Genomic DNA, 132,378 nt, shown 5'->3' with positions numbered 1-132,378 from the left:
AGTCCCAAAAACCCAATATATGAAGAGGTGGCTCAGTGGTTGAGTGTATATTGCTTTTGTAGAATTTGTCCCCCACACCCAGTCTGGTAGCTCACAACCACCTTTAACTCCAGCTGCAGGGGACCCAAGGGCACCTGTACCCAAGTGCACATATCCCAACCCAGACAGAGATACATATAGACAGAAATGAAAAAGTGGATGTGGCGACTAAGAACTCAAACTGCCTGTACTTTCAGAATTTGGCACCTATACCCCTACTGTTGCTTACAAGTGTCTAAAACCCCAGTTCTAGATTTTTTTTCGAGACAGGGTTTCTCTGTGTAGTCCTGGCTGTCCTGGAACTCACTCTGTAGACTAGGCTGGTCATGAACTCAGAGGTCTACCTGTCTCTGCCTCTCAAGTGCATCAACACCACCCAGCTTGAAATAAATAATTTTTAAAAAACCCAATAGAGAAAAGAAGTCAAAGACACCTCTAAACTCACACGAGAAATGTGGGAGCACCTCTCTCAACATAGTGGGATAGTCCTAGGGTCAGAGGAGGAACTTGGGGGTTCCTGACATTTGCTAACGTAGTGAAGGCATATTTGCAAGGACTATAGGTGTAGCTTAACAGCAAAAGACTTGCCAAGCATTTGTAAAGCCCTAGACAACATCCCTAGCATCAACAGGGATCCTTAATACAGTTTCATCAACTAAAACCCCAGTGACACCCACCCATTTGTACATTAATATATGGAGGCAGGCATGGTGGCATATGCCCATAATTCAAGCATTTGGGAGGCTATGTATGCAAGGACATCCTAAGCTACATAGTTAGGTCCTGTCTAAAATTTAAACAGAGACATTTTCTCAGTGCTTTCTCTGTTATGTACTGTTACATTCTGTGTGCAGAAACACCCAGACATATACTTAGGTCTCATACTCAACAATGCCCTGAACACACCACCAGGGACACAAATCCTTGTCCCTACATTTGGCACTGATTTGAGGTAGACGTTTTCTCTTCAGAGACACACCAACAGGAGGGCCACTCATAGCCTGGCCAAGAGCACTCCCACTGCCACCTCCAACTTCAAGGATGTCTACAGATACACAGGTATGAGAGGGGCAGAGGCTTAGAGAGTAGATCTGGTATCGATACTCTAGAGTCCCCATGCATTTCTTGCTATCTACCTGCTGAGCAACAGACGTGGGAATGGCCCAGTGCAGCACCACCCCCGGAGGCCCATCTGGCCAGGACTTAGTGTTCCCAGACTGGCAGATGTCTGCCCCACCCGGGTAAATTAGGAACCAGCTTGGGCTGGCCACTCTTGGACCCATATCTCCGCTGTCCAGCTGCCCAGAAGCCTATAAACTTCAGCAACACAGGTTGCTGGCTGGGGTGACACTGCCAGCTGTAGGACCTGGGCACTGGACAGGCTGTTCTTAACTATCCTGACTCCTTAGTATGTGTCCTTGAGCTCCCCGCAGCTCATCCCTTCTCCCCCAGCACAAACACACACACACACACACACACACACACACACACACACACACAGTTCTTGATGCCCAGCTGGGCTGGAGGGCAGGTTGCCTGGTTCACATGCCTTCAGTACAATAAGCACATGACTCTTCTTGAGGTCTGAGCTGGGTGCTGGAGGAAAAAAAAGTGTTTCATCAGCAAGGGAGATGGCTCCTGTATTTCTACTAGCCGAAAGGTGACATACAATCGAAAAGCTAGGATCTAAACCTGGGCAATACGGGCTTGTAGTCTGTAGTCCTCCCTATAGCTGCCCTGTGTGTTTACATTTGCCACCTTAACGTGCCCATACCAGCTTGCACACACCCCGAGTCTGGCGGGAGGACAAGTCTAAGCTCGTGAATGGGTTCCCCTTCCATGCGCTCGCTCCCTGGCACGCCTAGACCCTGAGTGTACCAGGAACACTTCCTGAGTCATGTATGTCTTCAAGCACCCCTTTTTGTCCCCTTGCACCAAGCAGCTGTGGCTTGGAACTTGAAAACATTCCAAAGTCATGCTTTAGTTCCAGTCTCCAGGTGCAGAGGAGGGCTGGAGACGCCGATCTGCTAAGTGCTTTCCCCAAGGGTTCTAAGCTCAGCTCAGGCCCCCAATGTAAGGGCTGCAGGAATAAAGTTAAACAGTGGAGGTTTGTGCCAAGGAATGGTAGGAAGCCTTCTCTGGAGGCAGGTTCAGCCTTAAGTGGACCCCAGCATCTTCTGCCTTCCTGTCAGACCTCATCAGTCTCACCCCAGGAGTGGCTGAAAGCATCCCACCAAGGCAGGAACTAGGAGTGTGTGTGTACAGATCCTTAATCCCCAGTCTGGCAGGCCCAGCCTCTGCCCAGGGCGCCCACTAATTCCCAAACTAAATAGCAGGTGGTGTTGGGCCCACTGCCTGCTTAATCCGTTCCCAACTAGCCTGGGGCTGGCCATGGGGCCTAAAGAGTCCCACATTTGAGTTTTTAAGGAAGAGAGCAAACACTTCCATGATAGGCATTATGGCCCTGGCCCTAGGAATATCTTTTTGTTGCTTGTTTTTTTTTTTTTTTTTTTTTTTTGAGACAGGGTTCTTCTGTGTAGCCCTGGCTGTCCTAGAACTCACTCTGTAGACCAGGGGGCCTTGAACTCAGAAATCTGCCTGCCTCTGCCTTCCAAGTGCTGGGATTAAAGGGGTGCGCCACCACGCCCAGCTAGGAAGAATATCTTTAAGAGCAGGCTTCTTACTGAACACAGCTTCTTTCCACAACTGCCACCAAAACCATGCATGTTTGCTATGAATGGATCTGTGTGAGAGGGGGAGACAAATATGTGTGCAGTCTCTGCAGCTGTCCACAAGTGCTCACCTACCTACCCATCCACTGACAAACACAGCTGTGTAAGATTATTTTATTGAGGAGTGTGAGGCAGGAAGAGGTGGGGGGCATTGCAGCCTCCCCAGGCCCCACCAGGGGGAACAGACCCCCTCCCACCTCCTAAGTGGCCCCCTGCATTATGGGGGACTTTGTGCAAACTCTGCCCCATGGGGAAAGAGGAGGGTATGAAGGCAGCAGCAGGGATGGGGGTGGCTACTGGGTGCTAGGGGGCTTGTAGGGCTCCAGGAGGAGGGCAGAGAAGGTGTTGACTTTGTCGGCTCCCCGAACCTCGTGAGGTAACAGTGGCAGCTTTACAATGTGAAAGTCTTCATATAGGTCTTCCATCTGTAATCAGGTTAGAGAGCAGAAAGCAGAGACTGAGGGTTGGGAGGTTAGGGCAGAAGCTAAGGGTAAGGTAAGTGGGGTCAGTAAATCCAGGGATGGCCTGGGTGTCAGGCTTCCCAGTTGAGCCTCAGTCCTCTGAATACAGAAGGCTCAGGACGCGCGTGCATCATGCCATTAGGCAAGCATCCTCTACTGAGCTGCAGCCCCAGCCCTCAGAGAACATAGTAAAAGACAGGGGACTCTTGGCTGGGCAGGTGGGCATACCTGGTCCAGATACTTGGCCTGGATCTTGTGTCGGGCCTCACACATCTTGCAGGGTTTCTCAGGGTCAGGGAATACAAGCTGGTTGACGATGATGTTGTGGGTGTCGATCTTGCACTTAGCCAGCTCCTGGATCAGCCGCTCCGTCTCGTACAAGGACAAGAATTCGGCGATGCACACACAGATGAACGTTGTCTGTTCCTGCAGGGCACAAGACAGGAGCGAGGAAGGGATCTGGCTGATCCCATCCTCAGGAGCCTCTCACCACCTGCTGAACTGGATCGTAACTCACAGGGTCCTTGAACTGTTCGCTAACGGATCGGATGACAGGCAACGTCTCTTCTAGCTTGGAGGCCAGTTGGTCAGCATTCATGTCCCCCAGGCCCAGCATGTTGCACATCTGTGGAGATGAGGGAATAGGTTTGCCACGTTGCTGGGCCTATCAGAGCCTCGGGGTCAGGAGCTTACTGAATACTGCAGCATCTCCACTAAAGGTGTGGGCCCTGGGGCCAACTCATGGGGTAGGTCTGTGTAATGTAGCTCTTCCATTTTGTGGGCAAACATGGACACACTATCTGACCTCCTGACCTCTCAGGTCTCCCATCTTCACTCCTTCCCTTCAAGAGCTGTTGTGCTTTGTGAACAGTCATGTGTTTTATTACAAATTGGTGTGAGGCACTCAGTAGATGCTCAGCAGACATTATTATCTGAGGGTGGAGGAAGGCACATGTATCACACGCATGCTCTAGAGGTGGACATGGGAATGGGGCAAGTGTCACTCACTGTATTGATGGCTCATAGAACCATTGCTGTGTTCTTTTTTTTTTTTTTTTTTGAAGTGAGCACAACAGTTGGCAGAGAAGGAAAGGAAGACCCAGAGAGGTGAAAAGATTTACTTGAGGGCACACAGCAGGTGAGATGTGGAGGGAGGGAGACCATGCCTCTTACTCTGCCCCAGAGAACAAGGTTTGGGTTGAGACACTGAGAGCAAGAGGGGCGTGAGAGAGGGCGGAGGGGCGTGGCACCTGCCTGTGAGATGAAGGGGCTGATCTGGTTCTTGATCTGCATCAGGCGGCCCAGGCCCCGTTCCACGATGGTCGGGAAGTTCAGGAGCCTGAGTGTGTGGCCGGTGGGTGCTGTGTCGAACACTACCACTGAGAAGTTCATGCCTTTCACCAGCCTGGGGGGGAGATGAGGGTCAGGCTCACACCAGAGGTCAGAAGCCCTCCCCGGGCAGGCAGGCACCCCCAATCCCTGGCAGGCTGACCTCATGACCTCAGCATAACTCATGGCTTCATCGATGCCAGGGAAGGCGCTCATGGCCTCCTGCATCATCTTCTTGCCCATGCTCAGCATGTTGTCTTCCTCGAAGAACTCGTCGGGGAGCTCTGCAACGCCCAGGCTGGGGTCTATCTCCTGGGGGCCGAGGGGACCAGACTCAGGCTGCTGCGATGACGGACTCCCAGAGGGGGCCTCAACTCCTAGGTGCAGGCCAGAGGAAGCCCATGTAGGGCTCCAACCACATAGGATCCCGGGTCTGTCCCATCAATGGTTTAACCTTCACAATCAAGTAAGAAATTGCAAACTTGGACTAGGGGAGGCCCCAAAGACAAGTTGAAACCCAAACCCACTGCAGGAGTTTGCAAAGGCAACCCAAAACTTGCTTTCCCAATAAACAACCACGGCTGGCTCCATCCACTTTCAGATTATGCCTCTAATGTGGGTCACCTCTGAATGAGATTCTTTAATTTTTAAAACAAAACCATTATGTAGCTGAGCCTAGCTGTCCTCACCCTCCTAAGTGTTGTGATTACAAGTAAGTGTTCCATTAGGCTCACTGGCCAGTTATTCTGTAGGTTACCTTGACCCTTGTTTTCTCTCCCTGCCCAATTGCTCTCCCTCTTGAGTAGTATTCTCTATTTTGAGGGGTGGGAAGCAGGGGTTGCAGGTGGAACCAAGGGCTTTAAACAGGTCAGGCTAATGCTCCTTCACATTATACTCCTAACCACTCACTGGGAGATTATAAGCAGGTGCTCTACCACTGAGCAATTCCCAAGCCCCTTAATGGTAACTACCTTCTAGCCGGGCATTAGACCCTGTGACCCCAGTCTCTGATTAGATTTTAATAAGAGCTCTACTACTGAGCTCCAGCCTCAGGCTGCTCAGAGCTCTAGTTCTTCTCCTTCACGACTGTAGGCAGTCTCCTCCATTCTGCTTATCCACAGCTGTTTGGTATTGCTGTTTTGGGGACAGACTCCAACAGTCATACCTGCCACCAACTCCTAATGACAGGTTATCAATGGATGCTTGAAAGACACACTAGGGCTGGAGAGATTAAGAGCACCGACTGCTTTTCCAAAGGTCCTGAGTTCAAATCCCAGCAACCACATGGTGGCTCACAACCATCTGTAATGGGATCTGATGTCCTCTTCTGGTGCATCTGAAGACAGCTACAGTGTACTTAATATAATAATAATAAATAAATCTTTAAAAAAAAAAAGACACACTATCCCTACTCTGACAAGTGTCTGTATCTCATTCCTCCTCAAATATCTCCTGTCTCATTCACTGTGGAAGTCCCAGCCTTTGCATGAAGGTGAAGCCCCTGGCTGGGCCTGGCGGCAGGCTTCTAACTCCAGCAATTAAGCAGAAGGGCAGGAAGGTTGCAAAGTGAGTTCAAAGCGGGCTGTAAACTTAAGTGAGACTAAAACCAACAAACCAAATCCACAGATTAAAAATGCAATGAGCCAGGCCGGACGGCAGCGGCACCTTTAGTCCCAGGGCTTGGGAGGCAAAGACAGGCAAATCTCTATGAATTCGAGGCCAGCTTGGTTTTCAAGAGAGAGTTCCAGGACAGCCAGGGCTAAACAGAGAGACACTGTCTTGAAAAACCAAAACCAAACCAAAACACTGTACCAGGTCAGTAAGAGGGTTCAGCAAGTAAAGAAACTCAATCCATGACGGAGCTGAGTTCCATTCTGGAGCCCAGGGAAGAAGAGAGGAAGCAGGCGGCCACACACACACACACACACACACAGAGGAATAACAGGGTATAAAGGGCTGAGAGCCCATCTCATAGGATGCCCCAGGCCCTGCCTTCAATCCCTACTCCTGGAAAACAGGTTGAGGAAAAAATGGGGGTGTAACATCTCATCTGCCTCAGGAAACACCCCGAGTTCTACATACTTCCTTCTGATTTCCAGGTTCTGTGTGCTTGGCAGGGCTCAGCCTTCAAGAACTATCCCCTACCACCTCTCCCCATTGCAATCAAATATGCCTTACCACCATCTTTTTCTTTCTTTCTTTCTTTCTTTCTTTCTTTCTTTCTTTCTTTTTTTTTTTTTTTTTTTTTTGGTTTTTCGAGACAGGGTTTCTCTGTGTAACTCTGGCTGTCCTGGAACTCACTCTGTAGACCAGGCTGGCCTCGAACTCAGAAATCCACCTGCCTCTGCCTCCAGAGTGCTGGGATTAAAGGCGTGCGCCACCATGCCCGGCACCACCATCTTTTTCAAACAAGCCCCTCTAAAGGCAGGCGTGGAGCTGTGCTCCTGCAGACTGGCTGCTCTAGAGGCTGAGGCAGGAGAGGCGTCTGTATGTACCCAGGGGATGAGGCCAGCATCTGTACCCAGGGGATGAGGCTAGCCTGGGCAGCACAGTGAAACTCTGTTCCAGCAACTCCACTTCCCTGCTGCGGGGTTCCCATTCTCAGCTCCCATCACCACAGTTACCATTTCCCTCATTAAAACCAAGCTGTCATAGGCACTGGAGGGATGGCTCAGTGGTTAAGAGTGTGGGCTGCTGTTCCAGAGGACCCAGGTTCAATTCTCAGCACCCACATGGAGGCTCACTACTATCTATAACTCTAGTCCCAGGGGATTCAACACCCTCTTCTGGCTTCTGAGGGCACTGCATGCACACAGCACACAAACATACATGTAGGCATAACTACTACGAGCATAAAATTATTAATCAAAACGATGCGATTTTTGTCAGGCACCAGGACACAGACCTGTCATACCAGCACTTTAGAGGAGGATCAGACATTCACGGTCATCCTTGACAACATATCAAGGTTTAGTCCATGCTAAACCGCATGAGAGTCTGTCTCAAAAACCAGTCTGCTAGCCAGCTAGCCAACCAACCAAAAACCAAACCAAACCAACAAAAAAACCCAGAATAGTGTGACCTGGAGAGAAGCCTCAGAAGCTCAGCAGTCAGGGACATTTGCTGCACTGCAGGGAACCGAGGTTTGATTTCTAGCACCCACATCAGGCACATCACACTGAGTTCCAGGGCACACATCAGACCTTCGTTCTAGAGCACCCGAAGTCAAGAACCCGTGTAAAGGTGTAGGTAGTAACAGGATTCTGTGATCCCTGTGCCGCTAGGGTAAGGTAGGTGGGGAAGCCCTGGTAGCTCTCAGGCCACCTAGCCTAGTGTACACAGCAGCAAACAACAGACTGTCTCAAACGAGGAGGAAGAGCCAGTACCAACATCTGAGGATGTCTTGACTTTCACAGTGGCACATTGGTATGAGCGTGTGTGTACACTAGGAGTACACACACACGCACGCGCACACACTCCCAGAGAGACAGAGAAAACCTGGTGATTTCACTGCTTTCCTTCCAAAATATACTCTAAATCTAACTACTCTCCCACCCCCAATTCTTTCCTTTTATGAGACTACCATATCATGATCTGGGAACAGCCACACATCCACAGCCTTCTCGTTACTCTTCCCAACTTCATCCTTGAAGGGCGTGCGCCACCACTGCCTGGCGCGGCTTAAAAAAAAAAAATCTTTAGAAACAGAATTTCTCTGTGTACCCTTGGTGGTGCTGGAACTCGGCCTTAAACGCAAGAGATCGTCCTGCCTCTGTCTCCCTAGTGCTAGGATTAAAGGTGTGTGCCGCTATTCCCGGCTGATTTACTGTTATTGTTTTTAAAGACAGGGTCTTACTTTGTAGCCCTGATAGCCTCAAATTTACAGTAACCGGCCTGCCTCTGCCTCTCTAGTGCAGGGATTAAAGGTGTGTGCCACCCTGCCCAGCCCTTTTCAAACTCGAGAGCTGGGAATGCAGGTTGGCACCGTGTAACATGCGGGATGCCCTGGCCTTCACCTCAAGCAGTAGCAGTAGCAGCAGCAGCAGCATCAGCAGCAACAGCAGCAGCACCACCACTACTAACAACACAATAACAGCAACCAAAACATGAACATGGAGCTAGAGAGATGGCTCGGCAGTTAAGAGTGTGTGCTGATCTTCCAGAGGATCCTCATTCATTCCCAGTACCCACCTAGGGGTGGGAGTTCAGAAGTGTCTTCAAACTTAAAGCTCAGGGGGGCCCTGGTATCGCTGGTCCCTGCACACGTAACTAAAAATAAAGCAAATCTTTAAAAGAATAACTGTGTATATTAAAAATCTTCTATCACACGTAGACACCAAGCCAAACTGCTTGCCCAGCCAGCAGAGCCCCAGAGTGTGCATCTCTGGTTGGGCCTCCTTCTTGTTTGCTCTGTTCCAGTTTATCGCCTTTCTCCCTGCTCCTCAAAGGTTTCCTTCCCACAAGCCCCTCTGGGTGGTGTAAGTTGGGGAAGGTGTGACACCTAGAGATGAGTATGTAGACTATGATTGGCCTGGTGGCTGCTGGTAGGTACGTCCTCAAAAGGCCTTATGGTTGGGGCTGGAGAGATGGCTCGGTGTTCAGAGTACTGGCTGCTCTTGTAGTGGATCTGGGCTGGATTCCCAGCACCCAGATGGTGGCTCACAGCCATCTGTAAGTCCAGTCCCAGGGGATCTGATGCCCTCATCTGACCTCCATGGGTACCAAGAATGTACTCTGGGTAAAACACCTGTCACTAAAACAAGATCTGCCTTATGGGGACCTCAGGCAGAGCTGAGGCCAGCTTTACTTACCATAGCAAAGAGGTTGTCATAGCCTTTGACCTTGGTAGGCACCTTGGAGAACTTCTGATCAAAAGCATCTGAGATGTTGTGAGCTGGGTCTGTGGAAATGATCAGAACACTCTCACGTCCCTTCGACAGCTGGACTGCCAGGCTGCAGCTGCGCAAAAGAAACATGGGAAGAGGAGGAATGAGGAGCCAGTTTTGGTAGTGGTGTTTGTAGCAGGATCTGCAAGGTCAGGCCACAGAAACCTGGATCTGCAAGGACCTTATGACCAATGTATGGGTCCCAGTGAGATCAAGCCTTACTTAATCCTTGAAGAAATCACCACTTCACTTCGATTCAGATAGGACTGGTGTACAATACTCAGCTGACTGATTGGATCTTTTTCAATGCCTGTTTCTGCTTTTTTTTTTTTTTTTCTTTTTTGGCACTCAGTGGCACAATCCAGCTGTCCAGCATGCAGACTGCTTTCCCTCCCTCCCTCCCTCTACTTGTTCAGGACAATGTACTTCACCTCTCAACGAACCGAGGCACCATAATCACGTGCCCTTTCCACTCCCTTTTACTTCTTCCCTCTCTGGCATCAAATAGAAGTCTGTTATACTAAGACAGCTTGCCTTAGTGTCATTCCCTCTACTCTGAACTCCCAGGGGGGTGGGGTACTGTCCGGCGGGCTGCGGAATTTACTTGTTCCTCTGCACATCCCACACGCTGAATTCACAAGACCCAAAGAGAGATGATCCAACCTAGGATGCTAGGCTCCTGCATTCAGGAGGTATCTTCAGCAGGCTGCAGTAATTTCCGGAGAGAAACAACCCCGTAGAGGCATGCTCAGCTCGCTTTGCCCCGCTCGGGAAGAGAAAGCCGGTCCCTGTCCTCCCTTTGGTCCAGTGGTACATCCCACCCGTCCTCTGGGCCCCGCTAGAGTCTCCTTACCTGCAGGTGGTCTTACCAACGCCACCCTTGCCCCCGACGAAGATCCACTTAAGGCTACGCTGCTCGATGATATTGCTAAGCGTGGGTTCCAGCGGCTCCACATCAGGTGCATCCTCGAACTCTTCTGCTTCAACCCCCCACCCGGCCACCCCCGCCGCCATCTTGGACCCGGCTCACGTGACTAATTGGGGCGCACCACGTGCTAAATACGTACAGGGGAAATGAGTCTGCCACAGCTCTGTGCAGGCTGGAAGTCTGACTTATTTTACTCCTGCATTGACATTTAGAGATAATGAGCGCTATATTTTCACCGTTTTATGAGTCAAGGGCTCACCTTTTTGAACTTTCGTTTGTAGTTTTCTAAGGATTCCCCTATCTCGCGGACATATTGGTATGACCCAGACTACTGCTCTTCACTGATTGGGCCCTAAGTCTTGCGGCACTCTTTTCATTGGCTGAATCTTGTCTTACTTCCACTAGTCACGCTCAAGTCCCTGCAGACGTCAACCTCTCCTTAGCAACCAGGCAAACATCCTGGCCAAGCTTTTTGCGTGAAGTTAGAGCAGAGGTACCTCTTGATTCCATAGGCTCGGTTTCCTGATTATCATTTCCCTCTTACTTTCTGTGTTGGACCTCAACATCTCTTCCGGTCCTCCAGTTACCCAGTTGGTTGTGAGCCACATGGTTTCTGTCGCAAACCAATCACGAACGAACTGGTTATTTGGCTAAGGGTCGATTAAAAGACTCCATTTGCTGCAGAGTATGCAGACTTTCCCCCTGTGTTCCCGGAACCCCCATGTTGGGCAGGAATGATTTCTGCAACAAGTCGTCCTTGTAGAAAGAACTTTAATTTCCGAAACTCTTATTGTGCTTGGCACTCTGCTTTCTCTCTGGGTGTGCTCCAAGTTCAGCAAATGCAATTTTAATCGAGTCCCTGTCCTTGGGAAAGAATACGAGGGTCCTTAGTCCCTTCATGCAGTACGCAGCTCAAAATATTAAGTCTTAGGGACTCAGCTTGGAAATACGTTCCGCTTCATTTTAGTGCTCCAGCCTCTTTAAATACTAATCTCAGGCAGTGTCTAGCTGCACGCAGCCAGCAGTATTTTTATTTCAAGCTAAGAGATTAAATTCAGAGACAGATGCCAAACCTGGAGATGCTTCCATTTCTAATAGGAGGTATCAAGTTAGATATGCTTTGTAGACCTAGTTAGGGGGCCACACAATTTCCCAAGGGACAATTGAAAACACAGGCTCCAAATAAGATCCGTTCAGTTACAGAGTTCTGGTGGCCCCCTGAGATTGTTCTCTTAGCCCTTACAGGGGGCCCTGGTCCCAGACGATGGTCCCATTCTCGGGGAGCTTCTGGCTGCTTAGCTAACTCGTGTCTAGCAGGATTAGGGATCGGAGGACCAGAAGGAAAGGGACCTGCTTCTGGGCTCCAACGCCTGGAGGCCAGGTCAGAACCCTTTGCCCCCACCTAAGCCCCGCCCACTCTGCGTTGTCTTCTGGGTTCCGACCTCTCTTCCCAGCATGCATTGCTCCAGACGAAGCCAGTCCCGCGCCAAGCGCGCGGTCTGAGAGCCTTTCCCGACGTCCTTTGCACGGCATCTGGCCACAAAATGGCTGCCCGAGGGAGACGGGCGGAGCCTCCGGGTCGGGAGGCGCCCGGCCCGGCGGGCAGCGGCAGGAGCCGATGGGCTGAGTCGGGGCCGGGAACGTCACCCGAGAGTGGGGACGACGAGGTGTCGGGCTCGAGTCCGGTGTCCAGCGGTGTGAACTTGTTTGCCAACGATGGCAGCTTCCTGGAGCTGTTCAAGCGGAAGATGGAGGAGGAGCAGCGGCAGCGGCAGGAGGAGCCACCCCCGGGCCCGCAGCGACCCGATCCACCGGCCTCCGCCGCGGCGGGCCCAGGGAATCCGAAGAGGAAGGGCGGCCCAGGCCCCACGCTCAGCTTCGTAAGGAGCCGCGGGGGTGGGGGCGGGCGCCGGGGCCCGCGTTGGCTGGGGGAGTCGGGCCCGGGAAGGGGCGTCATGGTCCAAGGCAGTCCTCCGCCCGGCTGCCTGGACGGTCCCGGTCGCTTGCTGAGAATCTTGAGCCTGGATTCCCGACCAGAGGTGTTTCTGGGCGGGAATGGGAATCCTTAGATCTCACTCGTGGGATCTGAGAACCGGGAAATTGCATTGGAAGCAGCGCTCTGGGGTTAGGGGACCCTAGATGCTAGGATTCCTGTTTAATTTGTACCCAGACTTTGAATAGTGAGGCCCACATATAATGTGGGGGAAAAAGAGGAGACACATTCAAATCCCGAGTCTGCTGTAATCGTTAGACTCGACTCGGACCACGGACCGTAGCCGGGCGTGGTGGTACACGCCTTGTATTACCAGCACTCCGGATGCAAGAAGAGGAGGATTCGAAAAAGTGAGACCTTGTCCCAACTAAACAAAACCAACCAACCAATAACAAAAAGCAAATCACCGACTTTGTGGCCTTAGCAAGATCAATCGATTCCTTTCTGTATTATTTAACTAATGTCCGTTTATTGAGCACCTTACCTTGTGCTGAGTTGTTGGTGGTGTCTTTGACAGAAAAGAACGTTATTTGTTTGGAGTGTGGGTGGCCTATCCTGATTTTCTGTAGTTCTAATAATTGAGATTTTGATGTATTTCATGAAGTGGTCCTAGGAAAGTCAGAACAGACTCTTAAAGAACAAGACCAGTGGTTCTCTACTGGGAGCAAGTCTCTTCACCCTCATGTATTTGATAAAGTCTGTAGACATTTTGGTTGTCAAACTCTTAAGAGGAGATGCTAGTGACATCTATAGGTAGATAGCAGGGATGCTCTTCTGTATCCTATAACGCAAGGGATAACAAAGAATGATCTAGCCGAAAATGTCAAGTGTCATGTTGAGGAGCCTCGGGTTAAATAAGTTGGACATGTACTCTGTTAGTTTTGAGCTTGCTTTATCTCTGATGTTGAGGCCTTGTAGTGGGGAGGAAGAAATGTTGGTTTGAGAATAATAGACTGTGGGTCAAATCTTGGATCCAGTTCTGTGGTTTGGGGTAAGGCTTAAGCTTGTTTAGGTCTTAAAAGGTGTGTGTGTGAACCTCCAAAGTGGCACATACATGGAATCCTAGCATTGTGGTGCTTGAGGCAGGAGGATTGCAGAGTCTGAACAAAGGTTACATTGTTTCTAAAAACAACACAGTGTGTGTGTGTGTGTGTGTGTGTGTGTGTCTGTCCAGTAGTGTATGCCTGTAATATCAGCTACTCAGGAGCTGAGAAAGGATCTGAAGTCCAGAATGAGTTCAGAGCCAGCCTGAGCAACTTAGTGAGACCCCATCTCAGAAACGAGATCTGGGGATTTAACTCAGCAGAAGATCGCTTTGAATGCATGGGATCCTAGATTCCATCTGCAGTATTGCACAAAAGCGATTGGGGGAATAGTCCAGCAGTCAATGCCTAGTTGAAGGGTAAGAACAGGATAATGTCTTGAAAAGGCCCCCAGTTAAGGGGGGAACATGGGGCCAGGGTGAAAACCCAGAGCCGGACTGTTCTTAGAGGAAGTGGAAAGTAACAGGGCCTGGGTTGATGTGACAGTACAGGAATAGGAGCAACAGTGGTGTCACTGCCTCTTGGACTTATTCCTGAGTAGCCATTGTCATTATATTCCTAAAAAACGCCAGGCCAGCTCAGGGTAGGAGAATGAGGGATGCTTTGTGGTTCAGGGTGCTCCCGCTGGCCTTGCACATCTGATCTTGAGTCTGTTGTTGGCAGCCTGTCCTATTTCTCCCAGAAACTTGTCTTTATTTCTAAAAGGAGATAGTTATTACCTTCAAATAGCATAACTGTGAATATGAGAGGAGATACCATGGTCACAGCGCTCTGTGTGGTCTGTAGGGCTCAATAGATAGTGAAGCTCAGTAAAGGAAGCTGTGTGGTCCCTGACAGGACAGTGTGAGGCCTGGCAGAAAGAGTGAGGGCAGAGCCAGGTCCCAGCAAGGTCAGCACTCCTCTGGCCCCCCTGGGAGGGTAGCCTGGGGCCCAGGACTGCCTGGGCATGGCAGCCCAGGGCAGGTGCTGAGTCGAGTGTGCTCCTCTCTGATTGCTGCGCAGGTCGGCCGGCTGGAGGAGCTGGGCGAGGCGTCGATAGGAAGGTGTAGTGGGCCTCAGCACCGCCAGGGGCGGGCCCGGCTCCTGTAACCCTTGCAGTCTTCTGTCCCTTCACCCAGGTGGGCAAGCGCAGAGGCGGGAACAAACTAGCCCTCAAGACGGGAATAGTAGCCAAGAAGCAGAAGACGGAGGATGAGGTGAGTGGGCTGCCTAGGGGTGCCACCCTAACTGCCTTTTCCTTCCAGACCCAGTGCCCAGTGGTCAGGCTTTGGATGGGTGGGCCTTGTAGGGTGGGAGGTTCCCCAGATAACCTGCTTCTGCTTATTCTTTCCTCAAATCCAGGGCCTTTAAGTGACACTGGGGATGGGTCAGCTGTCTCATGGTGTTCCTGACTTTTGTCCCGAGCTTGTTGGGCATTTGTCTTCCAACCATTCCTTCCCTCCTCCGACCCCACAGGTATTAACAAGTAAAGGTGACGCATGGGCCAAGTACATGGCAGAAGTGAAAAAGTACAAAGCCCACCAGTGCGGGGATGATGATAAAACTCGGCCCCTGGTGAAATGACTCCCTCCCGGGTGCTCTCTACCTGGGACTCTCTGCGATGTACATAATATTTAATGCGGTTCCGGCAGCAGCCTTCTCTGGAGGACTGATACACAGAAGGAAACGAAGGCGCTTGCTGTGGCCGCAGACCGTTCTCCAGGACTCTTTTTTACCTTGAGCACTTGCCTCCTCAGACTTTTAGACCAGTGGTTTACTGTGCCCTTTCTTCCCATCACCTTGCTCTCTCTGGCTCTGTCTCTTCTTGCTGTCTCTCTCCTTTTAGCAGTCACTTCTGAGAAGTAAAGAACCTGACTTAGTGCTGGAGTTTGTGCTTGGTTTATCTTCTTTGCGATCTCCAAGCTAAGCCTTTCCCCACTAGTGCATACCACATCTGCCCGAGCTGGGGTGGACCCATTGTAGAAAGGGAAGGGGAAGGTTCTGTAGGCAGGGGCACATGCTGCCTGTCTAGGACTCTCAAGACATCCTTAGTAACTGTGACTATTGAAGTCTGGTCTTGTTTGTAGTTTTGTTTTGAGACAGGGACTTACATACAGAGTTCTCTCCTGCCTCAGCAGCATGCCTTCCAAGTCTCACAGCATCAGTTTAGCTGTGACTCAGGTTAGTCTGGGTTGAGTGTGCTTGCCTAGAGCATGTGGCGCTCGCTGGTCAAGCTGGTCTAGCCCTTCACCTTTTTTGCAGTACACTAATCTTAGCTTTTGGCCATTACGGAGCTGTTATTTATTCCCCAGATTCTGACCAACTACTTAATATATAGTGTCAAAGATGTCCTGGTTTCTAGGGACCGGAGGACTGAACAGCCTACATTCTCCCTGTCCTCATAGGAGATAAGTGGGAAATCAGAGGGGATGGGTAACCTTTTCAGTGGTGACTACTAACAAGGATAAGATAGAGGCATTTGTTGGGGGAGGGGATGTCTGTTTTTAGGCCATATTTTATATTTTTGGCTTTGAGCCTAACCCTTAATGGCTGAGCTATCCTTCCAGCTTGTAATGTCACTTTTTCTTTTCTTTTCTTTTTCTTTTTGGTTTTTTGAGACAGGGTTTCTCTGTGTAGCCCTGGCTGTCTTGGAACTCACTTTGTAGACCAGGCTGGCCTTGAACTCAGAAATCCGCCTGCCTCTGCCTCCCGAGTGCTGGGATTAAAGGTGTGCACCACCACGCCCGGCGTAATGTCACTTCAAAAAATTTATTTATATATATTGTTTCTCTCCTGCATGTATGTCTGTATCACATGCGTGCCTGTTACCTGTGGAGGAGAGAACAGATCCCTTGAATCTAGAGTTAGAACTGGTTTTGAGCTGCTGTGTAGGTTCTAGGGACTTAAGGGGGGTCCTCTGGAAGACTGCAAATGCTTTTAACTGCTGAGCTATCTTTCTAGCCTCCTTAGGTGACATTTAATGCAAGTCTGGAGGGAGGTGAGTAGTGAGCTCGGATGGGACTGAGGAAGGACAGATGGCTATGGTCCTGGAGTGTTGAAGTGGTGCCCCTGGCCTTTTTTGTCAAAGCAGGCTGGAGGTGAGGCGTTGAGTTAACCCATGCTGTGGAGGCATTGAGCATGTTGACTGGTGCCTGTGATCTCAGCTATGAGGTGGAGGCAGGTGGATCAAGATTTGGGATAACTTGTTTGATGTAGATTCTTTCTCCAAAACCACATGTAAAAATTAAGTTGGTCAATGTTGATCGCTTGAGAAAATAACATTTGCTTCAGATCTCAAAGATAGTAGGGCAGTGAGTGACATTTTTCAAGTGCTCCAGGCAGAGGGAATGGCAGGGAGATAGAAAGATCCTTAGCATTTCCTAATGCAGGATGCTTGTAATGGTTAGAGATCCTCAAAGGAAGGGCTGATGGGTAGAGGATAGGGAAGGAAACACAAGCTAATAGAGTCAACTGTTGCTGCCTTGGAAGCCAGTTACAGTTGGATCTTAAGCACACATAGACACACAAGTAGGTCACAACTAGAGCAGCTTGGCCTCTATTTTAGAGTGTGTCAGTAAGCAGGGCAAGCTGAAGTCCAGGCCCCTACCTTCACAGAGACTAAGCAGGTATAACCCAGGAATAGTGAAAGGAACTTAAAAGTACACGGTAGGGTGAGTCAGCGATGGCTTCTGCCTCCTGTGCCTGTTAGTTGAACAGTCCCCTTAACTCACTTCTCCTTCTTAAAAAGTAAAGGTTTTTCATTTATCTCTATCTGCTATATGTTTGCAGGTGCTGTGTGTGTGTGTGTGTGTGTGTGTGTGTGTGTGTTGATTCCCTGGAGCTAGTTGTCAAGCCACTGGACGAGAGCTGGGAACTGAACTCTGGTCTTATGGAAGAACATTAAGTACTCTTAACCACTGAGCCATCTCTCTGATCCATTTCTCAGCTGTTTTTTATGGTTCAGGTCTTTTGTCTACTTATTTTTGGGCTTTGAGATGGATTTTGTCTGTGTAGCCCTGGCTGTTCTAGAACTTACTATGTAGATCAGGTTGGTCTTCAATTTATAGAGATCATCAGCCTCTGCTTCTCAAAAGCTGAGATTAATGGTGTGTGCCAGCACACTGGGATTGCTTTTAGCCATTTTTAATGCTAGGGAAGCATCGTCTAAATTCAAGGTGAGCCAGGGCTTACACTGTAGCTCAGTGATGCAGGGCCTTTGCCTGGCATTGGAGATGTACCCCATATGATCTTCAGCACTGCAAAGAACAAGACGTTTGACTGTAACCCTGTGAGTAAAACTGCTCTCATTGGTTTCCTGGGAGTAGTTAGTGTATGTTTATAGGCTATGTTCTACAGTTCTGGAGATGGAGCCTTTTTTCTAGTGCATGCTGGCAAGTACACTAACCTTGACCTACATTTTGGAGGCCTTGTTTAAAAATTAGACTGGAGCTGAAGAGGCGGCTCACTGGTTTTCGAGCACTTGCTGTTCTTGTAGAGGACCTGGGTTTGGTTCCCCTGGAGCTGTTGTTAATAGGTAGGTTTCTCGTTGCCTGATCCAGAAGTCTGATAGATTAGGTCTTTTGCAAGAGCAGTACATGAGATGTCTTTCCAGCCCTTGTATCGTGTTTTTTAAGTTATGTATTTGTGTGTGTGTGCATGTTGCACACATATCTGCTGTGGCATGTGGAGGTCACAGGACTTGCCTCAAGTCAGTTCTCCTCCACCTTATTGGATGGGACTCAGGTTGTCTGGCTTGGTGCCTGCTGCCTTGATCTGTTGAGCCATCTTTCCAACCTTCCCTGGATACTCCCTCTGGATAGCTGAGATGGGATGCAAGTCCTCATGCACAATGGGTGGCTACTAGACACCATGAGCTACACATTTTAAACCAAAAGTGTTTGTGATAGATACTCAGGCAGAGAGACTATTGTAAGTTAAGCGTTTATGTTCTCCCGTCAGATTTGAAGATGGGCATGAGCTGAATGCTTTTAGTTGACATTGAGTAAATGTATAGGGTCACTGAGAATTGCATAGGAAAAAACTGTTAGGAAACTTCATGGCAGGGAATACACAAGGAGGGAAGGGAGAACCCAGCATAGTGGTGCTCAACTGTGGTTATTCAGTGGTCGGAGGTGGGTGGATGGTTTTAAGAACCAAGGAGTGTACCTGGAGGGATCCATGGCCCCAGATACAAATGTAGCGGAGGATAGATGGCCTTGCTGAACAGCAACAGGAGGGAGGCCCTTGGTCAGGGGAGGTTTGATGCCCCAGTGAGTGAGTGGGTGGGTGGGTGGGGGGACCACTCATACAGGCACATGGGAGGGTGGATGTGGGGTGGGGTGGGGGGTTAGTGGCAGGGTAACCAGGAAGTGGGATAACATTTGAGATTTAAGTGAGTGGAATGATTAATTTAAAAAAAAAAAAAGACTGGGCTGGTGAGATGGCTCAGTGGGTAAGAGCACCCGACTGCTCTTCTGAAGGTCCGGAGTTCGAATCCCAGCAACCACATAGTGGTTCACAACCATCTGTAATGAGATCTGACTCCCTCTTCTGGAGTGTCTGAAGACAGCTACAGTGTACTTATATATAATAAATAAATAAATCTTAAAAAAAAAAGACTAACATGGGCAGTACAGGAAGACACTTCATCAAAACAATCAAAAACAAGCAGGGAGGGCTGGTGAGATGGCTCAGTGGGTAAGAGCACCCGACTGCTCTTCCGAAGGTCCAGAGTTCAAATCCCAGCAACCACATGGTGGCTCACAACCATCCGTAACGAGATCTGGCACCCTCTTCTGGAGTGTCTGAAGACAGCTACAGTGTACTTACATATAATAAATAAATCTTAAAAAAAAAAAAAAACAAGCAGGGAAACTTCTGATTGAAAGTTTCCTACAGAGAAAGGAAAGACAACTAAACTCTGTAGCAGTCACACCTAGTATGTATGCCCTTGGGGGGGGGGGCGGGCTAATGAAGGCAGGAAGACTACAAGGTGGAGGAGGCCAGCCTGGGTTATGGAGGTGGCCTCAGAAAAATCAATCCCTGTCTTAGTATGCTGTCTAAGCTCCACCCCACAGTTACCTGGCAATAGCCAGGTAGGCTGACCCACTTTAAAAGGAGCTGCTCGTCCCCTCCTCCCTCTCTTGCTCTTCCTTTCTAGAGCCTGCTCTGTCCCCTCTTCTCCCTCCTTCCCCTCCTCTCTCCACATGCTCATGGCTGGCCTCTCTTCCCTGCCTTTACTACTATCTTGACTCCCCCTCCCCATGCCCCGAATAAAAACTATTCTATACTATACCCTCATGTGGCTGTTCCCTCAGGGGGAAGGGATGCCTCAGCATGGGCCCACTGAGACATCCCCTTCTTCCATACCTCACTACCCCTCCATAGAACATATCTCCTTTCTCTATCTTTTTACAAACACATCACCTAGGGCCCACATAGTGAGAATCAGCTCTGCAAGTTGCCACTCAAAGCATTTGAATACAAACACCTTTTTAAAAAATCATTGTCTGCATTTTATAACTTACATAGCCTCTACCTGGAGTCAAAGCCCTCCCTTGATTAAAAAACAACAAACCACGCCCCCCCCCCGAAAAAAAGCCAAACAGAAACTACTGTGAACCTTCCGACTCTCCAATCTCCAGTTTAATAGCCAACTTGCAAGAACCCGGACCAGCCCATCTTCACGAATAAAAATTTGAGTTTTGGATACAGGGCATCTTGGGATTTGTAGTTTCAAGCCTCACCGGTGCGTGAGTAGTGGTGTAAGAAAGCTCTGCGCATGCGTAGGGTGGCTATCCACACGTGTCGTTAAAGGGTTTCTGTTTATATTGAGCCGCTAGTCTGTTGCGGAGGTTTTCCTTGATTTTCTCAACAGAGCCTTGCAATAGGGGTCTCAATTCTTGCTTTTTCATGACTGAAGGTTGCAGGGACTGATCGTGGCAATGGGGAGTGGGCTAAGTTGTTTTCAAGTTGAGGCATTCCCATAGACCTGTCCCTCACCTGAAGGTCAAAGAAACCACAGCAAAACCTATCAAAGGCCTCGGTTGTACTTTGGGATTCCAATCATGGTTACTTTAGTAAATATTGTTTTAAGCAGGGCAAGAAGACAACGAACCTGCAGTCAACTGAGGAGCTGTGCTTAGGACTACATTTTCAAATAATTTATGATTTGAATCATTACTCAATAAGCTTATGGTCAGGTAAGCATAATTTGGATGGGTCATCTCTAACGGAGCAAATTATGCTATATCCACTGAGATGGAGGTGCGGCTGAAGAGTGAATCCGTTATCAGCGGTAGGACTAGGAGGGGATGGAGACGGGAAGGGAGTAGAGGAAAGCACCAGGTCTCCAATTCTATAATGGTTTACGGCTGAAAAGGAAAAACTACTGAATTCAAACGGCAGAAGCATTCATGACCTGGCTCTTGCCTAAATGCTCTGGGCAAGGACTCTCATCTCACTTTTAAGGTAGGTTAAGGGATTAGGTCTTCTGATCGAATTTAGCTGCCTTGTTTTATTTTAGAAGTTATTGCCAGGGGCTGAATAAGTTGACTCAGCGATTAAGAGCACTTGTTGCTTTGCGACAGGACCCTGGTTTTGAGTGCCAGCAATTGTATATGGCAGCTCACAACTGTCTTGTAGCTCTAGTTCCAGGAGATTCAACACCTGACTGACTCTGCCACTCGACAGAAACGTGATGCAGACATAAATGCAGGCAAAACAAACATAAATTAAAAAAAAAAAAAAAAAAAAGCCGGGCAGTGGTGGCGCATGCCTTGAATCCCAGCACTTGGGAGGCAGAGGCTGGCGGATTTCTGAGTTCGAGGCCAGCCTGGACTACAGAGTGAGTTCCAGGACAGCCAGAGCTACACAGAGAAACCCTGTCACAAAAAACAAAAAAACAAAAAATAGCCACGTGTTATTTTTCAGTCCCATGTAAAAGTGTTTAAACAGCATTGAACAATAACAGGACAGTTGCTCTAGTAAAATCCTGCCCTGCTCTTTACGTTGGTGTCGTGCTGTTTAGAGGAGCGAAAGAGAAAGTTACATTTTAACCCCTCCCCCAGTTTCTCTGTGTAGCCTTGGCTGTCCTGGAACTAGTTCCGTAGACCAGGGAGTGCTGGGGTTAAAGGGGTGCGCCACCACTGCCCGGCTTCATTTTAACTTATTTTTGATCAAAGGGTTTTGTGATGTAGCCTAGGCTTTCCTGGTAACAGAGGGGTCTACTGTTGCCTTATTCCCTATCCCTGCCCTCCCTCCCTCCCAATCCAGTTCTGAGGCACGCCGGACTGCGAACAGTTTAAATTTTAGGGAGTTGTAGTAAGGACACGGTTAGCTGTAGTTGAAGGATTCCCAGGTCCATTACACACCGAAAGCACCCATGCACTACTAAATTTCTAGCTCCAGCAAAATCTGCAACTCAGTGGGGCTGGGGCCAGTTAAGAGTATTGTGGGCTCTCGTAGAGGACCCAGGTTTGATTTCAGCATCCACATGGCTCACCACCACCAGCTTCACAGGCATCCAATGCAATCTTCTGATCCCCACGGCACTGCGCGCACATGGTTCAGGCAAAAATACCAATATACATTAAAGAAGAAAGAAGAAAGCTGCAAAAAAAAAAAGAAAAAGGAAACGAGACGCTGGGAGGACCTAATGGCAAGAGAGGCCTAGAGGCGGTTCTTATTCTCTCACGTGACTCAACTTGGCCAGGGCCGTTCTGTGCCAGATCACGTGTGAGTGCTTCGCTCTCCGATTGGCTTTGGTAGGCCAGTTTGAACGGCGTACGGAAGCCGAAACTGTTCATTTCGGCCGCGTTTAATTTTTTTTTTTTTTTTTTTTTTAATTCCCTGCCTCTGGCTCCCTCCTTCCGCGCGAGCCTCTGGAGAAGCTGCAGCACTTAGGCGCCGCCGCTGCCTCCCGGGGCCTGGTAGGTGGGCCTCGCTCGGCCGGGGCCCCTTGGCTTCAGCTCGCCTCGAACCTCCCTGGGTTCTGGGCCTGCGCCGCGCGCCGCCCAGGCGTCGGGGTCGCGCCCGGCTGAGAGGCGGGGTACCGGGTTGGGCCAGCTCTCGAGGCCGGCAGAACGGGCCGGGCGGGGGAGGGGGAGCTGATCTGATCTCAAGGGGTGGGGCCTCGGCGCCCGGGCAGGTTCGGGTGCCACGAGATGCGGGCCAGTGGGGCGGCTGGGGTCGGGCTGGAGGGGCGCTGATTGGGGGAATCGTCGGGGGACGTCGCGTGGATCGGGTGTGTGTGGGGATCTGTTTCGGCGGGGCTTGGTTGGGTCTGATTCGGGGGAGACAGCCTTGAAAGTTGAGAGGGGAAGGTTGTTTTATCCTAATAGGGAGGGGCGTCAGACTTAAGACCAGAGGGCTTTGCTGAGTCTGGCTGCGAGGCGGTGGTGGGATCCGTTGAGGGTAGCTCACCCGGCGGGTGTTTGTGCGGGACTCTGTAAGGGAAGCTGCAGGGATTGGACGGATGGGGTCTCCGACGTGAAGTGATGGGGGTAGGGTGGGGGTGGGAGGGGGCTTAGGGGAATTTGATTGGGGGAGCTGCCAGAGGTCCGTCAGCATTAATTCCTGCTGACTGGGGCGGAGGGTAAGAGCTAGAGAAGCTTGGCCAGATCTGATTGGGGGCAGGCAGCGGGCATTGGGGGCTTTGATCGTGGGTTGGGTGATTCTGACTGGCTCTCATTCAAAGAGACATTGGAAACCTATCGGGTATTGCTTGTATTCTGGTTAAGGAGGGTCACAGGGCCGCGTCTAGGTCAGAAAGGGGGCCATGTGGCGTCTACTGAGCTTGTAGAGCCGGTTTAGAAGAGGGAGCAGGGATGAGCAAGATCTGGGCGCTTAGGGACCTAGAGGAGCTCAGGAATCTAGGAGGCGGCTGGCATCTAGTGGAGCTGGAAGGCTGGATTTTGGGGAAGGGAATCCTCGTGGACTGAGCCTTCACCTGAAAGACCGCTGGGGCGGGGCCCCTCGCCCTCGAGGGAGGCGGAAGCCGTGAGGCCCGTAACCGGGGGCGGCGGTGGCGTGAATCGCTTTGGAAAGAGGGTTCCTCGTTAGGCTCGATGTGGATCCGTCGCGCCCCCGCCGCTGGTCCTGATGGCCCGCTTTTATATTCCCCCCACTCGCACTCCCGAGCCCGCGACTGCGTGGCCGAGGATGGCTTAGCTGGCGGGGACCCCGCACTTGGACAGGCGCGGATTGGAGGCCTCCGCTTCTCGGCGGAGAGCGCTTGCGTCTGCATGTAGCCGCCTCTGCCTCGGGGACTCAACTTGGGTCTCACACAGAACTCCAGCGACCCAGCGCTGATCCAGGCTCCTACCCCTGCAGTTCGCCTTGCGCCATGGACTGGCAGCCAGACGAGCAGGGCCTGCAGCAGGTCTTGCAGCTTCTCAAAGACTCGCAGTCGCCCAACACAGCTACTCAGCGCATTGTGCAGGATGTATCCTTCTTTCCTTCCGGGGCTCACGGAACAGGGCCGATGTCTGCACCTCGTGAAGGCCAGAGAGGGAGGGACTACTTCTTGATTCCCAGACTCTTTCTGCTGCGAGAGAACATGAATTAAAGGTTTAGGTCTTTGGTTCCATTTCTGGAGTGGAGAAAATGATGGGCATGTCTGATGTTCACTGAGTACTTAATCCTATAACTGTTAAGCTGAGTGTTGGTAACTTTCCTTTAACAGATGGGAACCTGGAGGCTTAAACAGGGAAAATGCCTCAGCTAGGAACCAGGGTAAGAAGTCCAGCCATCGCAGACTTTAGTGGTATGCCTTGTCAGAATGAGGGTAGATGGGTAGGGACGCTGGAGTTGCAATATGAGTGTTTTTGTAGTTGAAAACTTTTTTCCTAAGAGCTCTCTCTCTCTCTCTCTCTCTCTCTCTCTCTCTCTATATATATATATATATATATATATATATATATACACATACATACACAAATACATATATATATATATGTAGATAGATATAGATTAGTTTTGTTATTAATTTGATACACCTATGAAGAGGGGCTTTCAATTGAAGAATTATCTCAATCAGACTGGCCTGTGGGCATGGCTGTGGGAAATTTTCTTGATAATAATTGATGCTGGTCTGTATAAGAAAGGTTGGTGGATGTGAGTTGGGGAAGGAACCAGTAAGCAGCTTTGTGCAGAGGTTTCTTCTTCAGTTATATTCCTGGAGTTCTTCCTACCTTGGGACTTCCCAATGATGAACTAAAACAAACCCTTAGTGTTTTATCACAGCAACAGAGAAGCAAATTAGAGTAAGATCAGAATTTTAAATGATATATGGTCATGATACCATCCACCTTTAATCACAGTGTTAAGGAGGCAGAAGCTAGTGAATCTCGGAGTTTAGGAGTAACCTGGTCTTATGAAAACTATCTCAAATAAAAAAATTGAGTGCTCGAAGCAGTATCAAATTTCACTTGAAAATAGGACTAGTCCATCACCTTTTCCTGCAGGGCTGAGACTGGAACATAGGAGCCTAGAGCATGCTAGCCACTTGAGCTGCATCCCTAAGTCCTGCTCCTGAAACTCAGCCATTTACTTTAGTTCTCTCTCTCTCTCTCTCTCTCTCTCTCTCTCTCTCTCTCTCTTTCTCTCTCTCTCTCTCTCTCTTTCTCTTTCTCTTTCTCTTTTTGAGACAGGGTTTCTGTCCTGTCCTGGAACTCACTTTGTAGACCAGGCTGGCCTCAAACTCAGAAATCCTCCTGCCTCTGCCTCCTAAGTGCTGGGATTAAAGGCATGCGCCACCACGCCAGCTTTAGTTTTCTCTTAATGGTGCTGGAGACTCAGTGGTCTGGCCTCACACATGCTAGATGCATATTTTACCACTGAGACCCCTGGGCTGGTTTTTCTTGTTCTTTTCTTTTTCGTTCTTTTTTTTTTTTTTTTTTAGTCATGGTCTTTTAATATAACAGATTAGTTTAGAACTAAATATGTAGCCAGGTTCTCCCTAAACTAAGAGTGATCTTCCTGCCTCAGCTTCCCTGGGGCTAGGGTTTTAGGCCTGCGCCACACTCAAGTAGCCTTCCATTCTGCTTGAGAAAAGCAGGCGTCACTGGAGGGCCAAGATCAGAAGTGAGTAGCAGCTGCCAGTTTAAGAGAAGCCTAGCCCTCTCCTGTTCTGGTAAGGATATAAGGGTCATGTAGGAGTTCAGACATGTGCCCTAGTCCCTGTGTGGACTTGATCCTCCTGAGAAGGCCCTATGGCGCTGTGAGGTTAGGAATTGAATTGATCAGTATTATCCAAGGAGTTGGCTGCCTAATTGATTTTATCACTAGCATTTTGAGCAGTGTGACACTGGGAGAGTATTGCCTAAGAAAGGCTCTTGGCTCTCAAGTACTTTGGTTTGTTTGTTTGTTTGTTTTGTTTTGAGAGAAGGTCTTGGGTTAATGCTGGCCTGGAGTTCTAAGATCTTGCCTCAGCCTACCTAGTGTTGGGATCACTAGCATGCCCCAATATACCTGGCTTTCCAAGTTCCTTAACAGCCTGGCAGAAACTTAAACAACTCAACCAGTTTCCTGACTTTAACAACTACCTGATCTTCGTCCTGACCAGACTCAAATCAGAAGGTATGTTCTCTGTCCCTCCAGGCCACACAGATCTTGCTTCTCTCTTAGTCCTCTGACCTTAGCACTTTTCCTACAGATGAGCCAACCCGCTCTCTGAGTGGCCTCATCCTCAAGAACAATGTGAAGGCGCATTACCAGAGCTTCCCGCCTCCTGTGGCTGACTTCATCAAACAGGAGTGTCTCAACAACATTGGCGATGCCTCCTCTCTCATCAGAGCCACCATCGGTGAGGGGGCTGTGGGGGTCATCATCAAGGACACACTAAGGGCTTGCATTGGGCCAAGAAGCTATTCAACGTGTTCAGGGTGTTGCTTACTGAATGCTCCAGCACCCTCTGATAGCACTCTTACTACTGCCATCTGACTGGAGAGGAAACTGAGGCACAGAGATGATAAAGGGACTTGCCTGGCAAGTAACAGCTTGGAAACAAGCCAGGCAGTGCAGGTCAGTCTTTTTTTTTTTCCCTCCCCTTTTTTTCTTTTTGAGAAAAGGTAGCCCAGACTGGCCTCAAACTTTGCACTCTTCTGCCTCAGCCTCCTGAGTGCAGTGTCCATAGTCTCAAAAGACGGGCCTGATGCTCAGCAGTTAGAGTACCTGTTTCTACCGTCCAGACAGGAGTCATTAGTGATGCCCCTCAAACTATTCATACAAAGTGGGAATTAGTTAATGGAGGCAGGCGCCTTGCTGAAGAGATACCCAAGGACATTGCAGCAGTGCTGCTAAGGTTTACTTAAGGACATTCTCCTTGAAGACTTTACACTAAAAGTATTAATAGGTGATTTCTTAGCAACATTTGAGTCTGGAGATTAGAGGACAACATTGGAGAGTCAGTTCTTACCTCCCACCTTGTCAAGATGGTTTCAGGTTTTTGCTGTACAATGTGTTATTCCAGGCTCATTGGCACAGTAGCTTCCTGTCCTTTCTTCTCCGAGTGGACGTGATAGATTATAGATGCACAGCACTGCATCCAGCCCATGTGGGTTCTGGGGAGCAAGTCTGGGCCAGCAGGCTTGGTGGTGGCTGGTTTTACCTGCTGAGTCATCTTCCCAGCTCCAGAGTTTTTAAGCCATTGTTTTTCTTGAAATCTGTCAACTAAAAAAGTGGTTTTGTTTTTTTACTTATTTGTTTGTGCTATGTGTGTGGAGATTAGAGGACAACTTAGTTGTTGTTTTTCTCCTTTTATGTGGGGTATAGTGTTGGAACTCAGGCCATGGTGGGTGGGAGCAAGTGCCTTTAACCACTAAGCCATCTTGCTGGCCTTTCTGTCGACTGTTTAAAGGAAGAGACAGGAAAGAAAGCCTTAAAACTAAATACAAGGCTAGGTGTGGTAGCACACGCTTGTGATTTCAGCACTTAAGAGTTTGAGGCCAGCCTGGTCTAAATAGTTCCAGGCTAGCCCTCGGTGAGATCCTATCTCAATCAATCAATCAATCAATAAGCCTAGGCATGGTGGGCCATGCCTTTAATTTCAGTATTTGGGAGGTGGTAGCAGGTGAATCTCTTGAGTTCAAGCAACACTGAGGTGCATAGTGAATTCCAGCCCTGTCAAGATTACAAAGTGAGCCTCCCTGTATGACCTAACAAACAATGTAATGAAGACAGAAAAATAGTCCTGAATTAGAGCTGGATGTTTGGGCCTGTTGGGTTAAACCAAATATTCAGGGGGGGAAATTGAGTCTATATATATTTAGATTTTTTTCCTTAGCAATATAGTGTTTTGTTTTAAACTTACTTGTGTGGAGGGTAGAGTGGCGTGTATAGTGTGTGTGTGTGTGTGTGTGTGTGTGTGTGTGGTGTGTGTGTGTGTGGTGTGTATAGTGTGTGTGTGTGTGTGGTGTGTGTGGTGTGTGTGTGTGTGTGTGTGGTGTGTGTGTGGTGTGTGTGTGGTGTGTGTGTGTGTGTGTGTGTGGTGTGTGTGTGTGGTGTGTGTGTGTGGTGTGTGTGTGTGGTGTGTGTGTGTGGTGTGTGTGTGTGTGTGTGTGTGTGTGTGGTGTGTGTGTGGTGTGTGTGTGGTGTGTGTGTGTGTGTGGTGTGTGTGTGGTGTGTGTGTGTGTGTGGTGTGTGTGTGGTGTGTGTGTGTGTGGTGTGTGTGTGTGTGTGGTGTGTGTGTGTGTGTGGTGTGTGTGTGTGTGGTGTGTGTGTGTGTGTGGTGTGTGTGTGTGGTGTGTGTGTGTGGTGTGTGTGTGTGTGTGGTGTGTGTGTGTGGTGTGTGTGTGTGTGTGGTGTGTGTGTGTGTGTGGTGTGTGTGTGTGTGTGTGTGTGTGGTGTGTGTGTGTGTGGTGTGTGTGTGTGGTGTGTGTGTGTGTGTGTGGTGTGTGTGTGTGTGTGGTGTGTGTGTGTGTGTGGTGTGTGTGGTGTGTGTGTGGTGTGTGTGTGTGTAGTGTGTGTGTGTGTGTGGTGTGTGTGTGGTGTGTGTGTGTGTGTGTGGTGTGTGTGTGGTGTGTGTGTGTGTAGGTGTGTGTGTGTGTGTGGTGTGTGTGTGTGTGTGTGTGTAGGTGTGTGTGTGTGTGTGTGTAGGGGTGTGTGTAGGTGTGTGTGTGTGTGTGTGGTGTGTGTGTGTGTGTGTGTGGTGTGTGTGTGTGTGTGTGTGGTGTGTGTGTGTGTAGGTGTGTGTGTGTGTGTGTGTGGTGTGTATGTGTGGTGTGTGTGTGTGTGTGGTGTGTGTGTGTGTATGTGTGTGGTGTGTGTGTGTGTAGGTTAGAGGACAACTATGAAAGATTGTTCTCTCCTCCCACATGGGTCCCAAGGATCCAAGTCAGGTTGGTAGGGTTGGTGGCAGTGACCTTTATATGCTCAGCTATCTTGCTGGCCCCACACTATACTTTATAACTATGTATTATTGACATTATTGCAGGAATTGTAAGTCATCTCGAGGTGATTTAAAGTCTGTGGGAGGTTGGGGACATTGATACGTTGTGCCTGTTATCTACAGGAGGGTGTATATAGGTTCTGTGTAAACACTGTGCCCGTTCCTGTAATGTGCTTGGTTTTGGCCCTTCTGATGACCTGGAACTAATACCCCATAAAATATCTGTACTTGAAGAAGCCTTGGGTGAGCTTTAGGGTGCTGGTATTGTTTTTGAAACAGGGTTTACTACTCAGCCTGGGGTTTCAGACTTGGAATCTTCCTGCCTCAGCCCTCCAAGCAAGGACTAGCTTACAGATCTCTACTGCAGCGCCTGGTCACAGCTGATGCTCTTTGTTTCTGTGGAAAGCTGAGCCATGTGGTAGAAGAGGTTTTGTGAGATGGCCAGCCCAGAGCATGGGGCTTGTCTCAGAATGGGATGGCATCATCCTATAGTCTCACCAGTCATTTCAGAGAGGCTTCACTTTCAGGGGTTGGCATCACCTGAGAGTTGGCAGTGGCAGCTTCTGCCCTCCCTGCCATCCTTTATTAATGAGTGGTGTATGCATTGGACACAATATCCAGTTCTGCCGGGTGGCTCCATTGCCTTCAGGCCTCAGATAAAGCCTTCTACTGTGGATTTCATTATTCCAAACCAATTTATTGTAATGTGAGCATTAGTTCCAATGTCCATATACTTGTTTACTCAAGCAAACATTCCCTGATGTTCTGCATATGAGTGTGCACATACTCACATGCATGTAGTAGACAGGTGTGCACACCCATGCACATAGACGTGGGCCAACAGAGGATATCAGATACTCTGTTCTTTTACTCAAAGGATCTGGAGCAGCCGGGCGTGGTGGCACACGCCTTTAATCCCAGCACTTGGGAGGCAGAGGCAGGCGGATTTCTCAGTTCGAGGCCAGCCTGGTCTACAGAGTGAGTTCCAGGATAGCCAGGGCTATACAGAGAAACCCTGTCTCGAAAAACCAAAAAAAAAAAAAAAAAAAAAAAAGGATCTGGAGCTAGGCTGGTAGCCAGCAAGTCCTGAGATCTCAACTGTCATTACAGGTGTACCACTACACCTGTCTTTTTATGTATGTACTGGGAACTGAACTCAGGTCTTCATACTGGTCTAGAAAAGCACTCTTACCAACTGAGCCATCTCCCTAGCCCCCACCCTTATATCTCTAATTGTCAGTAGCATCCCCTCTCCCGATACAGAGGCTTTCACGACTTGGTTATTTGATTCCCATCACTGCCTGCTTCCCTGCTCTGGCCTTTCTTCTGTTACTACACCAGGACTGCAATACCTCTAGCCAAGAATCTTTGCTCCAGGTAACTGGAGGCCATACCCTCTTTAGCTGGTCCTAGTGGCACAGGCCTGTGATCCCAGCTACTTAGGAACCTGAGACAAGATCTGCATGTTCAGGTCTTGCCTTGGGACCTTAACTCAAAAGGTTAGAAAAGCAACAATAACAACAACAAAATAGGGCCGGGAATTTAGTTCAACAGGAGAATGCTTGCCCACCGTGCATAGGGCCCTGAGTTCAGTCTTTTGTACTATGAAATAAAAGTACTTGAAAGACAATTTACTCTCCTGAGGGCTTGCCTTGTGGCCACCCACATCTTGGGCTCATGCATCTTCACTTCATACCCCTCTCCACTTGTAAAAGCAGTGATTTGGGGCGGATTCCTATAACCTGGAACAGTTGTCTCATAGTGAGGCTATGTGCAGAGTTGGCAAGGACGACTTGAAGAGGGCCTGTCACTCTACAATGGAGTGTGTACTTGGCATTCATGAGGCCTGGGTTTTGTCCCCAGCACCCCAAAGAGAGGCTCAGGGTGCCATGTAGAACTTGCATGGGAGAGGAAAGAAAGCTGGTGAGCCAGTCCCTTGGTGGGGAGGGTTGAGGGACCAGTAGGCCCTTGCTCAGCCTGACCGGCCTCCTCTCCCTGGCTGCCCCAGGCATTCTCATCACCACCATCGCTTCCAAGGGTGAGCTGCAGATGTGGCCAGAGCTGCTGCCTCAGCTGTGCAACCTGCTCAACTCAGAGGATTATAATACCTGCGAGGTAGGTGGTGGGCAGTACCTGGCCTGACCCAAGCAGGGACTAGAGCTTAGAGTCGGCTCACAGCCATCCATCTCTCTGCTTAGGGAGCCTTTGGAGCCCTACAGAAGATCTGTGAAGACTCCTCGGAGCTTTTGGATAGTGATGCTCTCAACAGGCCCCTCAACATCATGATCCCTAAATTCCTGCAGTTTTTCAAGCACTGCAGCCCTAAGATCCGGTATGTGATGTTCCTCAGAGCAGAATGGTCTTAGAGTTGGTAGGCAGACGCAGGAGTTCATATGTGATCCATGCCTTCACTGACTACTAGGTCCCATGCCATCGCCTGTGTGAACCAGTTCATCATGGACCGGGCCCAAGCGCTGATGGACAACATTGACACTTTCATTGAGGTGGGTCACCAGGCTCCAGGTGGATAGGAAGAGGCTAAGGGGTCCTCAGGCAGCTGACCTTTCCCTTTTACACAGCACCTGTTTGCCTTGGCTGTGGATGATGACCCTGAGGTGAGAAAGAACGTGTGCCGGGCCCTTGTGATGCTTTTGGAAGTGCGAATTGACAGGCTCATCCCTCACATGCACAGCATCATCCAGGTGCGAATGCTCAATACCAAGGGCCAGTGGGTGGCTTGGGATGGGGAATCCCTCTCAGTTGAGCTAGGTCTCAGCCTCTCTCTGTTGCCCCAGTACATGCTACAGAGGACCCAGGACCATGATGAGAACGTGGCCCTGGAGGCCTGTGAGTTCTGGCTGACGCTAGCCGAGCAGCCCATCTGCAAGGAAGTCCTGGCCTCTCACCTGGTCCAGTGAGTACTCATACCCCATGCCCTCAGCCTCTAGTCCTCCCTGGACCTGTGCCTTCTCCTGGATGCTTTGCTTACTGTATCTTATGTGGTTTAAGTCAGTTTTCTTTGACTCCTGTGTACACTGATTTTTATGGGGTGTAACCTTAATGACTTTAAAAATTAGGTGACAGAAACCAAGTGTGGTGGCTCACGCATGTCACTTAGGAGGCTAAGCTTGGAATGATTGCCACAAATGCTGTGTAATGAGTTCCAGGCCAGCCTGGGTTACATGAGACCCTGTCTCAAAGAACAGCTAGAAGACAAAAAGAAGAAACAACCCATAAGCAGATGAAGGCTTCATCATGGCTGCTCAAGATGCTTAGAGAACGGCACCTACGTTAATTCCAGGCACGGCCCTCCTGGATAAGCGATGCTGTAGCTCTGACTTGCTTTTTTCTTTCTGATTTTTGAGTCAGGGTTTCTCCATGTAGTATAGCCATGGCTGTCCTGGCACTCGCTCGGTAGACTAGGCTGGCTTAGGATTTAAAGGGACCCTGCCTCGGCCTCCGGAGTACTGGGGTTAAAGGCTGTGCCTACGACTGCAGGCTCCGGTGTTCTTCAGTTTAGGAGTTCAGAGTCTCTTGAGTGGTACTTTAACAAGAGCTTACTTTTTGGGTTTTTGAGACAAGTGGGCCTAGAACTTAAGTGCTAGGGTTAGAGGCATGTGGCACCATGACTGGTTTGAGCCCCCTTGTGTTGACCATTTTGGATCACTTGGCTATCTCAGATTATTGATAGCAAGGAGAAGTTGTGGCTAGAGGGACATAGGACTTTGAGGAGGATTGAGACTCTTGCAGAGGGGGACAGGAAGGTTATATCAGTTAGATTTATCTATTATTCATTAGTACACTGTAGCTGTCTTCAGATGCACCAGAAGAGGGCACCAGATCTCATTATGGGTGGTTGTGAGCCACCATGTGGTTGCTGGGATTTGAACTCAGCACCTTCGGAAGAGTAGTCAGTGCTATTAAACGCTGAGCCATCTCGCCAGCTGTATCAGTTTTCGTGTTTAAAGCTGTGTGCGACCACGCTCTCTGCTGTTTCCACCAGCAGCCTGCCCGGCAGCTTTGTTTGCAGGGTCTGAACAATGGGTCAGATGTTTGTGCTTTGTGTAGTGCTAGGGAGCAGCATTGCTGAAGGTGTTCAGGGTTCTGGCATTCATGTGTGCATTCATGTTTGGGTCAAGAGGCTGTGTGGTGCTACTTGTCACTGAGTGATAGATGGGACAACTGGATGTGGCAGTAAACACTTGTAATCACAGTATTGGAGGTTGAGGCAAAAAGATGTTCTTTTTTTTTAAAAAAACATTTTTATTATTATTTACTATTACTTTTAAATCAGTGTTTTGCTTGCATGTATGTATTCCTGTACCACATGTGTGCAATGTCCACAGAGGCCAAAGGAAGGTATTGTGTTCCTTGGGGCTGGAGTTAGAGCAAGTCATGATTGTGACTGCTGAGCTATCTCTCCAGCCTCAAGAAGGTGTATGATTTCTAGGCCAGCCATGGCTACACAGACCGTTTCAAAAGAGGGAGAAAACTGTGTCTCCTAATCATGGTGGCTGAAAATATGTTGCTAATTCCCTGAAGGGAAGTGAACAGAAACAGGACAGAGGAATATGGGTGTGTTGAGCATAGTCTGCCCCTTGCTCCGTACTCTTATTCACACCTCTGCTTCCTTTTCAAGCCAGAGTCCCTGCATCCTACAACCAGTCTCTTTCCCAATAGGTTGATCCCTATCCTCGTGAATGGGATGAAGTACTCTGAAATTGACATCATCCTTCTTAAGGTCAGCCAAGGGGCATCCACAGCTGACTGTGGGTGGCTAAGACCATTGGGTATTGGGTTGGAGGTCTCCAGCCAGTGCTGAGAGAAATATGCCTGGGCTGGTCCCTAGGGGGATGTGGAGGAGGACGAGGCGGTACCTGACAGTGAGCAGGACATCAAGCCCCGGTTCCACAAGTCACGCACAGTGACATTGACTCACGAGGCTGAGCGGCCTGATAGCTCTGAGGATGCTGAGGACGACGATGATGATGATGCTTTGTCGGACTGGAATCTGAGTAGGTAGTAGGCTGGCTCCTGGGGGAGGGGGCGAGGCTGGTGGGGAGCACTTTATGAAGAACTGGTCTCAGGGCTGAAACCTGCCCCACAGTCCTCCCTGAGCTTAGCCTCCTTGTCCCCTCAGGGAAGTGCTCTGCAGCTGCGCTGGATGTCCTTGCCAATGTCTTCCGGGAGGAACTGTTGCCCCACCTACTTCCCCTGCTCAAGGGCCTCCTATTCCACCCTGAGTGGGTGGTCAAAGAGTCAGGGATCCTGGTGCTGGGCGCCATCGCTGAGGGTGAGTCTCTCCATTTCGTTGGCACTGGCCTGACCTGAGCAATGCAGATGGAGGCAGCCCCATAGCACAGGCCATTAAATCTTACTTACTTACTTATTCTTTTTTTGAGACAAGGTTTCTCTGTCCAGCTTTGGCTGTCCTGGAACTTGCTCTGTAGATTAAGCTGGCCTTGAACTCACAGAGATTCTGTGTGTTGGGATTCAAGGTTTGCATTACCACCATTTGGCTTCCTTATCTTTTTCAAATAGCTCTGTGATCTTTTTCTTCTCCTGGCTTGGCCTGAAAGGTGTCCCCCTCCCCCTAACAGGTTCTCAACATGCCAGCCCTCCCCCATTCTCATAAGCAGATGACTCTGTAATGGTTCAAGCATATGGATAGTAGCTCTTGCCCACTGTAGCTGTCCCACTAGGATACTTCTTGCATGAGAATCCATTCATGGGAACTCTGTCCATATATCCAGTACCAGTCCCAGGCTTCATACATGGCCAAACAGCTACACAGGCTGGTACCACTTCCCTTATTTCCCAGTGTACAACTGGCCTGAAACCTGATTCTCTGTTAGGCTGCCCACCAGAATTAGAAGTGCCTAGCTATGAAGTTTTCTTAAATTTAACGTAGTGTTAAGCTGAGCACAGTGTGTCCATGCCTGTAGTTACAGAACTGTAGGAGGACTGCTGCCAGCGTAGTCTACACAACAGGAGGTCAGGGACACTAGGGAGATACCAAAACCAGAACCCACGGGGCGTCCTGTAGTTGGCATGGCATTTCAGCTTTTTTCCCCCACAAGACATAGGATATGGACTGTGGCCAGTTTTGGTATGTGTGACTATCTCAACACCTAGAATTGTCACCTAAACTACAGGCATTGGGCAGCAAGAGCTTTTAGTCTGGAGAGCTTTTATTACCTGTGAGTGAGTGAGGCCTAGGGTTTGGACTGGGACACAATTTATCAGTACAACATTTGCCTGGATATTAAAAGGCTCTGGGTTCCACATCAAGAAATGGTTTCATGATTACTTTCTTGGTAATGATTCTATCTCAGATATCATGCAACAATGTGTACATGGTAGTTTTTATTTTATGAGATAAACTTGCTATGCTGTGATGTCTCTTGACTCAGACTCCCTAGAGTCTGATATTAATAAAGAGATGTGTTCATAGTTGGGCATATGCTTTTAATCCCAGTACTCAGAGACAGAGGCAGGCAGACCTCTTTGAGTTCAAGGCCAGCCTGGTCTCGAAAGACAGGGCGAAGCAGGTGTAGGGTGGGGGTAGGGGTTGGCGGGGTGCTAGGATGCATAAAGTCTTTTATTCCTATTACTGAGAAAACAAAACAAAACCCCACCAAACAAATTAAAATAAACAATTATAAAGTTAAAAAAATAAGGCCTGGAGATGGCTCAGTGGTTATGAGTGTTTGCTCTTTCAGAGAACAAGTTTCATTCCTAGCATCCATGTAGCTCTTTATGATTTCCTGTAACTTCAGCTCCTGGGTAGTTGAATCCTCTACTGACCTGTGGGCACTTGCACACACCATGCACATACCTGTGCCCACTCAACAATACCCCTCATACACTAAAATAAAATAAATCAAGCGAGGGAGTAGGAGGAAGAGAGAACCAGGGAGGGGATAAGAGAAAAGTACAAGTAAAGTATAGACGTTTCAGGTTGAGAGTCACTTCCTGTCCAGGCTTGCCTGCTTCTTTAATCCTGCAGCTTTGATTATTGTTTTGTTTTGAAGTAGGTGGTGGGAGAGGTAGGAGTGTTTCCCTCCATGATTATGCTGGCCTCCACCTTCAGTGCTAGCATTATAGGTTTGGGCTTCTGCCCAGCCAGAATTTGGACCACCTTCATCTGCAGTGTATCTGTGTCCCCCTTTGCTCCTGCCTTTTATGGGCTCTTTGAAGAGCCTCAGTTTTCCCACCTATCATGTTGTATTGGATATGCCCCAGCCTTCTATTCCCTTTCTCTTTCTCTTTCTCTTTCTCTTTCTCTTTCTCTTTCTCTTTCTCTTTCTCTTTCTCTTTCTCTTTCTCTCTCTCTCTCTCTCTCTCTCTCTCTCTCTCTCTCTCTCTTTCTCTCTTCCTCTCTTCCTCTCTTCCTCTCCCTCTCTCTCCCTCTCTCCCTCTCTCCCTCTCTCCCTCTCTCCCTCTCCCTGAGACAGGATTTCTCTGTATAGCCCTGGCTGTCCTGGAACTCACTTTGTAGACCAGGCTGGCCTTGAACTCAGAAATCTACCTGCCTCTGCCTCCTGAGTGCTGGGACTAAAGGCGTGCACCACCATGCCCGGCTCAGCCTTCTCTTAAAAGCCCTCCTGTGTCCTGGTAATTGCAGGCTGCATGCAGGGAATGGTGCCCTATCTACCTGAGCTGATCCCACACCTCATCCAGTGCCTGTCAGATAAGAAGGCTCTAGTACGCTCCATTGCCTGCTGGACGCTGAGCCGCTATGCCCACTGGGTAGTCAGCCAGCCACCTGACATGCACCTCAAGCCTCTGATGACGGAGCTGCTCAAGCGTATCTTGGATGGCAATAAGCGGGTTCAGGAGGCAGCCTGCAGGTGAGCCCTAACCCCTGACCCCTGTTCTTACAGTGGCCCTCACTCTGGGAAATGATGATGCCTGTTTTTGCTGACAAGACTCTGATGTCTGTTGTATTCGTACTGGCTGATCCTGGATACACCCTCCCTAGCTGCCTGTGGTGCTGCTCCATCCCCTAGGGTTGATGAAGCTTTTCTTCCTATCTTCTCTCCACCAGTGCATTTGCTACCCTGGAGGAGGAGGCATGCACGGAGCTGGTGCCCTACCTCAGCTATATCCTTGACACTCTCGTTTTTGCCTTTGGCAAATACCAGCATAAGAACCTGCTCATCCTCTATGATGCCATTGGCACCCTGGCCGACTCTGTGGGCCATCACCTCAATCAGCCGGTGAGATCCTAGACATACTCTGTCTCATGCTGTGTCCTTTAACATCTGGTGCCTTGGTTTGACCTGTGTTGCATGCCAAGGACATGGCCATAACCCTGTCAGGCAGGCTGAAACTCTTAGCCCTGTCCTTACTCTGCTTCCAGTCTAGTGGGATGACCAAGTCAGCTCAGTCAGTCAACGGGTTTTCCAGGGAGGGATCAAGGATTAAAAAGAGAAAAGACCATTAGACAACACTGTAGCATGATTCCAGGCAGTTCTGAGGCTGGGGCAGGTTTATTTTTTTCCTAGTCTGTTTTTATACCATTTTAATTTATACCATTTATATCATTTTCATTGCGTGCAAGGTCTAGGTTAAGGAACAAACAAGGTGATAAACACAGAGAGGCAATAAACTGCACTGTTTCTAAGGGCTTATCAGGATGACCAAGATATCTGAGCCTACTTCCCTGTCCTAGCCCAAAGTCATTCTTGCCGGAAGCCTACTTCCTTGTTCTATCCCAAAATCAGATTTCTGCCTGAACTTACTTCCCTGTCCTGGCCCAGTGTCAGATTCCTCCCTTAAGCCTACTTCCTTGTTCTGGCCAATGTCAAATTCCTGTGAAGTTTCTAGAAGCAGCCCCAGAAGCTCCCACAGTGGAAGAGATGGACAGTTAAGAGATAGCATGGCCGCTGCTGTGCTGGGTCCCAGGAGGCCCTGCCCAAGTTCCTGGGATTGGGAGGAAAGGGCATACTGATGAGATGATCGATCGGGAGCACAGATCTCATCCTTCAAGGGATAGCACTGTGTGAGTTAGGCTGCAACTCCCTCTCCAGGAATACATTCAGAAGCTGATGCCTCCACTGATCCAGAAGTGGAATGAACTCAAGGACGAAGACAAGGACCTCTTCCCCCTGCTGGAGGTGAGTGGGCTCAGGTCCTTCCCTCAGAGCCCTCCTTCCTGGCCTGGGCTTACCTTTTCCCTTTTCCCTGCTAGTGCCTATCATCTGTGGCCACTGCCCTGCAGAGTGGCTTCCTGCCCTACTGCGAGCCTGTCTACCAGCGCTGTGTTACCCTGGTACAGAAGACACTGGCCCAGGCCATGGTGAGCACCCTGGGCCTCCTGACCATATGTTCTATTGCCCAGGCCCTAGACTGCTTCCCTCATCTGTCTCATTTATATCTAGATGTATACACAACACCCCGAACAATATGAGGCCCCAGACAAAGACTTCATGATTGTTGCGTTGGACCTGCTTAGTGGCTTGGCTGAGGGCCTGGGTGGCCACGTGGAACAGCTGGTAGCTCGGAGTAACATCATGACATTGCTCTTCCAGTGTATGCAGGTGAGTGGGTATAATAAGCCACTGCCAAGTCAGGCCATACCTAAATAGGTCAAGTTTTTTTTTTTCTCCTTTTCCTTTTTCTTTTTTAAGACAGGGTTTCTCTGTATATCCTAGCTGTCCTGGAACTCACTCTGTAGATCAGGCTGGCCTCAAACTCACAAGAGATCTGCTTGTCTTTCTCCAGTGTACTGGGATTAAAAGCACGTGTTACCACTGTCCAACTAATCTCTGGTTATATAAGCAAACAAATGAATAAATGTATGTTGCGTGGTTCCTTGGGATTAACATCTGGAGTTTGCCTGCCCTCCCCCACACAGGTGTGCACTCATACCCTGCTCACACATACATAGAACAATAAAATTTTTGTCAGATAGTATAATGCAAACTGATTTGCAAAATAAAGTACAGGCATTTGTGGTGGCATAGCCTTTAATCCAAGCGCTTTAGATTTGGAGGCACGGGTGCTAATAATGACAACTGCCTGTTGTTTTAGCTTCCCAGGGAACCTGACTCCCTCTTCTAGTTTCCAAGGATACTTATAAATGTGTACACCCTCTCACCCAACATACACATGTAATTAAAGATGGAAATAAAAGGGTGCAGCTGCATAGAGGTGCCCGCGATTCAGAGCACTGGGGAAGCAGAGGCAGGTGGATTGCTGGGGTTGGTTCTCTGGCCAGCTTGTCTAGCTGAGTTCTAGTGAGCTCAGGTTCAGAAAGAAACTTCCTCAGAAATAAGATGAGGTGGCAGCTGGGGATGCACACGAGCGAGCGCCACACAGTGGGGTCTTAGCAGGAACAAGGTAGTATCTGGGTCAGCCAGGTCTATGTAGCAACCTGACTCAAAGGAAAATTAAGAGTGTATGTAATACAATTTACTTTTTGCGGTTTTGGGAGGCAGGATGGGTAGGGGTAAAACGGGGTTCTAGAGGTTTTTAAAAGTAAATGCTTACCAATGAACTCCAACCCTGTGTCCTGGGAAACAGCTGTAGTACAATAGGAGAAGGCTAGTGAAGTAAGGTCTGTTTGGTGGACAGACCTGTACCTCAGCTAGTGTTTGTGGTCATGATGTGCTCTAGGGGGACTGTGCCACCTCACATGGCTTAGATGGGAGGAGTAGGAGCAGCCCTGCCATTTCTGCCATCTTTCCCAACTCCAGGATTCCATGCCTGAGGTCCGGCAGAGCTCCTTTGCCCTTCTGGGAGACCTTACCAAAGCCTGCTTTATCCACGTCAAGCCCTGTATTGGTAAGCTACCCTGTTTGCCCCCGTCCCATGACCTCAACATTGGCCTCAAGTGATGGAGACATACCCTGGGAGGCCCATGACCAGACTGGGATGTATTCGTACTGTCTGATGGGGCTGCCCAGTCAGCTCTGGGAGCTTGGCGGGCCTCAGTGGCCTTTCTGCTCAGTCGGGGTTTTTTCCCCCCTCCCTGCTCTTTTCTTTGCATTAGCTGAGTTCATGCCTATTCTGGGCACCAACCTGAACCCTGAGTTCATCTCTGTCTGCAACAATGCTACCTGGGCCATTGGGGAGATCTGCATGCAGATGGGTGAGTGCCCCGAGAGTGGCAGACTGCCTGCCTCTTCATTGCTCTGTCTCCATCCTATTGGTCAGGGGGAAGAACATACTTTGATCTCCCTGACAGGTGAAGTCAAATAACTGAAGGGCCATTTATGATGTGGGGTAGACAGTCTGTTCCTACTGAGCGGACCATCTCATGTAATTGTTTTTCTGAAAGGTCCACTGGGATCAGTGACTTTGACCTCCTGTCCTTGGGGAAGACTGGGTGGAGTGGTCTTGTTACCTTCTGGGTAGTGACTTCAGAGACTCCTTTGGGTGGTTCTGTTGTGTGTTGGCTGTGGACTTGGTGGGGAGCATCCCGAGAAGGGTCTTGGTTCTCTCGGGTGTGGTGGCATGCCAGTCTGCATGTAACTGGGATCATGGAGTGAGGTCAGCTATGCCCAGCTGGTACTCTGTGGGTGGAGTGGGCCATGCAGGGCTCTGAATGGCTGCTCCCTAGGGGCAGAGATGCAGCCTTATGTGCAGATGGTCCTCAACAATCTGGTGGAGATCATTAACAGGCCCAACACGCCCAAGACACTGCTGGAAAACACAGGTGAGTATCAGGCCGGGGCTGAGGGGGGGCCCTTCCAGGAAGGAAGGGTGCTAAGACCTGAAATAGAATCGGGAGGGATGAAGGAAGAATATATGGATGGGAAGAGATCCAGGCTGGGTGGGGAGAACACCTCTATGGGCCAAACTCAAGGGCCCAGGATAGCCACAGGATCGTTCAGTTGGGGCCTGTGGGGCGGGGCTTGGTGCCTCCTGTCAGAGGCCCCGCCACGTACCGTCCCGGGGCCACTCGGGGTTGCAGGTCGCCTGACGAGTCCCTCTGCCATTCCAGCCATCACCATCGGCCGCCTGGGCTACGTGTGCCCGCAGGAGGTGGCACCCATGCTGCAGCAGTTCATCCGGCCTTGGTGTGTGCCTGCCTGGGTGGGACCTGATGGGGGTGGGCAGTACAGCTGTACCCTCCAGCGCCACCCCCCCATGGATGCATGTGGGAGACCTCTACCCACTGACCCCACCCTGTCCCATTCCCTCCATCCATCCTTCATCTGTGCTTGTCCAGCCCCAAGTCCATCCACTGACCTGCTGCCCTCCTCCATGGCCAGGTGCACGTCCCTTAGGAACATCCGGGACAACGAGGAGAAGGATTCTGCCTTCCGAGGCATCTGCATGATGATTGGTGTCAATCCTGGGGGTGTTGTGCAGGTCCGGGCAGCGGGGCTCAGAGGGCAGGGCGGGGGCTGGCTTGGGCGGCCCCTCACATGGGATTCGTCATGTTTCAGGACTTTATTTTCTTCTGCGATGCTGTAGCCTCCTGGGTGAGCCCGAAGGATGACCTTCGGGACATGTTTTATAAGGTGAGGCTCCTGGTGGTCTCATGGGAGTCCTGGGTAATAGACACCACATGCTTGCCCCAGCCCACTGTGACCCTGCCTCACTGCAGATCCTCCATGGCTTCAAAGACCAAGTTGGGGAGGAGAACTGGCAACAGTTCTCAGAGCAGTTCCCACCTCTGCTCAAGGAGAGGCTGGCAGCCTTCTATGGGGTCTAGGTGAACGTGGAGACCACCAGGTGAGCAGGTCTTTAAGCCCTCGGGCCGATGGGAGAGTGACAAGGAAGAAGACCCTGAACCCCCACCCTCCCTTTCCCTTGCAGGTTTTTGTCTGCGTCATCGTCGGAGGGTGTGCTGGGGAATGTGCTGCTTCCAGAAGTCACTGTGCCCTGGTCGAGGGGGGTTAGGGAGGAGTCAGTGGGACCTAAATCCAGGTGCAACCCAGTCTGTGCATCTGTCCATCTGTTGGTCCACTTGCCCCACCGGGCCTGATGAGTGGGCAGGTGGGTGGGGACTCCATTCTCATCCTACAAATAGGGAGGGGGGTGGGACTTCTTGGTGGGCAAGAGTTCTCTGGGCTCTAATCTGGGTCATCTCGAGCAGCCCACTTGGGCCAGCTATGTGGGAGGGAGGAATCCATAAGGCCTGCCGAATCCGGTGTCAGATAAGGCAAGGGAATTACAGGTGGGGAGGGGGGTTCCTTGTAGAGAAGCATACACTCACATGTACACATGTGGACACACGCATGTGCGGGCACCACAGCCAGCTAGGCTGGGCCAAACGCCCCACCATTTCCTCGACTGCATGGAGACAGTAGAATTAGTGAACCCCCAAATTATGCCTATGGCCTCTGTGTACCTTGCATCTAGAGTATAAGAAGCTTCTGCTGTTCTGCCAGACTCGGCGGCAATTGGGAGGGCTGGGAGGTTTGGGGGACCTCAGCTGGGCTCCCAGGGCCAAGGGAGGAGGGTGGTCATTTTGGGGCTGCCATCTCAGCACTGGCTCACTTGGACCTGCTCCATACACTTCCTGCCAGCTTCATGGCAGCCTCATGTAGTGTGTCCCCATCGTTGTCACATCCTAGCCAGCAGCAGAGTGGGGACCATTGGAGCAGCTGAGACTGGCTTGAGGCTACCCTGTACCTGTGCTCCAAAGGTAATTAAAGGCACAGGCCTGGGACTAGTTTTCCTTGAGAAAGCTAATAATGGTTGCCAGAGCTGCTTTCCTGGATCTCTTGAAACAGCTTTAAGGATAGTTCTTTGCTCCTGAGAACCCCATTCTCAAGAGCTGGGGTAACAGCATATGATGGTGAGAACAAAGGACGAAGTTTACTGGGTCCAGCAAGATTTGAAGGCTTGGAGGAGCAGGGTGTACCCAGGGCCTCAAACTTTGTCCCTTTTGGGACTTAGGTTTATCACAGTGTCCACTGGACTCAGACCACACCAGATTGGTACACTGACTCAAAATCTTTGAAGAAATTTGTTCGCGATGCCATTGAAGTGGGAGGGGCTTCCCGAGAGGAGAGGGGCATGATTATTTCCAGATTAGCTATGGAAATGAGTCTTGTAAGATCCCTGGGGTTTATCTTCCATCCCCTTCTTTGCTTCCTACATATTTGGGAGCCCATTATATCTTGGGCTTTGACTGGAGTTCTGCATTTTAGGGCCTGCTCCGTCATCCCTCCAAGGACTTGGACCTTTATCCCTTCCAGGCCTTGTGTCCTTTCTCAAGTAGGGTCAGGCCCTGCCTCTGTTCCCAGGGACACTTAGTGCACATTCCATAACTCAGCTACTGGTCCCCATCCCCTCCAGCCTGAAACTTGAGCAGGTCTCTGGAAGCCATTTGTAGGAAAAAAAATTTTTTTAAAGAAAAATACCATTAGCTTTCTGGTAATTCCACTTCTTAGGAGCATCCTCTGCTGGGTCTTGGGGTGTATTGATGGATTGACTATCTGATGTAGTTGTGGCCCCTCTTTGTCCAAGGGAGGGGGGGAGTTCCAACTACCTTCAGGAAACGGGAGCCTGATTCTTGTATTTCCCTTTTTTTATTTTATTTTACTTTATTTTATTTTATTATTTTTTTAAAGAAATTATTTAATTTTTTAATTTATTTTTTAGTTGGTTTTTGCACAATGAAGTTTGAGTTTCTTAACCTCCCTTGTCCGGGGCTGCTGACATGGACTGATCTTGATCTGTAGCCCTCCCTGCTGCCTTTTCCCTGAGTCTTTATTACCATCACCCCCATGGGCTCCCAGGTCTATCCATCTGTTACTGTGCTGTGCTGGGGACTAGCGCCTAGGTGGCGTGAGATTCCACTCGTGTAGAACTTTGTTGAGTAAAGGTCAGTTTCTTGTGAAACACTTGGCGTCTCATTTCCTGGTCCTTGGCTTTGGTGGTGGAGTGGTGTGGGTGGAGGTGAGTCTCTGTGTAACTCCACTGCTATGGAAGTGGTGACTGTGGATGTGACGGAGGGGAATATGTGGACTCGAAGTGCACAGAACACCTGTCCTTTTCTCCTAGCTTCTGAGGATGTGCACACACAAGTGGAGATGTACCGCTGCTCCTGGTACTCTACCTGACCGAGGCAGGAGGATGTCAAGTTTGAAAATGTGGAGATAAATAGAATTCCATTTATGAAAATTGAGGCTAGCAGTAGTCAGTTTAGCTAGATACATAGTTCTGCTTTTATTCCCAGAACTTGAAAAGTAAATTGAGTGACCAAGGAATCTCCCTCTTTTTTCATCTTTGTAAGGTGGGAAGGTGATTAGACATGGTAGGTGTCCTCCTTGACAGTTAACAACTTAGTAAAGGCCTGCCATACAGTGAACTCATTTGCAAAGCCTTACAGCAGACATAACACAACTTTGGGCCACTAGGCAGATTGGAAATTCTTTGAGATCTTAGCTGGCCAGGCTGAATGGTGGTGGTGGTGATTGCCTTTAATCCCAGTGCAGTGGGCATTAAAGTGAGGAGATAGAGGTGGGTAGATTTCTGAATTCAAGACCTTCCTGGTTGAGCTGGAGAGACAGCTCAGCGGTTAAGTGCGCTGACTGCTCTTCCAAAAGTCCTGAGTTCAAATCCCAGCAACCACATGGCAGCTCACAACCACCTGTAATGAGATCTGACGCCCTCTTCTGGTGTGTCTGAAGACAGCTATAGTGTACTCACATACATAAAATAAATAAATCTTTAAAAACAAAACAAAAAAACCCTCCCTCTACAGAGTGAGTTTCAGGATAGCCAGGGCTACACTGAGAACCCCTGTTTTGGAAAACCAAAAAAGTGCCAAATGAGACCATATGGTTATATTAGCTAATAGAAGATGGAAGCAGAATGAAATCAAAATCAGGATAAAATTGTCAGAAGAAAAGCCTTTTATGCCGGGTGTGTCTGTTCATATCTTTAGTCTCAGCATTTGGAAGCATGGTAGGGTTCAAGGGCTAGCCCGGCCTATATAGAGACCAGGTTTATATAGAGATCCAAGATAAGGCTACATAGTGATACCCTTAAAATTAATTAAAAAGAAAGATTATACCCGGACAGGACTGACTGTGGAGAGCTGTGACTCGTCTATGTGAAATTACCCTGGCCTACTACCTTTAGTCCTTAACCATTTATTGCTCACAGTTTTGCCTGACCTATTTGGGGCAACTTGAATCAGAGTTCCTAGACAATGGTCATTCGACCCCAAAATAAACTTAAGCTTGGAGCTTAACTGTTGAAGCTATTCAAGGTTGAAGACCTAAATTAGGATTGCCCACATCAATGTTGGGCCCAGGAGAGCAACTCTAGCCCGGATCCTGGTGAAGAGAGACAGATGGATCCCTGAGGCTCGCTGGCTGGCCAAGCCAGTCTAGCTGGAAGTCATTAGTCAAAGAACTGTTTCAGGATATAAGATGCCTGCCGTGAGAGTTGGCTCAGCACCTAGAGATGTTTGCTGCTGGATGACCTCGATTCCAGAGCCTATGTAAAGGTGATGGGGAACTGACTCCACAGAGTTGCCGACTGATACACGTGACCTGTGGTGCATGGGAGCACACACAACAATTTAGGACAATAAACTAAGCTGGAGATTGAAGAAGACCTCCAACCATCTCAACCGCAGGCCTCCAAATGCGTACAAAGCATAAACTCTAGGGCTGGAACAGCCGGTGGCCCATGGCTTAAAAGCACTTTAAGTGAGCGAGATAAGTGCCTTTCATCTCAGAGAGAGCAGAGGCAGGTCACCCACCGAATTAGAGGCCATCCTGGATTACTTGTCTAAAACAAAGCAGTTGGTCTTGGAGAAGATGCAAATTGGGTTTCTAGCATCCACAGGAGGCGATTGCCGACCTGTAAACCTAGCTTCAGGGGATTCCAAATAAATATAAGAGTAGAAGCTGGGTTAAAGACGTGCCCACTGGCCGGGCGGTGGTGGCGCACGCCTTTAATCCCAGCACTTGGGAGGCAGAGGCAGGCGGATTTCTGAGTTCGAGGCCAGCCTGGTCTACAAAGTGAGTTCCAGGACAGCCAGGGCTATACAGAGAAACCCTGTCTCGAAAAATCAAAAAAAAAAAAAAAAAAAAAAAAAAAAGACGTGCCCACTGCCTGACTTGAGGATCCAGTGACCATGTTTTATTTTTTTAAAAGTTTTTACTAGGGATAAATTTAAGTAATTACATTTTTTAAAGATTTATTTATTTATTTATTATAGGTAAGTACACTGTAGCTGTCTTCAGACACACCAGAAGAGGGAGTCAGATCTCCTTATGGATGGTTGTGAGCCACCATGTGGTTGCTGGGATTTGAACTCTGGACCTTCAGAAGAGCAGTCGGGTGCTCTTACCCACTGAGCCATCTCACCAACCCTTATTTTATTTTATTTTATTTTTTTTAAAGAATTATTTAGCTGGGTGGTAGTGGCACATGCCTTTAATCCCAGCACTTGGGAGGCAGAGGCTGGTGGATTTCTGAGTTCGAGGCCAGCCTGGTCTACAAAGTGAGTTCCAAGACAGCCAGGGCTATACAAAAAAACCCTGCCTCAAAAAAAAAAAAAAAAAAAAAAAAAGGAGTAGAAATAAAAGATGAATTAAAGGGCTGGTGAGGTGGCTCAGCAGGTAAGAGCGCCCGACTGGTCTTCCGAAGGTCCGTAGTTCAAATCCCAGCAACCACATGGTGGCTCACAACTATCCGTAATGAGATCCGACTCCCTCTTCTGGAGTGTCTGAAGACAGCTACAGTATACTTACATATAATAAATAAATCTTTTTTTAAAATGGAAAAAAAAAAAAGATGAATAAAAATAAACATTCACACCAGCACAGGGTTAGACCTCTGATTTCCAAGCCAGTATCTGGCAGGTGTTAGTCTCTGACGTCATCTAATGGGCGCCGGAAGTGATCTCGCGCTGCCTAGGAAACAAGACGCGGCCCTGGCAAAACCTGCACAGCCGCGCCCACCCGGGCGCCATGGAGCTTCCCTCAGGGCGGAGTGGGGATCCTCGCTCTTGTGAGGAGGAATCGGACCCCGAGCCAGATCCCGACCCTGACACTCAAGCTGAGGCCTACGTAGCCCGTGTGCTCACCCCTCCCAAGCTTGGCCTGACCCCGCGGCGCTCGTCACTGCAGTCCATGTTCTCCGCATCTCTAGGCGTGCCGGAGCGAAAGGCTGCCTCCAAAGTCCCGGCCGTGCGCCTGCCGGGCCTCCTGAGCCTTCCCCCGGAGCTGCTGCTGGAGATCTGTGCCTACCTGGATGCGCGGGTCGTGCTTCAAGTCCTGCCGTGCGTGTGCCAAGCGTTGCACGACCTCGTACGTGATCGTGTCACCTGGAGGCTACGCGCTCAGCGCCGCGTACGCGCACCCTACCCAGTGGTGGAAGGTATGTACACCCTTGGGAACAGGAACTCCTCGTGCCCGGGTCAGGCTTGGGATGGGTGAAAGTGCTACCTGGCCTGTGGGTGGGCACGGCTTCTGAAGCATACTACGAGGCTGTTCCAGCTCTGCCTGGAGACAGAGGAATTTTGGGGTGCTGCCTAATCCTTGTTGACCACAAGGCAGATACTTGGTTTCCTCAGGAAGTGCTCTGGACCTGGGATTTCTAAACTTAAAATCCAGAGATTTCCGGGTTTGCGCCTTGTTAGCACTAAGGCCTAGCCCAAGAATTCCCAAGCTTTGGAAATAACTTGAGGCACAAGCAGCAACTAGTATAACAAAGCCCTTGACTCATGGAGTGTTGATCCAGGATTCGTTATGAGGTTCTGAATTTCTAGACTCCCAGACCCTGAACTAGCCTCGGGGTTTAGGGATTGGTATCATTAATACCAGTAATCTTTCAGTACTAGGTCTAGCCTGTCGCCTTTTTCTATTTTATTTTATTATTTTGGGACAGGTTCTCATGTAGCTCCTTAGCCTTACAAGTGTTTGGGCTAGCCTTGTCATCTTTGCAGAGCTGGTGTGTTGGTCCTTCTGCCCTTGAGGTCATTGGTTTCTGGAGGAAGAGACAACTTGAAATCAATGATTTTGAGTTTTTGCTGTTGTTTTTAAGGATTGTTTTTAAGGACAGAACTCAGGGCTTTGGCTATGCTAGGTAAATGCTTTATGACATGTCCCATCCTCAGCATGTCTCTGACATGTTGCTGATTCTGATATTGATAGGTTCTCAGGCTCTTGATTCCTCTAATCTGGAAGAGTTTGATTCTTGTGCATTAGGGAGTTGACCTCCAACCCTGAGTCAGATTTACAAACAGCTTTGATAAAACAGGTGCTTGGACCTCCTCCAGACCTAAGGTTTAGATTCTGACTTGGGAGGGGGCAGGAAGAGCGACTAGGGATAACTTAGGTAAGTTCTCTACTGCCGAGCCATATTTCCCACCCCTTAGCTTCTGTGTCTTGATGTGGCTTCCTGGTTTATAGTTAGAAGGATTTTTTTTTTAATTTTTTAATTTTTTGTTTTTTGAGACAGGGTTTCTTCTCTGTGTAGCCCTGGCTGTTCTGGAACTCACTCTGTAGACCAGACTGGCCTTGAACTCAGAAATCTGCCTGTCTCTGCCTCCTAAGTGCTGGGACTAAAGGCGTGTGCCACCACTGCTTGGCTAGTTAGAAGTTTTAACCACTGTGTCCCTGGATCTGGGTTGGGTGGCTAAAGCCAGAAGAGTTGGTTAATCCTGAGGCTCCTGGAGAGAATTGAGAGAAAGATTACTGTCACCTGGGCTAGGGTTTGAGAATGAAGCCTGGAAAAAATGTTAGTCTCGTTTTCTTAGAGCTGGGGTAAATATTCTTAGTTCTGCATGGGAGATGGGTGGTCAGGTAGCCTGAGACAAAGCCAGAGCCTGTGCCTGTTTGGGATCCAGGCAGCATTCTATCTAGGTCTGGTGAAGGTTGGGCTCCCTGGCAGCCAGGGCTGGGCTCTATCAGCTGATGTCATCTGAATGCCCTGTTCTTGCTACCCCATAGAGGAGAACTTTGACTGGCCAGCCGCCTGCATTGAGCTGGAGCAGCACCTGGCCCGCTGGGCAGAGGATGGACAGCGAACCGAGTACTTCTGCCTGGCTGATGGCCACTTTGCTTCCATTGATGCGGTGTTGCTGCTCCAGGTGAGGGGAGCTGAGGCAGGAGGCCAAGAAGGCTAAGAGGTGAGGAACCTCAAGGATAACTAACTCCAGGCTCTCCTTCCCTCCAGGGTGGGGCACTGTGTCTGTCAGGCTCCCGGGATCGAAATGTCAACCTGTGGGATCTGCGCCATCTAGGGAAGGATCCCAGCCGAGTTCTGGTGAAGGCCTTGGGCACCCAGGGCAATAGCACACACAAGGTGAGCAGTCTGGGGGTGGGGGGATAAGAACAGGCTGGGAGGATGCTGCAGCTGGGGGACTGGGTTTTGATGTCAGATTGCAGAGACTCCACTCTACCTCTACTGCTGGTATAACTTGATGAGTTCAGTTTTTACCATTTTTAGTTAAGATGAAGATGAAAGTGGACTAAGTATTAATATGCATATGCCATAATTTTGGTCTTTGGCACACAACAGTTGCTCAATAAGCTGTCAGGTACACGTCAAGAGGCCAAGTGCAAATGGGTGGTAGTTATAAAGCTGTTACTGGTCTCTGGGGATCAGCGAGCCTTCAATATGACTGCTTTCATGCAAAACAGTTGATGAAGGGCAGCTCTACCCATCATCAAAGTGATCTGTGCCATGACCAACAGACTGAGTGCTGAGTTCAAATGTCTACTGAGTGGGGGAACTCAATTTCTCTTTGCCCAAATTGCATCACTTATCAAAGAGCATATATTACAGTGCCTTCTCAAAGGGTCTGGCAGGGAATGTGTTGACCAGATGTCAGCTCACTACACATAGTAACTGATAAGGCAGGAACTGTTTTTTTTTTTCATTTTGGCCCCTCCCCTTTTTTGTAAATAAAAAGGGGAGCATGTGATTAATTAGGTTCTGGATGGGAAGCTGCACATTTTTTTTAATTAAAATTTTATGTGTAGGGTGTTTTACCTGTATATATGTCTGTGACCAGTTGTACAATGGTGCCCATGGAGGCCAGGACGGGGCATTAGATCCCTTGGAACTAGAGTTGCAGGTGGTTGTGAGCCACCATGTAGGTGCTGGGAATCAAACCTGAGTCCTCTGAAAGCTCAGTCAGTGCTCTTAGCTGCTGAGCCACCTTTCCAGCTCCCGAAGCTGCTGCTGCTTCTTCTTCTTCTTCTTCTTCTTCTTCTTCTTCTTCTTCTTCTTCTTCTTCTTCTTCTTCTTCTTCTTCTTCTTCTTCTTCTTCTTTTTTTTCTCTTTTGGTTTTTCGAGACAGGGTTTCTCTGTATAGCCCTGGCTATCCTGGAGCTCACTCTGTAGATCAGGCTGGCCTCAAACTTCAAACTCAGAAATCCACCTGTCTCTGCCTCCCAGGTGCTGGGATTAAAGGCTTGGGGCACCACTGCCCAACTCCAGAGCTTCTTTCTTTCTTTCTTTCTTTCTTTCTTTCTTTCTTTCTTTCTTTCTTTCTGTTCTGTTCTGTTCTGTTCTGTTCTGTTCTGTTCTGTTCTGTTCTAAAGGCTTGGGGCACCACTGCCCAACTCCAGAGCTTCTTTCTTTCATTCGTTCGTTCTGTTCTGTTCTGTTCTGTTCTGTTTTGTTTTTTTAAGACAGGGTTTCTCTGTAGTATAGCCCTGCCTGTTCTGGAAATCACTTTGTAGACCAGGCTGGGCTTGAACTCAGAAATCCACCTGCCTCTGCCAAAGCTACATCCTTTTCTTTGTATCTTTGTCTCTCTTTCTTCTTTCTTTCTTTCTTTCTTTCTTTCTTTCTTTCTTTCTTTCTTTCTTTCTTTCTTTCTTCCTTGTTTGTTTGTTTGTTTGTTTGTTTGTTTTTTCGAGACAGGGTTTGTCTGTGTAGCCCTGCTGTCCTGGAACTCAGTCTGTAGACTAGGCTGGCCTCGAACTCAGAAATCCGCCTGCCTCTGCCTCCCAAGTACTGGGATTAAAGGCGTGCACCACCACTGCCTAGCTTGCCTAGAATTTGTTGAGGCTTTGGGTTCTATCCTAGCAAAAAGAGAGGGGTTGGGGGCACTAAGAGAGACCCAGAGGTCTCTCTAGATACTACTGGAGATGTATGTTCTTGTACCCAGGCTATGTCAGGCTTGCAGGCTCAAACCCTACACATTGATACTCTACCACTGAGCTATACTCCTTGACAGCTCAGTTCTGTTCTTTTTGCTCTTTGAAACAGTCTGATGCTATAGTTGTCTGCCTCCTCCTTCTGACCCTTGGTTTTTGTCATCTGTGAGAAGAGATGGTTACATAGTGTGGGAGTTATGTGTGTTATGGCAGTGGTGTGGAAGTGGGCATGAGGGAGGAAAAGCTGTTTGGCTTTGAGTAAATCTGTTCATCTATTGGATCCTTCTGTGCAAAAGCAGGAAGATCCAGGCTTCCTCTCTTGGGCTTTGGGAAGGAGTGAGCCCTGAGCTGTGGTACAGCTCTTAAAGTGAGGAGTCTTATGTGACTGTTGTACCTGCTCCCACAGGGCTGGGTATGGTCGCTAGCAGCGCAGGACCACCGTGTGTGCTCCGGCTCTTGGGACAGCACTGTGAAGCTGTGGGACATGGCGGCTGATGGGCAGCAGTTTGGAGAGATCAAGTGTGAGGGGGCCCGGGCAGGGGGCCTGGGTGGGTAGAGCCCTGCCCAGCCATCACCCCAGCCTTGTGTGCCGTGTGTCCCCAGGGGCAAGGCGGCAGTGCTGTGCCTTTCCTACCAACCTGATATCCTGGTGACTGGTACCTATGACAAGAAGGTGACCATCTATGATCCCAGAGGTGAGCCTTTAATCCCAGTGCGTAGAAGGCAAAGGGAAGCAGATCTCTAAGTTCAAGATCAGCATGGGCTACATAGTAAATTCTAGGCCAGCTAGGGCTACACAGTAAGATCCTGTCACAAAAAAACCCCCCAAAAACCAAACCAAACAAAACAAAAAACAAAAAACAAAAGAAAAGAAACACAACACAACAGAAAAGAGCATGGGGGCAGGCTGCAGGGGCTGAAAAGATGGTGCAGCAATTAAGAGCACTGGGTGCCCTTCCAGAGGTCCTGGATTGGGTTGGGAAGCACCCACATGGTAGCTAACAACCATCTGTACCTCCAGTTTATGAGGGTCCATTGCCTTCTGGCCTCCATTGGCATTGCGTACGTGCTACGCACAGACATGTATAGGGAAAACACCCAGACACACAAAATAAAGAGAAATATCAAAGACTCAAAATTTTTAAGAATGAGTCATTTGAGAAAAGAAAAGTCATTGGCAGACGGCATAAACCTGTTTGTACTGCGCGTCTTTCCTGTGGTTGTGTGACTTTCTTATCTGGGGTTTGAACTTTGTGCCTCCCTCACACTGGACAGATGCTTTGTCCCTGAGCTCTATGCCTTTTTTCTTTTTTTCCTTTTGCGACAGGCTCTCACTGTGTTGCCCAGGATAGCCTCAAACTCACTCTCTATATTAGGCTGGCCTCTACCTATTAATCCTCCTGTCTGAGCCTCCAGACTCCTGAGTGGTTGGGATTACAGGCCTGCACCATGAGGTCTGGCTACTGACTAACCCCTTCCCTTTCCCCTGTCCTGGGATGGAAGCCAAGGCCTGGTGCTTGTCAGGCTATTACTTAACTGCTGAGCTCTATCCCCAACCCAGCCTCCACAGAGTCATTTAACTCCATGAAACTAAGTGACCCTGAACTGGATTTAGGCTTGGGCGGAATGTACTTGGCTCTGTCTTGGGAGAAGCTGGTGCGGCTGGGAGCATAGAGATGGGGGGAGGCGGGAAAGGACAAAAACCTGTAGATCCAGGTGGAGCATGAGGTGGGAGGCTGAATGGGTAGAAGGTTTTCTCAGGGGGAGATGATGGCCCAGATCCTCAGGTGGGCCTAGCATCTCTGAAGGGCTCTGATGTCCTCCATTTTCCCTGGTCCATCATCACATTCCAGCTGGTTTGGCCCTGGTGAAGAGCCGGAGGCTGCACTCAAGCGCTGTGCTAGCAGTGCTGGCAGATGACAGGCATATCATCTCAGGCAGTGAGGACCACAGCCTTGTGGTATTTGATCGTCGAGCCAATAGCGTCCTGCAGCGGCTGCAGGTGGGTGACCCTTCCCTGTGTCTCAGAGAAGGAGTGCAGCCCAGTCTTCAGTTCCTGACCTGCTTTATGCCTTGTCCTTCCTACAGCTGGACTCCTATCTGCTGTGCATGTCTTACCAGGAGCCCCAGCTCTGGGCAGGTGACAACCAGGGTCTGCTGCACGTCTTCGCCAATCGAGATGGTTGCTTCCAGCTTGTTCGGGTCTGCTAGGATCCCTGTCTATGCATCCCCTGTGACTCCTTGGGTGTGGAGGGCTAACCATGGGAGAACTCCACCTGAGTGTCACCCATCCTTTCTCCCCTAGTCCTTTGATGTGGGTCACCAGTCTCAGATCACAGGGATCAAACACTCACTGGGGACTTTGTACACAACATCTACTGACAAGACCATTCGGGTGAGAACACTGGCCCATGCAGACCCCCTCCCCCCAATTGGCCAGGGCACATACCCTGACCTCTGCTACTTGTTCCTGTTAGGTTCACGTGCCCACAGATCCACCTAGGACCATCTGTACCCGAAGCCACCACAACGTGTTAAATGGGGTAAGGTCCTGTCTCATATAACCTGCTGGCCTACCAGGAACCCAGGCCATCCCCTAATTCCACTGTCACTGTTCCCCAGATCTGTGCTGAGGGCAACGTAGTGGTGGCTGCCTCTGGTGGCCTGTCATTGGAGGTCTGGAGGCTGCTGGCCTGAAGAGCTAGCTGGACGCGGCTGTGGATGGATGTTGGTATAGACTGCCTGCTGAGGCTGCACTAAGGCCTCTGCTTTGGAGGAATTCCTGCCATTGGTGCTGCCCTGCTCCACAGACCTGGGATACAGGAAGTCCCAGGGCTGGGTCCACACTGTGCCTGCGGGGGTGACATTCTAGTTTTCCTACCAAGAGGGTTCTTCCCTACCTTCCACTCGTGGGTTTTGTTTGTTTTGTTTTGTTGAGACAGGGTCTCATGTAACCCAGGCTGGCCTCATATTCACTATGTGTTTGGGGCAGGCCTTGAATGCCTGATCCCCCTGCCTATATCTCCCAAGTGTTGGGATGGTAGGTGTGCCACCATGCCTGAATGACCCATTTTGTTTGGATTTGGATGTCTCTCTCCCACAGCAGTGAAGAGAAATAAACCTATGTGCAATTGTTGGAAACTGGAGTGTGAGCTTTTTGTGACTGTCTGTGCCTGTTTGGGTTTGTCGGTGTGGCTGAGGTTACGAGGGGTAGCCTGCCAGGGCTGGGTGCCTGCTGGTCTGTGCGCGCATGTGCTCAAGGGCCATGGACACCTGTGTCTGATATAGTTCAGTGAGCTGTTGGTGGGCTGTGTGGCATGCAAACTCTGACTCAGAGAGAAGACACGTGTTCCAGCCACCCTGTAGGTATGTGGCAGGTGGCCATAGTGCAGGTCTCTTCATGCAGGGCTCTAGATGTACAGATATGTGCAGCTGTGACTGGAAATGGCCATAGGAGGAGAAATGACAGGTATGCACTGGTCCCCAGAGACCTGTGGTGCCCCTCACCTTCCCATTCAGCATACACAAATTGTAACACAGAAGCTATCATTTTTATTGAGGACCTTCCTGTGGTATCCAGAGTAATAAAGGCATTATCATGGGTTCATAGGATAGCACAGGGTTTCTTTTCCTTGAAAGGGTTGGTGGCAGCTGGGATGCCCACAAGGAAGGGGTCGCTCTTGGCCTGTTCCGTGCAGAACTGCAGCAGATCTGCGGCTGCCTTGGATACCTGCAGACCCCATAAAAGTCAGCCACATTTGGGTATCCACCTCCTCCCCACCCCCAGGCTGTCCCAACCCTCACCTTTATGCGGTTGATGCCTGCTTCCATCCGCAGTTGCTCCACTGCCCGGCGGGCCTGTCCAATGTCACTGCCAGTGGCCACCTTGCTAGACATCTGGGAGAAGGTGCGGAGGGCCGTGCAAGCCTGAAACTCCAAGCTTTTGCAGCTCCTTCTAGGTCCTGAAGACGCCTAAACACGCTTGGCTGCCTGCTCCAGCCTCACCTACCCTACTCTGGCTCTCTCCCCAATACTGACCTGGCTTCTTCAACCTCCTTTCCAGACCCTGCAGAGACTTTGAAGCCAGGACCCAGTGAAATGTCACCAGTAACAACAGTGGCAGCTGCTGTGACAGAAGGGGTCTGTTCCCCAGGAGGCCCAGTGGCTGCTTTGGTGTCACCTGTTTCTTGGCTCCCCTGGGGAACTTGGCTGCATGCCTGGGGGATGTGGGACTCTGACTTGCTGGATATCTGTGGATTGTCCCCAGCAGACCTTTCTCTCTGCTCCTTCCGCCCCTAAGGCTGTAAGTAGCCTCGCTCAGCTCTTCTCTTCTCTTAACTCTCTTCCACCTCATTTTAACATTCTAATGGGGTTCTAAGATGGCCTCGTAGCCCATGCTGACCTCGCCATCCTGTTCAAGTCACTCTTGCATCTCGTCCGTCTTACCACGTTCACCCCCAGACCTGCATCCAGTGCCAGCATCCATCTCCAAGGCCTTCATCCCTCAGACACTTCCTTCTCTGCCTCATGGACCTTCATGTCAACCTTTAAGTGAAATTCTCAGGCTGCCTCCTGCTCTTCCTGCTCATGCCACCCGCCTTTCTCCCTAGCCCAGCCCCACTGGTCTGAACCAGTACCGTACTGTGTCCTTGCCAGCTTTCCTATGCCTTGCTTCTTTCCTGGCTGTTTTGGATATGGTGATGTCCTCCTGTGATCCCGTCACTATGAGGGATGACCTGGGCTACATAAAGCTCTATGTCAAACAGAACAACACGCAATCTGGGGTGGGAGGTGGAGTGGTTGGCATTGTGTATATGCAAAGCTACTCCAGAAGCTGAGCTGCAAAGGTTGTCTGCTGGGAGCCAGGATTTAGAGAGCAGCCTGGGCCGCACAGGGACCCTGTCAAGAAAATGAAGAGAGGGGCTGGTGAGATGGCTCAGTGGGTAAGAACACCCGACTGCTCTTCCGAAGGACAAGAGTTCAAATCCCAGCAACCACATGGTGGCTCATAACCATCTGTAACGAGATCTGGTGCCCTCTTCTGGAGTGTCTGAAGACAGCTGCAGTGTACTTATATGTAATAAATAACTAAATCTTAAAAAAAAAAAAAAAAGAAAAGAAAATGAAGAGAATGTCCGGTTTTGAGGCCTCTTACAGTAAACTCATCCTCTGCAGAGTCTACCAGATTACCTCTTGGAGTATCCTGTTATTTATATGATCAACACCATTATTACCCAGACAGGGGCTATATCATTTAGACTGATCTTTGACTCCTGGTCTAAGATGGCACTGACTCATCCCCTTGAGTAGCCAGCCTGGGATTCGCATCACACCTAGCCTGCTTATCATCCTTCCCCTTTGTCCCTTAAGGGTTATCCTGACACTGTTCCTCTGTTCATTCATTCTTTCACCAGGGTATTAGCCTGGCTGAACTGCTCCAACAAAGCCACAGATTGAATTGTATAAACCCTGGGAATTGTTGCCTGGGTGGCTGGAAATCTGACATCAAGGTGCTGGTGTTGATTTCTCTAAAGAGGATTGCTTCAGTAACTTCTTTTAAAATTTTTATTTTAAGTAGGGGGCAGTAGTGGCACACGCCTTTGATCCCAGAACTTGGGAGGCAGAGGCAGGTGAATTTCTGAGTTCGAGGACAGCCAGGGCTACACAGAGAAACCCAGTCTTGAAAAAACCAAAACCAAGCCAAAAAAAAAAAAAAAACAAAAACAAAAAACAAAAAAACAAACCAAACAAACGCATAATTTTTTATTTTAAAATTGCATTCATTATCTCAGCCCTCAGGAGGTAGAGGCAGGTTGATCTCTCTGTGAGTTGAGGCTAGCCAGGTCTACATAATAAATTCCAGGCCAGTCAGTTACATGGTGAGACTGTCTCAAAAAAAAAAAAAAATTATTGTGTGCGTTGAGGGTAGGGGAGTTGCATGTGAAACCGGTCAGAGGCTAACATTCTGGGAACCTGTTCTACCACGTTGGCCTTGGGATTGAACTCAGGTATCCAGGCCTCCTGGCAAAAGGCTTTACCCAGTGAGTCATGGTCTTACCAGCCTGGAGACCAAGTTCTTGCTGTGTCCCTACCTGCTCTTCCCTCTGCTTGCAGATCATGGTGACTCTGAGCATAACAGCCATTACTATATGTATATGTACTTTAAAAAAAAAGATGTTATTTATATGAGTACACTGTAGCTGTCTTCAGACACAGCAGTAGAGGGTGTCAGATCTCATTACAGATGGTTGTAAGATACCATGTGGTTGCTTTCAGGACCTTCATAAGAATAGTCAGTGCTGTGCTGGGCGTGGTGGCGCACGCCTTTAGTCCCAGGACTGGGGAGGCATGAGGCAGGCGAATCTCTGAGTTCGAGGCCAGCCTGGTCTACAGAGTGAGTTCCAGGACAGCCAGGGCTACACAGAGAAATCCTGCCTCGAAAAACAAAAAAAAAACAACCAAACAAAAAAAGTCAGTGCTCATAACAGCTGAGCCATCTCTCTAGACCCCCAGCCATTACTATCTTAATCAGAGTAGCCATGGCTACCTTCATTCAACCTGTTCCCTATAGGAGGAGGAAGAGGTGATAAGTATCATGGGATTCAAGTCACTTTGCCCTCCCAGATGTATGCAGACCTCCCTCCAGCTAGTGGTACTGGGCACTGATGGCATATATTGGTTAAATGAAAGGGATCATTGGAAAAATAGTGTCTCTGAAGTCTTTATGTAATAGGAGTTTTCTGGGTCTTCTGGTCTTGGCAGTTTTCACCAATCATCTTTTCAGCTCAGGTTACAAACTCCTCCACTTGAGAGAGAAAGAGAGAGAGAGAGAGAGAGAGAGAGAGAGAGAGAGAGAGAGAGAGAGAGAGTGTGTGTGTGTGGTCCTCAAGCCTGTATGTATGACCTTGTGCATGCATGGCATGCTGTGGTGGTCAGAAGAGAATGTATGGGAGTCCAGACTCTTCTTCTATCGTAAGCCTTTGGCTACTGAGTCATTCTGCAGGCCCCATCACCAAGGATCTGCCTGTCTCTGCTTCCCCAGAGCTGGAATTACTGGTATTGCCAACCCCCAAGCCCCTTGAGTTCTGGGAATTGAACGCACATATACAATCCACACTCTTGCTTTTTCAAAAAGCAAGGACTGTACTGACAGCTATTTCCCTAGCCACACCGGTCCCTTTTGTTAAGACAGGGTCTTGCTCTCTATCGTTCAGCCTGGCCTGGAACTCGAGATTCTTCTACTTCCGGATTGCAGTGTGTCCCAAGCCTGGTTTAATCACTAAACCATTTTCTGTTTCATCATACTATGGTCACCGGGAGGTCAGAGGTCTTGTCCATTGCTAAATCTCAGCTTCCAGCAGAGAGCACTATTTCTAGTCTAGACTACACAAACTAGAAGAAGGGGTGCCCCTGTCCTAGGCTCAGTGTATCATTAAGAGGATGCATGATAGATTCTCAGCAAGCTTCTCGTGGTAAAAAGATGAAAATTGAGCTATGGCTGGAGGGGGAAAAGAGGAGGCAACAAAGTATGTGGAGACTGGGAGAAGCATCAAAAGAAAACACCATTCCATTTGACAAAAGGCTGCAACTTTTTTTTTTTTTTGCCTGATGCCCTAAGTCGTGTCCAAGGGCACCGTCCAAGAAACAATCACTTCGCTCATGGGGGACAAGAATATTTGGACAGACAGACAGCTTGCAAACTAGGCACTTCCCTATGCTTGAAGCTCAGTAACAGCTCCTGGACCACACGTACGGAACACAGGGATAAAATGGCGGCTACCAGGACCGCGGGCGCTGCCCAGGGTCACGAGACCAAGTGGCTTCCGGTTTCGTCGCCCCACGCCCCCAAGGCTCTCGAGTCGCACTTCCTGGGCTCCGGCCGGCCGCGCTGAGGGGTTTTGCGGGTCTCAGGGCGCCCAGGCTGCTGTGACCTGAGAGCGGCCGCGAGCACATGGAGGGGACCCCGCCAGGGGCGGCGCCCTCCTCGGCGCTGGCCGCCGTGCTCAAGCACAGCTCAGCGTTGCCGCCCGAGAGCGCCCAGGTCCAAGGCTACGACTTCAACCGCGGCGTAGATTACCACGCGCTTCTGGACGCCTACCGCACCACCGGCTTCCAGGCTACCAACTTCGGACGCGCGGTGCAGCAAGTCAACGCCATGGTGAGGCGCGGAGCAACCGGAGCGGGAGGCCCGGCCGCTGCGCGCGGATTTCCGCGGGAGTGTCCGGGAGAGAGTGGAGTCCCGGCAAACTAGAGTTCTGCGATGGGTGGAGCTTGGAGTTAAAAATCCAAAAGGGCTTTGTAGGAGGAGCTTAACGCTAGGGGAGCCCGGGGTTCGATTTTCCCGGTGGAAGGAGACTTGAAGATATTGGGTGGTTCTCAAATCATCAAGTGACAGACCTGGACCTGGAATGGGAGGGTTAGGGTCTGCGCAGGGGTTGTGCTTTGGTTTTGTAGTAGTCTCCCTTGAGTGCAATCAACCTCTGGAATCCAGGCCAGGTAGAGTACCTCAACTGAGGTTTGGAGTCTTAGTGCAACTTTTCTGTGCCCTTATGACCAGATTGAGAAAAAACTGGAGCCACTGGCTGTAGATGAAGATCATCACGCAGACCTGACTCAGAGCCGCCGCCCACTTACAGGCTGCACCATTTTCTTGGGCTATACTTCCAACCTCATCAGTTCAGGCATCCGGGAGACCATTCGATACCTCGTGCAGCACAATATGGTGGGTCCACGTTAGCTCTGGGACCCCAGCCTCCTTGGGCCAGTAGACAAAAGGGTTATTATTCAGTTAAGAGAAATGAAGAGGCTCAGAGATTATTTGCGGTCCTGTGAAAGATTTGGGTTTGCTTTTCAGCAACCACATGGTGACTCAGAACCGTCTGTAATGGGATCTGTTGATGCCATTACAGATCTGGTGTGTGTGTCTGAAGAGCAGGACAGTGTATTCACATACATTAAATAAATCTTTTTTAGTCTTCTTTGTTTTTATTTTTGAGGGCTATATAGCCCTGGCTGTCCTGGAACTCACTCTGTAGACCAAGCTGGCCTTGAACTCAGAAATCCACCTGCCTCTGCCTCCCAAGTGCTGGGATTAAAGGCGTGGGCTACCACCACCTTTTTAAAAAAGGGTGTGAGGAGATAGAGTACTGTTCTTAGACATCCTGGCAGTCCTCATGTCTCAGCCTCCTTTCTGAGTGCTGGGATCACAAGACCTTGTCACTTTTTCTGGCTGTGGGTCTGCTTCAGGCAGAGGCCTGGCCTGGAGTTGGTTTTGTTGTAGTCTGGATGAGCTCACCCAGGTTAGGTTGCTGCTTAGAAGGGGGGGGTCAGTGTTGCCTGCGACCGACCACAGGTGGATGTGTTGGTGACCACTGCTGGAGGTGTGGAAGAAGATCTCATCAAGTGCCTGGCGCCCACATACCTTGGCGAGTTCAGCCTCAGGGGGAAGGAGCTCCGGGAGAATGGGATCAACAGGTGAGGCTCTGAGTAGTGGTCGGTCGGGGTGGGGAAGCTGGGCAGAGGATCCCTGTGACCCATGCCCGCATGGCTCCCATTTCCAGGATTGGGAACCTGCTGGTGCCGAATGACAATTACTGCAAGTTTGAGGACTGGCTCATGCCCATTCTGGACCAGATGGTGCTGGAGCAGAACACAGAGGTGGGGCTGGAAGGGCTCGGGGGACCTGCATAGTGAGAGTCAGAAGACGTATGAGCTAATACCGATATTCTCTCCCATGCTAGGGTGTGAAGTGGACACCTTCCAAGATGATCTCCCGGCTTGGGAAGGAGATCAACAACCCAGAGTCTGTGTATTATTGGGCCCATAAGGTGGGTTGGGTGGCAACGGCATTCCCAGGCTTTGGCTTGCACTGACTTTGTCTTTGTAGCTACCTGAGCGTCTCTATAATTATTCTTGGTCTTCCCAAATTAGACGAGGTGTATCACTTGCTGGCAGGGTTCTCCTAGTTATGCCCCTACACTCCCGGGATTTGGTGTAGTGCCCTAGAAGTCAGTGGGGCCTGACCCACGGTACTGTGCACCCAGGGACAATGCAGCACAAGAGTCTGGAAGTAACAAGCCAGTGCTCAGTGTGCCAGCACCTTCAAGCCACGTGTGGTTTTCCTCACATCTGCCTCCACATGTAGAACAGAGGGTCATGTCCAGCAGAGAAATTGAGTGGTCTACACAGGTTGGGAGGGAAGCCACTGGGTTGGGGGTCAGGGTTTTTCTGGGGTGTGAGCTGTAGCTGCTGACTGGTCCTGTCTCCACCAGAACCACATCCCTGTGCTGAGTCCAGCACTCACAGATGGCTCACTGGGTGACATGATCTTCTTCCATTCCTATAAAAACCCAGGCTTGGTCCTGGACATCGTTGAAGGTGAGGTGCTAAGGCCCTGGGAGGAGGGGTAGGAAGGCCCGCCTAGGTCAAGGCCTGACCTCTGCCCTCTCACAGACCTGCGACTCATCAACACGCAGGCCATTTTCGCCAAGCGTTCTGGGATGATCATCCTGGGTGGAGGTGTGGTCAAGCACCACATTGCCAACGCTAACCTCATGGTGAGTGCAGTGGCCTGTGACTGTCCCCACTGTGTTATATGGTGGCTGTGGGGTGACGAGGAATGGATCCGAGGCATAGAATAGTGCTGTAGTGGGAGCAGAGGTAGGTGTGGTCTCCTGCGGATGGTTTGTGGCAGCCACTGAGCCATCTCTCCAGTCCTATATACTATTCTTTGCCTGTGTTTTAACTGGCTTGTCACATGGGATGCTTAGAAGTGGTACATTTTGGTTTACGGTGGGACAGCTTGAACCCAGGTGGTACAAGGTGTTGGAAGCACCATCACCTGCCCAGTAACCTCAGGCACTGATGGGCCCGTCCTAAAAGCTCTCTAGGCCGTCCTCTGCATCATACCCAGCCTTCTACGGCTTCTGACGAGGGCTCCCTCTACCCACAGAGGAATGGAGCCGACTACGCTGTTTATATCAACACAGCCCAGGAGTTTGATGGCTCAGACTCCGGAGCCCGGCCAGATGAAGCTGTCTCTTGGGGCAAGATCCGGATGGATGCACAGCCAGTAAAGGTAGATGGTGGTGGTCCAGGGCGCAGGGTCCATGGGCTGCCCATGGCTCCAGGGCTCACTGAGGTCCTCTGCAGGTCTATGCTGATGCTTCTCTGGTTTTCCCCTTGCTGGTGGCTGAGACATTCGCCCAAAAGGCAGATGCCTTCAGAGCTGAGAAGAATGAAGACTAAGAATATTGGTAAAGACTGAGGCTTTTGCCACACCTTTATTTATTACTTTTCATGCCAGCCCCTCCCTAGGCCCACTCCTTGGTCAGCAGCATCTCTAGAATAAATGGCCTTTTTGTTGGGTTTTCTGAGTCAGTCTGGATCCTTGGTGTCAGGTCCGTAAGCCTCAGCCTGCTCCACCCTCTGCCTCATAGGTCTCTTCTCGCCAGTACTGGATGCTGCCTCCCATGGCAGTCAGTAGGCAGGGTTCCGTGGGATGGTAAGCCAGTGACTGTACCACATTAGAACCCACAGGCAGGGCCAGCGCCAAGGCACCCTAAGGAATGAGTGGTAGAGAACAATTACTATCAGTCGGTCTCCTTGAGATCTTGCCTGAAGCCTTCAGTCGGCTCGTCCCTGACTTTTTGTTGGTACTGAGAATGCTAGGCAAACCCTGCCACTGAGCCACACCCTTGGCCTAGAGACTGCTAGCCTTGGGTATAGAAAGCACCTAGCTCAGCCTTCCTTGTGACCCACCTGGAACCAGCTACAGCCACCACCTTCTCCAAGTCCTTTAGCATATGCTGTTCCCCTTGCTTCAAATATCCTTCCTGCTTTTCCCTTATTCATCCTTCATATTCCAGCTTAAGAAACGGAGGCAGGATGAATTCAAGCCCAGCCTGGGCTACAAAGTGAGACACACCCCTCTACCCTCTGCCAGAGGTTCCTGCACAAATACCTGTCTTTATTGCTTTTTTCAAGCTTGGGAAACACACAGCTGATGCCCTGGGCAAGGAGCAAAAGGGGAAGGCTCACCTCTACTAGGTCCCAGAAGAACACTTTCCCGTCTTCAGAGCAGCTGACCACGTGTGTGTCGCGCTCACTCAGGCAGCAGTCCAGCTTGTACTGCTGGTTCTTATGGCCAACATACCTAGTAGTGGGGGTGCGGAGGATCAGAGGGGCTTGTCGAACCCCAGAAGTGGGGAGAGGGGGAAGGGCCAACCACGGAGACTCACTCGCCCAGCAGCTCCCCTGTGTCTTTATCTAGAAGCCGCAGAGTAGAGTCCAGGCTGGATATCAGAGTGCACTGCCCGTCCCGGCTGAAGCAGGTGCAGGTGATAGGGCCTTAGAGTGAGGCAGGCAGGTAAATCTGGGTACTCTTGTCTGTCCCACCACTTGCCCTGACTGTCCCACACTCACTGCCCACGTAGTCTGAGAAGACCTGTCCCATCCTTAGGTCGTAGCGCCTCACGCGGCCATCCACAGAGCTGCAAGAAAGGGTAGATCCAGCCTAAAGCACTGTGACCTTTTTTTGCTCCAGGGCAGCCTGTGTGCCTGTGAATCCCTGGCCTTCTAGGAAAATGTGAGCAAGGCAATGATGCTCTTCTGCTGTGTGGCTCAGTCTCGGGACAGTTTGGTCCCACTCAGAGCTATGCTCTCTCTTCCAACCTCTCAGAGCTTTCTAGATCCTGTACCTCCTGACTGGTACAGCAGTCAACTCTACCTGTACCTGGGTTCTACATCTGCACATTTGACCAACTACACATTTTATAAAGATTTTATTATCTGTTTTTTTCAAGACAGGGTTTCTCTGTATAGCCCTAGCTGATATGGAACTCACGCAGTAGATCAGGCTGGCCTCTTAGCATGCACAGGCCCTGAGTTCCATACTCAGCATCTCAAGCAAGCAAACAAACCAAAATCATGTAGCAGAATGGGCAGCCTAACATTTGCTGTCTCTGGTAGATCAGCCTACTACAGATACCAAGGCAACTGTATTCTCCAAGTGCGACTCCTTCCCCACCCCTAGCACCACCTCCGTCTTATTTTGTGTGTATGAAGGCTTTGCCTGGAACCCCCAATCCTTAATGCCCCCTTTTTTTTTGGTTTTTCGAGACAGGGTTTCTCTGTGTAGTCCTGGCTGTCCTGGAACTCACTCTGTAGACCAGGCTGGCCTCGAACTCAGAAATCCACCTGCCTCTGCCTCCCAAGTGCTGGGATTAAAGGCGTGCGCCACCACCGCCCAGCAGCTTTCTCCTTTTTTGAGGCAGGATCTCAGAGTCCTGACTGGTCGCATACTCACTCTGACTGAGTTTGTCCTTGAGCCTCTCATGCTAAGGATTACAGGTGTGTCTGTCCTACCACACCTGCCTCACCAGGAACTTTGCAAGCACAACCTCAGCAAGGCCAGTCTTCCGCTCAAAGAAATATGGCCTTTCACCACTCTCAGAAAAATAGATGTCCAAATGTCTCCTGCAGGCCTCTAGACTCTGTACTGCTTGCAGTGCCTTCAGTAGCTCTCATCGGCAGCTGCAGCAGCTAGCCACTAGGTGGCTCTAGTCCACCCAAGCTTGCTCTCACCAGGCCTTCACTACCACCAGTCCTCCCTCCCATTTCTGCTGTCTCACAGCTCGACTTTTGTCCCTAATGTGACTAGATTCATTGTACTTCTTTTTTTTTTTTTTTTAAAGATTTATTATATGTAAGTACACTGTAGTTGTCTTCAGACACTCCAGAAGAGGGCATCAGATTTCATTACAGATGGTTATGAGTCACCATGTGGTTGCTGGGATTTGAACTCGGGACCTTCGGAAGAGCAGTCAGCCCTCTTAACCACTGACCTATCTTGCCAGCCCTCATTGTACTTAATTTCTTTTTCTTTCTTCCTTCCTTCCTGTCTTTTTTTTTTTTTTTTTGAGACAGGGTTTCTCTGTGTGGCCTTGGTTGTTTTTATTTTCACTGTCAAGACCTCTGCCTGCTTCTGCTTCCTGAGCACTAGGATTTTTTGTTTGTGTTTGTGTGTTTTGAGACACGATACTATTTAGTTCTAGCTGGAACTTGTTATGTAGACCAGAATGGCCTGGAACTCACAAAGATCCACTTGCCTTTGCCTCTTAAGAACTGGGATTAAAGGCGCATGCCACCATGCCTGCCTGGCTCATGGGTGCATTTATTTATGTAAATTTTATTACTTTTTGGATTTTTATCTCATACATGAATATTTTATCTGCATGTATGTGTATGTATATGAATCATGTGTGTGTCTGGTTCCCTGAGGAGGCCAAAGAAGGGTGTTAGATTCTCTAGACCTGGAGTTACAGATGGTTGTGAGTCATCATGTGGGTGCTGAGAATCAAACCTGGGTTTTCTACAAGAGCAACAAGTACTCTAAGCCATGGACAGTCTTTCCAGCCCTCATGGTTGCAGTTACTGACTGTCCTACTGGGCAGGACAGACTAGAAACTGCAGCTCTTTCAGTGGAAGAGGCTACACAGTTTCTACCATTAAGTAACCTATGCTGAACCAGGAAGATCTAGAAACGTCCAAGTAGGTAATACCAGAAGTTGGCCTTGAAGATGAGAGTAGCTACAGGTGCAGCCAAGGAGAGAAGTACAGAGGTCATTGTTTTTGCTTAATCTCTTGCGCTGGGCTACAGTGTGGAGTCAGCCACAACAGAGTTCTATATCACCAAGCTGAAACTAAATGAAGTCTGTAGGCTAGGGGGGAAGAAAGCAAGCCTGGTGATCCAAGTTTGATCTCTGGAAACCACACAGTAGCTGGATGAAGTAGCAAGATCTAATGTCTTAGCACTCTTCCTGGGGAAATGGGAGGTGGAGCTAGAAGAGTCTCTTGGAAAGGCAAGGGCCAGTCAGTCTGCAGTACATAGCATGGCAGAAACAGGGAGAGAGATCCTGTCTCACCTCAGCATAGTAAAGGAGAGAACTGACTGTCCTCTGACCACGACATATATGCCTGCACACACACAATACTAAAAATAAATAACTCCAGCCCCAGAGAGGCCTCTGACCACTGCTGATACCATCCCTCCATACATATTCTCCCATAGAGATGCATCTACACTATTTTTAAAACTTTTTATGTGTATTCGTGGTTTTGCTTGCATGCATGTTTGTGTATCATGTGCATGCCTTATGCCTGCACAGGCCAGAAGAAGGTATCAGGTCCCCTGGAACTGATGTCTCAGGCAACTAATTGTAAGTCATCACGTGGGTGCTGAGAACTGAAGCTAGATTTCTTTGGAAGAGCAGCCAGTGCTTTTTAACCACTAAGCCATCTCTCCAGCCCCCATGTCTTTGATCTTTTGGGACGCTTATTTTGATTTATAGAATGAAGTGTTGCCTCGCTATCTGAGCTGGGCCAGGCTTTGAAGTGTATACCTACAATTGCAGCTCTTGGAAAGCCAGCCTGGACTGTATAGTGAGTTCCACAAAAAGACATCTAGGCTGGAATTCAGTATTTGTGTGTGTGTGTGTGTGTGTGTGTGTGTGTGTGTGAGAGAGAGAGAGAGAGAGAGAGAGAGAGAGAGAGAGAGAGAGAGTGTTAGTTTCTCTACATAGCCCTGACTACTTGGAGATCCAAGGCCTCTGCAACCATGCCCTTCACGGCACATTCTGATACTCAGCACTTGGGAGGTAGGGGCATGAGGAATTAAAGGCCGCCTTGAATTACAAAGGACCCTGTCTCAAAAAACCAAACCATGGCCACTATGACCTCCAGTGGCACCAGGGCAAGGAGTGTGGCCCTGGACTCACTCACCCTGCCAAGATCTCATGGTCTGACACCTTTACACTGGATATGCCATCTCTAGCTTCATCTAGTGTTTGCACCGGCTCAGGCTTCCGAGAACGACAGTCCCAACATCGGACACTGGAATCGATGGAACCTGTAAGGTCAACGTGAAGATGAGGAGGTCAGGTTTGGGTCTCTGGGCAGCAGCCAGTTTCTAGCTGTCCAGACCTAGACTCACCAGACAGGATGACTGTAGCCTCTTCATTAAACTGAACGGTGTTCACCTTCTGAGAATCAGGAATTACCAATTTAGAGGAGTGGGGCTTTGGAGGATTGGGATTAAGGCAAGGCTCTCAGTGCATGTTAGAGCAAGGGCACATGTTATAGGTAGGGAAGGTGAAAGATTCTGGGGAAACTGGAAGGAAGACAGTGCTTGGTGGCTGTCACGGTATACTAGATGGGCACAATGGGGAAGACTGTAATGGAAGGATCTTCCTCGTACCACCTACGGGTTAATATGGATCTCCACAATGCACACGTTAATGAGGGTCTTCTCGCTTGTACTCACTCCAGCGTGGCCCCGAAATTTGCGCACGACCTGCCCAGTTGCTACATCCCACAGCACTACTGTCTTGTCCCCGCCACCAGAACAGAGATGGCTGTTATCAAAGGAGCTGGAGGACGGGGAAAAGAAGGTCAATATCCACTCACGACCCTAGTTAGCCTCTGCGCTCCTTATTCCAGCCTAGCCCGGGGCTCACCCAGCCGCATCCAGCACTTCGTAGCCGTGGCCACTGTACGTCCGCAGCAGCGTCCCACGCAGCGGGTTCCACAGCTTTAGGGTTTTATCGCTACCGCACGTCAGGCAGTAGTTGCCGTCCACTGGGGAACAGTGGGCAGGGGTTACGGGACCGCCGGCCTTGGGTGGAGGGACGCCCGGGAGGAAGGCGAAGGCGCTTACCATTAAATCGCACGGCTCGCACCGCGCCCTGGCCGCAGTCCAGCGTCTTCATCCGTTTCTGCGGCAGCTCCGGTGCCCGCGGCTTTGGCTCGGGAAAAGCCATACTTTTAAATGCATCAGTCCGCTGCCTGCTTTACTCCTGAAGTATTGAGACCACCGTCCTCCCAAGCTTTCAAAGAGTCTTGCTCGGGTGTAACATTATTATTTTCCCCCAGGATTTATTTCCTGCTTTGCACTTCCGTGTTCAAAATTTCAGCGTGTTAATGACAGTTTTGGGGATACTGAAAAGTCCTTTCAGTTTTTTCCCCTAGACTTCCTACTTTCCAGGAACTGTTTTGGCCTTTTCTCATTCTCCTTTTTCTGGTTGAGAGTCGTCCCTCTCACTGCTATTGGGAACAGAAGAGCTGGCTACTGGTGTTACTCTAAAAGTCATCCTTCATTCCCACGCCGGAAGTTGCTCTTCTAGCCGTGAAAGAAGGACGGCGTGGTCTTCAGTTTGCTATGTCCACTAACAATATGTCCGACCCACGAAGGCCCAACAAAGTGCTGAGGTGAGCAGTCCAGCAAGTCATGGCAAGGCGTCTTTGGTTGTGGCCGTGGGTCTTGGCTAAGGTGGCCCAGGTGGGACTTGATCGCTCCTGATCCTTGAACATGTCGCAGGTATAAGCCTCCTCCGAGTGAGTGCAACCCGGCTTTGGACGACCCGACTCCGGACTACATGAATCTTCTTGGCATGATCTTCAGCATGTGCGGCCTCATGCTTAAGGTGGGCGGGGATGAACCTCCCTGAGTGTCTGTTGGTCCGCCTGAAACTGAGGTCTGGGGTGGGTTCAGAAAGAGGCGGTCCTCTGGCTGTGCTAGAGGTGGGGAAGGGGGTGAGGTCAGCGAGGGGCGGAGCTAGGGCGACGCCCCTAACGTAGGGGTAGTTGGGCTTGTACTTGACTTGTACAAGGCCTAGCGGGGTCTGAGGGTGGAGCCTAACTTAGGCAAGTTACAGACGACTTGTGGAAAAGAGGCCGGAAGGTCCTTAGCATGTGGGAATGTTAGAGCAGTCTGAGAGGATGCGGTAGGGTGAGAGGTGCAGGACACACATCAGCATCAGAAGCCTGCTGCTTCGAGTAGGCTCTGAAGGGTTAGTGTTGAGGTGCTTCCCCGGGAACAAGGTCCGAGCTGCAGTTAGAACCTAATATTTGAGGACCTTGGTGGTGAGAGCTCCTTGGCATACTTGTCACTGACCCGGTCTCCTCACCCACCTTTCTTCAGCTGAAGTGGTGTGCTTGGGTTGCTGTCTACTGCTCCTTTATCAGCTTTGCCAACTCGCGGAGCTCGGAGGACACTAAGCAGATGATGAGTAGCTTCATGTGAGGATGCTGTGTAAGGGGATGGGGTCCCATGCGTGCTCCCCAGCACTGACAGCTCTTTTCCATCTCAGGCTCTCTATCTCGGCCGTGGTGATGTCCTATCTGCAGAATCCTCAGCCCATGACGCCTCCCTGGTGATGCCACCTAGGAGGGTTGGACCCTGGACTCAGGCCCACCTTCTCCCTGGCCTAGCCTTTGGCTGCCTCCGCCCTCCCTCAGCTGCTGTCCTACACTTTCCTGAGTGTAGTCTCTGGGCTCCCAGCTGAATGGAAGGAAGTTGGCCCTTTCTCTGGGGCCCTGCTTCTGCCTTGACAAAGAGATAAACCTGCAGATCCCCCCCCCCCCCCCCGCCACTGTTATGAGAAACACTGTTCATGTTTCTATGTAGTCACTTGTTTTCTTATTGAAACCAGTTGATATAAAACTTTCCGCTCTGGTTGGCTTGTACTGTTGCTTCTTTTTTGTTCATGGGGTGCTCTGCCCAGTGAAGACTGCCCTGTGCTGGGGCCCCTGTATGAGCTTTTGAAAAAATGAGTTACTGTTAATATTTCACAAGCCTCATGTCTAGGGTTAGGCATCAGGGGCAAGAGAGTTCTTTCTACACTTGGGTGGTTGTTGGCCCTGATAACCTAACCAATCAAGGTTTTGGTCTTCTTTGTGTGTGTGTGTGTATTTGCTTATTTATTTTGAATTGCTATGTATGAAATTCAGGGCTTTATACAGGTTACACAAGTATTCTACAGAGGTATATTTCTGGGTTTTATTTGTGTATCCTTACAGTATTCTACAGAGGTATATTTCTGGGTTTTATTTGTGTATCCTTACATGGCCATGGCAGGCCTGGTATTCATATAGTCCTGCTTCAGCCTTCAACATGCTGACATCACAGCTATATATTAACATACTAAACCCTGGCCCTGAGTTTTCTTATTAGAGCAACAGAGCAATCACTAGACCAGCGGGAGTTGGGAAGGGTTCTCTCTCCCCTACAAGGCCCTCACAGCTCACAGGCAGCTCAGTCCAGACTGGGCTGGGTGCCTCATCTCTGGCATTCCAGTGGCAGTTTGTTTGAAGTCCCAGTCCTACAAGACAGATCAGAACTGTTTTCGACCCCAGCTTCTATCCACTCTAGGTCCCTCCAGGACACCAACCCTAAAGCGAGTTGGTACCCTAGAATCCCATCTACACTTTCATCCCTTAGGAAACATTGAAGTCCACTGGAAAAGCAGAATCCTTCGCTCACACTCATACAAAAGCATATCAAAAATCTTAGTGCTAAGGTCTCCTGCCAAAAGAGCCCTGGGTGGAATGGGGGTGGGGACAGATCCAGTACTTCCCTGTGCTCAGTCAGTCTACTGCCACAGGTCCTTGATGACCCAGGCCCTGCCCCCTTCCTCACCGATTGGCGGTTCGGGTTCTGGGGGCGGAGCATTCTCAGAGATTTAGCTAGGGTAGAGAAAGCCGCGGAAGCGGCGTCGCCGGAACCATGGGCACCGGGCCGCTCACCTCTGGTGTCCGTGCTGGTGGCGGGAACACCGGGTGGCTCTGGATGAGCTCCTGCAACCTAGGTTCGCCAGTCCTGCCTATTTCCTTTCTTTTTTGGTTGTTGCTGGCGGTGCCTGGCGCTCGGGCCGCGGGTTACAAGGTGAGCTGGGGCCCGCGGGCGGAAATGTATTTGGGCAGAGTTGAACTAGAGGTATGGGTGACACTGATCCATAGGAAACTGCTGTTGATCTGACGGTGTGGGCTAAGAGCATGCATTGGGTTTCTGAAAGGGTCTGGCGTGAGCCTGAAAACAAGGCTGCACGTGATTTTATTCGCCTCTCTGACTCCAAGTGGCCTGTTTGGACTTTGCATGCACTTTACTGTGGTTGGTCGGGTGACGAATGAGCAGCCACATGAACGCAGGACTCTTAAGTTTTGCACAGGTTGTGCTTGCATGGTTCTTCTTGTTGGTGACTGCACCCTTCCCCCCCCCCCCAAATCCATTTGGCATGGCTCAGCTGGAAAACCTATCTTGCAAATCTGACGACATCACCTGGCGCCCCTTCTTTTCTTTGCAGACGTTGACTAGGAGATGTGAGCTGGGCTGCCCATCCCTAGCTTCCCTTTCCCCCAGGATTCTCAGCTTCCTAGCTCCTTCCTGTGCAAGTCACTTCTCAGCACTGTGCCTCAGTGTCCTAGCCTGACAATTAGGGCTAATATTGCCCCGTATCTCAACGTGGTTGTCTGCTGTCTGCAAATGCTTAGCTAACCCCGGCAAAAGTTATCATCCTAAAGTATGTGATCTCTGCTCTATGAGGTTTGTGCAGAGTGGGAGTTGCATCTATAGAGTATATGGGTACTACATATACTCTATATAGTATAGAGTATAGAGTATATAGTATAGAGTATAGAGTATAGAGTATACTCTGTGTGTCCTTCCTGGGACAGATTATAGCTTTTTGACCTCTCTGCATCACTTCAAAGTTAAGGCCTGTGCTTGTACCATCTCCCTGCCTGTGTGTGATAGTGGAAGTCAAACCTATGGTCTTGAACATGCCAGGCAAGGGTTCTACCGCAGAGCCCCCAACCTGCCTGCCTCTAGAACTATCGGCTACTGACAGGGAATGTGTATGTTGGGGGGGTCTTTGTGCAGACATGTCCCCCAACGAAGCCAGGCATGCTCAATGTGCACCTGCTGCCTCATACACACGATGATGTAGGCTGGCTGAAGACAGTGGACCAATACTATTATGGCAGTGAGTAGAGAGGGGCGAGGACCCCTGTAATTTTTTCACAGATTTGGACATTGGGGTGGGAACAATGAGTTTTCTGGCCTCTGTAGCAATGCATATCTTCTAGTGGACTTTGACTTCCTGAACTTCATGCCCACAGTCCTGAGTGAGGTTCAGCATGCGTCTGTTCAGTACATCCTAGACTCAGTAGTCTCCTCTCTACTGGAGAAACCCGCCCGTCGCTTCATCTATGTGGAAATGGCTTTCTTCTCCCGTTGGTGGAAGCAGCAGACCAGTGCAACCCAGGACGCCGTACGGAACCTGGTGCGCCAGGGTGAGCCTGCCCCAAGAAGTGAAAAGAGGAAGCACAGCCCAGCTTGTACTTCTGCAAACCCAATCTCTCAGATTACTTATTTATTTACTTACTTTTGTGTGTGTGTGTGGGGGGGGGGTGGGGTGGGGGGGGGAGCAGTGTCTTCCTGGCCTGGAATTTGTTATTAGATTAGATTGGTCTTGAACTTGTGGAAATCCTCCTTCCTCCCTGTTTTCCTAGAGCTAAAACAAAAGGCTTGGACAACCAGGCATCTCTGAGATTTTTATTATATCATAGTGTACACACACTGTACCCATAGTTCTGCCCGCTTAGAATCTGTCTTCATGTAGAGAACCCTGTCTCACAAGGTCCCATCTCCAGTGGCTCCACAGGGAGGTCAGCCATGCAGATCTGAGCACACTGGTTTGGAAACTCACCTCTTCTTCAGGCTTCAGTATATAGCATACTATGGTCTGTTTTCCTAGCCTTGCCCACAGTGGGCCCCCCTTCTAACAGCTACCCTTCTCCCTCTGCCTTATTTGAACAGGGCGCCTGGAGTTTGTCAATGGTGGCTGGGTGATGAACGATGAGGCAGCCACCCACTATGGTGCGATTGTGGACCAGATGACACTTGGGCTACGCTTCCTGCAAGACACATTTGGTAGTGATGGAATTCCCCGTGTGGCCTGGCATATTGACCCTTTCGGCCACTCTCGAGAACAGGCCTCCCTGTTTGCCCAGGTGCCAACCACCCTGTTCTCTTTTGGACCTGCCCTTAACCTACTCTTACTCTCCCGTTAGCTACTCAAACCCTGCCCTTCTTTAGTAGTCCCTGGGACTAGACTGTGGCTTGCTGAGACACCACCTCTTGGGTGAAATTGACTCTTGTGAGTTGAGTTCAAGCCCTGACTGGTCTATATCCTAGGGCACCACAGGTTTAAACTGCTGTGTTGGTCCTTTGCCTTGACCAGGCCTTATCTGAATTTGGACTCCACTAGCCTGCTAGTGCTGAGGCAACTCTCTAAACCCAGTGACCGTTGGCAACTACTTCCTTTAAAAACAGCTTCATGTGCTGACCTCACCCACCTCAGACTGGGGACATAAGTAGGGAGGTGGATGTGGGTTGGGGTTTAACAGCTGCTTCTTTGTCCCTGTCCTTCTCAACCTTGGAAATAAACATTCAGGCTCCGTGGGACCTATGCCTGTAATGCCAGCAGGCTGGTGCAGGAGGTCTGTGAGGTAGAGATCAGTATGGTCTATACAATGAGATCCATTATCAAAAAAAAAAAAAAAAATCTAGGGCTGGAGAGATGGCTCAGCAGTTAAGAGCACTGACTGCTCTCCTAGAGGTCCTAAGTTCAATTCCCAGCACCCACATGGTGGCTCACAACCATCTATAATGGGATCCAATGCCCTCTTGTGTGTCTAAAGATAGCTACAGTGTACTTACATACATAAAATAAACATTTTTTTTCTTTTACAAAAAGAAAAAAATTTAGCTTTAAAAAAATTATTATTTGGGGCTGCTGAGATGGCTCAGCGGGTAAGAGCACTGACTCCTTTTCCAGAGGTCCTGAGTTCAAATCCCAGAAACCACATGGTGGCTCACAACTACATATAATGAGATCTGACACCCTCTACTGGTGTGTCTGAAGACAGATACAGTGTACTTATGTATAATAATAAATAAATATTTAAAAAAAATATTATTTAACATATATGGGTATTTTACCTGCATGTATGTCTGTGAACCACATATGTGCAGTGTCCATACAGGAGGTCTGTAGAATCCCCTGGCACCGAGGTAATGGTTGGTTGCAAGTCTCCATAGTGATGCTGGGTATTGAACTCTGGTCCTCTGAAAGAGCAGATAACGATCTTAACCACGGAGCCATCTTTCCAGCCCTGAAAACCATAGTTTTAGTTGTGCATACCTTCTCTGTGTGCTCTTGCCCGACTGGTCCTTCACTCGTCCTCTCTGTGCTATCAGATGGGCTTTGATGGCTTCTTCCTTGGGCGCATTGACTATCAAGATAAACTTAATCGGAAGAAAAAGCTGAGGATGGAGGAGCTGTGGAGAGCTAGTGACAGCTTGGAGCCCCCCGCTGCTGACCTCTTTACTGGTAAGAGGGTGGGAGCGTAAACCATACACAACCTCGAGCCCAGAAGAGTTCTGGTGTCCTGTTGTGATGTGCTGAGGTTATCTTAGGATTTTTAATGATGTTTGAGCAGGGCTCTGTGTGTTCCTTTTGTATCAGCCCTTTTGAATTTGGAAGTCTATCCTGGGTGGGATGTGACAGGCTCTGACCCCAGGACAGGTCTGGGGTGCTGAGTCTGGTTTTGTCTATAGGTGTGCTCCCCAATAATTACAACCCCCCGAAATACCTGTGCTGGGATGTGCTGTGTACAGACCCTCCTGTGGTGGATAATCCCCAGAGCCCTGAGTTCAATGCAAAAAAGTTGGTCAACTACTTCCTGAAGCTCGCTTCTTCCCAGGTAACATAGCTATCCAGATGACAGTCCAGAATCTGTAGGCACAGGCACTAGCCTGCCTTCCCCAAAGCCCAGGGGGATGCCTCCAAGGGACATGAGGGGCTGGAGAGACAGCTCAGTATTTAAGGGCACTTCCTGCTCAAGTGTGAGGGTCAGAGTTCAGAGCCCAGCACCCACCTAATAAGTCAGTCATTCTAACCACATGCTCCGGAATGAGAGTTATGTAGAGCTCTGGCTCCAGGAGACCTAGAGACAGGAGGATCATTGGGCACTGGATCTCAGCCTATGGAAGAAAACGCAAGTCCCAGATTCAAGGAGAGATTCTGCCCAAAGGGTGGGGAGAAGGCAGCTAGATCTCTGTGAGCTTGAAGCCAGCCGAGGACAACATAGTGAGACCCTGTCTCAAATCAAAACCAATAAACAAATCAAGGAAGTGGGCCAGTGAGATGGCTCAGTGGATAAAGGTGCTTGTGGCCAAGGTTGGCAGCCTGAGTTCAGTTTCCAGAACCCACATGGTGGAGCGAAGGCACTGACTCCGGTAAGCTCTTCTCCAACCTCCACGCTGGTCCAATAGCTATAGCTGGTGCATACTATAACATATGCACCATCCCCTCATAAATACACATTTAAAGGGAAGAGGAGGAGGAGGAAGAGGAAAATGATGAGAGAGGGTGGCTCAGTGCTTTGTAGCCTCATCTGAGTAAAGGACCCTTGGCAACTACTGGCTATTGTGTTGTTTTCAGAAAAAGATTTAAGTAATCCAAGCTGGCTTTGAACTTGCTATGTAGGTGAGGCTGGCTTTGAACTTCTGCTCCTCCTGCCTCCATTTGCTGAGAATCAGATGTGCACCACCATGCCTGGGGCTCAAAGCCAGGCCTTGATACATGCACTCTACTGACTGGGCTGCATCCCCAGCTCTTCACTGGTTATTTCTATATTTCCTTCTGCTCCTGTGTACCATGGTCCCCATACATTCTTGTGTGTGTATGTGTGTGAGTGCGTGTGTGTTTTCTTTGCTTGTATGCTTGTACTGGGGGCGGGGAGTCTAGCCTGAGGTCTTGAGCTTGCTAGGCTAGTACTTACACACAGAGCTCTGTCCCTAGGATGTGTATTTTCCAACACTTGGGCACAGGGACAGTCCAGGACCCCCTGGCCTGAGGACACTTGGGCACAGGGACAGTCTAGGACCCCCTGGCCTGAGGACACTTGGGCACAGGGACAGTCCAGGACACCCTGGCCTGAGGACACTTGGGCACAGGGACAGTCCAGGACACCCTGGCCTGAGGATTGCCTTTTCATCTACAGAAAGGGTTTTACCGAACCAACCACACCGTGATGACCATGGGCTCAGACTTCCATTATGAGAATGCCAACATGTGGTTCAAAAATATGGACAAGCTGATCCGCCTAGTCAACGCGCAGGTCAGTGTGACTCCGGTGTGTGACACTAAAATCAGTGCCTGAGATGGTTGAGTGACTAAGGAGAAATAGTCACGCATAACAGTCCAACCCAGTGCTAGGAATCCTAAAGATTGCTCTGAGTTGAAGGCCAGCCTGGGACAAACTGGGACACACACAGACATACACACACACACAGAGGCACACTCACTCAGCCATTTTTTTTTTTAAACAAAACACACAGTACACTTGTTTCTTCATCTCATCAGTTGAAAGGGAGCCTCTCACCATGAAGATGATGTCATTCATTGGCAGAGCTTGAACTTGGCACATTTAAGGTTCTGAGTCCATCTTCAGTACCACCTAAAAAGAAAAAGAAAAATCTACCTTTTGATAGTCTGACAGTGCTAAAAGAATCACTTCTGCCCTATAATGGCATACTTTTCCCTTAATTAGTTAATTAATTGTTTTTTGAGACAGGATCTCCTGTAACTCAGGCTGGCCTCTGCTTGCTATGTAGCTGGGGGTGACCTTGAACTCTTGCTAGGCTGTACCTGGAGGGGTAGGATTGCAGGACTGTTGAGGGTTAAACTCAGGCACTGTACAAGCCAGACAAGCCGCACACACCAGTCTCTCCCTGTAGTTCCAGCTATAGGAGAGGCTGAGGCAGGAGGATCACTTGGACTCAAAAATTCTAGGTCAGCCAGGGCAGCTGGGTAATACAGGGAGAGTGCCTCAATCAAAACATGTTAAAAAGAAAAAGAAAGGGCTGTGTAAGATAATAGGATTATCCCTGAAATCCTTTTAAGTGCAACAGTGTTTGGTCTTGGCCAAGACATATGCCCACTTTGACCATTGTTTTGCACTAAAAAAAGTGTCTTTACGAGCTGGAAAGAGGCTAAGAGGACTGGCTGCTCATTCAGAGGACCCACATGGCTGGGCAGTGGTGCCACACGCCTTTAATCCCAGCACTTGGGAGGCAGAGGCAGGTGAATTTCTGAGTTCGAGGCCAGCCTGGTCTACAGAGTAAGTTCCAGGACAGCCAGGGCTACACAGAGAAACCCTGTCTCAGAAAAACAAAACAAAACAAAAAAAGCTGCTCACAGCCATTTGTAACTCTAGTCCCATGGGTCAGAACCCATCCTTTTCTGGTCTTGGTGGCACCAGGCATGCATGTGGTGCATAGACACGCATGCAGGCAAAACATCTATATACATTAAATACACAAATAAGTCTTTTTTGTTTTTTTGTTTTTTTAGCGGGGGAAGGTTCAAGACAGGGTTTCTCTGTATAGCCCTGGCTGTCCTGGAACTCACTTTGTAGACCAGGCTGGCCTCGAACTCAGAAATCTGCCTGCCTCTGCCTCCCGAATGCTGGGATTAAAGGCGGGCGCCACCATGCCCAGCACAAATAAATCTTAAAAGCAACAACAACAACAAATGTACAGGACTCAACCTATTGGGTTCCTGTGGGCCCTGGGAAGGTACAGACCCTGAGGCTCACACACACCTTCCCCCAGCAGCAGGCAAACGGGAGCCTCGTCCACGTTCTCTACTCCACCCCCACGTGTTACCTCTGGGAGCTGAACAAGGCTAATCTCACCTGGTATTTGAACAGGGGACTGGGGAATTTGGGGTGGGACTGGCATGCACCATGGTTTGTGACTGCCCTCAATGTTCCCGGGCAGGACAGTGAAGGAGGACGACTTCTTTCCTTATGCCGATGGCCCCCACATGTTCTGGACTGGCTATTTTTCCAGCAGGCCAGCCCTCAAGCGCTATGAGCGCCTCAGCTACAACTTCCTGCAGGTGAGTGAACATGTGGGCATCCCAGCAACCCAGAGGAGCTGCTGCCCAACATGTCTCTTTCTCCTCAGGTGTGTAACCAGCTGGAAGCACTGGTGGGTCCCGAAGCCAACGTGGGACCCTATGGCTCGGGAGACAGCGCACCCCTTAGTAAGTGTCGTCTGTTGACCATGGATTGAATGGGGTGCGTGAGGGTAGGATTGAAGTTAGAACCCTGTTGGCTTGCACCAGACCTTTTGCCTGTTCTTGCTTGGTGGTGGGGCTCAGAGTTCTGTGCGAGACGGCATCCAACTTATGTTCTGTTGGCAGAGGAGGCAATGGCCGTGCTCCAGCACCACGACGCTGTCAGTGGTACTGCAAGGCAGAATGTTGTAAATGACTACGCGAGGCAGCTGGCAGCAGGCTGGGGACCCTGTGAGGTTTGAGGGGCTAGGCCTTGAACCTGGAGGGAGAGTGTTCCATAGGCACTTGTAGAGGTGGGGAGAAGGAGGAGGGCCATTCTTAGGAAAGAAGGGTGGCGCCTACGGGTGGGCGGAGTGTAGGTAGGAGAGGAGGAGCCTTGTTGGGGGAGCAAGACCAGGCTGCCTGGGGTGCAGACTTTAGTGCAGATCTTTTGGTGATCCTCGCCAGGTTCTCGTGAGCAACGCTCTGGCGCGACTCAGCCATTACAAACAGAACTTCTCATTCTGTCGTGAGCTCAACATTAGCATCTGCCCAGTCAGCCAGACTTCGGAGCGTGTGAGTCGCCAGGGCTGGGAGGCAAGTGGGATAGGGCCCCAGAAGATACCGTCTACAGGGATGCTTTCCTAGATGGGTGATATTGGAGGCCTGCTGTGACCATGCCTTTACTGCCATAGTTCCAGGTAACTCTTTACAACCCCCTGGGGCGAAAGGTGGATCAGATGGTTCGGCTGCCTGTCGATGAAGGCAACTTCATTGTGAAGGACCCTCATGATCAGAACATTTCCAGTAATGTGAGCCTGCACAATATATTCTCCCTTCTCCAGTGCATTTACCCCAGATCTTGTAGATATCTTCTTGAGTTTCTTCTTCCTCTGTGTGTCTTCTACCTCTGTTCCTTAATTGCAGCCTCCTGAGGAATAGCTCTTTCCCACAAGAGACAACCCTTGTAAGTGTCCCCCTTGGAGTTTCCCTTCCTTCCTTCCTTCCTTCCTTCCTTCCTTCCTTCCTTCCTTCCTTCCTTCCTTCCTTCCTTCCTTCCCCCTCCTCTTTCTTCCTTCAGATAGGTTTTTACTGTGTAGCCCAGGCTGGCCTCCAGTTTATGATCTTCCTGGAAGCCTTAACTCTCTGAGTGTTAAGACTGCAGGTTTGGGTCACCTCACTGTTTCCCCAGCAAATTTTCTGTTTATGGGATAGTTCCCTTTTCCAGGAGGCCTCCTTTCCTGAACCTCTGACCTCATCTCTTCCTCTGTTTCCTCTTTTCTCCCAGACTCCTACCTAGTCCCTGTCGCTGACTCCCCCTTCCTCTTTCTGTTTGCTTTCTTCCTGTTTCTTCTTCCTTGAACTAGGTATGGAATGTGCTAGGCAAATGCTCTTTTCCCCTCCCCTGTACACCTAGTTTTCTTCTTCCATCTATTCCTTGCCCTCTGAGGTTGATGCCTGCACACGACTTGTTTCCTAAGTGTCTTCCTGACTAGCATTCTCTTATTCAAGGTGGTGATGGTTCCTAGCTCTTACAGTGAGGCCTACCAATGGGAGCTGCTGTTCCCAGCCTCAGTGCCTGCCCTGGGCTTCAGCACCTACTCTGTGACCAAAATGAGTGACCATAACCACCAGGCCCACAACCTGCTGTCCAGGCCCAGGAAACACAAGTCCCATCGTGTCTTAGTCATTGAAAATAAGGTGAGACTCTCCTTGGATCCTTTTCCTTGCCTCGGTGACAAATGTAAAGTGTTATAAAATGACTTGGATTCTGGGTCAGTGGGTTCTGGGTCCTTGGTTTATGTTCATCTGTCCTGATTATGTGTTCTTTAGTGAGGAGGGTGACCTTTTGAGCCTCAGTTTTCTTTCTGGAGCAGCTGTGTAAATCTAGTATGAGATTGATAAGGTCAGAGCCCATGGTAGGTAGGTGTTGAAGGGTCAGGGAAGACTTCTTTGGTGAGGAGACAGTTGAAGGCTGGGAGTATACAGCAGTGATGGATACAGCAGTGATAGAGCCCTTACCTAGCATCTGGGAGACCCTGAGTTCAATCCTAGCACCTCAAAGAGCAGATACATCAGAAGCTGGGGTCTTAGGGTTTTTACTGCTGTGATAAAATACAATGACCAAACTGGGGAGGAAAGGGTTTATTTTGCTTACACTTCCAGGTAACAGCCCATTATTTGAGGGAAATCGGGACAGAAAGTCAAGCATGGCGGGATCTTTGAGGCAGGAGCTGATGCAGAGACCTATAGCCCTTTTATCTTATAGAGGCATTTTCTCAATTGAGGTTATTGGTCAAGCTTTGGAGCAGATGAAGTGTGTGATCAATTCTGGGTATCGTATTGGCCTCTGCTGCTGTGGGGTAGACTTGTTAAGCATAGAAGTAAGGGTTTCTGCAAAGGGCTGTTCGTCCGTCCTAGAGGGCCTGGTGTGTAGAGGAATGGCCAGGTAGAGGCTAAAGTGGACGGAAGCAGCTGTCCCAGTAGCGTTCACCGACTGGGTCGGGAACAACCCTGGCTGAGGTGAGGGGAGGTGATTCCAGGAAAGGCTGGAGGCGATGCTTGTTTACATCTGTGCTCCATTTCCCCACCCAGTACATACGGGCCACACTGGACTCTGGCACAGGGTTATTGATGAAGATTGAAAACTTGGAACAGAACCTCTCGCTCCCTGTGAGCCAAGGCTTCTTCTGGTGAGGAAGGGCGGCTATGTCAGGGCAGGCTGGGGGTGGGTATGGGGGGGGGGGTGCCAGGAGCTGAGGTCTCTCCCTGATGCTCATTTACTCTGGTTGCAGGTACAACGCCAGTGTTGGTGATGAGAAGAGTTCTCAGGCCTCTGGGGCTTACATCTTCAGACCCAATGTCGGTAAACCGATACCTGTGAGCCGCTGGGCTCAGATCAGTGTGGTCAAGGTCTGTGGCCAGGGACCATGAGTGGGTTCTGGGCGTTGGAGTGGCGATGTGGATTCTGGGGATTGGATGTGCCTCATGTAAGGTTCGGGTGGGAACTATTTCATCGTCTTTGTTATTTTAAATATTACAGTGTGTGTGTGTGTGTGTAAGTTAGAGGGCAGTTTGTTTGTGTGTGTGTGTGTAAGTTAGAGGACAGTTTGTGTGAATCTACCACATGGGTCCCTAGGATAGAATGCTGGTCATCAGCCTTGGCAGCAAGCACTTTTACCCACCGATCCATCTCTCTGGTCCCCAAGGGTTTTACTATGTAGCTCAGCCTGGCCTCAGAACTCTTCATCTTGCCTTAGCCTCCAGAATACCAGGGTTACGAGAGTGCATCACTATGCCTGGCTTTCCTTTTTCCTTTCCGTGTGGGAGTAAGACCGCAGGATCCCCCTGCTGATGGGTGAAAGTCACGTGTTTCTAGGAAGGGAGTTTATATCTCGGGATGTACTTTAGATCCCTTGCAAATGAATAAAGGCCTGAGTTCTATCTAGGTCCACACCAGCACAGCAGCACTTGGGTAGCTGAGGCAGGAGCATCTCAGGCTTGAGGCCAGCCTAGGGTGGGAGGGAGGAGCTGGTGAGGTGGCTCAGTGGGTAAAGGAGCTTTCCACCAAGGCTGACCAGCTGGGTTCAGTCTCTAGAATGCACGGGGTAGAGAGGAGAACCAGTTCCTGCAAGCTGTCCTTTGATCTCAGCGTGTATCCTACACACACAACACAACACAACATAACACAACACACCGAATAGAAAGCCGTGAGAACATCCCATTGAGTCCGTCTGAAGTGGATGTTGGTGGAATCACCTTCATGTGGCATTTTTCAACATGGCTGACACCAGTCCCCACTGTGTGCCCACAGACAGCCTTGGTGCAGGAGATACACCAGAATTTTTCAGCCTGGTGTTCCCAAGTGATTCGCCTGTACAAAGGACAGCGCCATTTGGAGCTGGAGTGGACGGTGGGACCAATCCCAGTGAGGTAAGTGTCGCGAGCTTCTCTGCAGTGGGGAGCACGCACAGGGTGGTGCTTAGGGGAACTCACAGGGTTTCTTTTCCGTTGAGTGCAGAGATGACTGGGGGAAGGAAGTCATCAGCCGCTTTGACACCCCGATGAAAACCAAGGGACAGTTCTTCACGGACAGCAACGGCCGGGAAATCCTGAAAAGGAGGTGGGAAGAGGGCACTGTGGTGGAGTCTATGGTGTGTTGGGGATTTGGTGATGGTATGAGGATGGAGAGGAAGCAGGAGCCCAGATCTGATCACATCCCACCTCTTCCCAGGGATGATTATCGACCCACCTGGACATTGAATCAGACTGAACCGGTGGCTGGAAATTACTATCCTGTCAACACTCGAATTTACATCACGGTACCTGCCCTGCCACTGCCTCAGACTAGGAAGCATCTCCTAGATTCCTGGGGCAGGATGGCCGCCCAGGAGGGCCCTACACTCTCATTCACCTTTACACCTAGGACGGGCAAATGCAGCTGACCGTGTTGACTGACCGCTCCCAGGGGGGCAGCAGTCTGCAGGATGGCTCGTTGGAGCTCATGGTGAGAGGGGAGCCCCATCTGAGCTGAGTTTCTCCCATAGGGTCCACTCAGACCCAGACAAGCTTGAAGGCTATTTGTTGGTACCCATTTTCTGTTTGTGGCCTTGGTCCCACCCTCTTTCCTTTCCCTGCCTTTCTTGGGTTGGGGTTAAGGGCCTGCATCAATATGCCTGGCTTTGGAATTACATTTCTAGGTTCCACTCTCCTTCCTCTTATCCAGTCCCTGTTCAGGCCTTGTCCTGGGACAATTCTCTTGTTTGGCATGCAGTCTTTTCTTTGTCCTGGGCTCTTGTCAATTGGGCCTCACCTCTGCTGGCGTCTCCTACCAGCCACTGACCCTAATCGTCATTGTTTACTCAGTCTTCAGTTTCTGTTGAAATCACTGCAAGCCTGGATCCAATTACTGAACCCAGATCACTTGCTAGTTCCTCACTCTCTGCTGGCCGCCCCTCCTCCCAGGTGCACCGTCGGCTGTTGGTAGATGATGGTCGCGGAGTGTCGGAACCCTTGATGGAGACAGATCCCGGGGATAAGGTTCGAGGACGCCACCTTGTGCTTTTGAGTTCTGTCAGTGATGCTGCTGCAAGACACCGACTGCTGGCGGAACAAGAAGTCCTGGCCCCTCAGGTGGTGCTGTCTCTGGGTGGTAGCAGTCCCTATCACTCCCGGGCGGCACCAAAAACGCAGGTGAGGGGCAGTGAGGCGGGCAGAAAGGGAGAACCCGAGTGACGCCTTCTAAGCCCCTCTGTGAGAGTGAAGTGCTTCTCCTTAGTGTAAGCCTTACCCCTTCAGGAGTGAGCTCTTCCCTGTTGTAAGAAACAGCTTCCGTCCTCCTCAAAGCCCCTTCCCGTTCCGCTTCGTTTCCTTCAAGTCAGCACTGATTGTTCTTTCCATAGTTTTCCGGACTTCGCCAGGAACTACCTCCACAGGTACATCTGCTCACCCTGGCCCGCTGGGGTCCAAAGATGCTGCTGCTGCGCTTGGAGCACCAGTTTGCTCTTAAAGAAGATTCGGGTCGCAACCTGAGCTCCCCTGTAACCTTGAACGTGCAGGTGAGGGGCTGTTGAGCTGAGAAACTGACAGGATACAGACAGGCCAGAACTGGGCTTGTCTGCTCAGCTGGGTTCGTTCATTTCCTGCAGAACCTGTTCCAGACCTTCACTATCATCTACCTGCAGGAGACCACACTGGCAGCCAACCAGCCCCTGTCCAGGGCTTCCAGGCTCAAGTGGATGCCAAATACTGGTGAAGACCTGGCAGGCACTGTGTCTGGGGCTGGCAGCAGAGGGTGGGACAGAGGTTTACAGTGAGCAGTGCGTCCAGCAAGCCAGCAATGCACCTGCAGTTTGAGGCTTGGGATTTTGTCTCCAGCATGAGTTCATCTCCATCAGTGTCTGGTTCAAAGATGGCGTCTATTGCCTTTGGGGATTTGAGAGCAGTAGCGAAGAGTTTGAGAGGGTTTTGGGAATCTTAGGTGGTACTCAGGCATAGGGAAGTAGTTTAAAGGTCTGGGTGTGAGAGCCTGGGCACAGTTGTAAGGTGGGTATGTATGGTTGTGTCAAGGCCTGAGTTCTCTTCTGTCAATCACCAGGTCCCACCTCCTACCCTGAGCCTTCCAAGTTGGACCCTACCTCAGTCACACTGAAGCCTATGGAAATACGTACCTTCCTGGCCTCCGTTCAATGGCAAGAACACAGGCCTGCCTGAAGGAGGGGCAGGCCTCCCCTTCTCTTGCTGTAACCACTCACAAAAATCATTAAAAAGCTCCTACTGAGACTCAGGTCACCCAGTGCATTGTCTTTTCAGGAGGGGACACAGACTGTGAGATGTAGGAAGATCAGCACATCCTAGCTCAGCCCTGACCCCAGGCCCTGGTGAGAGGTTACCTCCCCACTGGAATCACCACATGTTCTTCCCCATCTTACTCATCCCTTCCCTCTCTTCCCACTTTCATCCTTTGTCCACACAGGCCTTCACATGGCTGGCCAGCGCTCATGTGGCCATATAAGAAGCACGGAGGATAGGCCTGTGCAGGACATGGTATCAGAAAACCTGTTGCACCCTGGGTCTTTCCTAACCCAGCCTTTGAGTCAGATCTAGGCTAGGAATCTGGGAGGTTGAGGAGGAGGTGGTGAAAGAGAAGCAGGTCCCAGCCTTAGGTCCCTCACAGACAGGGGAGGCTCCCATCCCTCTTCCTGTGAGATTAGCCCCTGGCTCATACCTTGGAGGCAGTGCATCGTGCTTTCTGGGATTTTAGTGTGTTCTGATGTCTGTTTAGATACTGAGTCTGGAAAGATGGCTCTGATTAGGAACATAAACTGTGTTCTTCCAGAGGGTTTGAGGTTAGCTTCCAGCACCTGCGGTAGGTGGCTCATCAGCCGTAACACCAGCCCTCGAGGGATCCCACACCAGTGGCCTTTATTGTCCTTGGTCACCTTCACTCACGTGCACACACCCACACATGAAATGACCAAAAAAAAAAAAAAAAAACCACACCTAAAAGGGTTTTTTCCAATACATTCCAACCACAGTTTCCCTCCCTCCATTCCTCCTAGCCTCCTCCATTCCCTCTCTTCCCCCACCCCCCAACAGATCTATTCCTCTTCTGTTTCCCCTCAGCAAGGGAAGACCTCCCGGGAATATCCACCACACACAGCATAACAAGCTATGATAAATCTAGGCACAAACCCTCACATCAAGGCTGGATGAGGCAACCCAGAGGAGGAAAAGGGTCTCAAGAGAAGATGAAAGAGTCAGAGACACCCCCACTTCCACAGTCAGGAGTTCCACAGAAACACCAAGCTAACAACCAACACATATGCAGAGGGCTATGGTAGACCCATGCAGGGGCGATGGAGCTGCTGTGTAATCCAGCACTTACTGTGTAGTCAGTGAGACCTTGCTTCTCTCTCAAGTAAATAAATAAACGAACACAATAAGGACTTGGTGTTTTAGCTTCTGTCTGTAATCCCAGCACGAGAGAGGGTGAGTAGGATCGCTGTTTCAGTCGGGGTTCTCTAGAGGAACAGAATTTATAGAGTGAATCTATATAGAATGTGTGTGTGTGTGTGTAGACACACACACAAAATCCCTGTCTGTTGTCTTTGCCCCCCTGGACTCAGCTGACAATCCCTGGGGGCAGGGAGGGTTACATGGCAAAACCTGGCAGGGAGAACCAGAGAAGTTCCCTGCTTTGGAGATTATTTGCTGTGATACTGCAAAGTCATCAAATGTAGATCCCAGAACATCTCCATTTTGTCTGGCAGGTACAAGAAGCAAGACCGTCTCACCCCAAAGAGCTTTCAAGTTATCTAGTTGAGGCTAGCGCAGAATGCACTGTTTATTTTAGGCTAGCCTTGGACTTGGAATTCTCTCTCCTTATTCTTGCTGGAATTACAGGCATGTACTCACTATAAGCAGGGTGTGGTAGCACAGACCTTTAGTTTTAGCACTTAGGAGGCAGGGACAGACTGCCTCGTGTAGTGAGACTCTTGTCTCAACAAAACAAGACAAAGTCTCACTCTAGAGTCTAGAAGGGGAGCCAGCCAGGGTGGACTGGAAAGAGAAGCCAAAGCTGTGTGTCTGCTGTGCTGAGCCCCATTCTCTCAGATGCTTTGGGGAAATGATTTTCCAGAGGGGGGTGGTGGTGAAGTGGCCCAGGGGTCATTTGGACGGTGACTTGGGACAGTTGCCATCATTCATGGGGCTCTCCATGAATGTGCTTCTCCAGAATCAAAAAAATACTTTTTGAAATTTGTGTATGTGCATGGACGTGTGTGTCTGCTCATGCCCCACGGTGTACATGAGGGGGTCATTTATCGCCTCTGTGGATATCAGGTTTGTGGGTATGCACCTTCACCCACTGAAACATCTTATTGGCCCTGTTGTTGTTTTGAGACGGATTTGCATATCCCAGGATGGCCTCAGATTCGCTACATAGCTAGGAAGGGTTCTCCTTCCTGCATCTCATGCAGACTGGAAATGTTTTCAGGGTTTTCCATGACAGGAAGACTGATCATGGATGGTCAAGGTGGAGAAGGTCATGGTGGTGGTACAGGCCTTTAATTCCAGCACTCAGGAGACAGAGGCAAGTGGATCTCTCAGTTCTAGGCCAGCCTGGTCTGCAGAGTGAGCTTGAGATGTCAGGGCTCCAACAAATTTCCTTTGCTGAGTGTAGTCTCACAGGCCATTGTTAGATGCCATGAAATTCCAAGGCTCCTTTGGAAGCTGAGATCATCATAAGCCATTCAGACTAACTAAACTGTAGAGGTGAGTTGGCTCTCTGACCCAGCGGCATTTATGAGTACAGGTCCTGTACTGTGTCACACGATGACCTCTTTTGTGCCTGAGCTGGGTGGCCTTGCGCATCAAATCAGATCTACCGAGAAGCCCGAGGCCAAGCTCTAGGAAGCTGATAGCATGGGATGTTCAGGTTCCATGCTCTGATGGTTACTGCAGGTCCAAACAGACATGGGACTTGTGCTGGCTGACTCATTGTGAGTCAGCTCTATTCTTATCTGCTGCAAGTCCAGTATATCTCCTGAGAATTTCTTTCTCTAGAAACAAAAGTGCTTTGCCCTGCATTGCAGGTGGATCACTTTGATTTGATATCTTTTAAAGTAAAAAAAAAAACCTTTGAGACTAGAGATGTATAAAATAAAGGGTTCATGGTAAAAGGGCCTCTTCTGGGACACCTACCTCCTCAAGCAACCAACACGAACAGTTAGCAGCTAGGGAAATGTCCCCTAGACTTAAGGTGTGCATGTGGTTTGAATAAGACTGGCCACCATAGGCCCATATTTGGATGGCTGGTACCTAGTTGGTGTAACTGTTTGGGAAAAATTAGGACCAGTGGCGTGTGTCACTGGGCTGGCCTGACATTTCAGAAGCCCACAGCAGGCAGGCCCAGTGCCTGCTTCTTTGGCTGAGGACCAATGCTCAGCTGCTTTTTCACAGTACCGGGCCTGCGTGCCACCATGCTCCCCGCCATGGTGATCATGGACTCATCCCTCTGAAACTACAAGCAAGAGAATTAAATGTTTTCTTTTATAAGCTGCTTTGATCATGGCGTCTCTTTACACCAATAGAACAGTTACTAAGACAGTGTATGATTGGATGAAATGATGAAGTTGCTCTGGCTTTCAGTAAACACAATGGCATATTTTAATTGACCAAGAAAATGGAGCAGGCAGTGGTAGTATGCAAGTTGTTTCAAAATTGTTAATGCAAAAAAAACCCCAAAAAAACAAAAAAACAAAACTTATTTATAGACTCCTTCGTTTCATAAAAAGCTGGGGGCCTGCCTCAGCTGTTTGTCAACAGGGTTCCCCCAAGAGGAGATAAAGGGTCAGTGAGGGGAAGGAGGGAGTCAGGTTTGATGGTTGAGGGAATCTTCTGGCTCTGATTGACCAGCGATCTGGTTGCTTCTTTTTTTTTTTTTTTTAAAAGATTTATTTATTTTTATTATATATAAGTACACTGTAGCTGTCTTCAGACACTCCAGAAGAGGGAGTCAGATCTCATTATGGATGGTTGTGAGCCACCATGTGGTTGCTGGGATTTGAACTTCAGACCTTCGGAAGAGCAGTCGGGTGCTCTTACCCACTGAGCCATCTCACCAGCTCCTTTTTTTTTTTTTTTTTTTTTAAAAGTATGGTCTTTCCCGCCGACTTGACCAGCAAGAATGACGCTGCAACAGGATCCTTCTGCACACTTTTATTGGGAGAGCTTGATTGTAGAGGCGAATAGACCCCGAGCCCAGAACTGGTGCTGCTTTATAGAGGCCTAGGAGAGGCGTGTCTCACGCCTGGATTGGTTGTGCTTCGTTGATGCTTACCACCTCATTTGCATGCCTACATCTGATTGGTTAATTTCTCTCTCATCTGATTGGTTAACTTCTCTCTCATCTGATTGGTTAACTTCTCTCTCATCTGATTGGTTAATTTTGGTTAATTCTCAAAACCTCATCTTGGCAAAAAAAACTTTACTGCCTATGTATGCGTGGTGGCCAGCAGAAGCCTGTGCCACTCTGCAAGGGACATGTGGCTTCCCACAGTATGGGCCGGGCATTGGTGGTGCACACCTTTAATCCCAGCACTTGGGAGGCAGAGGCAGGTGGATCTCTATGACTTTGAGCTCAGCCAGGTCTACAGTATTTGTTCCAGGATAGCCAAGGCTACACAGAGAAACCCTACCTCAACAACAACAAGTATATAAAAATGAACATTTTTTTGCACAAACCAGTGTTTGAACCCGTTTCCTTAGGCATGAACTCAACCACTGAGCTGTGTCTCCAGTTTCCAAACATCTCGTACTCGTGTAAAAGTTGTGTATCTCTTACCAGTAATGCTTAACACCAAAGGTGCTTGAAGATTTCTTCCAGGTTTTGTTTTTTGTGGTTATTTGTTGGGGGTTGGTGAGTTAAGATTTTATTTTTTAAGTTCTGTGTGGAGTGGTTTGGGTTCGCAGGAGTGCTGGGCCACAAGAAGTCGGGTACCTTGGAGACGGAGTTGCAAGAGGTTAGCTGTGGGCTGCTGTAGCCCTGCCGTGGGTCTTTGAAAGAACACTGGACGGTCCTAACCACTGATCTGAGCTGTCTCCTGCTTCTTTGTTTATACAGGCTTCACAGAACAAAAACAGACTAATGATTATCCAAGAAGTACAGATTATCTGTGTGATGTTTCACTGCATGTCCAGGCTTACAAGTTCATTTACAATTAGAAAATAGAAACAGACAGATTTTATTTATTTTTATTTTTTAAGATTTATTTATTTATTATATGTAAGTACACTATAGCTGTTTTCAGACACTCCAGAAGAGGGCAGCAGATTTTGTTACGGATGGTTGTGAGCCACCATGTGGTTGCTGGGATTTGAACTTGGGACCTTCGGAAGAGCAGTCGGCACTCTTAACCACTGAGCCATCTTGCCAGCCCAATTTTATTTTTATTATCAGCCCTATAACTCCAATTTAGACAATCTAAAGAATGTCTCCTCCAGGGTAGAGAGATGGTTCCGTGGTTAAGAGCACTTTCTGCTCTTCCAGAGGATCCAGGTTCAATTTCCAGCACCCACATGACATCTTACAGCTGCCTCGAACTCTTGTTCCAACTCCCTCACACATGCAGGCAAACAAAACACCAATGTATATAAAAATTAAAGCTGGGTGTAGTGGCGCATACCTATAATCCCAGCACTTGGGAGGCAGATGCAGGTGGATTTCTGAGTTCAAGGCCAGCCTGGTCTACAGAGTGAGTTCCAGGACAGCCAGGGCTGTACAGAGAAACCCTATATAAAAAAACCAAATAAATAAATAAAATTAAAAAAAAAAAAAAAAGAATGTCTACTCCAAAGTAAACACATTTACTATATGACAACCTGCTTTTAGGTTGGCAGTGCTTGCAGAATGAAAGCACAGGAAATATCTGAACCAGTCTCTCTTTTTTTTTTTTAATTTATTTATTATATGTAAGCACACTGTAGCTGTCTTCAGACACTCCAGAAGAGGGAGTCAGATCTCATTACGGATGGTTGTGAGCCACCATGTGGTTGCTGGGATTTGAATTCCAGACCTTCGGAAGAGCAGCTGGGTGCTCTTACCGACTGAGCCATCTCACCAGCCCTGAACCAGTCTCTTAATGAATAGCAAACACTAGTGCCTAACTCCCTTGCTGTATTGCTTATTACCTATTCTATAAAGCAGGAAAAGTTTATTGTAGTCAATCTACCTAACTCACTGAGTTTTCCTCCAGAGAGCTCTAAGCACAGAGTAAAAAGAGGCCTTGAATCTGTAACCTGTTCTCCTGGCCAGCCAGAGACTGTCAGTTGTCTCTATTTATCCTGAACCAATTATACCATTTGCTCAGGGCAGAGACCCCATACCTGGAGTAATGGCCTCATTTAGTTATGTGTTTATCTGTGCTAATGATTTCCAGGACATTGGAAGACTTCCAAATAGGGCAAGGGAAAGTTAATTTTAGGATTTTCTAGGCTGGAAAGATGGCTCAGTGGTTAAGAGCATTGACTGTTCTTCCAGAGGACCAGGGTTCAATTCCCAGCAACCACATGGTGGCTCATAACCATCTGTAATGTGATCTGGTGCCCTCTTCTGGCGTGTAGGCGTACATGCATACAGAACATTGTATATATAATAAATAAGTCTTTTAAAAAAATTAAGATTTTCCTAAAATGACTTAAACATAATCTTCTCAGGAAAGGACACAAAAGGAATCATAATCAGAAAGTCCCCAGGAACGCTGCACACAGAGACCAAAACCCCAAAGTGAGAGGATGACAGCCATTGTAGTATTGCTAGAACTGTGTCAGAGCTGTGCTGGCTTCATAACTTTTGCTGTTTCCAATGGATGTGGCTGTGCCAATGAAAATAATTTTAGGGGCTGGTGAGATGGCTCAGTGGGTAAGAGCACCGGACTGTTCTTCCAAAGGTCCGGAGTTCAAATCCCAGCAACCACATGGTGGCTCACAACCATCCGTAACGAGATCTGACTCCCTCTTCTGGAGTGTCTGAAGACAACTACAGTGTACTTACATATAATAAATAAATAAATCTAAAAAAAAAAAAAGAGAAAATAATTTTAAATAAAATTCCATTCATTTTCGTGCAAATGAATATAGGGAGCACACTGAGCAGCAGCCGGGAGAACCCACAGTTGAATGAGATGAAATGAATGAGGAAATCACTTGAACCCAGGTCTTCTGGAAGAGCTGCAAGCACTTGGTGGTTAGTTTCAACAACTCAACACCAACCAGGTATCTGTGACGAAGGAGCCTCAATTGAGGAATTCCCTTCATCAAAGTGTCCTATAGGACACTTTCTTGATTCACGTGGGGGGGAGGGGCCAGCTCATTGTGATAGAGGTGTCACCCCTGACAGGTGGCTCTAGATTGTTTAAGAAAGTAAGCTGACCAATGGAGGAGCTAGAGAAAGTACCCAAGGAGCTGAAGGGATCTGCAACCCTATTGTTGGAACAACATGATGAACTAACCAGTACCCCGGAGCTCTTGACTCTAGCTGCATATGTATCGAAAGATGGCCTAGTCGGCCATCACTGGAAAGAGAGGCCCATTGGACTTGCAAACATTATATGCCCGAGTACAGGGGAACGCCAGGGCCAAAAAGGGGGAGTGGGTGGGTAGGGGAGTGGGGGGGTTGGGTATGGGGGACTTTTGGGATAGCATTGGAAATGTAAACGAGGAAAATACCTAATAAATAATTTAAAAAAGAAAAGAAAGTAAGCTGAGCAAGCCAGTAAACACAATTTCCTCTGTGAGTCGATTCAATTCCCCAAGTTCCTTTCTTGAGCTGTGACCCTGGACGTCCCTCAGTGATGGACTGTGACTGGGAAGTATTCTGGATAGTTCTGTCAACCTGACACAAGCTAAAGAGGCACTGAGGAGGAGGGAACCTCAATTAAGAAAATGCCTCCTGCAGGTTGGTGGTGGCACAGGTCTTTAACCCCAGCATTCAGGAGGCAGAGGCAGGTGGATCTCTGTGGGCTAGAGGCAAGCCTGGTCTACAAAGTGAGTTTGTTTTTGTGAGTCACCAGGTGGTTTCTGGGACTTGAACTCAGGACCTTCCGAAGAGCAGTCAGTGCTCTTAACCGCTGAGCAATCTCTCTAAGCCCCAAAGTGAGTTTGAAGGCAGCAAGGGCTACATAGAGAGACCCTTTCTGAAAAAACAAACAAACAAACAAACAAACAAACAAACAAAAAACAAAAACCAGAAAAGAAAGAGAAAAGGCCTCTGTAAGATTGGGCCAGCCTGTGAAGAATTGAGTTGGAATTTTGATGGGGATTGCATTGAATCTGTAGATTGCTTTTGGCTAGATAGCCATTTTTACTATATTAATCCTGCCAATCCATGAGCATGGGAGATCTTTCCATCTTTTTTTTTTTTTTTAATTTATTTATTATATGTAAGTACACTGTAGCTATCTTCAGACACTCCAGAAGAGGGAGTCAGATCTTGTTACAGATGGTTGTGAGCCACCATGTGGTTGCTGGGATTTGAACTCCAGACCTTTGGAAGAGCAGTCGGGTGCTCTTACCCACTGAGCCATCTCACCAGCCCTCTTTCCATCTTTTGAGATCTTTTTTGATTTCTTTCTTCAGAGACTTGAAGTTCTTATCATACAGATATTTTCACTTCCTTAGTTAGAGTCACACCAAGGTATTTTGTATTATTGGTGACTATTTTGAAGGGTGTTGTTTCCCTGATTTCTTTCCCAGCCTGTTTATCCTTTGTGTAGAGAAAGGCCACTGATTTGTTTGAGGTTTTTTTTTTTTTTTTTTTTTTCCGAGACAGGGTTTTTCTGTATAGCTCTGGCTGTCCTGGAATTCACTCTGTAGACCAGGCTGGCCTTGAACTCAGAAATCCACATGCCTCTGCCTCCCGAGTGCTGGGATCAAAGATGTGTGCCACCACGCCTGGCCTTGAGTTAATTTTATATCACTGAAGTTGTTTATGAGGTTTAGGAGTTCTCTGCTGGAATTTTTGGGGTCACTTAAATATACTGTCATATCATCTGCAAATAATGATATTTTGACTTTTTCCTTTTCAATTTGTATTCCTTTGATCTCCTTTTGTCTAATTGCTCTGGCTAGGACTTCAAGTACTATATTGAATAGGTAGGAAGAAAGTGGGCAGCCTTGTCTAGTCCATGATTTTAGTGGGATTGCTTCAAGTTTCTCTCCATTTAGTTTGATGTTTGGTTTGCTGTATGTACTGGCTAGTTTTGTGTCAACTTGACACAGGCTGGAGTTATCACAGAGAAAGGAGCTTCAGTTGGGGAAATGCCTCCACAAGATACAGCTGTAAGGCATTTTCTCAATTAGTGATCAAGGGGGGAGGTTCCCTTATGGGTGGTGCCATCTCTGGGCTGGTAGTCTTGGTTCTATAAGAGAGCAGGCTGAGCAAGCCAGGGGAAGCAAGCCAGTAAGTAACATCCCTCCATGGCCTTTGCATCAGCTCCTGCTTTCTGACCTGCTTGAGTTCCAGTTCTGACTTCCTTTGGTGATGAACAGCAGTATGGAAGTGTAAGCTGAATAAACCCTTTCCTCCCCAACTGCTTCTTGGTCATGATGTTTGTGCAGGAATAGAAACCCTGACTAAGACACTGTATATTGCTTTTATTATGTTTAGATATGGGCCTTGAATTCCTGATCTTTCCAATACTTTTATCATGAATGGGTGTTGGATTTTGGCAAATGCTTTCTCAGCATCTAATGAGATGGTCATGTGGTTTTTGTCTTTGAGTTTGTTTATATAGTGGATTACGTTGATGGATTTCTGTATATTGAACCATCCCTGCATCCCTGGAATGAAGCCTACTTGATCATGATGGATGATTGGTTTGATGTGTTCTTGGATTCGGTTTGTGAGAATTTTATTGAGTATTTTTGCATCGATATTCATAAGGGAAATTGGTCTGAAAAGGACAATTTGCAAATTCATTTGGAATAACAAAAAAACCTAGGATAGCAAAAACTATTCTCAACAATAAAAGAACCTCTGGTGGAATCACCATCCCTGACCTCAAGCCATCCGACAGAGTAATTGTAATAAAAACTGCATGGTCCTGGTACAGTGACAGACAGGTAGATCAATGGAATAGAATTGAAGACCCAGAAATGAACCCCACACCTATGGTCACTTGATCTTTGACAAAGGAGCTAAAACCATCCAGTGGAAAGAAGACAGCGTTTTCAACAAATGGTTCAACTGGCGGTTAGCATGTAGAATGCGAATTGATCCATTCTTATCTCCTTGTACAAAGCTCAAGTCTAAGTGGATCCAGGAACTCCACATGAAACCAGAAACTATGAAACTTATAGAGGAGAAAGTGGGGAAGAGCCTCGAAGATATGAGCACAGGGGAAAAATTCCTGAACAGAACAGCAATGGCTTGTGCTGTAAGATCAAGAATCGACACATGAGACCTCATAAAATTGCAAAGCTTCTGTAAGGCAAAGGACACTATCAAGAAGATAAAACAGCAACCAACATATTGGGAAAAGATCTTTACTAATCCTAAATCCAATAGGGGGCTAATATCCAATATATAAAAAGAACTCAAGAAGTTGGATTCCAGAAAACTAAATAACCCTATTAAAAATGGGGCACAGAGCTAAACAAAGAATTCTCAACTGAGGAATACTGAATAGCTGAGAAGCACTTGAAAAAAATGTTCAACATCTTTAATCATCAGGGAAATGCAAATCAAAACAACCCTGAGATTCTACCTCACACCAGTCAGAATGGCTAAGATCAAAAACTGATGTGACAACAGATGCTGGTGAGGATGTGGAGAAAGAGGAACACTCCTCCATTGCTGGTGGGATTGCAAGCTGATACAACCACTCTTGAAATCAGTTAGGCTGTTCCTCAGAAAGTTGGACATAGTTCCACTGGAAGATCCAGCAATACCATTCCTGAGCATATACCCAGAAGAAGCTCCAACTTGTAATAAGGACACATGCTCCACTATGATCATAGCAGCCTTATTTATTTATTTATTTATTGTTTGTTTGTTTGTTTTTTTGTTTTTTGAGACAGGGTTTCTCTGTGTAGCCCTGGCTGTCCTGGAACTCACTCTGTAGACCAGGCTGGCCTCGAACTCAGAAATCCTCCTGCCTCTGCCTCCCGAGTGCTGGGATTAAAGTCGTGTGCCACCACACCCGGCTATCAGCCTTATTTATAATAGCCAAAATCTGGAAAGAACCCAGATGTCATTAAACAGAGGAATGGATACAGAAAATGTCATACATTTATACAATGGAGTACTACTCAGTTATTAAAAACAATGAATTCACGAAATTCTTAGACAAATGGATGGATCCAAAAAAACACACATGATATGTACTCACTGATAAGTGGATATTAGCCCAGAAGCTCAAAATACCCAAGATACAATTTGCAAAACACATGAAACTCAAGAAAAAGTAAGACCAAAGTGTGGACACTTCGATCCTTCTTAAAAGGGGGAACACAATACCCATGGAAGGAGTTACAGAGATAAAGTTTGGAGCAGAGATTGAAGCCATGACCCTCCAGAGACTGCCCCACCTGGGGGATCCATCCCATAAACAACCACCAAACCCAGACACTATTGCAGATGCCAACAAGACTTGCTGACAGGATCCTGATATAGCTGTCTCCTGAGAGGCTCTGCCAGTGCCTAAGACAGAAGTGGATGCTCACAGTCATCCATTACACAGAGCACAGGGTCCCCAATGAAGGAGCCAGAGAAATAACCAGGGAGCTGAAGGGGTTTGCAGCCCCATAGGAGGAACAATATGAACTTACCAGTAACCCCAGAGCTCCCTGGGACTAAACCACCAATCAAAGAAAACACATGGTGGGACTCATGGCTCTAGCTGCATATGTAGCAGAGGATGGCCTAGTCTGTCATCAATGGGAAAGAGAACCCTGTGAAGGCTCTATGCCCCAGTGTGGGGAAATGCCTGGGCCAGGAAGCAGGAGTGGGTGGGTTGGGGAGCAGGGGGAGGGGGGAGAAAATAGGGGAAACTAGGAAAGGGGATAACACTTGAAATGTAAATAAAGAAAATAATAAAAAAAATTGGACCAGCTTGTAAGGCATTTTCTTAGAGTGATTGATGGGGAAGGCCCCGCCCATTGTGAGTGATGCCATCCCTGGGCTGGTGGCCCTGAGTTTTGCAGCCATGACTTACAAGCCAGTAAGCAGCACTCCACTGCTTCCTCCTGCAGCAGCTCCTGCCTCCATTACCTGCCATTCTGAGTTCCTGCTCCAACTTCCTTTGATGATGAACAGGGATACTGAAGGACAAGCCAAATAAACCCTTTGCTTCCGGTTCTATTTTATCCAGCAATAACAAACTAAGGTGGGAAGTGTAAGGCAAATAAACACTTTATTTTCCTAGGTTGGCTGTCATAGCGATGAGAAACCAAAACATGCACTTAAATGCTGAGCCATCAGGGCCCCCAAATGGCACATCTTGGTGTGCAGGTGACTCCAAGTGCCCTTAGAGCTTAGAGGCCAGAACAGAGTACAGATTTCATGGAGCTGGTTAGAGGTGCCTGTGAGTCACCTGGTGTAGGTGCCAGGAGTTGAACTTGTTGGAAGGCAACGAGCATTTTAAACCTCTGAGCCATCCCTCCAACCCCTTAAAACGACTCCTCTTAAAGTCTATTATCCAAATGCCCATTGGAAACAATGAGGAACAAAGAACAGACAGCAAACACCATGAGACTGCTTGACAAGCTTTGCATACTTAGTAGACATTTAATAACAGGGAAAATAAGTCTGTTCTATTAAACATGAGAATGAAGTCATTTTGAATATAAAGGTGAGGAAGATATCTATTATTTTTCTCATGAGGTCAGAAAACCCCCAACTTCTAACTGTGGTGGTTTGAATGAGAAATGTCTCCCATAGTCATGGGCACTTGAACACTTGGTTTCCAGTTGGCAGCACTATTTAGGGGAGGTTCAGGAGGTGTGACATGTTGGGAGAAGTTTGTCACTGGGGCAGGGACTTGAGAGTTTAAGGACTAATTCTACTTGCAGTTTGCTGTTGTCAATGTGGGAGCTCTGCAGCCTGCGCTTGCTTTGTCACTGCGATCCCATGCTATGCTGAACTGCTGCAGATATGTGATTGCACTGTGAACCCTGATCGCGTTCTGCTGTGCCTCAGCCCGTAGCTCAAAACTTTAAACCCACTGGCTGGGATACAGACTACCCTTAGCACACTCCTTTGATCTCCAACAATGAAGGTAGAAGGGAGTACCCCATGTTTGAAAGTGATGTCTAATTGAGTGACAGACAAGTCACGAATCATAGATTTTACAGAATAGGACATGCCCAGCTGTTTTTTTTTTTTAAAGAATTATTTATTCATTTTATGTATATGCGTACACTGTAGCTGTCTTCAGGCACACCAGAAGAGGGCATCAGATCCAATTGCAGATGGGTGAGCCACCATGTGGTTACTGGGAATTGGACTCAGGATCTCTGGAAGAGCAGTCAGTGCTCTTAACCACTGAACCATCTCTTCAACCCTATGCCCAGCTCTTACAAGAACAGAGAGGCTACTCAAGACAAAACAGTGGAGAGAGAGAGAGAAAGAGAGAGAGGTTTACTAGAAGAGTTTTACAGAGGCAGGTTGAAGAGAGAACAAGCTAGACACAGTTGAAGACAGAATGAGCCAGAAGATTAGAAAAGACTGCTAGAGTTAGTTTGAGGCCAAGCAGAGCAATTCAGAGAAGTTGAGAGAAGCAAGATTGAATCAGTCAGCTTGGAGAGTTTTGAGCTAGAACAGCTGAGTTGACCAGGCAGCCAGAGTTCAGGAAAAACAAAAAGGGTGAGTTATTCATCATTCTTAGAGGTTGAAAACATTTTAAGCCTAGATTAGATTGTACAGAGGCTAGAAGCTTCCAGGACTAGGCCTAGGATAGGAGGCAGAAGCCAAAGAGACAGCAGGCAAATAAAAGTTACTTTACAATGGACAATTATTCTTCTGGAACTGTAAGATAAAATAATCTTTCTTCTAAAACACACACACACACACACACACACACACACACACACACACACATACACATCTCTGAGTTGGAGGTCAGTTTAGTCTACATAGTGAACTTCAGGCCAGTCAGGGCTACAGCAACAAACCAAAGCATGCAGATATATCAGAAACAATTAAACCCCGATGAACATATTGAGCTTTTATGTTTCCTCAACATTTTGAATTTTCTGGCCCACTTGATGTGAGCTTCCTATTATACTGCAGCTAGTTTCCGGTATTACTTAATGAACTAATAGCATGAGATTTCTCCACAATGGATAATTTCACAACGAAGTGTTAAAATTGAAAATGTTCACCCCCTCCCCCATTCCTCACATTCGTTGTCTATTGTGCATTTTCATGTTTATTGAAGGATGTGGACAAAGCAAAAAGTTCTCCCATACATGCGTACACTAAGCACATTTCTTTCAGCTGTGAGTTCTCTCATGTCTTTTAAGGGAACTGCCGAGCCTGAAGGCTTTCTCACACCCCTTACATTTGTAGGGTTTCTCCCCCGTGTGCATTCTCATGTGCCCTCGAAAGCTCGTAGAATAAATGAAGGTTTTCCCACACTCCTTACATTCATAGGGCTTCTCCCCGGTGTGGATTCTCCTGTGTACCTGAACATAACTGGAACATCTAAAGGCTTTGCCACATTGTTCACATTCGTAAGGCTTCTCCCCAGTGTGAATCCTCTCATGCGCTTGAAGGGCGCTGAGGAAAACGAAAGCTTTTCCACACTCCTTACATTTATAAGGTGTATCTTGGGCGTGAGTTTTGACATGTCGTCGAAAGTTTTCCAGAGAGACGAAGGCTTTCCCGCACTGCTCGCATTCGTAGGATCTCTCTCCGGTGTGTTTTCGCTCGTGTGCGCGGCAGTACGTGAGGCAGATGAAGGCTTTCCCACAGGCTCGGCATTGGTAAGGCTTCTCTCCAGTGTGCACCCGCCCGTGGACTCGAAACGCCGAGTGGGCACTGAAAGCTTTACCGCACTCCTTACACTTGTAGGGTTTCTCCCCGGTGTGAGTCCTTTTATGGATCTGCATCGAAGTGGAACATCTGAAGGCCTTACCACACTGCTTGCAAGCATACGGCTTCTCTCCAGTGTGAATCCGCGCATGCACTCGCAGAAAACATGGCCGAAGGAACGCCTTCCCGCAGTGCTCGCATTTATGAGGCTTGTTTGCATCGCCGCTGTGTGTCACCATGTGCGTTTTGACACTTGTGCGGGATATGAAGGCTTTCCCGCACTCTTTACATTTATAGGGCTTCTCCCCGGTGTGGGTTCTTTCGTGGATTTGGATGGAACTGGGACAACTGAAGGCTTTGCCACACTTCTCACACACATAGGGCTTCTCCCCGGTGTGAATTCTTTGATGAATTCGAAGAGAACCTGGAGAACTAAGCCCTTTACCACAATGCTTACACTGATAAAGTTTCTCTCCAATGTGTGTCCGTTCATGTGTTTGAAAGGGCTGGAAATAGATGAAGGTCTTCCCGCAGTGTTTACACCTGTAGGGGCTTTCTCCAGCGTGAGTCCTTTCATGTCTCAGAAAGGATTTGAGGTAACTGAAAGTGGCCCCACATTCCTTACATTTAAATCGCTTCTCTCCACACTTAAACCCATCAAGTTCATGGCCAGGGTGAGCTCTGACATGCCTAGTGAGGGATGAACAAAGCATGAAGCCTTTTCCACACACGCTACAATTATATGGTTTTACTCCAGAAGTTATCTTGGCCACACCAGTGTTTGGAATCTGGCTGAAGCGTTCTCCATGCTCAATAACTTCTTTACTTTCATAGAGTCTTTGTATCATATAACTTCTGCAAAAAAAAAAAAAAAGAAGCCCATTATTAATAGTTGTTTATTATTTAATGTTCACTAATACACATCAGGATTACATTTTTATAGCCATGGCATGCTGGCATACCACTAATACTAGCACGTAGGAGGCTGAGGCAGGAGGATCACAAATGTGAGGGCAGTTAATGTTATAAAGCAAGGGTCTATCTCAAAATAAAAGCAAAAGCTAGGCTGGTAGCCCATGCCTGTAATCCCAGCATTTGGAAAGCTGAGGCAGGAGGACTATTAGGAGTTTTGGTCAGCTAGGGCTATACAGCAGACCCCTGTATCAAAACACCAATCCAGGGCCTGGAGAAATGGCCAAGGTTAACAGCACTCACTGCTTGTCTAGGTGGCCCAGAATCACCTCTAATTCTAGTTCACAAAAGAAGTCACACTGGTGAGAAGCCCTACGTGTGAGAAGTGTGGAAAAGCCTTCAGTTCAGATATCATCTTTTGGCCCCTGGGGACTCCCACATGCATGTGGTGTGTATCAATTCAAGCAGATAGACATACATAAATGCACATAAATATAATAACAACCCCAAACCAACCAAAAAGTACAATAACAGAAAGTATTATTAATATATAGGTTTTTGTTTTCCTTTGTTTGTTTTTTTCCATACAGGGTTTCTCTGAGTAGCCCTGGCGGTTCTGGAAGTCACCTGTAGTCCAGGCTGGCCTGGAACTCAGAGTCCTGCCTGCCTCTGTCTTGAGTGCTGGGATTAAAGGTGTGCTCCACCACAACCACCCAGTTTATATGGGGTTTCTTAACACTGTTTCCAAGTTTAAAAAAAAACATCTTTTTGAGAGTCTCATTATGTAACCTTGGCTGACCTTCCCTGATGCCCCCCTCCTGCCTTAAATTTACTATGATCCTCCTGCCTTTGTCTTCAAAGTGTTGTGATTACAGGTGCGCACCACTGTGGTGGTTTGAATAGGTTTGGCCCCATAGAGTTATGTGTTTGAATGCTTGGCCATAGGGAGTGGCACTATTAGGAGATGTGGCCTTGTTGGACGAAGTGTGTCACTGTGTAGGTGGGCTCTGAGTTCTCTCAGACTCTGCCCTGTATGAAAGATAGTCTCCTTCTAGCTGCCTTTGAATCAGAATGTAGAATTCCTGGCTCCTCCAGCACCATGCCTACCTGGATGCTGCCATGCTTCCCACCATGATGATAATGGACTGAACCTCTGAAACTGTAAGCCAGCCTCAATTAAATGCTTGTCTCTTCACAGGCAACCCTAACCAAGACAACTATGTAATAAAATATTTAAATTTTCAATATGTGTCATTTAAAATACTTTGATAAACATTTTTTTTTTTTAAAGAAAACCATATAGGAGTTTCTTTTGGTTGCTTAATTTAAAAATGTAAACTGTAGTAAGATTCTGTTTTCTTTAGTGTGTAAGCTCACCTTACATTTTCCTCTTGGATTCTGTACTGATTTGAAACATCTTGGTCTTCCAATTCACTCGCTAAAATGTAAAACCAGAAAACCATTATACATTTTTAGCGATTACAAAAAAAATTTTTTTTCCTGTTTTTTCGAGATAGGATTTCTCTGTATATCCCTGGCTGTCCTGGAACTCACTCTGTAGACCAGGATGGCCTCAAACTCAGAAATCCACCTGCCTCTGCCTCCCAAGTGCTGGGATTAAAGGTGTGTGCTGCCACTGCCCGGCTATAAAAATCTTTTTAGGTTCTAGGTTTGAAAAAAGTTCATAATGCCTCATTTACATCAATGTAAACACTTTTTACATTCTATTTTTTTTTCATGGTTTTAAGGCGTTGATTGTAGAAAGGGAGAGAGTAGAGAAGTAGAGGCCAGCCATGGCCGCGTGTAGAGAGGGGGAAGGGAAGGCAGAGGGAGCAAGAGGGCAAGAGAGAAGCAAACTGAAAGCAGGAGTAAGAGCCACTTTTACATTCTAACTCTTAAATTAGTGATGGTGGGCAAGAAATCACTGTCAATAGGGCTGGTGTCGCACAACTTTAATCCTAGCTCTGGGAAGGCAGAGGCAGGAAGATCTCTGAAAGTTGAAGGCCAGCCTGATCTACATAAGTGGGGATACCTAGTAGGACCTTATCTCAAACAATCCTAACAACAAAAAAATCCGTTCTCATATAATTACCTACATGAAGGAAACAGCTGCATCCTCACCCACAGAGGCCAGGTTCATCACGGCTGCATCCTTACCCACAGAGGCCAAGTTCCTCAGGGTTTCCCACAGCCATATCCTTACCCACAGAGGCCAGGTTCCTCACAGTTTCCCACATCACATCTTTGTAGAGTTTCTTCTGTACAGGACGCAGTAGATCCCACTCTTCCTGAGGGAAGGTCACACACACGTCCTCAAAGGTCACTAAATCCTAAACATTCCACATGTGTAAAAAAAAAGTAAGAAGATCAGCAGGGCTAGGGAAATCCATTTCAATGTGTAGATACACGCGCACACTATTTTCTTTTTCCTTTGCAGTACTGGGGATTGAACCAAGCGTCATTTATACTAGGCAAACTGTACCACTTAGGTAGCCTCATCCAAAGGTGACAGACAGTTCTGTGGTCCCTCAATACTTACTGTCTGGCTTGAGTGCCAGTTTTACCAATTGTTCATAGTGAGTTGTAGAAGTTTAACAGCTTTTAGAAAGCATGAACACAGGTTACATAGCCACTGCACAAGCATTTTAAAAAATATAGAATTTAATTTGCTTTTTGAGACAAGAGTCTCAAGTACTCCAAACTGGCCTCCAACTTGCTATGATATGAAAGATGGCCTTAAACTCCTTCAACTCCAGCCTCTCCCTTCCCAATGCTGGGATTAAAGGTGCATGCTTCCATACCTAGATATTTATTCATTTACTTATTTATTTATAGACAGGGTCTAACTCCACGGTTCAAGCTGATCTGGAAGACATGATCTTCCTGCCTTGATCCCCTCAGTGCTGTGATTAGAGGCCATGATTGGCTGCCACTGCAAGTCTTACTAGTCTATATCAATAGTTTAACTGGAATAAATATTTCTCATCTTTTTTTTTTTTTTGGTGAGAAAAATTCATTTTTTACTGCTCATAATGCTTGATACTTCTTCCTCAGACTTTTAAGGGCTGAGATCACACACATTCATTCATCATGTCTGACACTAGGTTGAGGATTTAATGTGTAAGGATGCGCTACAAATTTTCCCCATTCCCCTCATTAGACACAGATGCCACAAATTCTATAGAAATCCAACTTGTAATGAGATACAGCTCAAAACACTGTCCTAAGGTACTCAAGGGCTGTGTGTGTGTGTGTGTTCCAAAAAACCCCAGAACCAAAAGACTCATGATTCACCGTAGAGCGCTACTTAACTATCAGGTAGGTATTGTATAGAAAGTAAAGGAACACTACCAAATTTGTTTTATGAAACTATTATTATACATCCTGATACCCCCAAAAACCACAAACAAACAAACAAACAAACAAACAAAACCAGGTAAGAATACAACAAAAAAGAAAACTAGAGTAATTTCTTTGATGGCCATATCACAAAAATTCCCAACAAAGTACATTCAGGAGCACATTAAGATTTGTGTACATTGAGGATGTCTTAGTCACTTTTCTTTTCTTTTTCTTTCTTTCTTTTTTTTTTTTTTTAAAGATCCTATTTATTTATTATACATAAGTACACTGTAGCTGTCTTCAGATCTCATTATGGGTAGTTGTGAGCCACCATGTGGTTGCTGGGATTTGAACTCAGGACCCCCGGAAGAGCAGTCAGTGCTCTTAACCACTGAGCCATCTCACCAGTCCCCTTAGTCACTTTTCTATTGCTGGGATGAACCACCACGACCAAGCCAACTTAGAGAATGAAAAACTTATTTTGGGCTTACAGTTTCAGAGGTGTAAGAGTCCATCACTGTCACAGTGAGGAAGCACGCAGCCAGCACCAGGCATGGTGGCGGCAGCAACTGAGCGCTCACATCCTGAACCACAGCAGGAAGTAGAGAGAAAGTGAACTCCAGACCACTCTAACTCTTTAAGCTCCCAAAGCCCAGTCCAAAGATACACTTCCTCCAGCAAGGCCATATCTCAGAAGCCTCCCCAAACAGGGCCATGGGCTGGAGAGAACAATGGGGCACCTCTCATTCAAACCACAACGACCAAGTGGGTTTCATCCCAGAAAGGCAAGGTTGGTTTAACCCATGCAAATCAAGAAATGTAAGGACTGGAGAGATGCCCAGTGGTTGAGCACTGGCTGCTCTTCCAGAGGATCTGGGTTCGATTTCCAGCACCTGCATGGTATCTTACGACTGTCTGTAACTCCAGTTCTAGTGGGTGATACCCTCTTCTAACCTCCCTCAGCACCAAGCATATACACAGTACACAGACATATATGCAGGCAAAACACCCATATACAGAAAATGAAAAATTTAAAAAGAAAAAAAATAATGGTGGTGCACTCTTTTAATCCTAGCAATTGGGAGGCAGAGACAGGGGGATCTCTGTGAGTTGAATGCTTTATCAACTCTCTGAGTTCCAGGACAGCCTGGGCTTTGTAGATTAAACACTTTCTGAAGGAGAGAGGAAGGGAAGGAGGGAAGGAGGGAAGGAGGGAGGGAGGGAGGGGGGAAGGGAGGGAGGGAGAAATAGAGAGAGAGATTGATTGATTGAAATGTAATACACCATTTAAAAAAACTTAAGGACATAGATTACACCATTCAGTTGATTACTGAATAAACATTTGACAAAGTTTAACACACCTTCACTACAAAAGTCCTAGAGACTTTAATAATAGATGGAACACATTTAAAAGTAATAAAACCTATAACCAACAATATATTAAAAGGAAGCAAATTGAGCACTTTGTTTAAAATCAGGAGAGAAACAGGGCGCCCACTCTCCTTCCCATTCACCACAGGGTTTGAAGTCACAGCTATAGCAATTATCCATGTGAAGGGCAGAACAGGGATAAAATAGGAAGGGACGAAGCCAAACCATGTCTATTTGCAGGTGACACCATCCTTTACCTAAAAGATCCTACAAAGTCTACTAGAAAACCCTTGGACTTAATAAACATGGTAAAGTTACAGGGTACAAAATCAATATTAAAGAAAACAAAAACAGACTCATCCATACCAAAAATGTACCCTCAGGGAAAGAAATTGAGAAAAATAGCCCATTCAGATTATCTCCAAAAAAAAAAAAATGTACTCAAGGGTCTATCTAACCAGAGAGAACGCTTCTACGATGAAAACTTTAAGACACTGGAGAGGGAGGTTCTAGAAGATCCTACAGATGAAAAGCTCTCCCTTGCTCCTAGGTTGGTAGACCTGACTAATACAGCGAACGTGGCTACACCACCAAGACTACTTTGCAGTTGCATGCAGTGGCCTTCAACATTCTGATATAAGTATGTTCTCTTAACCAGGGCATCATCTTTCCAACTCCAAAGAATCTTTTTCTCCGGAGCCTAATACCAACAGAAAAAAAAATAACAAAGACAAACTTCTCCTTACAAGAGAGACCACCCACGAGCGAAGGGACCAAAATAGGAACATCCATATTTAGTAATAATTGACAATAATTCTTCCAAATTAATGACAGACATGAAACTACAGATACAGGTTAAAAGAAAACCCAGCCCAAACACTGAGTGTGATAAACACTGGAGAACATTCTGTTCTGAAGAGCAAAGATACAGTGTAAAACTGACCCCGGTGAGAAGGGCAGTCGTTTACATTAGGCTCCAGTTTACAAGTCCTGAACCCTAAAGAGCGCGGTGATTTATTCCAAATATTTGAAAGAGAAAAACTCCACAGCACAAGAGTTCAGAAAGAGGGGGCTGCTGACTTGGCTCAGTGGTTAGACTCACTTGTTCTTGAGGACCTGAGTTTGGGTCCCAGCACTTAGATGGTGGCTCACAGCTATCCTCTGACCTCTGTAGGTACCAGGCACTCGTGTGCCACCTATGCATGCGTGATGGCCAAATACTCATATGAGTAAAATAAGTAAATCTAAAAAGTGTTGGTTTTGAGAGCAATGTCAGGTGTGGAGGTTTGCATCTGTAGACCCAAATGACCAGGAAGCTGCGGCAGCGCAATCCCACCAGATTTGTTGCCTAGGCAACAAAGATAAGACCTTTGCTCCAGAATATGAACAAGGAGGGCAGGAGAATGTGGCTCAGCGGTATAGCATCTGCATAAGGCAATGGCTTTGAGCTCCCACACTGAAAAAAAATAAATAGAGGAAATGTCTTTCTGAGACAAATAAAAATCGAAGCACTTCTGGGAGCTATAACTCAGTGGGGTTGGGTTTGTTGAGAAGTACTTAAAAAGTTGGGCATTGGAGCCGGGCAGTGGTGGCGCACGCCTTTAATCCCAGCACTTGGGAGGCAGAGGCAGGCGGATTTCTGAGTTCGAGGCCAGCCTGGTCTACAGAGTGAGTTCCAGGACAGCCAGGGCTACACAGAAAAACCCTGACTCGAAAGAGAGAGAGAGAGAGAGAGAGAGAGAGAGAGAGAGAGGGAGAGAGAGAGAAAGAAAACAAAAAGAAAGGAAAAGCAAAACAAAAAGTTGGGCATTGGGCTGGATAGATGGCTTAGTGATTAAGAGCACTGACTGCTCTTCCAGAGGTCCTGAGTTCAATTCCCAGCAACCACATGGTGGCTCACATCCATCTGTAATGGGGACTGATGCCCTCTTCTGGTGTGCCTGGAGACAGCAACAGTGTACTCACATACATAAACTAAATTAAAAAAAATCTTAAAAAAAAAAAAAAGTTGGGCATGGCGGCGGGGGGTGGGGGGTGGGGGGGGCACACGTCTCTAATCCCAGCACTTGAAAGGTAGAGGCAAGTAGATCTGATTTCAAGGCAGCCTGTACTACACAGTGAGTTTCAGAACAGCCAAGGTTATGCAGTAAGGCTGTGAGTAAGGTGAGTAAGGTGTGGTAGCCCACACCTTTAATTCCAGCTCTAGGGAGGCAGGGGCAGGCGGAACTGTGAGTCTGAGTCAATTTGGCAGCCTGGTTTATTAAGAGTCCAGGACAGCCAGAAACCCTGTCTCAGAAAAAAACAAAAACAAACTCAGAGAGACAGAGGGAGAGGGAGAGAGAAAGAGAGGGGGAGAGGGAGAGAGGGAGAGGGAGAGGGAGGAGAGCGCGAGTGCGCCAGAGAGAGCGCGCCCCAGGAGGCAAGAAGAAGGTATCAGAGGCCAGGAGGAGGTGTCATATCCCCTGGAACTCTGGAGTTCTGAACCCAAGTCTTCTGTAAGGGCAGAGTGCTCTTAGCCTAGCCACTGAACCATCTCTCTAGCCTTTCTTTCTTGGAGACAGGGTCTCACATTGGCCTGGGATTTATTATGTAGCCTAAGGTAGAATCAAACTTGAAGTGATCTCTCTGCTTAGGCTTCCTGCCAGGATTATAGGCCTGGCGAGCCAGGGTTTTGCGCGCTCTCTCTCTCAGGACTTATTTTATTTCATGTGTATGAATGCTGCATATATGTATTTGTACCACCTCTGTGCCTTGTGCCCAAGGTGGTCAGAAGTGTAGGGTCTCTTATATCTGGAGCTAAGGTTGGTTGCGAACCACCATTTGGGTGCTGGGAACAGAGACCCTTTCCTTGAGAGCCTCAAGTACTCTTTTTTTTTTTTTGGTTTTTCGAGACAGGGTTTCTCTTTATAGCTCTGGCTGTCCTGGAGTTCACTGGAGTTCACTTTGTAGACCAGGCTGGCCTCGAACTCAGAAATCCGCCTGCCTCTGCCTCCCGAGTGCTGGGATTAAAGGCGTGCGCCACCATGCCCGGCTGCCTCAAGTACTCTTAACCGTTGAGCTATCTCTTCAGCCCCAACGAGGGTTACAGTATCTAAACACTACGCTTGTGAATGCACCACTGAGGCCACTCAGAGATCACTAAGTTCTGCTCTAAACCCGAGTGGGAAGAAGCTGAGGTTTAGAAATTAGCGAAGGCTGTGGAAATTTAGAGATTTACTTCTAGCCCTAGAAAGACTAGACTAGAGGGCAAGGCCTCAAGTCGGTGGCTGTGTCCAACACCTTCATAAGACCGAGTGGTACCAGTGACCCTGGGGCGAGCGGAGGCCCCGGTCGCACAAGCGTAGCTCTTCCAGTGCCCAAATCCGGTCACAGACCTGCAGGACTCGGAGTCCCGCGCCCGAAACACCGCTCCTGCGCTCCTGCGGGGCTGGCCACTGCTCGGCCCGATAGAATCAGCAGCCCTCCCCCTTTCTCCTTCCCTCCCCTATCCCTTTGGGTGGGTGGGGGTGGGGGTGGGCAGCCGCACTCACCATAGCAGGCCTTCACGGATCAATGCTTTTCCTTGTCTCAAGGAAATCACACTTGTCTGTCACTTAGTGTGAACAGATTTATACAATGTCCCGCGCATGTGCATAGCATGGCCACGCCCACTCCCCGCCTTAAGGGAGTCACCTTTCCTGATTGACCAGGTAGCCGAGGGCATAAGCAGGGGCTTCTGCGTTTAAGTTGTTCTGGTGAGACCCGGTCATCTTTTCGCAGCCGCTTCTGAATAAGGGAATGCAAATATTCTCGGTTTCCAGATGGTGCGACATCTAGCGTTATCCGGAGTAGTTTATAGTGTTTATAAGAGGAAGAAAGCCTTCCAGGGATGGAGGCTATTCCTGAAATCATGGTTGTTTGCCATAGACACTTTGTTTTTTAAGGTAGGGTTTCTCTGCGTAGCCCTGGCTGTCCTGAAACTCGCTCTGTAGAGCAGGCTAGCCTCTAACAGAAATTTATCTGTCTGCCCGTGCCTCCTGAGTGCAGGATTAAAGACCATTGCCACTGCTTGGCCTGCAGACAACTTTTTTTTTTTTTTTTTTTTTTTTAAGATTTATTTATTTATTTATTTATTATGTGTAAGTACACTGTAGCTGTCTTCAGACACTCCAGAAGAGGACATCAGATCTTGTTACGGATGGTTGTGAGCCACCATGTGGTTGCTGGGATTTGAACTCAGGACCTTTGGAAGAGGAGTCGGTGCTCTTAACCACTGAGCCATCTCGGAACCCTGCAGCAGGGCATGGCAATGCACTTTGCAATCCCAGAGTTTGGGAGCTGAAGCATGATCAGGAATTCAGGCATTTGTAATTTATTCAAGGCCAGCCTGGGCTGCATGAGACCCTGTATAAAAATAAAGTGAACTTGAGGGTATAGTTCAGTGCTTAACCATTGTGAAGCCACCCATCCCCACAAACAAACAAAAAAGTGTCCTGGTACATATGGTCAGGATTTGCTTCATAGTTTCCTCATCTTCACAGATCCAGGTTTTAAAAAGGAATCCCCCTACTCTGGCCTGACATTTGAATTGGACAACCTCAGCATGAGTGTAGGTTTCTTTCTCTGTTTCTCTGCTATGTAACAAGGGCTGGTAATGTAGCTCAGGCTACCCTAGAACTCAGGACCCTTCTGCCTCAGCTCCCCTAGTATTGTAATTACAGGTATTTGTTGTTTTTAACAAAATCTCAATTGTTTGATTTTACCAATGAAGACACAGAAGCCAGATGCTCGGATGAAAGCCTGCTGGCTCAGGGAGGCAGAGAAAGCACACAGCTGATTCTCATCCTCAGCTGAAATCTCAGAAGGAATCCCCTCTCTCACACCTTCAGAACATCCCAAAGGTCTCAGAAGCCTTCAGACTCCAGTCCCCTTCTGTTGTCTTCAGATCAAGATGTTGAATAGAATTCTTGGATCCTCCAGTACCATGTCTGCCTGCACCCCATGCCGTAAATACCATGTTTCCCACCATGATGATAGTGGACTGAACCTCTGAGACTTTAGCCAGCCCCAATTAATGTTTACCTTTAAAAGAGTTGCCTTGGGGCTGGAGAGATGGCTTAGCAGTTAAGAGCACTGACTGCTCTTCTGAAGGTCCTGAGTTCAAATCCCAGCAACCACATGGTGGCTCACAACCACCCGAAATGAGATCTGACACCCTCTTCTGGAGTGTCTGAAGACAGCTACAGTGCACTTACATATAATAAATAAATAAATAAATCTTAAAAAAAAAAAAAAAGAGTTGCCTTGGACATGGTGTGTCTTCACAGCAATGGAACCCTAACTAGAACAGAAGTTGGTACCAGGTACCGGGGAGTTGCTGTGACAGGCCTGATCATATTCCAGTTAGGAGCTGTATCTGAGTTTTGTTCCTTGGTGGTGGGATTAAAGGAATGCACCACCACCACCTTGTTCACAGTAACTCTAGAATTTAGAAAACAACTAATTTACAGAGATCCACATGTCTCTGGGGGGGATTAAAGGCATGAGCCACCATCAGCCTGCTGAAAGATATTTTTATCTTAGCTACAAATCACTCCAACTCTTGGAGATTTAGAAAACAAGTTTGAACTGTAGTTGTTGTGTTTATAAAAAGATAAAGGGGGGTATGTTCTATGGAGGTGTGGTGAGGTATGGGTGAAGGGGGTGCCTCAGTGGGCCCATGCCAAGGCATCCCTTCCCCCCTGAGGGAACAGCCACATGACATAGTATAGAATAGATAGAATAGAGTTTATTCAGGGCATGGGAGGGGAGTTAAGAGGGCAGTAGAGGCAGGGAAGAGAGAGGGGAGGGGAGGGGAGGAGAGGAGAGGAGAGGGGAGGGGAGGAGAGAAGAGAAGTAGAGGTCGGCCATGAGTACGTGGAGAGAGAGGGGGGAAGGGAGTGGGGGTAGGGCAGGGAAGGGAAGCAGAGAAAGAGCAAAAGAGGCGCAAGAGATTGAGGAGTGGGCAAGCAGCCCTTATAGTGGGTCAGGCCCACCAATCTTTTAACAGGTTGAGAATATTATAAGTAATCACTATGAAGGCATTTTTTTTGTTCTCTTCTTGTAAAGGTATAATAAAAAAGCAGTCTTTTAAATCAATCACTATAGTAGACCATTTCTTAGTTAATAAAGAAGGCAAGGGAATTCCAGGCTGTAAGAAGTCCATTGGCTGAATCACCTTTTAGAATCTGTTAACATTCTCCATTTTCCAGACTTCTTTTTAATGGCAAATATAGGAAAATTCCAAGGACTGGTCAATTTTTCAATATGTTGACCATTTAGCTGTGCCTGTACCAGCTGTTCTAGTGCCTGTAATTTTTATGATATCAAAGGCCACTGTTCTACTCACACAGGCTTGTCAGCTAACCATTTTAAAGGTAGGGTGGTTGGTACCTTTGAAAGGCCAATAGCTGTTGTGTCCTGCTTATGCACAATCTGAATGGTCTTAACAGAACAGAGCAAATGTTCTTGTACCAGCCATGGATGTGACACTCAGGTGCCTCCTGTGGGAAGAGACGGTAGAAACTGGTGACCTAGAAATTTGTGCTGTTGAATTCCTCAGCCACCTACTGAATACTTGAGGTTGGTTGTGGTGTAGGAAACACAGTCTTTCCAATTTTACAAACTGACAAGGAAGCATGTTGTCAGGTTTACAGGACAGCAAAGAGAAAAGGTGAGTTTGTCCCTGTAAGCATGACTTATTTGGCGTTTAGATATCCATTTAGGAGTGGCTTTAATGTTAGAGAAATTAGTTAATACCGTTACCTTCTCTGAGGTGCCTAAAAGATCTTCATGTTCTGTTTCTCTTGTGAGCTCTGTGATGATCTTGTTATGTTGTAAAGTGGAAACTTAAGGGTTTGGAGAGTCAGTTGTGTTGGATGGTGTTTTGCTGGGGCAAACACGTGAAGGAATGTTTTCCTGAAGTGGACACAGGTGAAAGGCTAAGGCAGATGCATGAAGGAATGTGTCACTGAAGCAGACACAGGTGAAAGAATGTTCTGCTAAAGCAAGCATGTAAAAGGACACATGATGAGGGCTTCCTCACTAATGATGCACATGTATTGGTCTGCCTTACATTATGTAGTTGAACTGCATTTGTCAGGACTTCATAGAGAGAACTGTGCCAAAAAGACTTCTGGCAGAGTGCTGTAGATTTCTTGCTGAAAAAAGAAAGAAAGAAAGAAAGAAAGAAAGAAAGAAAGAAAGAAAGAAAGAAAAAGAAAGAAAAAAAGGGGGGGTTGGTGAGATGGCTCAGCGGTTAAGAGCGTCAACTGCTCTTCTAAAGGTCCTGAGTTCAAATCCCAGCAACCACATGGTGGTTCACAACCATCTGTAATGAAATCTGATGCTGTCTTCTGGAGTGTCTGAAGATTTCTTGCTGCTTTCTTAGCCAGTTGGCAGAGTGATGTCAGCTGTGACAGACACAGGCTGAGGCAAGACCCATGTGGGACATGTGATGTTTGGAGGGAGTTTGGACAGACTGAGATTGACTTGCTTGCACGGCTTGCTAGTCTGGTGTCTTCACTGATCTTTGCTCCTCTAAGAGCTGCTCCTGACATCCCTGCAGGTCTGAATCCCTCCTGTCTGGCTGGTCCAGCTAGGTTGTGCCACCATTACTGATTTGTGTTTGCAATCCCAACAATACCAAACTGTGTTGTGTCCGGCCAGCTGACTACATGTTTAGCTTCTAGGCTGGAAAGGCATTTTGGAAACCTGGAAGAGAAGAAGGGCTAGGCAGGCGAGAAAAAGATGCAGCTAAGACAGTCATTCTGATCAAAGCTGAATTTTACTATATGCACACAGTTATGAAGCAGGGGAAGGGGGCCTGATTCCCGCCAAATAATCTCGGGGTCCAGTAGCAGGGTGACCACATGATGGCTTCAGAACAGTAAAGCGGCAGGCTCCAGCAGTGGGCGTGGCAGAATGATTGAGTGGCAAGCTCCATCCAGGTGTAAACAGTGGAACCATTAAGGCTGGGGGAGGGGAGGCTACATCTCCTCCCTGTTGTTAATAAAAAATAAATAAATAAAAAAAGAAAAGCCTGGCCTGAGGCAAAAAATTTATCGATGCTCAATAGTTCTGCCTGAATTCTTAGGGCTAAAGAAATAACCTGTCTCCGTGGGATTCCCTAACTTTTCTTATGGTAAACCGTTTCTGGATAAAACTGTCCTTTCTGCCCTAGTAAACAACTAACAGAATAGCCCTGGGCTGTAGGCTCTGACTTTATAATGCTAATTAGTACTGAATAGGTAACTTCCTAGTTGACTTTTAAGTAAGGCGTTGGATCCCCGGTGAAGTTTGACTGTACAAATTTGAAATGCACTTTATTAAGAATAACACTGAGTTGATATTCCTGGATGACCTGCGGGGAACAGGGAGGAGGGGTATGACCGGCTCCGTAGTACAAGGCCAATTGGCTTTTTTAGGATGAGAGGCTGTGAAGGGCTTGACCTTCTGACAGTACGGTCTCCAACCTCTCTCCCCCCACTATTAATTAAGTTTAATGAGGCCACGCTTAACTGAGGTGATCAAATGATTTTCTCATCCATAGATGAGTGGGCTTTTAACCTTGGCTTGGGTGGACACTGACCCGATTCCTCCCATGGGTGCTGTCACGACCCACACCTGTGGCTCTTGGTATCTTTTGGGGAGGGGAGGCAGAGCCTTAGATATTTTTGGTTTTAGCTGGAAATAGATACCAACCTCCATCCTAACCGGGTATATCACACAGGGAACTCAGAAATGGTCAAGCTGGACCTCCCCCTGCAGTAATTCTCTGCACCAAGCGATACCCATACTGTATTCGTATGATTACGAACCAGTATGCACAATTCTGAGTATTGTGCAGCTCCTAAAGGAGAATTGTCAACCTCAGATTTAGCAAGGCCTAGACAAGAATTATGTCATTAGTAACACCACGATTTGTGGCTAAAATAGGAGCTGGAAGTCATCCTCCTCATCTCTGTTATTCCCACAGCCTGAGGAACTAAGGGGACCTTGCAGTAACAGCAAGGGTGAAAAGCCAGAGGCCAGCTAAGGGACTAAGCCCATCTATCAAAATAAAAACCAATCTCTTTTAATATTTGAAATATCTGCTTTTCTAGCCCTCTTGGTAAACCTAAATTTCAACTCAGACCAAAAGCCACATGCTGGAATGTCCTTGGAATGAAGATAGCAGTTGCCACCTGTGTGCTCTTGGGGGTGGGGGATGCATGCCCGCTGGTCCGACTGGAGAATGTTGATTGACCTGCTTGAAAAACAAAATCTAGACAATGAGAAAGCAGCAAAGCAAATCTTCTTTTGGGGAAGTCTAGGTACTTTATTCAGTTGCAAATTGTAAAGCTAAGGCTAGTCTCTGGCCTCCTGTCCGGGAGTTGGCTCAGAGAGTAGCAGGAAAACAGCTTTTCTGGGAGCCTCAGTTCCCAGCTGAATTTTAAGCAAAAGAGGAGTTTTAGTACTCAGAATGATACTTACGAGAAGATTCAGAATCTGTGTTTATCTGACGAATTAATCTCTCTGACAGCCACCGTGCTCCATCTTCATGTCGTGAAAAAACACAAACCGAGCCCCTTCCCCAGATTAGAACCAGATCTGGACCCTTCTATTCGTTAGTCAGCAGGTCCTTCTATTTTACCAATGTATAAGAATTAGAAGTAACTGGATGCCAGTGGCGATCCGCTGCAGACTGACCTTTAATATCAGTTTGCAAAAAATTTAGAACAAATAAAGTAAAGGCAAGATGAGCCTTTGGTGACCTTGGGAGATATAACTGTCCTTGTCTTGTTTTAAAAAGCCAATTCTTTAAGGTGCGATGAGCACTTTCAACTATTCCTTGTCCCATGGGGTTATAAGGAATTCCAGTTTTATGTTTGATACCGAATTCCTTACAGAATGAAATAAAATTTTTATTAGAATAGTTTGGCCCATTATCTGTCTTAATAAGTGTAGTGGCTATTCCTGGTTGTCAACTTGACTATATTTGGAATGAACTACAATCCAGAATTGGAAGGCTCACCAGTGACCCTTATCTGGAGGCTTGGAGATCCTTATCTGGATCTTGGTATGGAGATCTTGAGCCATAGTGGCTATGGATTCCAGAAGATTAAATCTCCGAGTTTAAGGAGATTTAATCTGGGCTACACGTTTCATCTGGGATTAAAGGTGTGGTGGAACACACCTTTAATCTGGGCTACACCTTCTGCTGGAGACAATATAAGGACATTGGAAGAAGGGAGTTTAGCTCTTGCTCCTTCGCCTGCTTGCCGTGTGAGACTGAGTAACTGCTAGATCCTTGGACTTCCATTCACAGCTGCGACTGAACCATTGTTGGGAATTGGGCTGCCGACTGTAAGTCATCAATAAATTCTTTTACTATATAGAGACTACCCATAAGTTCTGTGACTCTAGAGAACCCTGACTAATACAGAAGTTGGTACCAGGAGTGGTTCTAGAGTAACAGAAGTACAAGGATGAATCTTTTAAAATACTGGAATTGGCTTGTTGAGCCACCAGCACTTTCAAGTACTGAAACCTCTCCAGATTCTCTCCCTCCTGGGAGCTCAGAGAATTTTGAAGACCCATGGTTGAAATTATATTTCAAACTTAAAGAAGCTAATGCCCTTGATTTTCTTAATGATTTAGGTGATTCAGTGCACAAAGCTTTCTACAAGATGGGGAAAAAATCAGAAAATGATTTTACTGGCTGGCTGCTCTTAGTATCTGGGGAAAAAATGATGAATGAAAGGAAGGAGTTGTGTGATAAAATCGAAAGGCTCCAGACACAAGTAAACGATCTAAAAGTTGCTAAGTGTGTCCTTGAAGAGAATCTTCTCTCTTGCAGCAATAGAGCTCAAGTTGCAGAAAATCAAACTGAAACCCTCATTGTACGGTTGGCTGAACTACAGCGAAAATTTAAGTCTCAGCCTCAGAGTGTGTCGACAGTTAAAGTAAGGGCACTAATTGGCAAAGAATGGGATCCTATAACATGGGACGGAGATGTGTGGGAAGACCATGTTGAAGCTGAGAATTTTGAATCTTCAGATTCTCAAGAGTTTGCCCCACCTGAGGAAGTAGTACCCTCAGCCCCACCCCTTGAAATAATGCCTTCCCCACATGAGGAAATTAATTTTACAGAGTCTGATAAACCAGCAATGACTTTCAATACTGATGTTTCTCAAGGCCCACCAATAGTTTCTTCTAGACCTGTAACAAGACTCAAAGCAAAACAGGCTCCTAGAGGGGAGGTAGAAAGTGTAGTCCATGAGGAAATTCGCTACACTACTAAGGAGCTTAATGAGTTTGCTAATTCATTCAAGCAGAAACCTGGTGAATATGTATGGGAATGGATTTTAAGGGTGTGGGATAAGGGTGGAAGGAACATAAAACTAGAGCAGGCTGAGTTTATTGACATGGGCCCTCTGAGTGGAGATTCTAGGTTTAATACGGAAGCTCGCATGGTTAAAAAAGGTGTCAAAAGTTTGTTTGAATGGTTGGCTGAGGTGTTTATCAAAAGATGGCCTACAGGAAATGACTTGGAGATGCCTGATATTCCGTGGCTTAGTGTTGATGAAGGGATTTTAAGACTTAGGGAAATTGCAATGCTAGAGTGGATATATTGTGTAAAGCCTAATTGTCCACAATGGGAAGGTCCAGAAGATATGCCCTTCACCAGCTCTATAAGACGCAAATTGGTGAGAGGGGCACCAGCACATTTGAAGGGTTTTGTTCTTTCCCTTTTCCTTGTGCCAGATCTTAGCATTGGAGATGCTTCTGCTCAATTAGATGAATTAAATTCACTGGGTTTAGTTGGATTCCGAGGTAACAAGGGCCAGGTGGCAGCATTGAATCGCCAGAGACAAGGTGATCCTAGTTATTATAATGGACAGCGTAGGCAAAAGAATGTTTATAATGACAGACCCAGTAATGGTCAGCACAGGAGAGGTGAAATTTATAATGGCATGACTCGCTTGGACCTTTGGTACTGGCTAGTCAATCATGGTGTTTCCAGGAATGAAATACATAAGAAGCCTACTGCATATTTGTTTGATCTGTATAAGCAAAAAAATTCTCAAACAAATGAAAGAAAGGCTACAGTAGTTCGTGGTAAACAGCAATCTCGGCCAGTGAATCAATTCCCAGACTTGAGCCAGTTTGCAGATCCGGAACCCCTTGAATGAAGGGGTGGCCAGGTTCCCCTGAGGAAGGATCCTGATAAGACACCCAAAGGTTTTGCTGTTACCCTTTCTCCAGTTCTTCCCCAGAGGGACCTACGGCCTTTTACAAGGGTAACTGTACACTGGGGAAAAGGAAATAATCAGACTTTTCGGGGTCTGCTGGATACTGGTTCTGAGTTGACACTGATCCCAGGAGATCCCAAGAAACATTGTGGCCCTCCAGTTAAAGTAGGGGCCTATGGAGGGCAGGTGATTAATGGAGTTTTGACTGATGTCCGACTCACAGTAGGTCCAGTAGGTCCCCGGACACATCCTGTGGTGATTTCCCCAGTTCCAGAATGTATAATTGGGATAGATCTCTCCAAATGGGCAAAGGATGTGAAGATATTTGTGTCCCATGTAAATGCTCACCAAAAGGTGACTTCAGCCGAGGAGGAGTTCAATAATCAAGTGGATAAGATGACCCGTTCTGTGGACAGTCAGCCTCTCTCCCCAGCCATCCCTGTCATTGCTCAATGGGCACATGAACAAAGTGGCCATGGTGGTCGAGATGGAGGTTATGCTTGGGCTCAGCAACACGGGCTTCCACTCACCAAGGCTGACCTGGCTACAGCTGCTGCTGATTGCCAGATCTGCCAACAGCAGAAACCAACATTGAGCCCCAGATATGGCACCATTCCTCGAGGTGACCAGCCAGCAACCTGGTGGCAGGTTGACTACATTGGACCACTTCCTTCGTGGAAAGGACAGCGTTTTGTTCTTACTGGAGTAGATACTTATTCTGGTTATGGATTTGCCTTTCCTGCACGTAAGGCCTCTGCTAAAACCACCATTCATGGGCTGACAGAATGCCTTATCTATCGTCATGGTATTCCACACAGTATTGCTTCTGACCAAGGAACTCATTTCACAGCCAGAGAAGTACGACAGTGGGCCCACGATCATGGAATTCACTGGTCTTACCACATTCCCCATCATCCTGAAGCAGCTGGCCTGATAGAAAGATGGAATGGCCTTTTGAAGACACAGTTACAGCGCCAATTAGGTGGTAACAGCTTGGAAGGCTGGGGTAGAGTTCTTCAGAAGGCAGTATATGCTTTGAATCAGCGCTCCATATATGGTACAGTTTCACCCATAGCCAGGATTCATGGGTCCAGGAACCAAGGGGTGGAAAAGGGAATAGTTCCACTTACTATCACTCCTAGTGACCCTCTAGGAAAATTTTTGCTTCCTGTCCCCATAACTCTAGGTTCTGCTGGCCTAGAAGTTTTGGCTCCAGAGAGGGGAGTGCTCCTACCAGGAGCTACAACAAACATTCCATTGAACTGGAAGCTCAGACTTCCCCCTGGTCATTTTGGGCTTCTAATGCCCTTAAACCAACAGGCTAAAAAAGGAATAACCGTGTTAGGAGGAGTGATAGATCCAGATTACCATGGGGAAATTGGATTACCTCTTCACAATGGAGGTAAGCAAGATTATGTCTGGAGTGTAGGAGATCCCTTAGGGCGTCTCCTAGTACTACCATGTCCTGTGATTAAAGTCAATGGGAAACTACAACAGCCTAATCCAAGCAGGATGACAAAGGACGCAGACCCATCAGGAATGAAGGTATGGGTCAATCCTCCAGGAAAAGAGCCAAGACCTGCTGAGGTGCTGGCCGAAGGTGAAGGAAATACAGAATGGGTAGTAGAGGAAGGTAGTTATAAATACCAATTAAGGCCACGTAACCAGTTGCAGAAACGAGGATTATAAAGTAATATGAATGCCCCATTGTAAATTTACAAATGCGTTTGCGATTGTACGAGGGATAGTTATATCATGTTAGGCGTATTCACAACCTTGTTATTGTTTCATGTGAACATGAGATATTATTTGTGTCAAGTTGACAAGGGGTGGATTGTAGTGGCTATTCCTGGTTGTCAACTTGACTATATTTGGAATGAACTACAATCCAGAATTGGAAGGCTCACCAGTGACCCTTATCTGGAGGCTTGGAGATCCTTATCTGGATCTTGGTATGGAGATCTTGAGCCATAGTGGCTATGGATTCCAGAAGATTAAATCTCCGAGTTTAAGGAGATTTAATCTGGGCTACACGTTTCATCTGGGATTAAAGGTGTGGTGGAACACACCTTTAATCTGGGCTACACCTTCTGCTGGAGACAATATAAGGACATTGGAAGAAGGGAGTTTAGCTCTTGCTCCTTCGCCTGCTTGCCGTGTGAGACTGAGTAACTGCTAGATCCTTGGACTTCCATTCACAGCTGCGACTGAACCATTGTTGGGAATTGGGCTGCCGACTGTAAGTCATCAATAAATTCTTTTACTATATAGAGACTACCCATAAGTTCTGTGACTCTAGAGAACCCTGACTAATACAATAAGTTTAGGCAATCCCATGGCATTAAAGGCTTGCAGGCAATGATCAACTACCTTTTTAGAAACCTCTCCTGTATGCAGAGAAGCAAAAAGAAATCCTGAACAGGTATCGATACAAACATGTATATATTTTATTTTCCAAATTCTGCATAATGGGTTATATCCATTTGCCAAATATGATTAGGCATAAGGCCTCTAGGATTGACTCCTAAATGTGGCACTGGAGATAATGTAATACATTTAGGACATTGTTTTACAATCATTCTTGCTTGCTCCTTAGTGATCTTATGTCGGAGCCTTAGGGTATGGCTAGAGAGATGAAACCTTTCATGATCACGTTTGGCCAAAGCAACAGGATCTGAAATTAAGGCTTTTCCTATTAGAGCTCTGTCAATGCGATCATTGCCTTCAGCTAGAGGCCCAGGAAGACCAGAGTGAGACCTTTTGTGGCCAATATAAAATGGATTTTTCCGGGCGAGAATGATGTTTTGCAATTCTGAAAATAAAGATCCTGAGGGCGTATTGAAGTTAAACGTACCACAGGTCTCCAATAAGGGTACTGATTGTGCAACATATAAACTGTCAGTAAAGATATTAAAAGCCTCATGTACAGACTGAAAGACCTTTAGTACCGCTGTTAATTCAGCTAACTGAGCCGAAAGGCCAGGAGTCTCTATGATAACTTGTTGATTATTAATAAGATATCTAGCTCGCCCTTTAGAGGAGCCATCAGTAAAAATCAATAGAGCATTTATTTGTAGCAAATTATTAAGTAAAAGTCCTCAAGAATTAACACTATTATGTGAAAACAAGTAGTAACTGAGGACACTAAAAGGAATTATACATGCACAATTTTTAAGAATACTAAAATATTATCTTAAACCATAATTGTTATGAATATATAAAGAACGAGGTTATATATCTAACCTATTTTATATGGATGGCCTTTGGAATGTCTGAGATATAAATTTATCCTGGCATTGTTTTTAAAAATGTCCAGGCAATTAGAACAATTTAATAAATGTCCAAAAACCACCTTCTTAAAAGGACAGCATTTTTTTTTGAGTTGTATATGCATAAGCAATTGCAAATTTGAGAATTAATAGTATCTGAGGGACAAACAATCTTAAGCAATTATGAGCTCAGAGACATAGCATTGACTATTAATATACAAATTAAGGTTTGATTGTTCAGCATTTTAAAACACCATCTACAGCACACAACTAGATTATTTGTGCTGAAACAGGGGAAACTGCATGTCTCAAGGCTCTGCCCCACAGCAGCTAGTTGGGCCCACATGGGCCAATGATTGGCTGGGAGGATGAGAAAAATGATTTTACAATGTTTTTTCTGGCCAAAGAATTGTGTTGGGCACAGCTAATATTTAATTACCAATGAATATAATTAATAACAATTATAAAAGCTTTCTTTATTTTTTGTAAAACCTTTTGTAGTAAACTAAAACCCTAAGTAATAAAAAGATATTGTCTCTGAAACTTTTAGGTGAGAGCAAGGATTTAAGATAAACTTCCCTTGAGAAGCATTAGTTAATAAAATACTTTCCACTTAGGAAACAATATACACTGAAAGATTAAAACTCTTGGCTTCTTGTATAGAAGCAGAAACAATAAAAATTTTTCTTACATAACGTAAAGTTACATTAGCCATACCTAGAGGCAAAATTTTCTAGTGATTACCAGTTCACCAGAAGCAAAACTCTTTGAATTTAAGCATTATTTTAAACATCTGAATAGAACTGCAACACTGTTAAAAAGAAATTTCCTTGAGCACAGGGAAAAACTTTTTCAGGCACTGTTTGCAAAACACAAGAAGGCCACAAGCTGCTCTGGGGCTGCCCAGAGCCCTGCATTGACTCAAACATAAAATATTTTTTAATCTGAGCATCTTGGCCCTCCTGTAATAAGGACCGATTCTAGAGGAACAATTTAACTGTCTATGCCTCTAATTTTTGATACTCTTATTTAAGATGATTTACAGTTAAAACGTTCTTCACAACTTTAGTGTTGTGAAAAAATTGCCCGTACTGCAGTTTCCTGCCAGGCAGTAACTATAGCCAAACTGATTGTTTGAGGGTCAATCTATGCACAAAGACAAACATAACTAGATAACTCTGTCACAGTCTTGTATGAAGTGAGCTGTATTAGTGCACTCATAAGATGATTACTCTTGTAATAATCTTAATTAACAATAGATGGGTGAGTAGAAAATCTTAAATTTGCAATCAAACTGCAAGCTGCAGTCAATGGAACACTGGCAGTTTTAACCATAATTTTCAAGTTTCTTGTGCAATGTTAGGATAATATCTACAACCTTGGGAAAGCAAAACCCAAGTTTAAAACAATTTATCATCTTTAAAATCAATATTAGAAGTATTACCATCATATTACGAAGTTTGGCTGCCAATTAATACCTTTGAATACATGTAAGCTTTAATGCTGTAATAAAGAGGCATTGCTTATCTAATCTTTAATTTTTACTTTTTAGGATAGGAACCACATTAATTATTATCTAAACTAGAAATATCTTTAGAGACCCAGCCTCTTGGCCTGCCTTATGCCACGTGTCGGAAGGACTCTAAACTTGAGTTATCAAATTTAACACTAACCATCTGTAGCAATGTAACAATTATTAATCTTAACCAACAACCTATGACCTGAATGTGAAAACACGCAGAGCACATTATCAATAAAAAGGAACCATATGAAGCAGTTACATTTAGACCAGAGAATATTAATTTTTGTAGCTACAATCATAGAATAAAAGGCACTTTACCATTTGTCAAACACATTAGTCACGAACCATTTATCAGCTTTTTTACCCCGAAACTAAGAGGCTGTGCACTCGCCCTTTTTTCCTAAAACGAACAGTTTTTCCAGCAGGGACCCTCCTGCCATGTGTTTGTTTCCTGGATGAAGCACGTGGCAGCTCTCGGCTTTGCAGATAAAGTTTTTTTTTTTTTTTTTTTTAACCATCTTTATTATCCAACATAAAACATAGAACATTCATTCATACAGACTGGACACGAACATACATGAATTGAACACGAGAACAGATTGGTGCACCAGACATTAGACAAGACACAAAAGGGGACAGAGTACTTCTGCTATAAGGCCCAGAGAGAACAAAGCATGGCACTCCTGAAATTTCTCTGCTTTTTGGAACATTTTCCTCCCTCATGATGCAGTTTTTTTTTTAACTGCGGCAATCCGCCTGATTATTAATTTCCTTTTAATAAACTCTTTCTTTTCCCACGCCTAAAAATGTAGCTTCTGAGAGCTATGGCCAACTGCCTGTTACAGTTCCCAGCTCTTGTTAAGCTTCACTGCTGAACCTAAGTGAATTAGCGCTCAGGTTTAATGCTGTTTCAGCTTAGCCCATACCGACCTTCTCCGGTATGAATTTCCTTTAATTATTTTCTTCTTCTATGGAGTTCCAAACCAGCAGTGCCTCTTCCAAAAGTCCTTTGCCTTTTCTCAGTCTCGCGTTGGTTCGCCAAATGTTGTGTCTGGCCAGCCGACTACATGTTTGGGTTCTAGGCTGGAAAGGCATTTTGGAAACTTGGAAGAGAAGAAGGGCTAGGCGGGCGAGAAAAAGATGCAGCTAAGACAGTCATTCTGATCAAAGCTGAATTTTACTATATGCATGCAGTTATGAAACAGGGGAAGGGGGCCCGATTCCCGCCAAATAATCTCAGGGTCCAGTAGAAGGGTGACCACATGATGGCTTCGGAACAGTAAAGCAGCAGGCTCCAGCAGTGGGCGTGGCAGAACGATTGAGCAGCAAGCTCCATCCAGATGTAAACAGTGGAACCATTAAGGCTGGGGGAGGGGAGGCTACAGAACTGGACTGCAACCACATCCATGAAGAGTTTGTGAGTGGATCCAGCTGCTGCTGCTGACCTGTGAACTAAACTGTTCGTTCATTTCCAGACAATACAGATGGGGGTTGCACCAACCCCCACCAACCCCCAACCATTTCTAAACAGGTCCACTTCCCCTGTATCTTTTCTTTTGCACTACCTCTGGTGGGTGGTGGTCTGAAAGGGGGGTCAAAGTGTTTAAGAACCATCATTAAAAGTAGACTTTGAAAAATTAAAGTTACATCCCCATCAAGGTGGGACAACTGGCCTAGGTGAAGTTAACTCCAATTCTCTGACAATTTTCTTCTGAACGCCATCACACACAATGCTGTGGCAGCAGGAGTGTAAGGTTTTCCCCACATAGACCAGATCTCCTGGGCCTGAAATGCAGGTATCCTATGGATCAGTTCCAATACTGTCTCATGGAGGCTAACAGCAAATCCCACAGTTTAAAGGTTTGTTTTACAAGACGTCTCCCACTTCAGATTCTAGCTACAAACCCAGGCACCTATACTTCCAGTGTGCTCTAAGCCAGAAGAGCCCACAATCCCTTCCTAGATTTGGCTGGCTTTACTGTTTATTATCAGGGGTATTGTAAGGATACAGGGAACAAACAGCCAGGTGAGGAGATACACAGGGTGAGATCTACAGATGAACCTCTGTGCTCAGGTTCATCCCATGGAGGTAAGAGAGGTTCATCTTCCCTTCCAGTCCCTTCCCGTGAAGCTGGCGAGGAGACTAAAAGTTGGAGCTCTGTAATCATTGCATCTTTCTATGCTGGCCTGCCTGAGATTATCTAGACCCTGGACACTTCTGCCATTCAGGAAATCCCTAGAATTTAGGAGCTTGGCCTGGAAGCACTAGGTGTGTACTTCTCATCACATCTATGTTCAAGGCATCCAAGGAAATGGCATTCTAGTTTCAGATGCTCCAGGAAACCCACTGCTTAGCAAAGCTTCCATCTAAATAGTTTTGCCAGTTTTGCACACAGTATTTAATAACATTTAGTGACTCGTTAGCCTCATTTAAAACACGTATTTCCCGCTGGATGCGATTATACACACCTTTAATCCCAGCAAGGGCAAGCAGATCTATAAGTCAATCTGGTCTACTTAGTGAGTTCCTGACCAGCAAGATGGCAAGGGAGTAAAGATGCTGGTTGCCAGGCCTGACATATGAATTCATTTCCCAGAACATAGTAGAAGGAGAGAATTGAGTCTCCTAAGTTATCACTTGACTTCCATGCACACATGTTGCAGGATATTTTATCATACTGTGAATCCCAAGATTGTGTTATTTACTGGAAAACCCTCTTTTTAGTTCTGGTGTGGTTCAGACTTAGCACATACCTTTAACCCAAGAGCTTTCTGCTTGTATATTGCAAGCACGATTAAATAAATTCAACCATAGGTCAAGAGACAAAGCAAGCAGCCAGTTAAGAGGAAGTGAACATAGGATTATTAAGAAAAAACCATAAAGAGTAAGAGGGAGTTGGGAGGATGGATGGAGATGCACAGGAAGTAGAAGGGAGGGGCATGGAGTTTGAAGAGAGTTTTGAGATAGCATGGGGGATATCTCCTGGGACATTAGCTGAGGAGGAAGGTCAGCTGGGTGCTTTCTCTGCCTCTCTGGCCTAGCAGGCTTTCACCCCAGCATCTGGCTCCTGAGTCTTCATTGGTAAAAATGGAATGATTGAGATTTTGTTAAAAACAACCCCAGTGTTGGGTTCAAGAATTACCCCTTAGAACACCAGGGCCAAGAAGTGGGAGTGGGTGGGTAGGGGAGTGGGGGGGGAGGGTATGGGGGACTTTTGGGATAGCATTGGAAATGTAAATGAAGAAAATACCTAATTAAAAAAAAAAAGAATCATCCCTTAAACCATGCACATACCATCTCAGTTAAGCAAAAATTGTTTATTGATTGCACGCTATAATCTGGGCATCAAGGACAGGAGAAAGGACTGTTGGGGCTTAACTGCAGTACAGTCTGCTCTAAAGTAGGCTTTTAATAGGAAAAACCAGGTTCGAAAGTTAAAAGGGCAAGGAGGGGGGAGCAGTTGGCTTACTAGGCAGAGTATTATCAGCTAACCTTTAAGCTGATTGGTCCTGACTAAGGTGGATTGGCAGTGAACTGGGGAATTGCAGATCACTGAGATAACCGAGTATGAGTACTATAATAATAACTTTTTGGCTTATTAGCATCCTTCAGTGTCACCCATGAAAACCACAGTGAGCTCATTCCTAGGTGCAGGAAGGGTTGCTTGGTGGTCAGCTCTGACTGAAGATATTTTAGTCATAACAGTTTATATTGACCTTTGATTTGGTGGGTCCTACGTAAAGCTTTGTGGAGTTCCTCATACAGAACTTATAGAATGTACAGGACAAAACAGGGTGTGGTCAGCATGTCCTTGAGCCAAGTCACTTCTCTGTGTCAAAGACTGGCAGGCATGTTATAGCCACAACATGAAATAGCTAGCAGGCATGGAACAAAATGGCTACAGCTATTCTTGGGGGTGTCAAACCATACCAGCCACCAGCCCAGTTGAATTTTTAAGTTTTTTTTTTTTTTTTTTTTTTGGCGTGGCAAGTCAATATTGGGCAAGCAGTACTCACCACTGGTGTGTTTATTTATTTATTTATTTATTTTATATTTTTATTACATATTTTCCTCAATTACATTTCCAATACTATCCCAAAAGTCCCCCATAGCGCCCCCCACTTCCCTACCCACCCATTCCCATTCTTTTGGCCCTGGCATTCCCCTATATTGGGGCATATAAAGTTTGCAAGTCCAATGGGCCTCTCTTCCCATTGATGGCCGACTAGGCCATCTTTCGATACATATGCAGCTAGAGACAAGAGCTCCGGGGTTCTGGTTAGTACATCATGTTGTTCCAACAATAGGGTTGCAGATCCCTTTAGCTCCTTGGGTACTTTCTCTAGCTTCTCCATTGGGAGCCCTGTGATACATCCGAATTTTTAAGTTTTGATATTACAAGTGAATATACTTGACCTTCATAAACTGAGAGAGCCCACTATTAATATGAACTATATGCATTGGTTCATATAGGGCATTGGTTCTCAACCTGTGGGTCGTGACCCACACGGGCTCTCATTGGTTATTTTACATTACAATACAGATTTATTACAGTAGCAAATTTACAGTTACGAAGTAGCAACAAAATACTTTTAAGGTTGGGTGGGGGAGTCACCACAACCTAAGGAGCTGTACTAATGGACTAATGGGTGGGAGCATTAGGAAGGTTAAGAACCTCTGCTCTAGGGACTCAAGTTTTCTCTCTTTCATAGTTTTCAGACAGAATCTCAAACTGTAGCCAAGATTGTCTTGGCTTGGAACACAAATATAGTTCATGCTGGCACTGAATTTATGGCAATTCTCCTGCTTCAGACTCCTGAGTGCTGGGATTACAGGCATGGGTAATGTGAGCTATTCTTGGTTGTCAACTTGAGTGTACCTGGAATTAACTAAAACCAAATGGCTTGGCACCCTGTGAGTGATTTTCTCTTCCTCTCCTCTCCTCTCCTCTCCTCTCCTCTCCTCTCCTCTCCTCTCCTCTCCTCTCCTCTCCTCTCCTCTCCTCTCCTCTCCTCTCCTTTTTCTTTCTTTCTTTCTTTCTTTCTTTCTTTCTTTCTTTCTTTCTTTCTTTCTTTCTTTCTCTCTCTCTTCCTCTCTTTCTCTTTCTTTCTTTCTTTCTTTCTTTCTTTCTTTCTTTCTTTCTTTCTCTTTCTCTCTTTTCCTTCTCCTCCTCTTCCTTCTTCCTTTGTTTTTTTTGAGACAGGATTTCTCTGTGTAGCTCTGACTGTCCTGGAATTCATTCTGTACACCAGGCTGGCCTTGAACTCAGAGATCTAACTGCCACTGCCTCCTGGGTGCTGAGATTAAAGGCATGAGCACCACCCAATCTTTTTTCTTAATTAAATTATTTGAAGCTAGAAGACCTCTTTGAGGTGAGAAGATAAACCTTTAATTTAGATCTTTTGAGATTGAAAGACCCACCTCTAATCTGGACCACATGTTCTGCTGGCAGCCAATATAAAGGGCATGAAAGAAGGAAGCTTGTTTTTTTTTTTTTGCCTACTTCTCAGGATTCCTGCATGTCCTGAAGACCAGCTGAGACATCCAGCCTCATGGACCAAACTGTTGGGGTCCAGGAGTCGCCACACAAACCACACAAACTCTGATCTCAGTCAGACAGGGATAGTTTATTGAATGCACACCCTAAGACTGATCACCAGGGAAATAGCTCAGAATTTGGGGGTTATGACCCCGGACATTTTTCTATGTCAGCTTATAAAGGCTAAAACCACAATGAGCTCATAGGCAAGTGCCGGCAGTATTGTCTGGTGGTCAGCTCTGACTCAAGCTGTTTTAGACATAACAGTTCATATTGACCTTATATGAAGCTTATAGTTGTGGAGTTTCTTAAGATTAACAAACCTCATAACACAAAGAACATACACAGGGCATGTGGTCATACCTGACCCTATTCTAAATCAAGTTATTTTCCTGCAAGAACGACTGGCAGGCATATCACAGCTGGCAGGCATGGAACAAAATGGCTACATCTATGCTAGGGGGCAGGCTTCAACAGAAACAACTACTGAGTTCTGGACCTTCCATTCATGTTGAATTAGCTGTACCACAGCCATTTTAGTAAATCCCCTTTCTCTCTCTATGGAGAGAGTCATTCTAGGAGGGATAGTTGGATATGGATAGTTAAGTGCAATGTTGACCATGAAATCCCATCACTTCTATAGCAATATGCAAGTGTAAGTGAGTTACTGAACTCATGAACAAAAATTAAAATTGACTTGCTTTTTAATAAGTATCAAATGGAAAGGGAAACTGACCAGTGTTGTTGGGGTTTAGGAGTCACCACATGGGCTGAAGAGATGGCTCAGCGGTTAAGAGCACTGACTGCTCTTCCTAAGGTCCTGAGTTCAAATCCCAGCAACCACATGACAGCTCACAACAATCCGGGGGACACTCCATCTTCTAGAGTGTCTGAAGACAGCTACAGTGTACTTACATGTAATAAATAAACAAACCTTAAAAAAAAGGGAGTCACCACACAAGCCATATGAACACCCATCTCAGTTAAGCAAGAATAGTTTATTGAAAACACACCCCTAAGACTGAACATTCAGGACCACAAAAAGGACACGGTGCCTAACTGTGGTACCTGTCTGTCCTAATAGCAGGCTTTTCATAGGAAAAAACCAGATTCAAAAGCTTAAAAGGCAAAGAGAGGAGCAATACAACATTTTGGCTTATTAGACAGTGTTACCAGCTATCCTCTAAGCTGATTGGTCCTGAGTGAGGTACGATGGGTGGTGGATGGGTGGTGAACAGGGGAATTTCACAACATTGAGATAACAGAACATAAGTAATCCAACCATAATTTATTTTGGCTTATTAGTATCATTTTCAGTGTCAGCGCTGGATAATTACTTCTGAGAATTGGAGTTTGAGAACCTTTCACCTTATGAGCAAATGGAGACTGAACACAAAATGCATGTCATGGTGTGTGTTGGTTGAAGGTAATTTTGTGGGGCTGATTTCTCTTTTATTTTTATTTAGGTTCAGGTGATTGAAATCAAGTTGTCAGGCTTTCATCCTCAGACAGAAAACAAATTAACTAGCTGACAATACCTGTACTCCTTACTCTAGGTGAAGGTGCTGAAGGAGAAGATAGAAGCTGAGAAGGGTAGAGATACTTTCCCTGTGGCTGGACAGAAACTCATCTATGCTGGCAAGATCTTGAGTGACGATGTTCCCATCAAGGAATACCATATAGATGAGAAGAACCTTGTGGTTGTCATGGTGACCAAGGTGGGAGATTAGCTGGGATGCTGGCAAAGAGCTTGTATGCCCAGGAAGATTAGGCAGAGGCAGGGTTTTTGGCAGCCCAGTGGGCTGTTATCCTTTGACCTACTTTATTCCCCTCCAGCATTGTCCTCCACCTGTGCCTCTAGTGTTGTCCTCGCTGGTTCCTTGTCCTCCATGGTTCCTTGTCCTCATTGTTACTTCCTCCCTGCGATGCCCTACATGTCGCTTCCATATTGCAGGTATTCCAAGTCTACATTAAACTTTAATAAGTGACATAAAATATCAGAACAGGTGAAGCAGATTATAGCAACCATATGAAGGACAATGACATAAAGTCATTGCTGAGGTAGGAAAAAATTGAAAACACACACAATGCACACCATGTGTTTACAAATCCATTCATTCCTTTGAGTATTTGAGGGCATTTTATAATTTCTGACACAGACTGGTGAAGCTACTGACCAGCCCTAATGTAAAGGTGAGTAAAGTCTGGGCTGAGCTGGACTTAATCTGTTTTATTTGGAATTAAAAGTGAAAAAGTGAGCTCTGACTATCTTACACCAGGAAAAAAACAAAAACAAAAACAAAAAAAAAAAACAAGTGGCCAATATTCACTTTTTTTTTTTTTTGGTTTGTTTGTTTTTCGAGACAGGGTTTCTCTGTATAGCCCTGGCTGTCCTGGAACTCACTTTGTAGACTCAGAAATCTGCCTGCCTCTGCCTCCCGAGTGCACTACCACCGCCGGCCAATATTCACTTCTTACATGAGGCTTAAGGTTCCCTGCCTGTGATCAGAGAGGAACTCGATTTAAGATCCCCTAGCTTGTTGGGAATGGTGGCACAGGCCTTTAACCCCAGCACTCTGGAGGCAGAGACAGGTGGATCTCTGAGTTTGAAGCTATCCTGGTCTACAGAGAGTTCCAGACAGCCAGGGCTACACAGAGAAACCCTGTCTTGAAACCCTCCCACAAAAAAGTTCCCCGAGCTTTTGATCCATTTCTCTCTAGAGCCCAAAGCCCAGTGTCCACATATGTATATACCCATGTTTTGGAGATATTAGTGATTGCTAAGTTCTCTGATGCAGTTTGGTCACCTCTGTCCCAGGGCAGTCTTACCAACTTCCAGAAACTGAATTTGTGAGCTCTGCTATACAGTTCTGGGATGCAGAACACAAATGACAAAACCCTATCGTCCTTTCATGATGGAAATGTAAGGACAACTGGCTGTAGAGATGGCTCAGTGGTTGAAGGCATTGCCTGCTCTTCTAGATGACTTGGGTTCAATTCTCAGCACCCCATGCCCCATGGCAGCTCACAGTTGTCTGTAACTGCACTCCCTGAGGATCCAACATCCTCTTGTTGTGGGTCTGAGGTTCAGAGTGAGACTCAAGTTGTGATTTTAGTAAACTAGAGGCTTTTCATTAAAAGAGAATAGCCAGGACCGAACTGGAGAGAGTTTGTTAGGGAAGGCTTCAGCTATTGATAGGGTAAGGGCTATAAAGATGGACCCCACAAAATGAGCCAAATTGACTCATATCCTGTCCGGATGCGGGCAAGGTTTGATTTTGTAAGAGACAGCCAGCAGGTCCCTCAGCCATCCAAGCAGGCAAGTATTTCATACAAAAGTGGAAGTTAGCAGTTAGCCTGCTTCATCTTGGGACCCATGACTTTGTAGGAGTATCTGGAGTAGCAACAATCAGCAGTTTTTAAGACTGCAAAGGGAAGTTGTCCTTCTTAGGCAAGTTAGCTGACAGGGTATATTCAAGGTAGGAGCAACTTCCTCATGGTTTATACTAGCTACAAACAAATTTGTTTTTATGAGCCTGGCACAGTAAGTTATCCTCTAAACACAATGCTCATTGTCACCCTTCTGGCCCCAGAAGGCACCAGGCACCAGGCACCAGGCACATGGTGCACAGACATACATGTAGGCAAAGAATTCATGCACATGAAAATTCCTTTTAAAAGAAATTTAAGGATATCCTCCTCCCCTGCCGCCAAAATAAAAACCCAGAAGAATGAGTCATGGTGGCTCACACCTTTATTCCCAGCACTGAGAATATTCACAGAGGCATGCTGATCTCTGTGAGTTCCAGCCCACCTGGTCTACATAGTGAATTCCAGGACAGCCAGGGCTATGTAGTGAGACCCTGTCTCAAACAAAACAAACAAGCTAGTAGAGCAACATGTACCTTTAGTTTTGTGTTTGCTGACATCAGTTCCAGGGTGCTGAGAAGAGGATTAGAATAACGGTGATCTCTGGATCCTTCTGCTTCAACCTCTGGGTTATAGATGTGCCCCACCCCCACCCCTGCCTGGTGTATGTTGCCATGGTGAATCAGACCCAAGACTTTGCATGCTAGGTGAGTCTGTGTATTGAGCAAATCCTGCAGCTCTATTACAGCTTTAAATTCTTGGTTATCTTGGTCATCCTGATAATCCCTTAGAAACAGTGACCACAGGGGTGATCGTGGGACTCTGTTTATTGCCTTGCTTGTTCCTTGACTATTTGTGTTTTTTTTTTGTTTTGTTTTGTTTTGTTTTTTTTCGAGACAGGGTTTCTCTGTGTAGCCCTGACTGTCCTGGGCTACTCTGTAGACCAGGCTGGCCTCAAACTCAGAAATCCTCCTGCCTCTGCCTCCCGAGTGCTGGGATTAAAGGTGTGCGCCACCACGCCCGGCTGACTATTTGTGTTTTTGTCTTGCTTGTTCCTTAACATAGAACTGACCTTATTACTTGCATGTAATTAAAATGGTATAAAAATAGCTTGGGAAAAAATAAGCCTGCTTTCAGCCTCAGAACTGGCTGAGGTCATGCCACAGTGCTGTCTAATTGTCTCTTTCTTTTAATCCTCATTCCTGCATTGGAGAACCTGTTGGCTGACTGAACTGGCTTGGTCAGAACTCCACTTATTGGCCAAGACACTTGTGAGCACATCTGATGAGAGTAATGAGAACTGTGTGTGTTTATCGATGCTTCCCCATCCCTGCTTTGAACCTTGAGCCATCTTGGATTAAAAGCTTTAGAGCAGCATAGTAAAGGGCTATGGAGCAGTATCACCTGGGATCCCCAGGTTCTATCGAATCTCAAATTCATCTCCAATTCCTCAGCTCTAGTCAATAGTGGGTCTTGATAAAGAGAAGCCTCAGTTGAGACAATACCTCTAACTGATTGGCCTGGAGACAAAATTGGTATAGGAGAGCCCAGTCCACTGTGAGTGGTGGTTCTGAGCTGTTAAGAAAGCAGGGTGAATAGTCATGGAGAGCCAGCCTGTATGCAAGGTTCCTCCATGGCTTCTGCTCCAGTCTCTACCTTGGTTCCCACTTTGATTTCCCTCAATGATGGACTATTACCAGGAAATACAATGTTAAATAAATCCTTTCCTCTGCAAGGTGGTTTTGTTCTTGGCATTTATCACAGTAATAGAAGCCCTAACTAAGACAGAAATTGGTATCAGATGTGTGGGGGATTACTGCTGTGACAGACTTGACAGTACTGTTTGGAGGAGGGCCGTGTAAGGAGTTTGGAATGAAAGAACCTAGCGGGGAAACCCCCACTCAACTCCCGATTCGTTGTGCACCCAAGAATCATGAACAGACAGTCTTGATGTAAATACACGAGAAGGTTTAATGGCAGAGCT

At 47.6% G+C, this 132,378-nt stretch overlaps 10 protein-coding genes and 2 non-coding genes across 23 annotated transcripts; 8 read left to right on the top strand and 4 right to left on the bottom strand.

The window, feature by feature from the left end:
* Positions 1–2,871: 2,871 nt before the first annotated feature.
* Positions 2,872–10,467, bottom strand: Get3 (guided entry of tail-anchored proteins factor 3, ATPase). Its single transcript, XM_021169976.2, has 7 exons — positions 10,301–10,467; positions 9,373–9,520; positions 4,725–4,873; positions 4,487–4,637; positions 3,750–3,857; positions 3,461–3,658; positions 2,872–3,196 (listed from the first exon to the last, which is right to left on the bottom strand). Exons 1-7 carry the CDS (start codon positions 10,459–10,461, stop codon positions 3,065–3,067), a joined length of 1,047 nt encoding a protein of 348 aa, XP_021025635.1. The 5' UTR covers positions 10,462–10,467; the 3' UTR covers positions 2,872–3,064.
* A 1,365-nt stretch (positions 10,468–11,832) lies between these two features.
* Positions 11,833–15,277, top strand: Trir (telomerase RNA component interacting RNase). Of its 3 annotated transcripts, none has more exons than XR_003837418.2 (3): positions 11,835–12,255; positions 14,414–14,607; positions 14,867–14,915. XR_003837418.2 is itself a non-coding variant. In XM_021169977.3 (3 exons), exons 1-3 carry the CDS (start codon positions 11,920–11,922, stop codon positions 14,972–14,974), a joined length of 522 nt encoding a protein of 173 aa, XP_021025636.1. In that variant the 5' UTR covers positions 11,857–11,919; the 3' UTR covers positions 14,975–15,277. The 3 variants fall into 3 exon arrangements, 2 of the variants coding, with proteins under 2 accessions (XP_021025638.1, XP_021025636.1); XM_021169977.3 differs by having other exon boundaries at positions 11,857–12,255; positions 14,530–14,607; positions 14,867–15,277; XM_021169979.3 differs by lacking the exon at positions 14,867–14,915 and having other exon boundaries at positions 11,833–12,232; positions 14,530–14,606.
* Positions 15,278–20,433: 5,156 nt separating this feature from the next.
* Positions 20,434–43,586, top strand: Tnpo2 (transportin 2). Of its 8 annotated transcripts, none has more exons than XM_021170826.3 (25): positions 20,434–20,592; positions 23,680–23,834; positions 25,894–25,969; positions 26,046–26,195; positions 30,787–30,893; positions 30,977–31,110; positions 31,201–31,282; positions 31,358–31,480; positions 31,574–31,692; positions 33,459–33,519; positions 33,628–33,793; positions 33,919–34,071; positions 36,406–36,631; positions 36,829–37,000; positions 37,814–37,900; positions 37,975–38,082; positions 38,165–38,323; positions 39,482–39,569; positions 39,778–39,876; positions 40,348–40,443; positions 40,702–40,807; positions 41,003–41,102; positions 41,180–41,254; positions 41,341–41,468; positions 41,553–43,586. In XM_021170826.3, exons 2-24 carry the CDS (start codon positions 23,736–23,738, stop codon positions 41,446–41,448), a joined length of 2,694 nt encoding a protein of 897 aa, XP_021026485.1. In that variant the 5' UTR covers positions 20,434–20,592; positions 23,680–23,735; the 3' UTR covers positions 41,449–41,468; positions 41,553–43,586. The 8 variants fall into 8 exon arrangements, with proteins under 8 accessions (XP_021026485.1, XP_021026482.1, XP_021026486.1 ...); XM_021170823.3 differs by lacking the exon at positions 20,434–20,592 and adding an exon at positions 22,240–22,320 and having other exon boundaries at positions 23,723–23,834; XM_021170827.3 differs by lacking the exon at positions 20,434–20,592 and adding an exon at positions 22,251–22,320 and having other exon boundaries at positions 40,732–40,807.
* LOC115031846 (small nucleolar RNA SNORD41) lies at positions 36,677–36,746 on the top strand. The gene has a single exon (XR_003837493.1). It is a non-coding gene; the product is annotated as a small nucleolar RNA SNORD41 (small nucleolar RNA).
* LOC147002368 (small nucleolar RNA ZL2) lies at positions 39,611–39,685 on the top strand. Its single transcript, XR_015048884.1, has one exon. It is a non-coding gene; the product is annotated as a small nucleolar RNA ZL2 (small nucleolar RNA).
* A 2,996-nt stretch (positions 43,587–46,582) lies between the features above and the next one.
* On the top strand, positions 46,583–53,959 carry Fbxw9 (F-box and WD repeat domain containing 9). Its single transcript, XM_021170830.3, has 10 exons — positions 46,583–47,084; positions 48,659–48,798; positions 48,885–49,013; positions 51,225–51,337; positions 51,422–51,513; positions 52,672–52,820; positions 52,907–53,020; positions 53,124–53,213; positions 53,296–53,361; positions 53,441–53,959. The coding sequence occupies exons 1-10, from the start codon at positions 46,676–46,678 to the stop codon at positions 53,513–53,515; spliced, it is 1,377 nt and encodes a 458-aa protein (XP_021026489.1). The 5' UTR covers positions 46,583–46,675; the 3' UTR covers positions 53,516–53,959.
* A 361-nt stretch (positions 53,960–54,320) lies between these two features.
* Positions 54,321–56,550, bottom strand: Gng14 (G protein subunit gamma 14). The gene is made up of 2 exons (XM_021170877.3): positions 54,623–56,550; positions 54,321–54,548 (listed from the first exon to the last, which is right to left on the bottom strand). Exons 1-2 carry the CDS (start codon positions 54,713–54,715, stop codon positions 54,423–54,425), a joined length of 219 nt encoding a protein of 72 aa, XP_021026536.1. The 5' UTR covers positions 54,716–56,550; the 3' UTR covers positions 54,321–54,422.
* Positions 56,551–58,639: 2,089 nt separating this feature from the next.
* Positions 58,640–62,185, top strand: Dhps (deoxyhypusine synthase). Its single transcript, XM_021169544.3, has 9 exons — positions 58,640–58,976; positions 59,376–59,540; positions 60,171–60,292; positions 60,379–60,475; positions 60,559–60,645; positions 61,090–61,195; positions 61,271–61,374; positions 61,770–61,895; positions 61,970–62,185. The coding sequence occupies exons 1-9, from the start codon at positions 58,770–58,772 to the stop codon at positions 62,063–62,065; spliced, it is 1,110 nt and encodes a 369-aa protein (XP_021025203.1). The 5' UTR covers positions 58,640–58,769; the 3' UTR covers positions 62,066–62,185.
* On the bottom strand, positions 62,071–67,768 carry Wdr83 (WD repeat domain 83). The gene is made up of 9 exons (XM_021169545.2): positions 67,533–67,768; positions 67,333–67,453; positions 67,140–67,245; positions 66,810–66,858; positions 66,599–66,725; positions 63,242–63,309; positions 63,058–63,166; positions 62,858–62,972; positions 62,071–62,378 (listed from the first exon to the last, which is right to left on the bottom strand). Exons 1-9 carry the CDS (start codon positions 67,633–67,635, stop codon positions 62,229–62,231), a joined length of 948 nt encoding a protein of 315 aa, XP_021025204.1. The 5' UTR covers positions 67,636–67,768; the 3' UTR covers positions 62,071–62,228.
* Positions 67,769–67,777: 9 nt separating this feature from the next.
* On the top strand, positions 67,778–69,340 carry Wdr83os (WD repeat domain 83 opposite strand). Of its 2 annotated transcripts, XM_021169547.3 has the most exons (4): positions 67,778–68,083; positions 68,193–68,298; positions 68,796–68,893; positions 68,965–69,340. In XM_021169547.3, exons 1-4 carry the CDS (start codon positions 68,034–68,036, stop codon positions 69,029–69,031), a joined length of 321 nt encoding a protein of 106 aa, XP_021025206.1. In that variant the 5' UTR covers positions 67,778–68,033; the 3' UTR covers positions 69,032–69,340. The 2 variants fall into 2 exon arrangements, with proteins under 2 accessions (XP_021025206.1, XP_021025205.1); XM_021169546.3 differs by lacking the exon at positions 68,796–68,893.
* Positions 69,341–70,338: 998 nt separating this feature from the next.
* On the top strand, positions 70,339–84,063 carry Man2b1 (mannosidase alpha class 2B member 1). Its single transcript, XM_021169890.2, has 24 exons — positions 70,339–70,538; positions 71,532–71,634; positions 71,771–71,944; positions 72,471–72,664; positions 73,914–74,046; positions 74,274–74,419; positions 75,722–75,838; positions 77,337–77,419; positions 77,502–77,622; positions 77,691–77,769; positions 77,929–78,038; positions 78,250–78,357; positions 78,477–78,593; positions 79,294–79,482; positions 80,377–80,474; positions 80,577–80,694; positions 81,596–81,714; positions 81,803–81,904; positions 82,016–82,103; positions 82,208–82,288; positions 82,747–82,974; positions 83,184–83,339; positions 83,430–83,532; positions 83,879–84,063. The coding sequence occupies exons 1-24, from the start codon at positions 70,380–70,382 to the stop codon at positions 83,992–83,994; spliced, it is 3,042 nt and encodes a 1,013-aa protein (XP_021025549.1). The 5' UTR covers positions 70,339–70,379; the 3' UTR covers positions 83,995–84,063.
* A 12,536-nt stretch (positions 84,064–96,599) lies between these two features.
* LOC115031757 (uncharacterized) lies at positions 96,600–108,064 on the bottom strand. 2 transcript variants are annotated; one of them, XM_029480817.2, is made up of 4 exons: positions 107,971–108,064; positions 101,931–102,057; positions 101,105–101,165; positions 96,600–99,670 (listed from the first exon to the last, which is right to left on the bottom strand). In XM_029480817.2, exons 1-4 carry the CDS (start codon positions 107,971–107,973, stop codon positions 98,275–98,277), a joined length of 1,587 nt encoding a protein of 528 aa, XP_029336677.1. In that variant the 5' UTR covers positions 107,974–108,064; the 3' UTR covers positions 96,600–98,274. The 2 variants fall into 2 exon arrangements, with proteins under 2 accessions (XP_029336677.1, XP_085699861.1); XM_085843735.1 differs by lacking the exons at positions 101,931–102,057; positions 107,971–108,064 and adding an exon at positions 101,824–101,845.
* Positions 108,065–132,378: the final 24,314 nt, after the last annotated feature.

This window comes from Mus caroli, unplaced genomic scaffold (genome assembly GCF_978045245.1).
Source record: "Mus caroli unplaced genomic scaffold, Mus_caroli_1 scaffold_10, whole genome shotgun sequence".
NCBI classification, from domain to species: domain Eukaryota; kingdom Metazoa; phylum Chordata; class Mammalia; order Rodentia; family Muridae; genus Mus; species Mus caroli.
Note: the sequence above shows the minus strand (reverse complement) of the source record. Positions and strands in the feature narration are given on the sequence as shown.

Bases quoted from the DNA above. Each gene is read 5' to 3' on its own strand.
- Dhps (XM_021169544.3), top strand. From the start codon at position 58,770: ATGGAGGGGACCCCGCCAGGGGCGGCGCCCTCCTCGGCGCTGGCCGCC. The intron at 60,293-60,378 runs GTGAGGCTCTGA...TCCCATTTCCAG, and splicing joins CGGGAGAATGGGATCAACAG to GATTGGGAACCTGCTGGTGC. The intron at 60,646-61,089 runs GTGGGTTGGGTG...TGTCTCCACCAG, and splicing joins TGTATTATTGGGCCCATAAG to AACCACATCCCTGTGCTGAG.
- LOC115031757 (XM_029480817.2), bottom strand. The intron at 101,166-101,930 runs GTAAGGATATGG...TTTACATTTTAG, and splicing joins GAGGAACCTGGCCTCTGTGG to CGAGTGAATTGGAAGACCAA. The intron at 99,671-101,104 runs GTGAGCTTACAC...TTTTTTTTGCAG, and splicing joins ATCCAAGAGGAAAATGTAAG to AAGTTATATGATACAAAGAC.
- Man2b1 (XM_021169890.2), top strand. From the start codon at position 70,380: ATGGGCACCGGGCCGCTCACCTCTGGTGTCCGTGCTGGTGGCGGGAAC. The intron at 70,539-71,531 runs GTGAGCTGGGGC...GTCTTTGTGCAG, and splicing joins CTCGGGCCGCGGGTTACAAG to ACATGTCCCCCAACGAAGCC. The intron at 78,039-78,249 runs GTTTGAGGGGCT...GATCCTCGCCAG, and splicing joins CAGGCTGGGGACCCTGTGAG to GTTCTCGTGAGCAACGCTCT.
- Tnpo2 (XM_029480509.2), top strand. From the start codon at position 23,736: ATGGACTGGCAGCCAGACGAGCAGGGCCTGCAGCAGGTCTTGCAGCTT. The intron at 38,083-38,164 runs GTGAGCACCCTG...ATTTATATCTAG, and splicing joins AGACACTGGCCCAGGCCATG to ATGTATACACAACACCCCGA. The intron at 41,255-41,340 runs GTGAGGCTCCTG...GCCTCACTGCAG, and splicing joins TTCGGGACATGTTTTATAAG to ATCCTCCATGGCTTCAAAGA.
- Fbxw9 (XM_021170830.3), top strand. From the start codon at position 46,676: ATGGAGCTTCCCTCAGGGCGGAGTGGGGATCCTCGCTCTTGTGAGGAG. The intron at 47,085-48,658 runs GTATGTACACCC...GCTACCCCATAG, and splicing joins ACCCTACCCAGTGGTGGAAG to AGGAGAACTTTGACTGGCCA. The intron at 53,021-53,123 runs GTCTGCTAGGAT...TTTCTCCCCTAG, and splicing joins GTTGCTTCCAGCTTGTTCGG to TCCTTTGATGTGGGTCACCA.
- Wdr83 (XM_021169545.2), bottom strand. From the start codon at position 67,635: ATGGCTTTTCCCGAGCCAAAGCCGCGGGCACCGGAGCTGCCGCAGAAA. The intron at 66,859-67,139 runs GTGAGTACAAGC...CCTGATTCTCAG, and splicing joins AATTTCGGGGCCACGCTGGA to AAGGTGAACACCGTTCAGTT. The intron at 62,379-62,857 runs GTGAGCCTTCCC...CTCATTCCTTAG, and splicing joins TCTTCTGGGACCTAGTAGAG to GGTGCCTTGGCGCTGGCCCT.
- Trir (XM_021169977.3), top strand. From the start codon at position 11,920: ATGGCTGCCCGAGGGAGACGGGCGGAGCCTCCGGGTCGGGAGGCGCCC. The intron at 12,256-14,529 runs GTAAGGAGCCGC...CCCTTCACCCAG, and splicing joins CAGGCCCCACGCTCAGCTTC to GTGGGCAAGCGCAGAGGCGG. The intron at 14,608-14,866 runs GTGAGTGGGCTG...CCGACCCCACAG, and splicing joins AGCAGAAGACGGAGGATGAG to GTATTAACAAGTAAAGGTGA.
- Wdr83os (XM_021169546.3), top strand. From the start codon at position 68,034: ATGTCCACTAACAATATGTCCGACCCACGAAGGCCCAACAAAGTGCTG. The intron at 68,084-68,192 runs GTGAGCAGTCCA...AACATGTCGCAG, and splicing joins AGGCCCAACAAAGTGCTGAG to GTATAAGCCTCCTCCGAGTG. The intron at 68,299-68,964 runs GTGGGCGGGGAT...TTTCCATCTCAG, and splicing joins TGTGCGGCCTCATGCTTAAG to GCTCTCTATCTCGGCCGTGG.
- Get3 (XM_021169976.2), bottom strand. From the start codon at position 10,461: ATGGCGGCGGGGGTGGCCGGGTGGGGGGTTGAAGCAGAAGAGTTCGAG. The intron at 4,638-4,724 runs GTCAGCCTGCCA...TCTCCCCCCCAG, and splicing joins AGTTATGCTGAGGTCATGAG to GCTGGTGAAAGGCATGAACT. The intron at 3,197-3,460 runs GTATGCCCACCT...ACCTGATTACAG, and splicing joins AGGCCAAGTATCTGGACCAG to ATGGAAGACCTATATGAAGA.
- Gng14 (XM_021170877.3), bottom strand. From the start codon at position 54,715: ATGTCTAGCAAGGTGGCCACTGGCAGTGACATTGGACAGGCCCGCCGG. The intron at 54,549-54,622 runs GTGAGGGTTGGG...TGGGGTCTGCAG, and splicing joins CAGGCATCAACCGCATAAAG to GTATCCAAGGCAGCCGCAGA.